The sequence below is a fragment of the Opisthocomus hoazin genome, chromosome 17 (genome assembly GCF_030867145.1).
Source record: "Opisthocomus hoazin isolate bOpiHoa1 chromosome 17, bOpiHoa1.hap1, whole genome shotgun sequence".
Lineage (NCBI taxonomy): Eukaryota > Metazoa > Chordata > Aves > Opisthocomiformes > Opisthocomidae > Opisthocomus > Opisthocomus hoazin.
The window spans coordinates 5,443,781-5,583,642 of NC_134430.1; the positions used below are offsets into that span (position 1 = coordinate 5,443,781).

Here is a 139,862-nt window from a genome sequence, read left to right on the forward strand (position 1 = left end):
ATTCCCCCCTCCCTTCCCACCGCGGGGGGCGGAGCCGGGGCTCGCTCTTGCTCGCGCGCGCGGCGGCCGGCAGGGGGCGCCCCCGGCCCGCCCGCGCGCGGCGGCGGGGCCCGCGCGGCGCTGACGTCAGGGCGGAGCGAGCCGCCGCCGCTATTTGAGGCGCGGGGCGGGCGCGCGTGCCCCGGTGCGCCGGAACCGCGGCGGCTCCGCGGGCGCGCAGGCGGCCCCGGCCCCCCCCCCCCTCCCCCACCCCCCCCTTCCCCCCCCCGCACCATGCGAAGCGCTCGGGCGCTGCTGCTCGCCCTCGCCCTGCGGGTCTGCGCGCTGGACACCGAGACCCCCGCCGGTAAGAACGGGGCGGGGGGGGGGGTGTCCGGGTTGCTCTGCGGGAGCGGGGCGCGCTGCCCAGCACCCACAGCGGAGGGGTGAGGAGGGGGCTCCGCCACCCCTGGTGCTTCCCCCCCCCGTCCCGTCCCGCCGCCGTCCAGTTCGGGACGAGGGAGGGGGGCTGGGCCGCACCCCCGCGGCTGCACAGCCGGAGCCGAGACCCCCCCCCCCCACCCCGGTACCGGGGCCGCCCCCATCTCACCGCACCCTCGGGAAGGAAAACTCCCCCCCGGGGGGTCGGTTTTTGGGGGGTGGGGGGGGAGCCCTGCCGGGGTTCGGACCCTCGGCGGGGGGGGGCCACCGGGGCATCGCCCGGCGGGGGAAGGCGAAGCCCCGGGCGAGGGGTCCCCGTTATGGGTTGATTTGCAAGCGCCGCTCGGCCGGGGGGAGGGGGCCGGGATGGGGGGTCCCGGCGGGGTTTGGGGATCTCTCGGGGGGAGCAGGTGGGGGCCGGGGCCGCGCTCCGTTCGCAACCCCCCCCCCCCCCCCCACCCCCGGCTCCCTCCGTGCCGCGGGGGGCAGGGGCAGAGTTTTACCAAAGCGCGATCGATTTTTTAAAATTTATTTTTTTCTCCTTTTCCCCCTTCCCTTGGGCGCTTTAGCGGGGACACGGTGCCTGCCTCCCCCCCCCCCCGCCCGGCCTTGCCCCTCAAGCAGGGGCTGCGGAGGGGGTGAAGGTTGAGATGGGGGTCGTTGGGGGGCACAGCCCGACCCCCTCGAGTGGCAGCAGCGGGGCTTGGGTGCTGCGGGGTGGGGGGATTGGGGGCTCCCGAGGTGCTGCGAGTGCTTTCTGCAGGGGAAACTGAGGCACGGAGGGGACGTGAGCCGGCGCCTCGCTCCCCGGGACCCTGCTGCTGCAGCCGCCGGCTCCTGGGCATCAAGATGTATTTTTTTGCCTGGTTCTTTAATTTTTTTTTTTTGCCTTTAAAAACGAAGCAACTCCCCTCCATGCAGCACAAATGTCGGTGCATTGATTTTTTTTTAGGGGGGGGGGGGGGAGGGTAGTGGCCTCTCTCCCAAAATTATCAATAGTGGCACCCATCAGTAAGCAAAATAAGGGTGACCCGTGTGGAGGGGGGGGACGGTGAGTGGGAGAAATACAAACCAGCTGAGGCTTGCTGCAACCTCCTGGCTTTCTACAGATGGGGGGGAGCGGGCTTATATTTTTCTGGGGCAGCTGCAGCGGGGGAGAGGGGTGTGCTGGGGTGGGGGGAGCTGCTGATCCACGGATGGAGCAGCCCCGCGCTTCGGGGCAGAGCAAGGAGGCAGTGGGGAAACTGAGGCACACAGCTGGCGAGGGGCTCCCAGCCCTCCCATGGAGGAAGGGGCTTCTGCACCCCCCCCCCCCCCCCCAGGGTGTCAGAGGGGGGTCTTGAGCTGTGCTGCTCCCCATTGTGGGGTGTGTGGCTTCTCTGATGGCTGTCAGGGCTGGAGGGACGGTAGCGGGGACCTGGTGCTGCTGATGGAGTGGCTCTGGGGGGGTTTTTTTGGGGGGGCTGCCCCTTCCAAGCAAACCCCTTCCCTTCCCTGCAAGACGGCATTTGCAAAGGGCAGGATCGAGCCCGCTCGGGTGTAAATCAGGAGCGCGTTTACCCCAGTGGTTCCCCTGTAGATGCAGAGCAGCCTTGGCTCTGCGGTGCAGCCGGGGGGGCTGGGTCCGGCCGGAGACGGGGGGTCTGCTGCCAGCCCCCCGGCTCTGTCCCAGCCGGATTCTTTCACGTGAATCCCGTGTATTATCCCATAATTCATTTTACATGAATTCCATGAATCCGATGCGGCTTGGCCGGCTGTGGGGACATCACCCAGCTCGTCCCTGCGGGGCTGGGGGCTGCACCGCGGGCAGGGCTGGTGTGTGGGGGGGGAATCTTGAAACCATCTGCGTGTGCTCTGGGGTCACCGGAGACCCCGGCCGGTCGCGGGGAGGACCAGCTGCGTGGCTCTGTGGGTGTTTGGGAGACGGGCGGCTTTTGTGCCCTCCTTTGCGAAGAAGGGTCCCTGGTGTGAGTGGGGAAACTGAGGCACGGCGTGCCGGTGACTGAGTGACCCCGGTGAGCGAGCGGCTGAGCTGGGAGAGGAGCTGGGTGCCGCGGGCACAGCTTCCCCGCCGGCTCGGGATGCTCTCTGCTCCTTCCCGGAGCGCGCAAACTTCTGCGATTCGTTAAGATTTCCGAGCGACGAAGCTGCTGGTGCCCACCCGCGCTGTGCGTATCGCGGGGGGGGCCGGGCTGGGGTTGGGAAGCGTTTGCTGACCCCCAAACGGGCGATCCCTGGGGCTCCCGCGGTGGCAGCTGGCTGTGTCGGGGACCTGCGGGTTGTCACCCGTCCGCAGCCCGCGGAGCCTTTCGCCTTGCTGGGAGCGGGCTGGCTCGCGGGGCTCCCGGCCGGACCACCGGGCAGTGGCTTTTGCAGGCTCAGCTCCTTCCTCCTCCTCCTCCTCCTCTCGCCTTCCCCTGCTGGGAGAGGGTGCAGCTCCCCTCCTCTGCATTGCACCCGAGCACCCTGAAACTTCTGCCATCGGTTGCTTTCCAGGGGTACCCCAGCCTGTTTCCCCCCCCCGGGCTGTTTGCTGGCAGCGGGGACGTGTTGGGGACATCTTGGGGACGTGCGGCTGCCGGTGCTGCATGGCACTCCCGCCGTAATCATGCGGAAGCTGTTTGTGCTTGGGTTTGACTGCGTTAGCAGCAATTAAACAAATAAAATAATTGGGCTCGCAGCTTCCCCTCGAGAGGTTGGTGCTGCCGGCGAGCACTGGACTGGGGTTGGTGGCAGCGCTGGTGACCCTGGGACTGGTTTGAGGGGGGGTGGCTGCTGGCTGTGTTGGATGAGCCCCTGGCTGGGGGCCAGGCGGGAGAGCTGGGGCCACCCGAGGGTCCCGTCCCCCCCCTCCCCGACAGCCCTCGCAGGAGGTGGCACGGGTGACCCCGACCCCGCGGTGTTGTCTCGGCCGAGTGGATGGGAACCGCCGAGCAGACGCTGTCCCCAGCGCTGGGATTGGGGTTGGGGAGCGGAACAAATCCGGCTGGCGTCCCCCAGCCCGGCTGTTACCCCGGCGTCTTCATCCGGGGGGACGCGGGGGGATGCTTGGAGGAGGGGGGCAGAGGGGGGCTGCATCCACAGGGCAATGGCTGGGTGGGGGGGGGCTGGGCGGGGGGGCTGTCCCTGGGTGCTGCGGGGTGCTGGGGTCAGTGGTTTGTGCTCTCCCGGTGCCTGATCCTGCTCTTCCCAGCGCTTCGCCCGGTGTTTTTCCCTCCCCCTGGGCTCTCCCATGCCAGGGCATTTTTATTTTCCGCACCTCGCCTTCGTCAAGCACATAAAACGTGCAGGGGCGTTACACCTTCCTTGTCAGCTTGTTTCAGGCTTGGATTTTTTTGATTTTCTCTGCCTGTTCTGCTGTGCTGGGGCAGAGTTTCTCCTGCTTTCTCCTGCGTGTGTGTTTCTGCCATCCGGGGAGCACCGTGGCCTTTCCCAGAGGCCCCAGACAGTGCCGACACCGCAGGCTCCTACACTGGGATGCTCCAGAAAACCCCGCTCCCGCCGATGTAGCCAAGGGCCCAGGGCAGAGGTTTCCTGCTCCCAAGCCCTTGGGTCTCCTCTGTCCCCTCTCCATGCACTGGAGCATGCTGGACCTTCGCCATCCGTGGGGTGAAGCAGGATTTAGGGATGCTCCGAGTGATGCTGGTGCTCCTGGATGGACCGGTCCCTCCGGCTCCGTATCCGCAGCTCCGCGGTGGCGGGGGGGGGGCAGTGCCGGTTTTGCCCCCCACCAAGACTCACAGCTTCGCTTGCTGCGTTTTTGCCCTCTTCTGCTTGCTCCGAAACTCCTGTTTTCATGTTTTTCCTCCGGATGCTTGGACCTGCCCTGGTCTTGGGACCGGGATCCTGGTGAGTCACCTCCTGGCCTGCGCTCCGCATTTTTCCCTTGGTTATCGAACCCCAGACAAACCAGCCCTGCTCCAGCTTCCCTGGGAGCTCTCCCGGGAGCAGAGCCCAGCAGGATCAGGGCCCCGTGGAGGTGCAGAGATGCCTCCTGGAAGGCAAGGGCTGATGCTTGCTGGTGGCTTTGACCCCTGCCCAGGCAGGGACCCCCTCCCTGCTGCCTGCTGGTGTTGGTTTTCCCCCTGAGCGCACCCGGGATGGAGGTTTTCCATCGCAACGTGGCCCCATACCCCATCCTTTCTCTCCAGAAGGGCTGAGAGCCCTGAGCACCCCAAAGCACCCCATAAAAATCCCCTCCTTGCTGCACACCCCCCCTCCAGGGATTTGCCGCTTTGCTTTCGGCCGTCGTGCGAGGGTTCAGCGCGAGGGGCTGGCGAGGCAGAGGCAGGTAAAGCCCTGCTGCTGCTCCGAGCTGGGAGGTAGCGCAGGCTCCGGAGAGCCTTATCGACACAGCCCTGCCATCTGCCTGCTTAAACCTCCCTAAATAAGCTTTTTAATAATCTATTATTAACATGCACTATAATTGTCTTATTAGGCATGTCTGGGAACCTTTAGTTACTGCGTGATTAAATGCCAAGATTCCCAAACCTCCTCTTTTCCCTGATGGTGGCTTGGGATTTGCTTTGTAGCTGTCCTTGGATCCCACTCCTGACCCAGGCTGGCAGTACTTGGGGAAACTGAGGCTCTCCCCTCTGGACAAGGAGGATTCCCAGCAATTAAGCCTCTGGAGCTAATTGCCTCCTCGTTGGCAGCCTTGAAGTCCTGAGATGGAGCTCTTTTTTTCCTGCTGCAGGTGGCCTGGCAGAAGCTGCTGCTGGTTGGGATGGATGCGGGTGGGCGATGGGGTGCATGATGAGGGTGCCAGCCTGCTGTGCCCTGACCTTCCCCGGCTGGAGAGGGTCCTGGGGACATGGGACCTGCTCTTCCTCGCTGGGCGAAGGGCAGCTCTGGGGGGGAGGAGGAGGAGGAGAGCTGTGGAGCTGGCAGGTGCTGGAGGGACTTCCCTGGCTGTTCCCTGAGCCTGTTCCTTTCCTGGTGCTGGGAGCGGCTTCTTCTGCACCCTCTGCCCAGATCGAAAGGCAAAGTCCAGCTCTGCTCCGGCTGCTGGAGGGCAAAGGCAGAGCCCCTGTCTGTGCAGGCAGCCATGCCCCCCCCCGCTGCTGCTGCGCTGGGGGCTCGCATCAGCTGCGCTTCTGAGCTGGTTTTTTTAAAATCAGGATTGTTGTTCCTGCCGACTGGGTGGTCGTTAGCTGCAGCTCGTTCCATGGCTGCTTTCGTGCTGCTCCGGGTCCTGCCCGGGGTGTCGCAGCCCCCGCCTGTGCCTGGGTGCTGGGGGGGGACAGATGTCCCTGGTAGCCCTTGGGTTTCCTGCAGGTTTAGGGGCTCAGGCTTTGCACCCTGGTTTCTCCCACCTGCAGAGCAAATCCAAGCGTGGAGCATGGCAGCCTCACGCCCTGTGAGCCAGGATTGGGGCTGTCCCTGTCTTCTGCGCCCACTGCCAGACCCCAAATCTGGGTGCTGGGGCTCTGCTTGCTGCAGGAGCAAAGCCGCCCCCCCCCCCTTCCCCCTGCTCCCCCGTTGCTGTGGGGCTGTTCCCGTGGGGTGCCTGGCCGTAGGGATGCTGGAGCAGCTCCGAAGTGGAGGCGGGGAGGGTGGGAGGGTGATGCTGCTGCAGTTTGGAGTTCACTGGGGGCTGGTGCATGACCCCCCCCACCCCCCGTGCCTGGCACACAGCTCGGAGGAGCCTCCTGACTGTTTTTAGCCATAAATTTATTGTTCCCTGACCTCCCTGCCCCCCAAGCGCAGAGCATTGCCCCCACACTGCAGCTGCAGGGTGTAAATGTTACAGCCAGAGCAACTCTCTCTGGATATTTGTCATACGCTATTTTTTGTGTGTTTTCTTGGTTTAGCTTGGAAAAATATTGCCACATCGCCCACCATGGGGTGGTTGTGCTGGTGCAGACCCCCCTGCTCCCTGCGGCTCCAGGCCTCCTTGGCTGCACGGGGCTGGTGGTGGGTCCATCCCTCCCTGCTCCGGGACTGGGTGCTGGGCTCTGCCCCAGTGTGGCACCCACCGGGTGTTGGGGACCCCCGTGGTTTGGGGAGCCTGGTGCAAGCCAGTGAACTGCTTTGACTCCTGGGACCCACTGTGTGGATCAGACCTTGCTCGACATTAAGTTAATCAGGGTTGTGGCTGTGATGCGGTGGCTGGCTGGCTTGTGATGCTGAGCTATCCCAGGATGGGACGTGGGGATGGGGACACTGATGACCTGATGCAGCTTAACGAGGCCACTGTCCCTGCGGCCGTGCTTGGTGCCTGCAGGTGAACGCGTGCGGAGAGGAGCTGCGGCAGCCCCTGGGCGCTGGAGCCTGGTGTGCTGCTTCCTGCTGGAGTCCTGCAGCCTAATTAGTCCAATTAGCCCAGCTGAGGAGCAAGGGCTGTGTTGGGCCAGTGTCCTTCACCCTGCCATTGGCCCATCAGCTGCTGGTCGGGGCAGCTGGATGTCACTGGGAGGAGGATGTCACTGGGAGGTGAGCGGTGGCTGGTCAGGGAGAGGAGCTGAGATGCTTGCTCCCCTGGTGCAGGGGTCTTGGCTTTGGGGTCCTGCCCAGGGGTGGTCTTGCTGTCTGACAGGAGATGGTGGAAATGGGTTTTTTCTCCAGAGGGGATGGAGCATCATGGCCCCTCGCTTGCTGAGGTGAGGGCAGGTGGAGGGATGGACTACGGACAGACCGCGGTTCCTTGCTTGGATGGATTGAGGAGGTATCTGTGGAGCTGCTCTGGTTTTGGGGGTGCTCTGCAGGGTGCCTTGGGGTGCAGCCCGGTCCCGCACTGGTGGCCCTGGTGCCTGGGTTACCCCCAGATCTTGAGCCGTGATGGTGGAGGGTTCAACAGCAGGGATATTAAAACCTGGGTGGCAAGTCCAGGTAGACCCACCTGAGGATGGTGTCTCCTCCGAAGCCCTCCCCTGCTGCTGGCAGCCCACCCGTGGGGACGAGGATCTGTCACGGGGCAGGGCAGCCCCACACACCCAGTGCCAGGTCCCAGGTCGTGCAAAGCTCCTCACCCCTGAACAGCACATCCCTGCCTGTCAGCAGAGCCACGTTAACACCCTGTGTAATTAGCAGAATTAATGCTCTTCATATAATCACTGGGTGCTGTAATTTGGGTAATTGGATTAGCAGAGGTGGGTGATCCCTGGTCACTCCCCCCAGCACCTCAAAGTCCACACCGGGACGTCTGGTTCTGTGGTTTTGGGGGCGATGGGCACCCGATGGAGGTGGGTGCTGGAGCTTTCCAGTTTGTGTTTTGGGCAAGGGGCAGCCTGGGGGTGACTTTTTAAGCCTCCGTGGTGCCAGGGCAGGGTCTGGTTTCTCCCCATGGGGATGTGGTGCAGGTTTGGCCATGGCCCAGCCAGGTCTTTTCCCAAGGACTCTCCTATTTCTGCTTATTTTTACTGTATTTTCAGCTGTCTGGGTGATAATGCCCCATTGATTTTTCTGCAGCCAGCAATCAGCCTGCTTTCCTTGGATTGTGACGATACCAAGCTGAAGCAGCGCGTCCCTGCATTGGGTTATTTCTCTATTTATTAACTGAGCTTTTTATTTAGTATCTCACCCGGGCTCGTGTTTGGGGACCTGCTGCTCCCCGTGCCTGGCTCTGGACAGCATCTCTCGGTGCGAGGGGCCACCCCCTGCCTTGCTTCCTGCTGGGCTGTCCTGCTTGGGCTGGGTCTGGTGGCTGCAGCCGGCTGGGGACGGGAGCTGGGACCTGGCTGGGGCAGAATGGGTGCTCGTGTGGGGTTGCGGGGTGCTGGTGTGGGGTTGTGGGGTGCTCCATGCACTTTCAGCACCGCTGCAAGGTCTTTTCTCTGACCACCCACGCGCTCCACAAAATTTTTCAGTTATTGCTGCAGAATTAGTGTAATCCCAGAGTTTTTAGTGCGTGGGCTGAGGATGCTGCAGGTCAGCCCCGCCGTGGGGATGGGGACAGCTCTGGGACCCGGCAGCGGGGCAGGGTGGGGGCACAGTGCCTTGGTCAGACAGCCTGCCTGGAGCCAGGGCTGCAAGCGGGGTCCCACCGGGGTGTGCCTGGGCTGGGGGGAGCAGTGGGACACCCCGTCATGGGTGGCTGTGGGGTGGGGGGAGGAAGTGATTGCATCCCAGTCCGCAAGAGCAAGGAGGACAAAAATAAGTTGGGGAAGGAATTACCAGGAATGAAGCTTTGGGTGTCTGAAATACTGGAGTGGTGGCATCGGGGTGGGGGATTGGAGTGGGGTCTTCTGTGATGGGAGCTGCTGGGGTGGGGGGGATTGAGGGGGGTGCTGCAGGTGAGACCCCTGCCTAGTGTGCTTGCTGCTTGGCAGCTGCTTTCCTTTCACTGGAGTTGGATGGAGGGTCCTGAGCCTTCCCGTGGGGATATGGGGTGGGTGGGTGCTGCAACCCAGGGGCTTGCTGAAAATCCAGCCTGGGGGGGGTGGGGTGGGGGTGTCTCTAGGCTCACAGGGAGGGTGATGCCTTCCCCTGCCTGGATGGGGGGGCAGAAGGAGGGCGGGGGGTTTGGGGTGCTGCTGTGGGGCTGGGGAGCGGGTCCCTGTGTGGGAGCAGCTGGGGAGGAGGGAAAGGAGGGGTTGAGTGGGTGCCCCACGGACCCTCCCAGCTGCTGATGCCATCCGTGGATCCATCCTGAGCCCCGGCCATCGGATCACCTTGTGCCACCAAACTTGGGGTTTTGCGTTCAGGGACGTGGATTCAAACCCATCCACGCACCGAGTGTGCCAGGTCTCAGCGATGCAGTGGCACCTCAGTGTCCCCGCTGGCGCGGTGCTCCTGCCTGCCCGTCCTCAGAGCTGGAGAGGGGCAGGCGGTGGGTGCCTACCTGCGTCCCAGCTGAGTTTTTATAGGGCCTATGAAAATAAAGGGGGCGGGGATGGACTTTGAGCAGCTTTCCAGAAAAAAGGGAAATTTGATTCTTTTTTTTTTTTTGACCATTTACGAAGCAAACCTGGCTTTGCAGCCGGTGCTGCCAGCGATGGGGGAGAGGTATTAAAAGCAATAAATAAGCTGTTAAGGAAAGGCGTCTGTGGGCTCCTGCGACTCTGGATTTACAACATGCCGTCCCTAAGCACCGGCTGCTTTTATGCCTAATGTCTGCATGAGTGCCTGCACCCGGGGGACCCGAGGAAATTATCTGCCTGGTTAAAAGAGATTTTAACCTCTGGGAGCACTGGGATGCTGGTGGAGACCCCCTGAAGAGTTTGCTGGAGCTGCTGGTATTTACCCCAGCTGTGGGAATGGATGGATGCTGGAGCCAGCACTGGCTGGGGATGGCTGAGCACAGCTTGGGCACTGGTAAAAACACGCCTGTGGGTGGGCTTTTGGGGGCTCGATGCACTGTATCCCCATCTGTGCCTGACTGAAGGGTGCCTGGCTTGGTCCAGCATGCTCCCCAGAGCTGTGATGCAGACGCTGGGGCCATCAAGCACCTTTTTATTCCCCCAACAGGGGCTTCTGCCAATGCTTTTAACCTCCCAGCCGATCCTGTTCCCCTCATTTAATAGCAAAGGGTTTAGCTGAGCTCGTGCCTCCCCAGCGCGGGCAGCCGGGCCTGTGGGTGATTGATTCACCCACGTCAGCCGCATCGCCACCTTTAAACCTTGCTGAGCTTCCCATGTTGCTTTTCCCAGCTCTCCCAGTGCAATTCAAGGAGGAGGAGGACCTCGACCTGGGTTTCACATTGCACTGAGATGTGTTCCTGCTCTGCCCTGACCTGCCTCCCTGCTCCTCTTCCTCCCACTCTTATTTTTCCCAAGGGCTGGGAAGCGGATGCTGGGTGTGCTGGGGACCATCCAGCCCCAATCACCGGCTGGTTTTGCCGCATGAGGGCTCTTCGGCAACGCAAGTGGCTCTGTGTTTCTGCCTTGAAAGGCCATAAATAACCCGGCGGAGCTGGCACGTGCTCCATCACAGGAGGATTAGCCCACCGGCGCGCTTCGTTCCCGCATCCATCACTGCAGAGAGGTGGTACCCAGAGGACAAGAGGCTGCTGAGGGGGGGACTGAGGGTTTCCCCCATCTTTATCCCTTGCAAAATGGGGTTGGCTTGGAAAACTTGGTCTTTTCTGTGATTTCTGCAGACAGGGCTGGTGTCTGAGCCCCCCAGGGCTGCGGTGATGCTGCTGCCGTGTCCTGGGGCGGCTGCTTTCCCTGCCTGACCTCGTGCCAAAGGAGCATCTCCGTGTCCTGGGGGGTTCCCCAAAAGCAGCGTTTCACTCTCGGGGCTCATGGTCCTGGTTTCTTTGGGTCTGTGGGCAGCCTTTATCAGGGCCATGGAGACCAGATGGTAATACAGCAGCTGGGGTGGGAAATGAGCTCTCCCCGCTTCTTTCCCCCTTTTTTTTTTGTTTTATTTCATTCTTTTTTCCCTTTTTTTTGCCTTTCCCCCCCTGCCACCCAAGATGCCCGGTGGCTCCGTGGCCTGGGAGCAGTAACTGCGCAGCAAGCAATCGATAACAGTGGGACAGGGGTTTCCGAAAGCCTGCCTTGCTTTTCTTATGGAGTCAGAGGCAGCCCTGACTATGTTAATTAAGTGATGGTTAATTATTAAAGCACTTGAGTTTCAGGCTAGCGGCCTCCTGGCCGGAGAGCTTTGAGGGCATTTCTGTGCTGCAGGACCTCTCCCGACCTGGGTATAAATAACGGAGAAAGGATGCTGGTCCTTCCCTTGGGAGCAGCGCCGGCCGGATCCGGAGCCGTGCAGGGACAGCACTTGGGTGGGGGGTTAAACACAGACGGCTGCTCCCGACCACCCAGCCTGCGCCCCCCAGCATCGCCGCAAAGCAGCCGGGGAGCTGCCAGACCTGATGGCACCCGCATCGGGTGATGCAGCACCCTGCTCCCAACGGTGCTGACCCCCGGGGAGCTGCTTTGGGGGGTGTCAGGGAAGGGGAGCTGCACTTTGCAGCTGGATGTGCCCCAGGCAAGGACTCCAAATGGCCAGATTAATTATCCTGACTTTGCTTTTAAAAGTGTCTTCATGGTAAGGACCACGTGTGCTGCGCATCACCTTGGATGAGCGTGGGCCGGCCCCGTGGCATTGCCAACCCTGCAGAATTGTGTTTTTCCCAGTTGTATTTGCTCCCCCCATGCCTGGGGATGTCTGTAATGAATCCCCATCTCCCAGTTCCCCCCTGTCCCGGTGCCCAGGGTCCCTCAGAGGCTCTTGGACCTGGAGCTGGGGCCGGGCACTCGCTGCGGGAGGTTGGACGCCTCCATGGGGACTTGCCAGGTAAAAACCGTAAAGAATTTTAACAAGCCAAAAAAGAAAAGGAGATTTATGTCTTCTGTCGTTGCTGGTAGACGGATATTGTTCTCCTCGTCCTGCGCTTTCCAAACACTGAGGTTATCAGGCATAAGTGACTTATTATGCAAATCCTCTGTCTTAATATCTGGCTGCTCTCTCCCTGGAATTGCATTGGCTAAACCCCATGCGTTATTGGAGCTGCTAATGTTTACACATTAGCTTCTTTGGCTAATATACAAGGCTTCAAGTTGCAAATTGATGTTTCTTACAGCTGAGCAAATTATTTTTCTATTAAATGCAATATTTAAAATGATTTGGAGAAGCAAAACAAACTACTGGTGAGAATTTTAATGGAACTGCTTTCCATATTCTTCTAATCAGCTTGTATCGGGGCCAGGGAATGGGTGATTTTTTTTTTAAACGTTTCTGTTTCACAGAAGTGGGGAACAGAGAGGAGCAGGGAGGATGTTTATTGTAGCCTGCGGTGTGTGCAATGCACAAAATCATTTGCAGGTGCCTGTTGTGCTTGTGCCCTGGGTGCTTTGAGTGTGCGAAGTGCAGCTAAGGGGGGGTTTAGCATCAACTCCCCTTTGCCAGGACCAGACGAGATGATCCCACGGCCGAGACCTGAGCCCTGGGGTGCGTGGGCTTGGCTCGGGGCTTCCAGGCTTCTCCGTCGGTCGGAGATGCTGCGGCACAGGACCTGCTTTGGGTCTTGGTTTGCTCGCTGAGCTTGATTCCTTGGTGCCGCAGACCCCTGTACAGCATCATCCCCCAGAGTGTGAGCCCCCCCAGATGGAAGCGGGGTTTCCCATCCTGTCTCCGTTAATAACCTCCACCGGGAGCCTGCGCTATGGTGCATGCAAGAACTTGCTGGATAAGAAGTGTATCTAATTTTAGATGGCTTGCAGCGAGTGTTCCCTATCCCCCGTGTCTGCTGGCGCCCGGAGGAGAGCAGCTCCCGGCGTTTCCCTGCCGGGGTCGTTCCCGTAGGAGCGTGCCGAGGAAATCGCCTTTAAATAGCAGCTGGGATCTGGGAGGTGGGAGGCTGGCGGGGGTGCCGCGGAAGGGGTGGCATCTTGCTGGCATCTGCTGGAGCGGGATTCTGCATCCCAGCAAACCCCGACTCCCCGGGCTTTCTGCCGTCCCTGGGGAATGATGCCGGGCTGCTGGTGTTCTGGGACTTTGCCACATTGCCTGCGTGCCTCAGTTTCCCTATTTGCAGCAGAGGTATTAACCATTTATCCCGTGTAAAGAACTTGATCCTTTGGTGCAGAATAAGAGCATCTTTCTCATATGTGTTTAAGAGCAGAGGTCTTGGGTGTGATGGTCCAGGGCTGTGTGGCTTTGCCTGGCCTCTGGCTCTGTCCCTGCTCCGGGGAAGCAGTGAAGACTCTGGATTTGGGAGACAGAGGAGCTCTGCTCACCCCCTGCCACATCTCGGTGTGTTGGGATGATGGTGATGATGGGTCGTGGCCCTGTTTCACTGTATGGGGTGTTTGCATACCTGCAGGTACCCAAATCCTTCTGATTTTCTGCTGGTAATCACCCGGGATGGGGGCAGGAGCTGCTGGAAAAGGCTGGGTGTGAAAAATTAATCCTGACTCCAGAAGGTCACCTGTGTCAGCTTTCCTGGCTGGTGCCTGCGCTGTGCGGTTTGGGGTGCTGGGGGGCTTGTGCCCTTGGGGTGCTGCATCCCAGAGATGACCGTGGGGTGGGAGCAAAATGGGCTTTTCCCCATCGATTGGCTTCGCCCTGTTCTGGACCGGGAGTCCTGGATGCCCACTCCAAGTTTCATAGCTCTGGGGAGCCCATGTTTGCTAAAGTTTGGGTATAGACCCCTTTTTTTCATAAAGCCTTTCCACTTTTAGGTGTTATTCGTGTAGCATCCCCATCAGATGATGTCCCGAAGGGTCTGGGCGCTGTCGTTAGCCCCTCGGAGCACGGGAGTGTGCGATCCCATCACGGACGGTGCCGGGCCACCCTTCAGCACGGGAGCCTTTGCGAGGCTGCTGGATAAAAGAAAAGAGAAGCCCGTGGAGCATGTCCCACGGTGCAGGAGGTTAAACAGAAAAGGTTTAAGTGTGTAATTAACTTTGAAGCGAGAGGAGCGTAGGCTCAGCGGATGAAAGAGCGCCGGGCGGGCTGGTGGGCAGGCGGCCATGTTCCTCAGTGGCCACAGAGATATAATGAGACACCGTCCGTTGTACTTGGTGGTTTGGTCTTTTCTTCTTTTCCTCCTGCTTCTTCGTGAATCCTTGGTTCCTCCTCTTCCCCCTCCCTGGCCTTTCTCCTCTCCATCCCCGGGTATCCGGGAGGGATGCGGGGTGGCACCAGTACCTGTCTCCCCGATGAATCTGTTAAGCTACCACTTTTTTCTTTCTTTTTTTTTTTTTTTTTTTTTAAATTTGGTCCATCGGGTGTTGAACCCCCACATTGGTGCTCACCCCTCTGCCCCGGTGCTGCAGTGGTAGCAGTGGTACCCAGGAGGGATGCTGGGTGACCCTGGTACCCGGGGGAGTGCTGAGCAGCACTGGTGACCATCTCCCTGGCAAACCCCTCAAATCACCTCTTTTTCCTTTCTTTTTACAAAATTCTTGTCCATCTGGTGTTGAAGCCTCATGTTAGCGCTTGTCCTGCTGCTCGGGCGTGCTGTGGTGATGTGGAGGTGGCAGTGGTCCCCGGGGCGGGGATGCTGGGTGACAGCAGTACCCGGGGAGGATTCTGAGCAGCGCTGGTACCTGTCTCCCTGGCAAATCCCTCAAACCACCTCTCTTTTTCTTAATTTTTAAAAAATATTGGTCCATCTGATATTTAACCCCGGCTCTTCTCCCCTCCTCCTGGTCATGCTGTGGTGCCACGGGGGTTTTGTATGGGGTGTTTGACGGGGTATGTCTCATCCTTGGCACGGGTGCCTGCCGTGCGTGGGGTCAGCTCTGGGTTTGGGGGGGTTGGGTGACTTTGGGGTGTGCAGGCAATGCCGTGGATGCGTCGTGCCCCCGGGGAGCGGTCGTTACGCCCTCAGCAGTATTTTTAGCCATTCACATCACACCTCCTGCGCTCGCTGCCTTCATCCCATCGCCTGGAGCTGCTGCTACCCTGGCCCTGAGCCAGCGCAGGGGCTGGGAACTGGGGTCTCCGAACTGGGGGCTCCGTGTTTCTGCCCGGTGGTTTTTAGGGAACATCCAGACCCGGAGTGGTCCCGTGCGGCTCCCTCAGACCCCGTCCCACTGCCGTTAGCCCTTAGGATGGGTGTAACCGTCCCCATTGCTGCAGACAGGTACTTTGGGTTGCAGTCTCCCTCCCCTCCTTGCAAACATGTTGTTGAAACCTTAATTTTTTGAAAGCCGCTCTGGGCTTTACCCCCTTTGACTTGCCACGGCTGCTGGGGGAACCCACAGCCACCCCTTCTGGAGCTGCCATGTTGGCATTTGGTTCCTCAGGTGTTAATTTTTATGCCCTTAGGAATCTTGTGGTGGGGGTGGAGAAGGGGCTGGAGGTGGAACTTCTCCCTAACCCTGCCCTTGGGTGGGGAGAGAAGGTGCCAAAAGCATCCCATACCTCATGGAAACCAAGGCTCCGCAAAACCTTTTGTGTTTTTTCCCTGTGTATACAAATCATAGATAAATTTGTCGGCGAGATGGAGCAGCCAGTCGAGCCGCCTTCATTTTGTGCCGTGGATGGGGGGAGCGGGTGGGAGGGAAGGCTCGCGCTGGGGAAAGCCATAACAATAAACCTGTCCGAGGAGCAAGATGGATGGGCTCGGCCAGCTTTGCCTCTGCCAGCAGAATATCTACTCCACGTAATTGCATTTTAAGCTTCTGGAGCCTGGGCATTGTCTCGCAGGTGGCTGAGCATCCAGCCTTGGGGTGACTCCTGCTTGACCAGCCTGATCTCCTTCTATGAGCAGGTGACCCGCTCAGTGGGTGAGGGAAAGGCTGTGGGTGTCATCTACGTGGACTTTAGTGAGGCCTTGGATGCTGTTTCCCACAGCGTCCTCCTGGAGAGGCTGGCTGCTCGTGGTTTGGATGGGTGTGCTCTGCGCTGGGTAAAGAACTGGCTGAATGGCCAGGCACAGAGAGTGGTGGTGAATGGAGTTAGGGCCAGTTGGTGGCCCGTCATCAGTGCTGTTCCTCAGGGCTCGGTTTGGGTCTGGTCTTGTTTACCATCTTTATCAATGATCTGGATGAGGGGATTGAGTGCTCCCTCAGTAAGTCTGCAGATGGCACCAGGCTGGGTGGGAGTGTCGATCTGCTTGAGGGTGGGAAGGCTCTGCAGAGGGGTCTGGACAGACTGGATCGATGGGCCGAGGCCAGCTGTACGAGGTTCAACAAGGCCAAGTGCCGGGTCCTGCCCTTGGGTCACATCAACCCCATGCAACGTTCCAGGCTTGGGGAGGAGTGGCTGGAGAGCCTGGGGCTGTTGGTCGAGAGCCGGCTGACCAGGAGCCAGCAGTGTGCCCAGGTGGCCAAGAAGGCCAACGGCATCCTGGCTTGGATCAGGAATGGTGTGGCCAGCAGGAGCAGGGAGGGGATCGTGTCCCTGTACTTGGCACTGGTGAGGCCGCACCTCGAGTGCTGTGCTCAGTTCTGGGCCCCTCACTCCAAGAAGGACATTGAGGGGCTGGAGCGTGTCCAGAGAAGGGCAGCGAGGCTGGGGAGGGGTCTGGAGAACAAGTCTGATGGGGAGCGGCTGAGGGAGCTGTGGGTGTTCAGCCTGGAGAAGAGGAGGCTGAGGGGGGACCTTCTCGCTCTCTACAACTGCCTGAAAGGAGGTTGGTGTGAGGGGGGTGTTGGTCTCTCGCAAGTAAGAAGTGATAGGGTGAGGGGAAACAGCCTCAAGTTGCATCAGGGGAGGTTTAGATTGGATATTGGGAAAAATTTATTTACTGAAAAAATGGTCAGGCACTGGACCAGGCTGCCCAGGGTGGTGGTGGAGTCCCCATCCCTGGAGGGGTTCAAAAAACGTGTAGACGTGGCACTTCAGGACATGGTTTTGCAGGCGTGGTGGGGTTGGGGTGACGGTTGGACGTGGTGATCTTAGAGGGCTTTTCCAACCTATGATTCTATGGTGGAGCAGTGGGGAAACAGAGGCACGGGCCCCACTGGTGCCAGTGGCTGTGCTGGGCATGGCGGTGGGATGTGGGTGGTGGAGATGGAGCTGGGGAGGAGGGGGTTACGTTTGCTCACCATTGTTGGCAGCTGGGAATAGTTTATTGGGGGTGAGGGAATCATTTTTCCCTGGGAAATGGGGCTCTGCCAGCCTGAAACGCTGTTTGTCTCCGCTCTGGTTTCTCAGACCCAAAAAAAATCCCCCAGCACTCAGAACAAATTTCTCCCTCCCAGAATATCCCATTGCAGCAGATCTTGGAAAGAAACACTTGGGTGCTTTTTTTTTTAATCGCTTGGCACTTAGTTTCTGACACTTTTATTTTGAAAAAAAAATTTTTTTTTTCTTTCCTTCCTGGAAAATTTTGACAGATTTGTGCTTTTTCTCCCATTAGAAAGCACAGCCAAGTTTCAGACTGTTTAAAATCCAGCACGTCTCGTGGCAAGGCGGAGGGAGCCGGTGACCGGGGTCTGCGCTGCGGGGGCACATCCGGGTGTGGGCTGGGCAGACGCTCCGTTTCGGGAAGGATTTGAAGAAAGCTGCGAGGTCTCGGTGCCTCCAGGCGCATAAATGGGAGAGGATTTGCTTCTAGTTTTTTTAAAAAGAAGTTTCTCGTGATTCTGGGAGGAAAAAAAACCCTTGGCCATGGAGCTGGAGTGCACCCTGGTGCTTTAAAAAATTAATGTAGAAGGGGGGAAAAAGCCCCAAATCTCTTCTCACGTGTGAAAGTGTTGGGAGCAGTAATTTTCTGTGCATTTTACGGGCTTTTTTCCAGTGTTTGGACATGGGTTTGCACAAGCGATGCGTCCGAGCATCCCCCGGCACGGAGAAGCACAACCCACGCCGGCAGCAGCGAGGCCGTTAGCTGGCAAATCCCTGCGTGGCCGGGGGGAATTACTGATGTAATTTGGGGATAAAATAGGAAAAAAACCCAGAAGAAATAATCCCCCAGCCCGGCTCTGCTTTCCTGCTGGCCCTTTAGGGGATATTTGCCTTTGTTCTTTCTGCTTGCTCAGGGATTTCTTAACGGGCCTGCCCTCGTCAGCCCAGGGGCTCGTATTAATTAGCGCTGGTGCCCTGGTCCGCCTGTAATCTGTGGGTTTAACAGAATAATAGGTCAGCGTTAACGAACCGGCCCGGAGCGGCTGCATGGGCAAAGCCAGCCCTGGAGCTCAGGGCTGGCCTGGATGCGGGATGGGATGGGATGAGGGGGGCTGGATGCGGGATGGGATGGGATGAGGGGGGCTGGATGTGGGATGGGATGAGGGGGGCTGGATGCGGGATGGGATGGGATGAGGGGGGCTGGATGGGGGTGCTGGCTGATGTCTCAGTTTATTCCGGTTCTCCGTGCTCAGCCGAGCGCCTCGCAGCCTGGGGAGGTGGTGTGGGGCTTGTTGGAGGTCCCGGCTGAGACCTGTCGTTGTCGTGTCAGGCAATGGACAGACACCCCAAGAGCTCAGGGTCAAAACATGCGTGGGGCTGAGGTCAGAGCAGGATTTTTGCAGGAGCCCCTGGGACCTTGTGAATCTGTGTGCGACCACTGCAGTCGAGTGCCTCTTCCTTGGAGAACCCCCCCTTCCCATGGCCGGCCCCCCGGGAAGCAAAGCTGGGAGCCACATCCTGCTCCCACAGCTGAGACCTCCCCGGGAGCTGAGACCTGCCAGCTCGTTTCACTGGTGGGGGAGCTGCACAGAGGAGATGAGGGCTTAGCAGCGGACAAGACCACGTCCTCGCTCACGGGTGCCTGTGGGGGGATGCCTGGGGTTCCCCTTGTGACTCGGGGGGCAGCACCCCCTCCTGGCAGGGTTCGTGGATGGGGGGACCACCGCTCTGCGGGGTCTCGGCGGGGACTGACGGGTCTCTCTCTCCGCAGCCGGCTGCACCTTCGAGGAGGACGGCGACCCGAACCAGTGCGAGTACAGCCAGGGCGAGGACGATGACTTCGGGTGGGAGCTGGTCCGCAGCTACATGCTGCCGCACCTGACGGCCGACCTGCCTCACGGTGAGTCCCTGTCCCCAGCCTGTCCCCTCCCTGCGTCCCCGGGGACCTCTGCCCCCGAGCCGCCCCGCGGTCCCGTACCCCGGAGCCAAACCACGCGGCTTCTGGTTGAATTCCCACGGCGTTTTAGGCCGTTGCTTGGGATGGGGAGCGATTCGGTCTTGGCTCGTCCTTGGCCGCGTGGGCAGGGTGCTGCTGTGCCCGCTGGCAAGGTGTGATGAGCTGTGTCAGTCCTCAGCGCGGTAGGGCAGGATGCTGCGTGGCCTGGGGAGGGCATTGCTTGGGGACAGGGGATGTGGGACCCACCCCGCTGCTACTGGAGGGGGGAGGGCTTTGAACAGCCCGGCAAGGACATCGTGAGCCCTGTGTCACTGCCTTGGCAGGGTGTAACCCCCTGCCACCCCAACCCACCCTGGGCCAGGGAGAGCCTGCAGACCACTCAGGCATTTATTTTTGGGGTGGAAAGCCAAGATTTCCAGCTTTGCTCCCTCTGCATGTGATCTCTGCCGTTGCTGCGTTTGCTGCCCGGGTCCCCGGGGCTGCGTGGGGGCCGTCCCCTCCGCCACGGCGTCTCCCCACCCGCGGCAGAGGGGTGCCAGCAGCCCAGGCTGCTTTCCGCGCTTCCCGCTTGTCTCGGCAGCATCTCTGGCGATGCCAAATTCCCCATCTGGCGTCGAGCACGGCGTCTGCGGCTGCCGCCAGCCGGGATGCACCCAGATCCCGTCGTGAAGGGGCACCTTCAGAGCCCCTCTCCCTGCCCGGGACCCGCGGCTGCCGCCAGCTCTTTCCTCGTTGGTGGGTTGGCGCATGCTGCTTTTGCAGGTCTGGGGGCTCGTGAGAAATTCCCATCTCTGGGAGATGTGGAAAATGGGGAGAAAATGCGTTTCTGGCTCTTATGAGTGTGGGGAAGGGCTCGTGGCTGGGGGTTGGAGGCATCCCTGAAGTCTCGGGAGCTGTAAGGAAGAAAATGCAAATAGACTTGCTGCTTTTTTTTGTTTTTAAATCTCATTGCTTTTAAACTGGTTTTCATTATTTTCTGGATCCAACTCTTTGCTCGGATGGCGAGGCTAGGGGAGCAGAGTCAGCCGGGCAGCCGGGGGGTCCCCCTGTCCCGCGGGGATGCCATGGGCACCGTGCCTGGGCGGCATTTGGGGGCTCTGCTCGCTCCCAGCTCCAGACCGTGTCCCAGTGTGACCCCCCCGGTTGTCCCGGTACCCCTTCGTCCCGCGAGATGCTCTGGGCTCGAGATGCTCCTCGTTTTCGGGACCGTTGGCTCCAGCCTGGTCCCGGCGCTCCGGCTCCTGCTGCCCAGCCTGGAGGTCAGCTCCCACGCTGAGGATGGGCAGAAAGAGAGGAGAGCTGGTTTAGAGCTTGATAGTAAAAATCACTTTTTTTTTATTAAAACATAAACTGCTTTATAGAAAACTCTTCACTGCTCCATCAATCTGCCTCCGGTTGTTTATCTCATGCCTGGTTGGTGCCAGGGCTTAATTGGACTTTACCCCTCCGCTACCCCTCCTTTTCCTTTACCTTCTCCTCTTCCCATCGCCTTTTCCTTCCTTTTGCTCCCTGCTGGCATGTCCTGGCACCAGGCAAGGGCAAAACAACGCCGACAGCCCCCTGCTCTCCCTGCATGATTTTCCAAATAATTGCTTTAAACTGAACTATCCTAATTTGTGTGTGTCAGGGGGGGTTTCCCGGGGCAGCAATGAGGGAAGCGGAGCTGGGGATGGAGATCACTCATGATGGAGGGTCTTAAAGCTGTAATTAGTTGGGTTTTCTGCTCGGTTTTCAGCTGCAATTTAAATTCTGCAGCAAACTGCTCGAGTTTAAAGCCGGGGGGCTTGCAGGGGGCTGAACGGGTCGGGTGGAAGGGGGCTGCTCTCTCTGCTCAAGGAAATAACCGTGACTTAGCAAGAGGGGGGGGCTGAAACGAATGTGGAGGTTGAAGAAATAAATTCTGGAGTTGGTGGGGGAGTGGATGCAGCCATCCCAGGTGGGATGCTCCCAGGCCGAGCTGGGAGCGTGGAGCATCCCGGTGGCCCCGGGAAGAGCACCCGTCCCTGATCCTGATCGATGCTGGTGCCCAAAGGGATGCTCGTCGCCGTAGCTGGGGGCTCGCCTAATAAACCCCCCCCCCCCAATCTCTTTACTGGCAGGCACTGGGGCTGCAAAGATGCAGGTGGGCACTGTTTGCTCATGCCCTTGGGGCACCCAGTGGGTGCAGGGACCCTGTTTTTGTGTAGCTTCCCCCTGGTACGCGTGCGGAGCTTTGCGTGAGGCTCCTGCAGCCTTGTCACCCCTCGCCGTCCCCCCCAGCAGCTGGGGGATGAGGAGGATTGCACAGCGCCGGGGCCTCTCCGGGGAGCCCTTTCCAAAGGAGTCTCGTGGTCTGAGATTAAAATGAGTTTTTATTGGAGATCAGCCAGTTTCGAGGAGCGGAGGATTTATTGGAGCGGATGCTGGCTGCCGGCCACCCGCCTCCACCTTCGCATCCCTTTTTCTTCTTGCTTGCTTGTTTGGTTTGGGGTTTTTTTCCCCTCTCTTCCCATCTCAGCTTGTCTCCCTCTTTCACCTAAAGGTGACGGGTGGGTCTCTCCCGTAGATGAGCGTCTCCCACGTTGCAATCGTGATTTTTTTTTTTTCCAGCTCTTTGTTGTGTTTGAAAGGAGCAGTTTCAGGGAGCTGGGTAAGGCAGGCGTGAGGCTGCACCATCGCCGTCTGCGCCAAAATAACTCTCCCTGGATGCTTTTGGGTGCGTTTTCCTGCCGCCCTCCCCCAAGCGTCGCTGCCTGCCGGGCTGGTCCACACCGTGCAATGTCCAACCTCCTGGAAGTCCCGCTGTCCCGCAGCTGGGGAGAGGAGGGACAGCGTCTGCCTTGCCCTGCAGTGCTGGGCACCCGGAGGGCTGGCAGGATCCGGCCAGATCCCAAAGCCCTTTGAGGAGCGAGGGACGGGGCGGTGGGGTGGGCCAGCAGGTGGGGATGGGATGGGGGTGTGAAATGGGGCTGAGCTCTCGAGCTCCTGGGGTGAAACACAAGTTGGGGTTACTTAATGAACATCAAAATAAAGCAGGGTGTTTAGGTTAAGCCCAGTAGGAATTTGGATGGGGCGAGCACGGGGCAGAGCCGGGTTGGGTCCCTGTCCTCACCCCACGGAGATGCAGGGTGCTCCTTAGAGGACCTTAGGGTGCTCCAGGACCTCCCTAGGAGAGGCGCAGGCACTGCTTTTGATCACTGGCTGAGTTCGTGTGTGGAAATCCAAAGGAAAAGAGTTGGGAGAAACCGTGGTGAAAGCTCCCGGGGGGGCTGCGTGCCCTCCTGCCCCTCCGCAGCGCTGTCCTGGGGCTGGGGCACCCGTGCTGCTCCGCTCTGCACCGCTGTACTCAAAAACATCAAACCAGCACATCTGTAGGTAACTTTTTTTTTTTCCCCAAATGGCTTTTTTTCTCTGGGTTTTCCTCCCAAAATCAGTGACATTAGAAAACTCTCTATGAATTGGAGCTTCTGTTCCTGGCTTGGGTCTTCCCTCGAGCACGGAGCCGCCGTCGTGCTCCCGGTGCGGCCGCACTGCAATGCCCTGGCACGGCCGTGCCGGCGGGTGACTGAGCTGTTGTCCCCACCCCAGTGAGCTCCAGTGTCCCTCCATCCCCTCCGAGGAGTTGCTCCTTCAGCTGATAGCTCTGGCACCGCTTCCCGACCAGCTCCTGCTGTGTGTCCGTAAAAACCTTGAATTAACGTGGATTTTTGGCTCCTGGGGGAATTTCTCCGATCCGTCCAAGGACCCCGTGGCAGGTCAGCCCTTGGTCCTGGGGCTCCTGGGGGAGATGCGGGTCCTGGGGCTCCTGGGGGAGATGCGGGTCCTGGGGCTCCTGGGGGAGATGCGGGTCCTGGGGCTCCTGGGAGAGATGCGGGTCCTGGGGCTCCTAGGGCAGATGTGGGTCCTGGGGCTCAGCACAGAAGCGGGGAGAGGGTACCCAGCTCCAACACGTTGAGGAGAAAAACCAGCGGAGGAGGAGGCACCGTCGGGCTTCGTCTTCCGCAGCAGGTTCCTGGAGGCAGAGGTTGCGTTGCTCAGACCTGGTCCCCTGGCACCTCTTGGCTGGCGGTTTCTCCCTCTGCCTCTCATCCTGCCTGCCTTTTGCTGCCTTCTGATAGCTCTTTGATTATTTCTTTTTTTTTTTTTTTTTTAATTTTATTTTTATCTCTCCGTGGTTTTGTGCGTGGTAAAACTCGGTGAGACAGGGAAGCGGCGGGTGGAGTGGGTTCTTCCCTCCTCTGCTCGCGGAGCTGTTTGGAGTTCTCCCCGAGAACCCTGGGGACGGGCGGTGCGATGGGCAGAGCTGTCCCTTCCCTGCGGGCGAGCGGGGCTGCGGCTCGACGCTGGGAGAAAATCCTGGTGAGCTCGTTGCTCTCCGATTCATGGCCAAAGCTACCAGAGGTGCTGAGTTTTCCTCGAAGACCTGGTTTGAACCCCAAGGCAGAGCTGATCATCATCAGCAGAAAAATTCTGCTGGAGACCCCGCAGGAGGACTCTGGTGGGATGGGTGCAAGGCTTGCTGTGCACAGCCCCTCCGGGCTGATTTCGCAGCTCAGCCCTCGCCGTCGCCTTTTGCGAAGCAAATTGATGGTTTTTCCTTAGGGAGAACATCGCTGGAAACTTGTTTCTCTTTTCATTTGTTTGATTGAAATATGATTTAGCGCTTTTTGAGTCTTTTCTCTTTCTCCACAGAGCACTTGGGGTGTTCTCTAAAAGTGCACCCAAAAACTAAATTCAGTTATATTGCTGCAGCCGAGCTGGGGGGGACGGACACACATAGAGGGGCTGGGTGGTTGTTTGCGGTGACAGAGGGGGGGTGACAGCTTGCGTGGATGGGCATCTTGATTCAAACCGACCCTAAACTGAAGATCAGAGGAAAGATTTAACGAGCGAAGCACGGTATTGATCTATGCCCGAATCCCGTCCTTTGGTTTGGAGTCTCAGCGGGGGGATGCCCCGGGGCTGTTTCTGCAGCTTCTGTTTTGTGGGAGGTTGGGAAATTATTTTCCCCATGGTGATTTTTGGAGCAGATTTTTGCTGTGTGCCAGCATATGGATAGGGCTCCAAAATAACCCCGGCTGTGCTGATGAGCTGCGATACTGCATCAACCCTCAGGCTGGTCCTGCCTGTTCCCCCCCACCCCCGGCTCTGGGACACCCCCTCCTCTCCATCTCCAGCTTTGGTGGCAGGAATTAAGCTAAGCTTTAAAAACTGGATTTTGACACTTTGTGTAGCTCTTGCTACATGCTCTGCTCATACCCGGGCTGGGAAAGCTGCTGGATCCCCGTGGCAGCCGAGCACCCAGTGGGGTGGGGGGACAGAGAGGACCCTGGCAGCGTTGGTGGATTAACAGGGAACAAGTGGAAGGGGTCTGGGGGACCCCTGAGTCCTTGCTGGGGGACATCCCGACTGGATGGAGAGACTGGGGAGGAGCGGGTTCGTGACCTGCGGTGAACTGTCTCCGGGGGCTGTCACCCCCCCCCTTGTCACCCCCCCGCTGTCCCGCTGCCTCCTTCAGCTCCCCGTGTGCCAGCGCTGCTGGTGGGAGCACCCAGGCAGGGCTGCGCTGCCATTTTATTGGGGTACATTTAAAAAAATAACCTAAAAAAAAATCACTGAAAATGAAAAACATCCCCTATAAAACAATCCCCAGGGGCAGCCGAGGGGGTTTGTCACCCGCAGCTGCCTCTCTGCGAGGAGCTGCCTGTCCCCGGACCTTGCCTGTGCCGGGGGATGCTCTGGTGCCGGATGCAGCACCCTGACACGGGGACAAGCACCTCTGCTTCTCCCACCTTAAAAACCCCATCACCCCATACCCTGGGCTTGAAGCTGGGACCGGTCGCTTGCGGGGGAGGAGGATATAATTAGCGCAAAAGCGAGCGGTGGGCGCCTGCTTTTTCCGTTGTAGCAACACCAGGAAGAAAATTAAGGGGAGGGAAATAGCGCAGGGGGGAAGCCCTGTCAGACGAGCGATGCGCGGGTGGGTTGTCACCCGTTCGTCTCCATGGCCCCAGCTGACCTTAATGGACATCCTCTGTCTGGAAATAACTTGTCAGTGGTTTAATTTGAGTCTTGGTCTCTTTGTTTTGGTCCTCTGGCTTTTTGTTTTCGAAGGGAGGGGAGGAAGCAGGGTCTGCGTTCGTTGCTGGGAGCCTGGCAGATGGAGCGGGCAGAGGTGGCTTTGGGGAGATGTCCTCTGGCGCGGGGCGGGTCGGTGTTCGCTCTCCGCGCTGCTGTCGCCTGGGCCAAATGGAGCCATTCTCGTTAATGCAGAAATAATTTTGCTGCAGGAAATGAGAGGGAAAAAAACCCAACAAAACAGAAGGAAGATGGACATAGTGCTTTTCCCTCCGCCGGTGAAATGCGGCTGTGCTTGACTCTGAGCAAAATAAATTGTTAGAGTTTTATTTCACCCTGAATATCTGCCTGGAGGGGCTGGGCAGCCGCGTGGATCGGAGACACGGTGAAAATTTTGCTTTTCGGCGATCTCTTTCCCCTGCCCCAGCTCCCGTCCCTGAAGGATGCGCTGGAGGACGCGTGGCGGTGTGGTACCCAGCACCGCATCTCCCCAGCTGATGCTGTGACCCCCCGGGTGTTTCGGGGTCCCCCCTGGCTGCACACCCAAAGGCTGGGGGAGGCGGATGGGTGCTGCCCACGGTCCCCTGCTGCCGTCATTAGGCTTTTCTTGGTGCTGCTCACTGGCAGCTGATGGGAGGAGAGCATCCGAATTCATTTAAATTAACTGGTGGTGAAAGCTATTAATAATTAAGCGCCTACTGTCAGGCAAACAATGGTAGACTTGAATAAATGGCCCAGCTTTGTTACTTACAGCTTCTGCTGTTATTAAAATGGAAGGGATATTAATAATCCCCTCACCTTTGGCAGCGGGGAGGGATTGGCAGGGCAGCTTCCCATCTGTCCCATGTCCCGGCCCCACGGCCGTGCCGGATGGCTCCGGGAGCTGCTGCCAAGAGCCGGGGCTCCTGCGTCCCCCTCCGGACCGCCGGGGATGGAGCATGTGGGGTGGGGGAGGATGTTGCCTTGGGGATCTCCTTTGGGATTTTCATCCTGCCTGCCCTGTAAGTACGGCTTCGGGGTTGTGCTGGGACAAGCGTCGGGACTCCTGGTTTTGTTGCTGGCGATTTTGGGTGATGGGAGGTGGGGTACCAGCGTCTGCCCGTGGTGGGGCAGGTCCTGGGTCTGGGCTGGGCATCCCGGAAAGCCGTGGTGCCAGCATCCCAGAGAGCCGCTGTGCCGGCATTCCGGTGAGCCGCGGTGCTGCCGCTCCTTAAGCTGACGAGTGCTTTTTTTTACCCCCTGCGAGCGCCTGCTGAGCACAGTTTAAACTCGGCGACAACTGCGTGGTAAATGATACGCGGCAGTGGGAAGGGAAATGAAACGGCTGGGGCCCGGCTGGGGAGGGCAGCGGTGACGCAGCCGAAGCTGTGAGCATTAAAGGAAAGCAGGCGGAGGGTCTCCGGTGGCATCGGAGCCGCTGCCAACCCCGGCGTCCTGGGGGGACCAGCTTATCCTGGAGGCAGTGGGTCCAATCCTTCCCTCCTCGTCCATCAGCCAGGTCCCATTTCAGTGTCCTGCTGCTGCCCAGATAGGCATCCGGCAGCGACTCCGTGCCGCGTCCCTTGATCCCGTCCTGCGCGTCCCCACGGGCCGGCATGGATCGGTACCCGGCGGGACCCGAGCGTCGCTGCCGGCTCGCGTGCATCTTTGCAGTCCTGCATCCTCCACCTGCTCCATCCCTGCCGGCAAAGCTCAGGAGATGCGGAACAGGGGGGATTATTCCACGCTCTTCCCCCTTCTCCCTCCCACCGCAGGCTCCTACTTGATGGTGAACTCCTCGCAGCACGCCCCGGGCCAGAAAGCTCACCTGCTTTTCCAGCCGCTGAGCGAGAATGACACCCACTGCCTCCAGTTCAGCTACTTCATGTACAGCCGGGACGGCCACAGCCCCGGCACCCTCAACGCCTACGTCCGGGTGACGGGGGGCCCGGTGGGCAGCGCCGTCTGGAACACCTCCGGCTCCCACGGCCGCCAGTGGCACCAGGCAGAGCTGGCCGTCAGCTTGTTCTGGCCCAGCGAGTACCAGGTGAGCCGCAGCAGACCCCCCCCTTGCATGACCCAGACCCCCCTCCTTGTGTGACCCGGACCACCCGGCAATGGGTGACCCTTCTGCTTGGTGCTGCAGGTCCTCTTCGAGGCGGTGGTCTCCAGCGAGCGCAGGGGTTATCTTGGCTTGGATGACATTTTGCTCTTGAATTACCCGTGCTGTGAGTGTTGTTGGGTGGGACCTGAGGGTGGGGGACCCTGACGGGCGGCGGGGTGTGGGTGAGGGGGTGGGTGCTGTAGGGCTGGGCTGGGCAGCGGAGTTTGGAGCTGGTGTCCGTTGGGGTGGTCGTGGGGGGAGCTGATGGACCAGCACTGAGGTGCAGCCTGGTGGCACCTGGGTGTCCTGTTGTCCCCTGGGCTGGTGGAGCTCCATCTTCTGGGAACATCTGGGGCTTCTTTTTCCATCTCTGTCCCCATCCCCAAGTTTTCATAAAGCCTTGGAGAAGTGCAGACTGAATGTCTGACCTGAGCATCCCCATCGAGAGGGGCCACCTGGGCTGGGGGGGACCTGAAATCCCAGGCTGTCCCAGCGCATTGGCTGTTGGGGTTCATCCCCTATTTCTTCCAGGCTTTGGGGGGGGTTAAGAGATCTGCCCCCCTCTGTCAACCCCATAGCCTGCATCTGGCAGCAGTGCTGTGGGATGCTGGAGGGGATGGCTGCGTCCCTCCCCGGGACGATGACTGGTTGAACGGGGACAGGTCCCTGACTCTGGGCTTGGGATCCTGCTCAGGATCTTCTCTGTGGGCTTACTGGGCAGGGGGGATGGGACCGAGCCCATCCGGAGCTCAGCCCCAGCATCCCAGGTGGGTTTTTGGGCTGTGGTGGGATTTTTACAGCGATGCTAAATCTTGTGACCCTCGGCAGCAAAAGCGCCTCATTTCTCCCGCTTGGGCGACGTGGAGGTCAACGCGGGGCAGAATGCCACCTTCCAGTGCGTGGCCGCCGGCAAGGCTGCCGAGGCCGAGCGGTTCCTCATGCAGGTGAGCAATGGCGGTGGTGAAACCAGCATCTCCACTGCCAACCCCACGCATTGCTTCTGCTATGCCTCCATCCCTGCCCTTTGGGAGAAGACACTTCTGGGCAGGGGGAAGAAGGGCAAAACCCCCCAGCTTTCAAGCAGATGTCATTTGGGGACATGTTTGGTGGCTCTGGATGTCACACCATGCCTCCTGGTGACGTCTTGTCTCTCCCCGCGGGGCAGAGGCAGAGCGGCGAGGTGGTCCCCGCCACCTCCGTGAAGCACATCAGCCACCGGCGCTTCCTGGCCACCTTCCAGCTGGACGAGGTGTCCAAGGGGGAGCAGGACCTCTACCGCTGCGTCACCCAGTCCAGCCGCGGCTCGGGCGTCTCCAACTTCGCTGAGCTCATTGTGAAAGGTGGGTGACTTGCTGTTTGTTGCCCGCTGGGTTTCTGGGTCACGCGTGGGCTGTTTCTGCTCCGCGGTTTGCAGAGGAGGAGGAAGGTGGGATGCTCGGGGTGGTGGCATCACAGTTTCTTGCTGGGAATGAGTCGCTACACACAGGTGGTTCGACATAAAACCAGGAAACTGCCTTTCCCGGTGGCCTTAGATCATTTGTTTTTGATTGCAGTAGGTGGGAATTAATTAATTATGGTGAAACTGTGCAGCACCACGCTGGGCAGTGTATCTTATAAAGATAATTAAGGTTTGATCGGATGAAACCCTACTGCAGTTGCTAAAGCCTCGCTAAAAGTGATGGAGGGCGTATGCATGGGCTGAAGACTGGATGGTGCCCTCCCGTGCTTTGGTGTTGATCCCCAGTCCTCTGGGTGGGGGATCCGACTTTGTCCCGTGCCCCGCAGTCTGAAGGTGATGGGTTTGTCTGGGAAGAGACAGCGTGGATGTCTTAACCGTAGCTAGTGAAAAATAAAATGAAATTGTGGTCCCTGTGGTAGTGCGGGTGTTGACCTGGCTCCAGGGCTGGGGATGCTGTGGAGCTGCCTCCGGAGGGGGATGCTCCACCTGCCCCTTCTCTGCTCTTTTCCAGAACCCCCCACACCCATTGCCCCCCCCCAGCTGCTCCGGGCTGGCTCCACCTACCTTATCATCCAGCTCAACACCAACTCCATCATCGGGGACGGCCCCATCGTGCGCAAGGAGATCGAGTACCGCATGACCTCGGGGCCCTGGTCGGAGGTCCACGCCGTCAACATGCAGACCTACAAGCTCTGGCACTTGGATCCGGACACGGAGTACGAGATCAGCGTCCTGCTCACCCGGCCCGGCGAGGGGGGCACCGGCAAACCGGGGCCACCCCTCATCAGCCGCACCAAGTGTGCAGGTGGGTCCCATGCAGCATCCCGGGTGGCCTTCGGCATGGTCCCCAGCTGCCCTGGGTGGGCTTCAGCATGGTCCTCGGGTGGCCCTGGGCATGGTCCCCGGCTGCCCCGAGTGGCCTTGGGCGTGGTCCCCGGCTGCCTTTGATGGCCTTGGGCATGGTCCTCAGGTAGCCTTGGGCATGGTCTCCAGCTGCCCCGAGTGGCCTTGGGCATGGTCCTTGAGTGGCCTTGGGCATGGTCCCCAGCTGCCCTGGGTGGCCTTGGGCATGGTCCTCGGACGGCCTTGGGCATGGTCCCCAACTGCCGGGGTGGCCTTGGGCATGGTCCTTGGGTGGCCTTGGCCATGGTCCCCAGCTGCCCTGGGTGGCCTTGGGCATGGTCCTTGGGCATGGTGGCCTTGGGCATGGTCTTCGGGTGGCCTTGGGCATGGTCCTCGGGTGGCCTTGGGTATGATGGCCTTGGGTATGGTGGCCTTGGACATGGTCCCCGGGTGGCCTTGGGTATGGTGGCCTTGGGCATGGTCCCCAGGTGGCCTTGGGCATGGTCCTTGGGTGGCCTTGGCCATGGTCCCCAGCTGCCCTGGGTGGCCTTGGGCATGGTCCTTGGGTATGGTGGCCTTGGGCATGGTCTTCGGGTGGCCTTGGGCATGGTCCTCGGGTGGCCTTGGGTATGGTGGCCTTGGGCATGGTCCTCGGGTGGCCTTGGGTATGGTGGCCTTGGGCATGGTCCCCAGGTGGCCTTGGGCATGGTCCTTGGGTGGCCTTGGCCATGGTCCCCAGCTGCCCTGGGTGGCCTTGGGCATGGTCCTCGGACAGCCTTGGGCATGGTCCCCAACTGCCGGGGTGGCCTTGGGCATGGTCCTTGGGTGGCCTTGGCCATGGTCCCCAGCTGCCCTGGGTAACCTTGGGCATGGTCCTTGGGTATGGTGGCCTTGGGCATGGTCTTCGAGTGGCCTTGGGCATGGTCCTCGGGTGGCCTTGGGTATGGTGGCCTTGGGTATGGTGGCCTTGGGCATGGTCCTCGGGTGGCCTTGGGTATGGTGGCCTTGGGCATGGTCCCCAGGTGGCCTTGGGCATGGTCCTTGGGTGGCCTTGGCCATGGTCCCCAGCTGCCCTGGGTGGCCTTGGGCATGGTCCTCGGACAGCCTTGGGCATGGTCCCCAACTGCCGGGGTGGCCTTGGGCATGGTCCTTGGGTATGGTGGCCTTGGGCATGGTCTTCGGGTGGCCTTGGGCATGGTCCTCGGGTGGCCTTGGGTATGGTGGCCTCGGGTATGGTGGCCTTGGGCATGGTCCTCGGGTATGGTGGTCTTGAGCATGGTCCTCGGGTGGCCTTGGGTATGGTGGACTTGGCCATGGTCCCCGGGTGGCCTTGGGCATGGTCTCCTGCCACCCCAAGCCCCGGGCAGGGAGCACGGCTGGGGCTGGCTGGGTGCTGAGGGCATTTGGTGCTGCGGCCCAGGAGCTGGGAGCACCGCTCCTCCGACAGATCTGCCTTTAACTGACCTCGTAGCGGCTGCGCGCAGCATCTCGGGAGGGACTGCGAATTAAACCCACGCTGCCGGCGGGTAGCGGGGTGCTGGGGTGAGGATCAGGCTGTGCAGGGGGGCTGAACCCCCACCCACCCACCCTGAAAATGCCCTGATGGGCAGCGGGTTGTTGCTGAGCAGAGTCAACAGCAGCCGGGCGCGAGCTCGGTGCGGGAAAGCCCGGCGATGGGATGCGTGGAGTCAGCAGCTGCCGCGGGGCTGGATTCCATCCCTGGAGCCGGGGGAGCGCTGGCGGGGGGCAGCTGCTCCCCCTTCGCCGGGGCTGCGGGCTCGGGACCCCAGCTCGCGGCGTCTCAGGACCGCTGTCCCCGAGGATGAACCCCTTGTCTGTCCCTCGCGAGCTTCCCGTCTCGTTCCCTCCTCCGAGGGAGCTGTAGATGATTCTCCGCTGCCTGGTTTTGAGCGGTCAGTGCCTCTAAAAGTATTTTTTCTAAAACTATGTTAATCCTCTGCCGCACCAGAGCGGTGGTGGCTTTGGCTGGGGGGGTCGGCTGCCTTCCCACACACGGCAATGACCTGGGGGTAATTCTGGGTACCCCCATCCCTGCCGAAGCCCCCTTGGGGTGTCCCCAGGGAAGGGGGGAGCTGAGGTTTCTCTGTCCCAAAAAGCCCCACCAGAGCCCACGGTGCAACCACGCTGCCGGTCTGGTGTCCCCATTGCTGGGGGGTGGGGAGGGGAAGGCTTCTCCAGCGCCGTGGGGCTGCAGGGGGGTCTGAGCCCGCATCCGTATGGGGGGTGACCCGGGTTGGGGAGCGTCCCCGTCCCCAGCGGGGCTGGCGGCAGCGTTTCAGATGCTCCGTGGCAACCGCCCTCCTGATGCCAGGGTTTAACTGCTGGTAACTGAGCAAAGTCGAAGGGGACCTTATAAATGCCTACAAATATCTGAAGGGTGGGGGTCAGGAGGATGGGGCCAAGCTCTTTTCAGTGGTGCCCAGTGACAGGACAAGGGGCAACGGGCACAAACTGAGGCACAGGAAGTTCCGTCTGAACGTGAGGAAGAACTTCCCTCTGAGGGTGACGGAGCCCTGGAACAGGCTGCCCAGGGAGGTTGTGGAGTCTCCTTCTCTGGAGATATTCAAGACCCGCCTGGACAAGATCCTGTGCAGCCTGCTGTAGGTGACCCTGCTTTGGCAGGGGGGTTGGACTAGATGACCCACAGAGGTCCCTTCCAACCCCTACTATTCTGTGATTCTGTGATTCTGTGATTCTGTGAAGGCAAGGAGGCGGCGCGCTGGAGGCGCAGGATTGTCATGTGGCGTTCACCCAGAGAGCTGTCACCGCCGTGATGCCGGGCTGGGAGCCTGCACAAACCCCCACCCCCACCCCAACAGCAGTGGAGGTCGGTGCTGCGGAGCCGGGAGCATCGCCCCGCGGATGGGGACCGGTGGGCGCACCCTCCTCGCACGCAGCAGGAGCGGAGCAGGACGTGGCCGTGTCCCCGGGGGCTTTGGGCGTGGGGAGCCCACGCGTGGAGTTGGCTTTGGAGTTCGGCGCACTCAGACGTGCGAGGAGAGTGGCTGGTACCGGTGCAGGGGGGAAAGGGGAGATGCAAACCCTGACCCAGGCACCGTGGCGAGGGGCTGCTGGCAGCTTTTCATCCCAGGTTCATTTTCAGAGGTGCTGCGAGAAAGCCCAGGTTTCCTTATTACCTTGAAGCCGATGACGGGCACTGTTTGACGCTCTCGACACCCCGTGTTTAATATCCTATGGTTACCACGTTCAGGCCCCCCGAAACCAACTGGGGTTTTGCACAGTCCTGTGAGGGCATCGAGACCTGCAGGAACATCTGCTGAGGTTGCAGAAGCCTCTTGCAGCCCTGAGCCGCCCAAATCCCTCCGCAGTGCAGATCCCAGGGGAATTGCCTGGGGGCTCAGCTCTGGGATGGGGTGGGCAGAGACCCTCCTTCCCTCTCAGGGTCCTTCCCACCGCCCTTGGGTGTGGAGAGGAGGTTACTGCCACTAAACCGAACGGCCTGGGTGCGTGTGCTGTTGGCAAAGGAACTCGGCTCCTTGTTAAATCTGACTTCTGTTTATGCTGATTAGGGCTAATTAAACTCCTTCCTGGCGATGGCACTTGGTCTCTGTCCTTTCAGAGCTGGGCTTGATGAAAACACGAGGGCTGCCATCGTGGAGGCTCATTTATCCCGGTTATTTGGGGCTGCTGATGGTGTGGATGCTCCTGGTGCCGGCCGGGGGCTGGTGCCCCAGTCACCTCCATAGCAGGGACTGCTGTCCCTGCCATGTTGGTGGCTGAGAGACACGGCGATGTCCCCAGCCCTGTCTGCAGGGCAGCAGCCTCCTGTGCTGGGGCTGGTCCCAGGACTGGGGTCAGGGTTGCTCTCTGCGCCAGCCAGTCTTGTTCCTACGCTGTAAAAGGGCTTTCCCTGGTAGCACACATAAACCCACGAGATGTTTTGCTTCATCGCTCATCTCTCCCTCTCTCTGTTCCCCCCACAGAGCCCATGCGGGCCCCCAAAGGCCTGGCTTTCTCCGAAATCCAGTCCAGGCAGCTGACGTTGCAGTGGGAGCCGCTGGGCTACAACCTGACCCGCTGCCACACCTACACCGTCTCGCTCTGCTACCGCTATTCCGTGGGCACCGGCCACAACCAGACCTTCCGGGAATGCGTGAAGATGGAGCGCAACGCCAACCGCTACACCATCAAAAACCTGCTGCCCTACAAGAACATCCACGTCAAGCTCATCCTCTCCAACCCCGAGGGTCGCAAGGAGGGCAAGGAGGTGGTGTTCCAGACGGACGAGGACGGTGAGTCCGCTCAGGGACGTGCCTTGTCCCCAGAAATGGGGTGGTGAGCTGCTGGGGTGTTTCCCGTGGCTCTCGGCCAGGGGCGTGATGGGAATATCTCCTGCGGCCATCGCGCCAACAGGGAGGCGAAAGGGGCAGTGGTGGTGGCTGGGGAAGGGAGATGCTGGGAGCCGCTTGCGGGGACGAGGGGACCGGATTGGGACAGGGAAGCATGGGTTGCTGCGGCGGAGGAGCATCCTCCGTTGCTGCAGAAATGCTGCCCTCATCCTTGGAGCGGGGCGTTTTAGCCGTGCCGGGTCCGATGCAGGGTACGACAGTTGGCCGATGCGCGGCTTCTCCCAGCACGAGTCATCCTCGCTCGTCCCTTAGTGTGGAACCGAAGCCTAGCAGCGATGATAACAATTAAAACAATCAATGCTGTGCGCTTAGGTAACATCCTTCATCTGCTTGGTCGCTGATTAATTTGGCACTGTAATGTTCCTGGGAGATGGCTGTTAACCAGAGCCCAGCGCAGCTTCGCTCGGCTTCCCCAGTGCTCTCCGCTGATGGAGTTTGCTCTTGGACGGGTTCAGGCTGTGCAAACAAGCTCTGCGGGTGAGCGCCTGTCGGTAAGGGGTGCCTGGCCCCGGTTATTTGCCAGCAGCATCGCTCCTGAACGGCCGAGCTGTTTCTCTTCTCCCTGGATTTGCCATGCCCCAGGGTTGGGTCCGTGCTGCCGGCACCGGAGCGGGGCTGGCGTCCTCGCTGGAGGCTCCAGCGTTGCTGCAGGACTCCTGGGTTTGGCATCGCTTGCTCCTGCCCAGCCCTTCCCCGAGGAGGTCCTGGAGCTGGGGCTGCCGGAGAGGTCTCCTGGGTCTGACCTCACCCTGCACTGTGTTGCCAGGCTCTCCATCAGCGGAGTGCTCGGGTCGTTCTGGCCTCTGGAGATCCGGCGAACGTGGCAGGAGGCCCAGGGCAGAGCCAGCTCCGTGTCTCCGGTGATGCCCATCAGCGACGAGCCCCATCCAGGGCTGGCATCGCCTGCTAATGGCTCCTGCTCGTCGCGTCCTCTTCGCTGTCCCATCAGCATCACCTCCATGGGCCGTGACAGCTCGGCCACCTTCAAGGACAGCTGGGCAGCCCCCGAAAGCGGCTGCTCTGACCCCTGGGCCTGCAGCCGGTGGGGCGAGGGGTCTCATCCTGGTCCGCAGAGGCAGCAGCGTTTGGGGCTTGCGTGGGGTGCAAGGACCCGCTGTGGGTGCTGGGTGCTGAGTGTGACCAGAGCATCCCTGGCTCTCACAGGGTCACTGGCGCTTACCGTTAAGCAAGAACATAATCTCCAAAGTGCTTTTTAGCATCAAGAATCAGCAATAAAAGTGGAAGAATTGATAATTGCAAAGGATTCGGCTGGTCCTGGACCCCCTGGCCGCCCTCTGAGGAGAAGCCCGCTGTGAAATCCCCCCGCGTGGGACTCGCCTTGAGCTGGGACCCACCGACACGTGCAGCTTCTGTCCGTGTGCTGCTCATCGCTCCCGTTTCCCAGGCCGGAAAGCAAAACCCGCAGAGCTGGAGTGGAGCCGGGAGGGTCTCCGGGTCCCGTTTTCATCTCCAAAGCCTGAATCTGGCACCCTGCTCTGCGCACTGGCACTTTCTGGATCCCCAGCGCTGAGCCTGCCCGACTGGGGGCACCCGGCTTCACGCTCCTGACGGTTTATTTTCCGGCTCTAATTGTTTCAGCTGTTCTCACTGTGCTGTGACTGCTCCAGCTGTTTTCTTATTGAATATTAATACAGGAGCTCCAGATGTTTTTTTGCTATCCTGTAATCACTCCAGCTGCTTTCTCCTACGCCGTGATTAACCGGGGCTTGCGGCTTCCCCCTTGGGTTGGGCTGGGGGCCGTGCACGTGCTGGGTCTCGGGTGGGATCGATTGATGGATATCTGCCTATGGATATATCGCAAATATTACACGTGGGCTTGGCCCAGCGTCTCCCTGCCTAGGAGGGCGATGAGGATTCGAGCTCGTGCAACTGGGTGATGAGCAGCTGCCCGTGCAATTAAGTGAGGGCTCGTTAATAATAGGACCCTTGATTGTGGTTGATTTTGGCAGGAGGCCAGCTTCGGGTGCAGCATCCGCTGGTGCAGCGCTGGGGGTTGTCTTGGGCGGGGGGGGGAGGGTTCCCAGAGTGGGCTGCAAAGATGCACATCCCCATCCTAAGTGGTAAACCCTGGTTTTGGGCTGGAAAACCCATTTCTGGGGCATTAATAACTGGGCTGAGCCAATGGTGTTGTACACAGCATCCCTCTTGGATCCAGGACAAAGTCCTGCTGGATCCAGGGTGCGCGGGCAGGGCACCTGGAGAAGAGAGTGACCCATCCATGGGTTGCCCAGTGGGTGTTTGGGTGCCCTGTGTAGATCCAGGGGAGCTCGGGGACCCCGGGGTGGACATTTCAGACCATGTCTGCACAAAGCAACGCGACTCAGTCGCTGGTATCCGTGGAAATATCGCTGCAGCGTGCTGGTGCTGCGGGGAGGTGTGTGCAGGGAGCTGGTTCTCTCCCTTGCAGGCAGGGTGCGAGCGAGAATAAATATATATACATGCATAAATAAATACAGACACGTGTATATGGATGGCAGAGGGGTATATGCACACCCAGGAGCCGTTGTGTACCTCTCCCGGTCTCGTGCTGGTGCATGCACAAGCTTGTAGTGCCTGTAGCTATATATATAAGTGTATAGGCTATATATTTAAAGTATTTATATAGGTACACACAGTCCTGCCCTAAAGGTTTCCGTAATTCTCCACAAATTTAATAAGCGCCTTGTGTACACGTGTAGGACACAGTGCCTCTGATTAAATTAACTTGTAAATCAAGTGGAAATTGTGTATTTGCACGGTGGGAAGCGCGCGGGAGGCGATCGCTCTCTCTTGGCCCCGTAATTAGATCCGAACAAAACCTGCAAAAAAAGGAAAACGGAGGGGGAGAGCTGCCGTCTCTCTGCAGCGAGAGGGTCTGTGTTCTGGGGGGATGCTGCTGGGGAATCGTGGTCTTTGCCGAGCTGTCGCCTCTCCTGTCCTCCTCGCTGGCCCCCTCGGGTCGAGAAATCCGTGGTAAAGAAGCAAATATTGATCCCGGTGCTCTCGAATGCCGTTATTGTTTGCGGTTATTATTGCTTGTGGTGTTAATTAGAGGGGAAGGCTGGGGCATGTCGAGCCCGTCTGCGATGAGGATGATGATGCTCGCGGAGGGAAGTGCTGGCGATGTCTCCCGAGGAGGCAGGTGGCTCCAGGGGGGGATTTGGGTTTGGGTTATATCAAAAAAGGGAATTTTTTTTTAATTTCCTTACACTGGTGAGCTCAGGCGAGTTCTGGCGGTGCTGGCGCGCGGGGGCTCGCTGCTGTGCTGTCGGAAACGGGGTGCGATGCCAGGAACGGCACCTGCGGGGTTTGTGCCGTGGCGTGGGGATCTCCTCGCCCCGTGGTGAAGTGTCACCGGTGGGCCCAGGAGCACCGTCACCCCGGGGAGCATCGCCGGCCCCGTCTGGTGACACGTGCCGGAGCTGAGTGACGTAGCAGAGGGGACGCGGTGGCGTGGTCACAGGAGAGAGCGGCTGCAGCTGCCCGGAGGGGTTTCCCAGAGGATTTCTCCTTCCAGCCTGGTTTCTTGCTGCATCCAAGCCTGTCCCCTTTCCTTCCCCAGTGCCCGGCGGCATCGCCTCGGAGTCCCTCACCTTCACCCCGCTGGAGGACATGATCTTTCTGAAGTGGGAGGAACCGGTGGAGCCCAACGGCCTCATCACGCAGTACGAGGTACGTCCCGGGCGGCTGCGGCACGCGTCGGGGGGGGTCAGGGGGATCTGGGGCAACCACCGCTTTCAGTCATGGGAGTTAAGGGTGGTCCTGGTGTTACTGCTGCCCCCGAGCCCTTCGTTTGGAGCGTGGATCCAGCCTGTGTTCACAGAATCACAGAATAGCAGGGGTTGGAAGGGACCTCTGTGGGTCATCTAGTCCAACCCTCCTGCCGAAGCAGGGTCACCCAGAGCAGGCTGCACAGGATCTTGTCCAGGTGGGTCTTGAATATCTCCAGAGAAGGAGACTCCACAACCTCCCTGGGCAGCCTGGGCCAGGGCTCCGTCACCCTCAGAGGGAAGAAGTTCTTCCTCGGGTTCAGATGGAACTTCCTGTGCCTCAGTTTGTGCCCATTGCCCCTTGTCCTGTCACTGGGCACCACTGAAAAGAGCTTGGCCCCATCCTCCTGACACCCACCCTGCAGATATTTGTAAGCATCCTCCTGCTTGCAGGCTCTGTCCCTGCCTTGGAGTCCTGCTTTTGGGGTCACCGCTATTATCCAGCAACGGCTTTTCCGACGGACCTCTGCTTTTGATTTACCCCAAAAAGCATCTGCCTTCCAGGCTGCCCCCGTGACCATCCCTTCCTCAGAATCCATCCCTTTAACCCCTTTTCCACCCGGATCCGGGGGTCTCTGCCCTCTCCTGCGGCTGCTGGTGATGCTCTGCCCCGTCCCTGCAGATCAGCTACCAGAGCATCGAGTCCTCCGACCCGGCTGTCAACGTGCCCGGCCCGCGGCGCACCGTCTCCAAACTCCGCAACGAGACCTACCACGTCTTCTCCAACCTCCACCCCGGCACCACCTACCTCTTCTCAGTCCGGGCCCGCACCGGCAAGGGCTTTGGCCAGACGGCGCTCACCGAGATCACCACCAACATCTCCGGTAGGTTCCCCTGGGCTCCACGCCTGCTGCTGGGGCTTCTCCTCCACACAGGTCCATGATGGCAGCGCTGGAGGTTCCGATGCGCTCCCGTGGATTTCGGTGACTGGCTGCTGCTGTTGAATGGTGCTCTTGGTGGTGGCAGCCGTGCCGTGAGCCCCCCAAGCAGCCCCCCAGACCCATCAGCTGGGCTGATGTGGGTCTCTGGCTGGGGAGCCCGGCCAGCCCGGCGCACTGGTGCTGTCTGAGCTATTAGCATACAATCGAGGCATTAATTTGGCTTTGTTAATTAGCCTCACGGTACTTAGGGCTGTTTGCTCGTGTCCGTGGCGTCACTGTTAACTGCAGCAAATGGGCTGAGATGAGCCCTAACGGGGGCACCGAAATGGCAGGTCCCAGCGGCTGCCGGTGGTGGCTGGGGGACCATGCTGGGCATGAGGGGGTCCCCACCTTGGTCTGGGGCTGCTGGTGGGCTGGCTTGGGTGTGCTTCTGCCTGGGGTGGGATGCTCGTGCTGTGCGGGCGGTTTGAGCCGTGCCGTCCCCAGGCACGTGGGGAGCATCTGAAGGCCGGGTGCTGCTTCTGTGTCCTCCCCTCTGCCAGACCGGCAGCGATAACCCCCCCTCAGCGCACACCCGTGGGTCCTCTCCTGTCTGCGACGTTTACTCAAGACCTGGAAGGGTTTTCTTTACTTGTAATAATCCTCATTACACCATCTAGTGACGTCTTGCCGTGGGCAAGGCTGCTCGTGCCTCAGTTTCCCCCCCGAGCGGGAGGGCAGCCCCAAGCGCATCCCTGGGGACCAGGGCTTGCCCCTGCCCACTCTCCCCCGCTCCCTTTGCAGCTCCCACCTTTGACTACGGGGACATGCCGTCGCCGCTGAGCGAGTCGGAGAGCACCATCACGGTGCTGCTGCGGCCGGCGCAGGGCAGAGGGGCTCCCATCAGGTAGGTTGGGGCTGTGTGGGGACGAGACCCCCACAGACGGGGTGGCACGGCGTGGCTGAGCACCGAGGGGAGGGCTGGGCCATCCGTTTGCCGAAGCTAACCTATGTTTGGTCCTCGCCAGCACCTACCAGGTCATCGTAGAAGAAGACCGGCCCAAGAAGCTCAAGCGGGAGCTGGGTGGGCAGGAGTGCTTCCCGGTGCCGCTCACCTTCGACGACGCCGTGACCCGTGGCTCCGTCCACTACTTCGGGGCCGAGCTGCCGGCCAGCAGCCTCACCGAAGCCAAACCCTTCACCGTGGGGGACAACCAGACCTACAGCGGCTACTGGAACCCGCCGCTGGAGCCCAAGAAGGCGTATCTCATCTACTTCCAAGCCATGAGCAATCTCAAAGGGGTGAGTAGCCGTGGGACCCCACTCCAGCTGGTGGGGTGTCGGGGCTCCTAGTTGGACCGGGCAGGAGCCCACCTGGGGTCCTGGGAGGGCTCAGAAATAAATGGGACTTGTTTTAGATCCCCCTCCCTTGGGCCCCCTGTCTGGGCTGACCCCCAATCCCTGCCCGGGGGGGAGCTGGTGCTGGGGGCTGCTCTTACGACACGTTGGGGTCACGGATGGGTGTCCCCCTTCCTCCCGGCACCCTGGGCTGTGCCTGTCCCTGTCGCGGTGCCAATGCCGGGGGTGGAGGAGCCCAGCCTCGGCCACGCACTGCGGTACCGGCCGGGACCCCGACCAGCGCCGGTGTGGGGGGGGCCGCCTTCTCGGGGCTAATCCTGGGGTGGAAAAGGACCATTTGGGCAGCAGGAGCTGTGTGCCTGTTGCTGGGACCCAAAGCTGACAGAGCGGCCACTGCAGAGAGCTCCTGGGAAGCTGCTGAGTTCCCGGGCTGCCTTCTCCCTGCCTGCTGCTGCCTGTTCTCAGTGAAGCTGTAACAGCCCTGCTCCGGCAGCAGCCCCTGCGTTCGCCCGGGCTGATTTCCTCCGAGGCACCGGCGGGACCACCGGGACCCCCTGGGAACCCTTCTCGGCTTCACCTGCTCCGGCAGCTCCCGTCCCACCCTGGGGAGGACGAGCTGGGAAAGTGAAGAGCAGGACCGCGGCAGCATCCTCATCCTGCACAGCTCTGTCTTGCCGGAAAGGTGCCGGTTTTTGAATCCTTTCCTCCGTTCCGGGATGGTTCACACCTCGCTGGGTTGTAATCAGAGCCGAGACTGACGGGGAGGATCTCTGCTGTGGCTCGCTCGGGCACTGCTGGATAATAACTGGTGGCTGACGCTGTTTTATAGCCTTCCTGCTGGGAGGCAATGGATTTGTCCCGGCTGCCGTCAGACGTTGCGAAAAAGGTGGATCCCAGCTTGGTTTTTTTGTGGTTTTCGTGCCAGATTGGAGCAAGAAGCAGGAGAAGCAAGAGCTGGAGACCTCGGGGAGAGCGGTGCCGGAGCCGGCCCTGCGCTGGGCACGCTGTGCGGGCAGGTCTCGGAGTCTGGTCCAAGGGCAGATGGAGCAGCGTTGCCAGCACCGGTGTCCCAAGGGGCTGGAGGATGCTTGGGGAATTGTGCCAGAATAGTGTTTTTAATTTTGCAATAGAAGTTGGATACATGGAAAGATGGAATATTTTAGCTGAACCCATCCGTAAAAATGCAAATGCAAAAAACTGTTGGAGACCTGAGCTGGAAGCACTCAACGGCAACCTTGGCAGCAAGCACAGAGCACCGGGGCTGGGGCCTGAAATCTTTGATTGATGAAAAAAAACCCCCCACAAAGCTCTGAAGGATGACCTGGGAGTGACCTGAGTGTCCCTGCTCAGCGAGGTGCTGGTGACCTGCGGCTCGACTGGGTCTTGCTTTCCATGCTCCTGGGCTTTGCCGTCCCCTCTGTGCCAGGAGCGGTGGCCTCAGCTAAACCGGGGGCCGCTGGGGACAGATCGTGCGGCAGCATCTCTTAGTGTGTGAGTCCCCAGGAGCTGCGTTGGCTCAGCAGCGGGTGCTGCAGCACAAATCCCCCGCGAACTCCCTGGATTTGGGGGTGAAAGCACCAACGGACCAGCTTTGCATCTGCCCAGCCTCGCGCGGAGCGAGAGCGGAGCCGCCAGGATGCTCGTCTGACCCTGACCCCCCCTTTTTTTCCTCCGTAGGAAACGCGGCTGAACTGCGTCCGGATCGCCCGCAAAGGTGAGCGTTCCCTTTTCCAGCCGGCGCGATCCCGCCGAGGCTGCGGACCCAAACCTGCGGCTGCTCCGGCGCCCGGGGCCGCGCCGGCGGTGTCGGTGCCGGCACTGCGGCAGTTGGGGTGCACGCGGTGGTTTCTTACGGTCCCGTCCCATGCTCTTGTTTCCCAATTTCTTTGGCGTCTGGGTTTTTCCCTTGGTGGAGTTTTTTTCTCCTAATGCCGTTATGGCGGGGAGAGGCCGGAGTCGGTGGTGCTGGGTGCTGAATCCGGGGATGGATCAGTTTGCGTTGGGTGATGAAAGGTGGCACAAAGGGACCGTCTCACCCCGCGGGGACCGAGAGAGGGTCTTACCCACGGTCACGGTGTGGCACTGCAGAGCTCCGTATCGTCTCGGTGGAATAAAACGTGTTCAAGGAGCGATGTGCCCCAGCGTTTTCCCAGCTGATGTTGCCAAGAGCCCTGCAGCTGAGCGCTGACCCCTCCTGCCTGTCCTTGTCCCCTGGCAGCTGCCTGCAAGGAGAGCAAGCGTCCCCTGGAAGTGTCGCAGCACTCAGAGGAGATGGGCCTGATCCTGGGGATCTGTGCCGGAGGGCTCATTGTCCTGATTATCCTCCTGGGAGCCATCATCGTCGTCATTCGGAAAGGGTAAGGAGACCTGGTGTCACTCCTGATGCCTCCGTCTGTCCCCTCCTCCCAGCTCAGCCCTTCCCTACCACCCTAGCACCAACTGGGAGTTACTGGTGGCGATACTGCTGCGCTGGGCAGACTCCGAACCCTCCCTTGAGCTGCAGCTCCATGCGCTTGTGCATCCCACCGGGCACGGTGCCCTCCTCGCTCTGTGACACTGGGCATGGCAGGAGGCACTGGGGACACTGGGGACCAAGGAGTGAAGTTCCCAGGGGTGTCCCTTTGCCTTCCGCAGCTCTGTTCACTGTCCCTCTCCCCTGTATTTTTCAGTCTTTTGTCTCTTTTTCTGCTTCTTGGCTTCGTGCTGCTCTGTCGATTCTGCATTGATGGAAGTGTTTCTGGGCAGGATTGGGCTTGGAGGGGTCCTGGCCGGCGCTGAGCCTGGCTGTCACCATCCCACCAGCTCTCCCCTTGGTAACAGCAGCCAGGGTTCCCCAGGGTGTGCAGCCCTGCACCGCTTTCAGCCCAAAATTACAAAAATCAGCTTAATCTGCACTGCGAATACTGTCTCTGGGCTTGCCGGCTGCCTTGGCCAGCCCAGCGCAGGATCGGTCCCTGTGAGTGTTGCTGTCTGGGCTCTGGCCGTGCTGGTACCCTGCCAGCGGGCTGGGTTAGGGATGGGGCCGTGCATTGTGCCGCTGTTCCCGGAGGTGGTGAGGAGGGGAAGGCATTTTCGCCATCGCTCCTCCCCGAGACGGCAGGCGAGCGCCCAGCACCGGCGGGAGCAGAGCCCTGGGGGTGCTCGGTTCTGGGGTGGTGGCCAGAAAAAACCTCCTTCTGCAGCTTGTGCCTGGGAAGTGGTGCGGTGTGTCCTGCTGAAATGCCTGGACAGACTCCGGCTCTTGTCCTGGGCTCCAGTTCCATCAGCGCGGGGAATGGGGAGAACGGGGAGCAGCATCCCTGTTCCTCTGGGGCCAGGCAGCTTCTGTGGGTGCTCAGATGGTCCCAGCTCCTCCTGGCCTGGTTTTAATGGGGAATCGCTGAGCTTGCAGTGAAACATGAGCAATCCCTTGCTGAGAGCCTCCAGCTAGTTCTGAATGAGATGTTAAAATTGGGGTGTACGCCACAGGGGAGGTTTTTCCAGGGCTGATGGTCCCTGGGGACCCCCATACTGCTCTGCCACCCCTGTGGGGGTCCGTGCTTTCTGGGGAGCCGAGCGTGGCCGGCGTGGATGCGGCCGTGGCCATCACGGCGGGGTGGGAGGGAGGAGGGCGAGGGCTTTTCGGGACACTCATCCCCGGGAGCGTCGGGGATGCGGCCGCTGCTTTTCGCTCGGGTGCAGCGCCCTGAAAAGCGGCTTCTTACCGTGCGGGGCTGGAGGCTGCGCGGAGCCGGGGGGATCTCAAAGCGGGGGAGAAAGGGCAGCAATTAAACGCCTTCCCCGTGCAGGGCCCGGGATGGTGGGAGGAAAGTACAGTACCAGCCAGGGGGGAGAGAAAAATAGCAGGGCACAAGCTCAGCCCGTGTAAATCTGCAGATCTTTGTATGGCTTCGTCCGCCCTGAAAGCATTCTTGCTGATTTACGCCGGCTGGAGAAGCGAGGCTGGAGCATCCCTGTGCGGCGTGAGGGGCGCGGGGCTGGCTGGTGGCTCCCTGCCTGCCATTGCCCTGGGATGATGCTCGTGCATACGGCATCGGATCTGCTCCCGATGGAGCCGATGCCGGCGTGTTTTTGGGAGCGATGCTGTCACGCCGGCGGGTAGGAAGCCACGAGTGCGGCGGCTGCGTTCCCATCGCCCGTGCTGTGCAGCGGGAGGAGGAGGAGGAGCAGCTTTGCTTTAGGTGAACCTGTCGAAGGACAAACCAGAACCACAAATCAGGCCTGGTGCTGAGGGCCCTGAATTCGGGACTAATGGGAAGCTGGGACAAGCTCAGGAACCTCCTGTGGAGTGTTTTGCTGTTGGAATAACACTGATGTGGTGGAAGTGCACCCCCAGAATATGTTCACGTCTAACAAATGGGGCGGTGTAAACACAGTGTCCTGACCACGTTTTCCCCACTGGGGTTGCCTGGTCCCTAACCGGCTCCCCGGGGGATGCCCTACATTTTGGACATGTTTGCTGTTCAGTCTTAAAAATTGTGGAATAACCTCTGGGACAAGGGTGCTGCAGACACCCCACTGCTGACCAGGGGACCGGGGTCACCCGGAGAGCCGGCGCTTGGGCTCTGCCGCCGGGACGGCAGCTCCTGCCCGGAGTCAGTAACCCGTGGAGCAAAAGGGGAGCCACGTTTCTTCATGGTGCATTGAATTTTCCGGCAGCTGAGTTGCCCCATAACCCCCCTTCCCTATGCCAGAGAAAAGCTGCTTATGCAATTTCTGCTGTTCTCTTTGTTTGCACGCTTGCCAGGAGGAACTACTATTCTTATTCCTATTACCCGTAAGTAATTGTCATTCTCGCTCTCCTTCGCCCTTCCTCCCAGCCACCCCCCTTGCCCTGCTGCTCCGACAAGTCCTTTTCTCTGCTGGGTGCATTTTAAGGGCATCTTCAGCTGGGGGAAAATAATGCCACCGAGCTCACTAGAGACCGAAGGCAGCGTAAAGGGGAGGGGTTGGTGATTCTGGGTTGAATTCTGGATTTTGGCAGCATCTTGCAGTGTCCCGGCCGTGCCAAGGTGCCGATGTGGGCTTGGATCTCCTGTTCATCCTTCCCCTGGTTTAATCCCCGCTTTGGCTTCTTGGGAGCTTGATGTTGCCTCTCAAACACACTCAATAAGTTTTTTTTTTTTCCTAAATGTCTCCAATTTGGGGTGTGAGGTTCTGTCGCAGCAAGAGTTCCTGGGCTTTTCCAGCATTTTCTTTAGGTGCCTAATGGGGACCTTGCACAGAGGGAAGAAGCCTTGCTGGTGGGTGCTGAGCCCGTGTGCAGTCTGGGGGTCCAGTCTGTCGCTTGCGAGCTGGTTTTGGCCCCCGGGTATGGTTTTAGAATCATAGACTGGTTTGGGTTGGAAGGGACCTTTACAGGCCATCCAGTCCAACCCCCCTGCAGGGAGCAGGGACATCTTCAGCTGGGTCAGGCTGCTCAGAGCCCCGTCCGACCTGACCCTGAATGTTTCCAGGGATGGGGCATCTCCCATCTCTCTGGGCAACCTGTGCCAGGGTTTCACCACCCTCATCGTAAAGAATTTCTTCCTTCTGTCTAGGCTGAATCTCTCCTCTTTTTGTTTAAAACCATCACCCCTTGTCCTATTGCTACAGGCCCTGCTAAGAAGCCTGTCCCCAGCTTTCTTGTAAGACCCTTGAAGTACTGAAAGCCCGCAGTAAGGTCTTCCTGGAGCCTTCTGCTCCCCAGGCCGAGCAGCCCCAGCTCTCCCAGCCTTTCCTCCCAGCAGAGGGGTTCCAGCCCTCGGATCGTTGCTGGGGCCTCCTCTGGCCCCGCTCCAGCAGCTCCATGTGTGTCTTCTGCTGCTTGCACGTGTTCTGTGCAGCACAGTGATGCGCGTGGCGTGTTGGATGGTCCGTGTCGCAGCGAGGTGGTGTGGGGCGATGGGTGGGCTGTGCCTGGAGAAACGGGGCTGGGGGAGAGCTGGGGCTGCCCTGTGCCATACTGGCTGGCCAGGGAGACCCTTTGCTTGCCTGGGGAGCGCTCCCGGCTGTTCCAGACGTAGGGCGTTTTGGGGAGGGAACAGGAGGGGACGCTGAGGACGAGCCACTGGAGTTGTTTCAGCCAGCGAGGGATGGTGCACGTGGGGCTGCAGCTGGCTTGGGGCACCAGAACACCAGAGCGTGGTGACCGCTGGTGGAAATAATCCATCCTGCTCCCCAAAATAATCCGAGCCTGGTAGCTTTGAGGGGATCTTACAGCACCGTCGGGTCAGCCCTGCTTACGTGTGCTTCTTTCCCCTCCTCCCCTGTGCATCCCTCTGCAGAAAACCCGTCAACATGACCAAAACGACCATCAACTACCGCCACGAGAAGACGCACATGATGAGCGCCATCGACAGGAGCTTCACCGACCAGAGCACGCTGCAGGAGGACGAGCGCCTGGGGCTCTCCTTCATGGACACCCACAACTACGGCAACCGGGGTAAGGACAGGGAACTGCAGCAGCCCCCCGGCTCCTGTCCAGCTGCAGCAAGGGTCCCTGGTTATACCTAAATATCCCCGAAACAGCTGGAGTCCTGTCCAAGGCTCGGTAGTGGGTATTGCATCTATTTCAGCCTGAAGCGCGTGGCATATTTCAGGCTTTTCCGTGCCCTGTGTAAACCTCCAAGGGCATCAATCTCATCTGTGTCTGTAGTAACTTTTATTATCATCCAGGATTTGCTGAAGGAAAAATGGTTGTGGGCAGCTCAGGCTGGGTCTCTGCATCGCGACCTCTGGAAGCGGAGATCTGAGCTGGTGGCTGGGAGGGTTGAGGCTATTTGTGGGCTCAAACGCTGGCTGCAGCCCCCTGAAGCTGGGTGAACCCCAACGCTATGGCTTTACACTGAGGTTGAAAGCTTTATGCTAGCCTTCACCCAACAAACCCAGTGTGGCTTCGCTCCACAGTGTTCTGCACACAGATTCACAGAATGTTAGGGCTTGGAAAGGGACCTCTGGGTCACCCAGCCCAACCCCCTGCCCAAGCAGGGTCACCCAGAGCAGGCTGCACAGCACCGTGTCCAGGCGGGGCTGGAATATCTCCAGAGAAGGAGACTCCACAGCCCCTCTGGGCAGCCTGGGCCAGGGCTCCGTCACCCTCAGAGGGAAGAAGTTCTTCCTCGGGTTCAGCTGGAGCTTCCTCTGCTTCAGTTTGTGCCCATTGCCCCTTGTCCTGTCGCTGGGCGCCGCTGGAAAGAGTCTGGCCCCATCCTCCTGACCCTCACCCTGCAGATATTTAGAGGCATTTCTAAGGTCCCCTCTCAGCCTTCTCTTCTCCAGGCTGAACAAGCCCAGCTCCCTCAGCCTTTCCTTGTAGGAGAGATGCTCCAGTCCCCTCATCATCCTCGTAGCCCTCCGCTGGGCTCTCTCCAGTAGCTCCTCATCTTTCTTGAACTGGGGAGCCCAGCACTGGACACAGGACTCCAGATGGGGCCTCACCAGGGCAGAGCAGAGGGGGAGGAGAACCTCCCTCACCCTGCTGGCCACACTCCTCTTGATGCACCCCAGGATCCCCTTGGCCTTCTTGGCACCCAGGGCACACTGCTGGCTCATGGTCACCCTGTCATCCCCCAGCACTCCCAGTCCCTCTCCGCAGAGCTGCTCTCCAGCAGCTCAGCCCCAGCCTGTGCTGGTGCCTGGGGTTGTTCCTCCCCAGGGGCAGGACCCTGCCCTTGCCCTTGTTGAACTTCATCAGGTTCCTCTCTGCCCAACTCTCCAGCCTGTCCAGGTCTCACTGCTCCTCCCAGTTGTGTGTCACCAGCAAACCTGCTGCCGGTACGCTCCGGCCCTTCATCCAGGTCATTGACAAGTCAGTTGAAGAAGACTGGGCTGAGTGCACAGCCCTGGGCTTTGAAGGGTTAAAGAGCCACCACCTTCACGTCAGGAGCAGACTGATAATTTAACACCCACTGGAGTATGCATCTCAGTGCTGATTTAGTTGTAAAATAACTCGTTGGATGCCCCAGTTTCCACCATATGCTAATAACATCTGTTACCGTAACTTCAAGATGCTGCTTACCCACAGCTCCTCGCCACTGGCGGCGGCATTAATACGCTTCCCGGCATCGTCTTGCGGATAATAGAAGCCCAGAGGGCAAACTTCTCTTAACACATCTGGCTAGGTGTATTATTTTTCGGTTACTGTCCTCGAAATGCTCAGAGGCTGGTGGGTCGCTGGGCTGGGCTGGGGCTGCTGGTCCTCGGTTTCTTTAGGGACAGGGCTGCGGGGCCGGATCCTGCTCTCACCCGCTTGCGTGCTCTGCTGCTGGCTGCTCCTCACCCCTCTGCTTGGTGGAGGCCGAGATATGGGGAGCTCAGGCTCTCTGCCACAGCTGGGGACAGCGTCTGCTGCAGCCTCCCCTGCCTATAAACATCGTTAATTAATGAAGGTAAATGAATGGGCTTCTCTGTGACTGGCTGGGGGCTGTTCCCCACCATGCCTCGGTTTCCCTGTAGGGGATGAGAGGCTGCTCCTTGCGTTCGAGCAGACCCCCCAAAAAAAACCCTGGGAGCTTTGAGAACGAGATGACAAGGGCAGGTTTGTGGAAGTGTTGTTAGGGGAAACCGCATCCAGGATGCAGTGTCTCGCGGAGCCGCTCTCCAGCGGCGTGTGGACGGCGTTCCGGGCTGGGCGCTGCGGGATCCGTGCCTGCCGCGTCTCTCGGCGGCAGCGGAGAGCAGCGGGTTTTGTGCAAATCCAGGTTTCAGGATCTGGTGTGGGACCTTGCCCTGATAAATGCAGGCGAGATCTTAGTCTGGCTCTGCTGGTAATTACACGGCAAAGGCATAAAGCAAGTAAATACTGCGTAAACTCCCCCATTAAACAGCAGCGAGCTCCATTTGTGTCAGCGCTAGGAGTAAGGCGTCGATATCTAGCAGCGAGGAAAATTAACTGTTAAGCTGGGCTGGAGACTTTGGCAACGCAATTTTTAAAATTGGGACTTTGTGTGAACATTTGGGCACGTAGCTCTTGCTTGTCTGCATGGGAGTTAATTGCTCCAGTCGATGGGAAATAAGCTTATTAACCCCCTTGAGGTCTTGCCCACTGACTTCTGAGAGATCTGCTGTGGTCTTAAAAGGCTGTAATGGGCGTTTTTGACTTTGTGGTGCAGGAAGAGCTGCAGGGAGCACAGGGAGGGGCTGGACCGCTTGTGGCCCCCGGAGAGAGACCGGCTGCAGCACCAGCATCTCCCGGGGACGTTCCCTCCTCCCGTCCCTCCTCTACGGGTGGAAGGAGGTGGTGGGGACACGGTCCAAGGCTTTGCTTCCCTGACGGTCCCCGGTTCTCCCTCCCCTTCCGCAGGCGACCAGCGCAGCAGTGTGGTCAACGAGTCCAGCAGCCTTCTGGGGGGTTCCCCCCGCCGCCAGTGCGGCCGCAAAGGGTCCCCGTATCACACCGGGCAGCTCCATCCTGCCGTCCGGGTGGCAGATCTTCTCCAGCACATCAACCAGATGAAGACAGCAGAAGGCTACGGCTTCAAGCAGGAGTATGAGGTGAGAGCGTCATGTTGGGGAGAGCATCTTGTCCTGGTGTCTTGGGGAGGGTGGGAGGTGGGATGGACGAGGTGGCATGGGTTGGACGTGTGTGCAAGGAGAAGATGCTGCAGACCCGGAGCTGCAGTGCTGTGGACAGCAGGAGCCGGAGCTCACAGCTCTCTGGGCAGGCGTTGTCAGCACATGGGGTGTCCCTGGGTCAGCATCAAATCTCTGGTCTTTCCAGCTCAGGATTTAATTGTCAGCTCGAACAGGTCCCTGAGATGATCCACAGCAGCTCTGCCAACCCGCACCTCTCCTGCCTGCAGTGTGTCATCCCGCCTCTCCTGCAAGAGCCGGGGATGCTTCTCCCTTGCTCAGGTCCTCCTGGGCACCACAATGTCATGTTCTGCTCTCCAGCATACTTGTCCTGTGATAAGCACGGCCATAGCCTAAGGTCAAGCAAATCCCCCACAGACCGTGACGACCCCAGGGAGAGGGCGATCCCCAGGGCAGGGAAGTCCCTCCCAAGGGTCGTTGGCCGCATCGTGCCCATCCCACCTCGCCGGGCCGTAGCGCTTGTAATGGAGCGCGTTATTCCACACGCCTCTGCCACAGAGCACCCAGCGGGGTTGATTTCCCGACTCCTCGGTGTCCCACAGGTCTGGCGATTGAAATTTCCCAGTGAAATTACTGTTTAATGCTTAGTTGTTTCGAGTGCAAGGAGCTTTTTTTCCCCCCCCTTTCATGTATTGGACAAACCAGGGCTTGCTATAATCATTAGTGCTCCTTGAAAAGCTGCTGTATGTTCTTGGAACTAGTCATTTGAAAGCACTCAGATATTATGGGAGGGGAGAAAACATGTAATTTCCTTCCACTTTCCTCCTCTTACGCCAATCTATGAATGTTACTGTTATTACACACAAACCTATTCTGTGCTGGGGAGAGAAAGGGACTGGGGACATTTAGAGAGAAGAAAGAAAAAAAGACACCCTGGAAAAAAACCAGGCAGTGTATAATTTGCTGGAAAATGGGGCATTTTGTGGATGCAACAGAAGCTTGTAGCTGGCAGAGCGTGCTATGGAGCTGGGGCTGCAGGACACGGCTGCTGGGGTGGAGGGAACCGCTGGGGTGACTGCCCCGCACCCCGGGGTGCCCCACGGTCCTGCCCTCGGGTCGTGACAGCCATCCCTTCCTTACAGAGTTTCTTTGAAGGCTGGGATGCTTCGAAGAAGAAAGACAAGACCAAAGGGAGACAGGATCATGTCTCAACATGTGAGTGCCTGTAGCAAAGGCTCTGACACCCTGAACAGCTTGAAAAACCTTCTAAAGGGCTCTTGGGGGCTTTTTTTGGTAGGTGTGTGGTCCATGGCAAGGAAAAAACTGGTGGGGTTTGGGTTGGTCAAGGGCAGCGGAAAGGTCCTCGTTCAGTGCAGGTTTCCCAGCCTGAGAGCTGCTGTTGGGCATCAGATGCCAGAGCTGGGTAACTCTTGATGATGGACATCTTGGGGTGGTGATAACATCACCGTGGTTTTCTGGGTGGTGCTGGAAGGCCCCAGATAGCCTGGAGTGCGTTTTCTTGTATGGACTTAGGAGAAACTGCAGCCCAGCCCTAAGGAGCTTCTGGCGTGGACGTGCAGGATGAGACAAAGGGGTTCAAGGATGAGTTTTTAGCACAGAAGATTGGGGAAGGGCTTCAGCCCATTGGAGAGAGGAGGCTCCTCAGCTGTCAGCGTGGCATGGCCACCTCGCTCCATGCTGCATCTCCGGTGACGTTCCTGCAGGGCTGGAGACACCAATCCTGGTCCTCCAGGAGCTCTGGTGCTCTCCACCTCCCTCATGCTTTGCTCTGCAGTGTCATCCCTTCCACCCCAGGATTGTCTGGGGTCCCAGGTGGACACTGAAGGTTGGGCAGAACTCTCCGCTCTCCTCTCCGGGCTCTGCCCATCCTGGTGCCCTGTCGGGGCAGATGACAGGGTGCTGGAGGGTGGGCGGAGCTCAGGGAGATACCGTGCTGAAAGCTGGTCCCCCATGTCCCTGCTGGTGTAAACCACCTTCTTTGGAAAGTCACCTCCACCACCTTGTGTGGATTGTTAATGGCTCCTGAATACGTCCCACCCGCCTGCGTTTGGCAGATTCCTGGTACAAAACGATCGCAAAGGGTGGGACCTGGCGGGGTGATGCGCCGTCCTCGTGCTCGTCCCTCCGGGTGCTGATGGTCCCTTCTTCCCTTGCTTTCCAGACGACCGCCACCGGGTGAAGCTGCACCCGCTGCTGGGCGATCCCAACTCGGACTACATCAACGCCAACTACATCGATGTAAGTGAGGACGGTGCCTCTCGCCGTGGGGGGGTCTGGGCTGGAACAGGAGCTTCCCGTGGACTGGCAGGGTCTGCCCAGCAGCGTATGGAGGAGCTTAGGTGGCCCAAGATGGGCTGATCTGTGCATTTCTGAGACATGCCATGAAGAGCCTGCCTGATTTATTTATGTTCATCAGCAATTCCTGCTTGCTGCGTCTCTCCCTTCTCTCCTCTGTCCCTCCTTTCTCATTGCTTCTCTACTCCACTTTTCCATCCTTTTTTCTCCTGTTGCCTGCTCCTGTGGATCTCCCTCATCCCTGGGTGGAGGATGCAAAGGTTGGGGGGCCACAGGGACCAGCTGCGGGCTTGCACTGGGATACCCCCAGTCCTGTCAGTGCATGCAAGTCTGGGCTGATCTCGGCCCTGGTGTCCCCAAGGAGTGATGTCCCCCATTGCATCCAGTGATGCTGAGACCAAGGGAGATGCAGGAATGGTCCATTGAGCACAGGACCTGAGAATCTCTGGGAAGCAGCAGCGAATCCCACTCTTCCCTCCTTTCCAGAGGCTGTCATCTGGCAATGGTGGCCTGATGCCACCGTGATGGGTTCCCTGTACCTGAGCAGTATCCTCCATGCCTGTCCCCCCATGTCCTTCCTCCTCTGCTCTCCGTGACCCACTCCGGGGCTCTAAGCTGTCTCTTGAGCTGTGCCTCACTAATGTCTCTGTCTCTGATCTTTTTCTCTCAAACCTGTGTCCCAACGGGATCGTTAAGATTCGGATTAACCGAGAAGTAAGTAGATGGTTCCCCTCTGCTCCCGTCTCCTCCCAGGCATCATACCGGGCAGCGTGGCGTTAAATAGCATCTGGGAGAGGCAGGCTGGGAAAATGTTTGGATGAACTTGGATATGGTCAAGGGAAGGGGAAAGCGAGGTCTCCATGGCATGTCCTCCCTGGGGTGGTGCGGAGCGGGGCCCGTGTGTTCAGGGAAGGGGTTGAATTTAGCCCATGAAAATCCCCCATGAAAGGACCTACGGTGGATGGAGAAGCTGCCATCACCTCCACATGTGTGATGTGGTTGAACTCTGCTGGACCCACGGCCAAGGCATGGGACAACAGGTCGCCGGTCCCATTGGCAATGGCCTCGCTGGGGTGTGCTCTTTGGGCTGGCACGTCCCTGTTCAGAGTTGGGAATGGTCCCAGTAAGTGGCTGGGATGAAGGAGGGGAGCGGGGCCGTTGCTCAGTGCCATGTGGCTGCTGTGGGATGGGACATTAACAGGGCTCTCATGACGGCGTTGCCGTGCTCGGCAGGAATGCCAGCGGCACAGGAGCTGGCGTCGAGCGGGCAGACCCTGGGATGCCTGTGGGGTGGTGCTGGGGATTTTGGTGCGGAGCAGGGGTGAGGAATGGGCATTACCTGAGCCTTTGGTGGGATGTGGGACATGCAGTCTCCCGGGTGCAGGGTGGCTGCTGAGCCTCCTCCTCCTCCTCCAGAGGTGGCCAGGACTTGGGCTGGTGGACCTGGGGAGTTGCCACCACTTGGGTGACTGGGAAACATTTTACAGGGCTGTGCCCCAGCTCTGGAGTGTCCCGGTGTCCCCCCAGCTTGGCACTAACATCTCTGCCTCCCTTGCAGGGTTACCACAGGTCCAACCACTTCATCGCCACGCAGGGTGAGTTGCCCCCGCCGGCAGCCAGCGGTTCAGCTCCTGATTTATCTGGGTTTGTCCCTGGTGGGATTTAACCTTGCGTGGGCAAGAAAGGGAGGGAGGGGGCCAATTCGGGGCCAGACGGGGTGGTAGTAATGTGGAGCAGCTCCCACCCCTCCTGCTGCCCCACGGCACCGCAGGTCCCGGGGGGAACGGGGTGCTTGAAGTGCTGCGGGGCTGTGAATGCCGCGGAGGAGGGGAGACGTGGCGGCATCGGGGCGCTGCCCGTCCGTCCCCGGCAGCCTTTCCTCCGTCTCGCAGGGCCCAAGCAGGAGATGGTGTACGACTTCTGGCGCATGGTGTGGCAGGAGCACTGTTCCAGCATCGTGATGATAACCAAGCTGGTGGAGGTGGGCCGGGTAAGGACCCCATCCTCTTCCTCTCCCTCTGGGCTCTGGCTCTGCCAGGAGCCTCCTCTGCAGAGCTGAAACCCCATCCCGTCCTCTCCTCACAGGTGAAATGCTCCAAATACTGGCCGGATGACTCCGAGATGTACGGGGACATCAAGATCACCCTGGTGAAGTCGGAGACGTTGGCCGAGTACGCCGTCCGCACCTTTGCTCTCGAGAGGGTACGGTCCCGCTGCGCCGGCCGCGACCGCCCGACCCTGCCCTCGCAGGCAGAGAACCGACCGCCTCGGGCATCTCTAACCATCACCAGATTGGCTTTCACGAATACCCTGCTGAGTTACTCCACCACGGGGCTTTCAGCCCTGGTTGAGGTGCAGCCCCTGAGCCCTGGGGATGCTGGCAGCTTCTTGCTTTGCCCTTTCCCTGCCTCTGTGCCTTCCGCCGGGGCGAGCGGCTCAGCCCCGCTTTGGTTTCGGCAGCGAGTGAGTATTTCACTTCTGTGTGAGCACCGTGTAGTTGCAGCAGGGTGAAGGATGCTTCTTCTCCTCCGGGCTGGAGCGTAGGTTACGTGACCATTACTCTCCAGCATGGTACCTGGGGATGGAGCTGGTGCGATTTACCCCTTAATCTGCAGGAATGGGAAGTTACTGTCTACATAAAGGGCAGGTAGCAAAGGTGCTCGTGGACTGAGGCACGTGGCTGCTGATACCACCTCCTCTTCCTCCTTGGCTGGCTTTTAACCCTCTTGCAGCCGAGGAGGAGGGAGCTGTGGGGCTGCCGAAGCGGCTGACCGCTGTGTGGTCCGTCTGGCTGGATGCTGAGCTGGCAAAATCATGGATTCCCAAGAAAATCAGGTGTTTGGGTGGCTTGGGCCCTCCCTGTGTGCCCTCACTCCATCTCACCCTTCCCTTGCAGCGGGGCTACTCGGCCCGGCACGAGGTGAAGCAGTTCCACTTCACGTCGTGGCCCGAGCACGGCGTCCCCTACCATGCCACGGGGCTGCTGGCCTTCATCCGCCGGGTGAAGGCGTCCACGCCGCCCGACGCCGGCCCCATCGTCATCCACTGCAGGTACGTGCGTGGCCGTGGGGCAGAGCCAGCTGCGGGGGGAGCATCCCCCTCCGGGACGAGGTCTGGGGCTATGGGTGGCCCTGGGAGGGGGCAACATGCTGTGTGTTAGGTGGGTACTCAGCCTCTGGCTCTGAATGATGTTAAAAGCCCCGAATGATGCTGAAATATTCAGCGGAGAGATATAAAATGTATGAATTGGGTTCATAGCAAGGGAAGGCGCTGGGGCTGACGGCGTGGGGCTGGATGTCCCTCTGCCATGGCATCCAGCCGTGTAACATCACCACCGGGCTGGTGGCAGCAGGGACGGGGGGGCTGCGGCGGGTCCAGGGGGGCAAGCAGGGAGCAGCACTTTTCTGGGGGCTGCCCCAGCACCCGTTACTGATGACACAGCTCTGTCCCCGTGGGCGAGGGTGGCACTGGGGGACGGATGGCCTGACTGCTGTTGATGGCCAGGGTCTGGCGGGAGGGACAGCAGGACAGCCCCGTTCCCAGGGTTACCCACAGGGCTGTCCCCGCAGGGCTCAGCCACCGGGACACCGGGGCTGGGAGGACATGGGTGGCACGTCTGAGCGGCAGCGGTGGCACTCTGTCCCCTGAGCAGGCGTCCCCACGGGATGGGTTAATGGTTCTTCCTCCGCTGGGCAAACAAGGAGGAGCTGATGAACGGGAGGGATTTTTTTTTTATTCTTTGATTTCTCCCTGTCAATTGCCTCATCAGTATTCATTCACTGGCAACAGCGAGTGTGATTAGTGCCCCTAGCCTGTAATCACTGATAATCACGACGAGTGATTCATCAGCCCCAGAAATTAGTATTTCACTGGAAAAGACTTTGTAAGAAAGGAGCCGGGGGGAGCGGTTCTGTTCCCGATGCGTGGCGGGGGGGTCGCAGCACCGAGAGGTCTTTGGCTGCGAGTCCAACCACGCCGGGATCTGGGATGTCTCTGCTGCCGGGTCATCTGGCTGCGGGCATCCTGCCGGGCTCAGCCTTCACCCAAGGGTCTCCCCTGGGGAGTTCAGACCCGCTCTGTGCCGGGGACACCTCCCTGCGCTCTCAGGACTCGGTGCTGAGCTTCCTCCTCGGCCCTTGTGGGATGGGATCCCCGAGGACTGTTGGCACCCAGATGGTTTAGCTGCTGGTTTTGTTTGCAAAAAGCACGTGTTTTGCTTTTTTTAAAGCAAAAATGAACCTTGGACTTGGGTGCCCACCCTCCCACGTGCAGGCTGACCATCACACAGCCCCTGGGGTGCTGCAGCAGGGTGGTGAGGAGGGTGGTTGATAAGGGGACTGGAGCATCTCTCCTACGAGGAGAGGCTGAGGGAGCTGGGCTTGTTCAGCCTGGAGGAGAGAAGGCTGAGAGGGGACCTTAGAAATGCCTCTAAATATCTGCAGGGTGGGTGTCAGGAGGAAGGGGCCAGACTCTTTCCAGGGGTGCCCAGCGATAGGACAAGGGGCAATGGGCACAAACTGAAGCAGAGGAAGCTCCAGCTGAACCCGAGGAAGAACTTCTTCCCTCTGAGGGTGACGGAGCCCTGGCCCAGGCTGCCCAGGGAGGCTGTGGAGTCTCCTTCTCTGGAGATATTCCAGCCCCGCCTGGACGCGGTGCTGTGCAGCCTGCTCTGGGTGACCCTGCTTGGGCAGGGGGTTGGGCTGGGGGATCTCCAGAGGTCCCTTCCAGCCCCTGCCAGGCTGGGATTCTGTGAAAACCGGGCTGTGGTTACAGAGGCGTGCGAGGTCCCAGCAGCCCTGCCTGGACCCCAGCTCCCCCCCGTTCACGGACAGGGACCACATGTTGAGCCCTCACCCCCACAGACCTTGCTCCATGCCTGCTGGCGTATTGGGCTGCATGCGGATGCCATGTGGACTGGGAATGTGTTTGCTGTATTTTCCTCCTCTGTCTCCAGTGCTGGGACGGGGAGAACTGGCTGCTACATTGTCCTGGACGTTATGTTGGACATGGCTGAGTGCGAGGGCGTTGTGGACATCTACAACTGCGTGAAGACCCTCTGCTCACGGAGGATCAACATGATACAGACGGAGGTAAGCGGGCATCAGGGACAGCCAGGGACGCATGGGGCTGCTGTCACCAGCAGGTTGGGGGGCTCAGCCCTCTCCCCTTTCCTCCCCCCCCAAAAGGAGCAGTACGTCTTCATTCACGACGCCATCCTGGAAGCCTGCCTGTGTGGGGAGACCAGCATCCCCGCCAGCGAGTTCAAGCCCACCTACAAGGAGATGGTGAGGATAGAGCCGCAGAGCAACTCCTCGCAGCTGCGGGAGGAGTTTCAGGTGAGCGGCCCCAAAACCTCTGCATCACCCACCCCGCAACACCCCCTTGCTCCTCCTGCTGCCCACCGCTGCGGGGTCCGGCGGGCTCTGGCAGGAGGGGAGCTAAGGGGAGCACGTGTGCCCGCAGACCCTGAACTCGGTGACTCCTCACCTGGACGTGGAGGAGTGCAGCATCGCTCTCCTGCCCCGCAACCGGGAGAGGAACCGCAGCATGGACGTCCTGCCGCCCGACCGATGCCTTCCCTTCCTCATCTCCATGGATGGAGACAGCAACAACTACATCAACGCGGCCTTAACCGACGTGAGCGTGCTGCGGGGAGGGAAGGGGCCGCGGTGGGTTGTCTCGGGCAGCTTTTCACAGCGAAGCCTCATTAGGTTTGAATTTATGGCCGTGTTTTATACAAGGGCATGAAGGCACGTGGCAGCCGTGTGCAGGGGGAGAAAGGGCTGGGACAGGCGTAGCGGGGTCCTTCAACTCTTCTTTTGTGTAGCTGCATCTTGCTTGTCTTGAAAGAGCGATTTTGGCTGCTCTCACAAGCTGCACACAAAGGATCTTCATTTATTCCGTAGCGACGTGGAGCGCAGGAGGGAGAGGAGGCTCTGGGAGGGGTTGGTAGCACTGAGGCTTCCTGCTGTACATCATCCTGCCCATCCTCCTGGTGCGGTTCAGGGGGCTCCAAGCTGCTCCCCAAGCCGCCGTGCGTCCCCCCGGTGCGGGCTGAAAGGACACCCGCGACGGCAAAGCTATTTCCTACCTGCTGACGACCTTAAAGCACCACAGAGAGGGTGCTGCAGGCTCTGAGCCCGCACCAAGCGATGGGTCATTTATCACCGAAACCACTTTGATCACCTTGAAACAAGCCGGGGTGCTTTGCACAGGCAGCGCTGAGCCCCTCCGCACCCCACGCACCTTCCCCAACCCTCCTGGGCGCAGCTGAGCACCGGCACCCGGCTGAGCCCTGTGTTTTCACCCCATGGGTGATTTATCTTTGTGCAGGTCTTGTCTCCCTGTTACCTGCTTTCGCAGCAAAAAGCAGCTTGGAAAGCGGAGGTGGCTGCTGGTGGCCGGGGAGCAGCACCCCTTGGGCTGCGGGCTTTGGCTGCCGTGGGGTGGGAGCTTTGTTTTCAGCTTGCTTGGTATTTGCATATCCATTTTATTTTTATACATCGCTGAGCCTCCTTTAATCTCTGCTGCAGGGTCAGGGAATAGAAATTTCTTTACAGGCAGCAAAAGCCCTTTGGATGAAATTCTGCTGAAGGGATAAAACCCATTTCCCTCTTCGGGGGGGAAAAAAAGACCTCATTTTCTTTAAGTGCCAAAGCGGTTCGCTCAGTCCGTCCGTCTGCCAGATGAGGTGGGTCTGTGCTGCCCATCACCAGTGCGGTGCCGGTGCTGGCGGCAGAGCCGTGCTCTGCTCCACGCCGGCTGCCGTCATTTACGTCAGTGGCAAAGGACTGCGGGCGCCAGGGCCAGCCTGGTCAGCACCTGGTGAAACCCCCCTCACCCCGCTGCTCTCGTCGCCCTCCTCGAGGGCAGAAAGCTCTCGCCGAGAGCCGGCTGCGGTGAGCCAGGGCTCTTGATGCCGCTGCATGTGTGGAGCAGGGGAAAGGTTTGATGAGGGCATTGCCATGAGCTAAGCGAGGAGGTTTGGCAGCAGCCGGAGGACTCCCCGTTAGTGGAGAGCTGTGCTAATTCGTGGGTACAGAGCGTTTTCTGCTCTGTTCCTGTATGTGAGGAGGCTTTGAGCTATAGTGTGTGAATTTAAAAGTCTGATTGGTGCAGCACTGAGCCTGGCCATGGGCTCCCCATCCCTCGGCAATCTGGTGGTGGGGTGACCAAAGGGACAAATCTCATTCAAAGCAGGAATGAGAAGTAAAGTAATTTTCCCCCGCCACCTTCCTTCTTGCAGTCTCTAGTGGTCTTTCATTCGGGTTCCCTTTGCTCCCTGAAAAGACCATTGACCCTGTTGCCTCTTTGCTGCTCGGGGATGTTGGGGCACTGTGGGGGTGATGCTGGGGGTGACGCTTTCGCTCAGGACCAGGCTGCAGAGCTGGGCGCTGGGGCTATCTGGCAGCCACAGCTCCTGCTGCTTCTCGGCTCAAAGGTGACATCTTTTCCCCAGTTATTTGTGTGAAACACCCTTCGGTGCGAGAGCCGAGAGCAGAAAGCGGGTGCTTTCATCCCCATCAAGGGCAGGGATCACCTAGACCTGGTTTTATAGCATCTCCCCAGCACCAGGGCATGGAGGGACTGAGACCGTGCCAGGGGTGCCAGCTCTGCTCAAGCATGGAGAAGATGGCTTTGGTGGCACTCAGGAGAAGATGGCTTTGGTGGCACTTATCTTCTGGTTGCACTGGTTTTCTGGGGTGTGACAGCAGTGGCTTCAGCGCCACCGCCATGTCCTTAATGGTGCTTGTCTTCCCTCTCCGCAGAGCTACACCAAGAGCGCTGCCTTCATCGTCACCCTGCACCCGCTGCAGAACACCACCACCGACTTCTGGCGGTTGGTGTACGACTACGGCTGCACCTCCATCGTCATGCTCAACCAGCTCAACCAGTCCAACTCCGCCTGGGTGAGTGTTGCTGCCTGGGTGACTGCGCCGGCCACCGCGGGTGGCCTTGTCCTGCTCTGTCCCCACTGCCTTGGAAATGCTGCAGCCCCTACCTTGCTCGCTCAGCTGCTTCTCCTCTGCAAAGGGAGGTGGGACTGGCTTTATCCCATGGGATGGGATTTATCCCGTATAAGCACAGGGCTGGCCAGCTGGAGCTAAAGATACATGGCAGCGGCAAACCAGCCCAGCTTTGTTGGGTTGGCCTTGGGTTGGCCTTGGGTAGGCCTTGGGTTGGCCTTGGGTAGGCCTTGGGTAGGCCTTGGGTAGGCCTTGGGTAGGCCTTGGGTAGGCCTTGGGTTGGCCTTGGGTAGGCCTTGGGTTGGCCTTGGGTAGGCCTTGGGTTGGCCTTGGGTTGGAGTGATGCCCCAGGAAGATACAAGGTTAACAACAAGTATAACCTTGTTATAAAAACCTGATTTTTATCCTCCTTTTACAAAGCGGAAACTGAGGCATGGGGGATTTCCCTCGTTCATCTTCTGAGGGCACTGGTACCTGGTGAACGCCACATTACAAATCAGCCTGTTGCAAAGCGGCTGTCCCGTGGGTTCTGTGGTGTGATGGGGTGTGCAGATCTGCTGATCTGGAGGGGACATGTCCCCCGTCACCCGGGGGAGAGGGGACAGAAGCCAAGGAGCTGGGGGCCATGCTCAGCCTTGCCTCGCTTTGCTCTCCTGGTGCACCGCTCGTAGGGGAATGCCTGGAGTGCTCCTGCCGCTGCTGGAGCGGATGTAAAAGTCTGCTACAGGTCTGTAATGTTAATTCAATGAGGAAACTTACTGGATTTTTACATAAAATTAGCATTATAGACTCTTAATGGATGTCTGGAGAAGACTTCATTAGCTGGCTTGTTTTACGAGTTGAGATCAGATACTCGATGTAAATGACCCAAAACGGCAGTTGTACCATTTGTCGTAAGGATGCAGGCGGATGCGGCACCGGAACCGAGCGGTGTGTAAATACGCTGGTATTTATTTATGTATATCAACATGCTGGACACGTGCAGAGCTGTGGAGCGCACCCACGCGCCCCTCCGTGCTGTGCTAATGCCTCGTGCTCCAGAGGACCTCTGTGTGGGGTGACATTAAGCTGACCCTGAGCATCGAGGGATGTCCTGGGGGGGTCTCTTGCCCTGCGGAGGTTTGCCAGGAGGGGAGGCAGAGCTAGCCCCGGAGAGCTTCCCAGCTCCTGTGCTCACTCAGGGTCCCTCTTAGATCAGGCTCATGTTTAACGAAGCGATCTGCCCGTGGACGGGCTGAAATGAGCAGGTTTGTGTGACCAGGGGTTATTGGAGAAGCCCCTTCCAGCACCAGCAGCTGGGACTGCTTTGACTGTGTAGAGCTTGATGATGGTGATGAAAAGGTGGAGTGGTTATGGGTAAGAATCAGGAAAAGCCGAAAAGGTAGATAGCATGGTGGGAGTCAGTTGTGGACCACCCAACCAGGGTGAAGAGGCAGGTGAAATATTCTGTAAGCAGCTGGGGGAACTCTCACAATTGCTAGCCCTTGTTCTCACAGAGGACTTCAACTTGTCAGATGTCTTCTGGAAATACAATACAGCGGTGAGGGAACAGAGCAGTCTAGGAGGTTCCTGGAGTGTGTGGAAGATAATAAATTCCTGACGGTGATGGAGCCAAGTAGGGAAGGTGCCCCACTGGACCTGTTGTCTGCGAACAGAGAAAGCCTTGTGGGTGATGTGGTGGTTGGAGACCGTCTTGGGCATAGTGAGCATGAAATGATAGCGTTTTCGGTTCTCAGAGAGGTAAGGAGAGTGGTTAGCAGGACCGGAACAGGTTGCCTAGGGAGACTGTGGAGTCTCCTTCTCTGGAGATATTCCAGACCCACCTGGACGCGGTGCTGTGCAGCCTGCTCTGGGTGACCCTGCTTGGGCAGGGGGTTGGGCTGGGTGACCCACAGAGGGCCCTGCCAGCCCCGAACATTCTGTGATTCTGTGACTGCTACCTTGGGCTTCTGGAGGACAGACTGTGCCCTGTTGAGGAGCCTGACTGAGAGTGTCCCTGTGGAGGCAAAGGGAAAGGAGTCCAGGAAAGCTGGACATTCTCCAAGAAGGAAATGTTTGAGGCACGGGAGTAGGGTGTCCCTATGTGCCGAAAGATGAGCTGGTGGGGAAGACCACCTGCCTGGCTGAACAGAGAGCTTTGGCTGGAACTCAGGAGAAAAAAGAGAGTTTGTGACCTTTGGAAGAAGGTGCAGGCAACTCAGAAGTGCTACAAGGCTGTCATGAGGTTATGCAGGGAGAAAATTAGAAGGGCCAAAGCCCGACTAGAACTTTTTTTGTCTGCTGCTGTAAAAGACAATTAAAAGTGTTTCGATAAATACATTAACAACAAAAGGAGGGCTAAGGAGAATTTCCACGTTTGTTGGGTGTGGGGGTGAAACATAGTGACCAAGGACGAAGAAAAGGCTGGGGTACTTTATGCTGCCTTTGCCTCAGTCTTTAATAGTAAGACCAGTTGTTCTCAGGGTACCCAGCCTGCTGAGCTGGAAGACAGGGACAGGGAGCAGAATGAAGCCCCCATAATCCAAGGGGAAATGGTCAGTGACCTGCTACACCACTTAGACACACACAAGCCGGAGCGGCTGGAAGTGCTCACCAAGCCACTTTCCATCATCTGTCAGCAGTCCTGACTAACCAGGGAGGTCCCTGTTGACTGAAAGCTGGCAAATGTGACACCCATCTCCAAGACGGGCTGGAAGGAGGATCCTGGGAACTACGGGCCTGTCAGCCTGACCTTGGAGCTGGGGATGGTTATGGAGCAGATCATCTTGAGTGCCATCACACAGCACGTATGGGAAACAAGGCCCAGTCAGCATGGGTTTATGAAAGGTCCTGCTTGACTAACCTGATCTTCTGTGACAAGGTGACAGGCTTAGTGGACAAGGGAAAGGTTGTGGATGTTGTTTACTTGAGCTTTAGTAAAGCCTTTGCATCATTTTCCGCAGCATTCTCCTGCAGAAACTTGCTGCTCGTGGCTTGGACGGGCGTACCCTTCGCTGGGTAAAAAATTGGCTGGCCGGCTGGGCTCAAAGAGTGGCGATGAATGGAGCTCAGTCCAGCCAGCAGCCGGTCACCACTGGTGTTCCCCAGGGCTGAAGACTGGGGCCAGGACAAGAGGGCACGGCCCCAAGTTGCGCCAGGGAAGGTTTAGATTGGATATTGGGAAAAATGTCTTCACCGAGAGGGTTGTGAAGCCCTGGGCCAGGCTGCCCAGGGAAGCGGTGGGGTCACCATCCCTGGGGGTGTCTGAGAGACGTGTGCCCCACTGCCCCTGTGCCCTGGTCTGAGCTGGGGGAGGAAGGGGCATGGACTGCGCAAGAGCTGGGAGGGGTTGGTTGGGGTGGTGTGGCCCTGGGTGCTGGTGCAGCTCCTGGATCAGCCCCAGGTTGGCCTTTGGCTGGGTCTTGCTGAGAGCAGCGCTGCTGCTGGGGGCCTTTGTCTTTCACGGTCTGGAGCCGAACCCTTCCAGTCCCTGCAGGCAACCCCCTGCCGTGGGTGTGGAGACCGTGGCTGTGAGACTGGAGAGACAGGACAAGGCATCTTGGAAAGGTTTATTCTTGAGAACAAGGAAGAAAGTGTTATTACTTCTAACTGTACTACTGTATTTCTAGCTCTCAGAAGCTTGCTTGCTACCTAAAGCGCTGCTGTTTGTAGCGGAGCCCCTGTCGGGGTCCAGCCCCGTTGCCGGTGTCTGCGGTGTTGGGTCTGCAGGTGCAGGCTGGGCAGTGGTGGTGGGCTGGAGCTTGGCCGTACGGTGGCCCTGGCAGGAGAGCGGCAGAAGCTGTTGGCAGCACGGCCATGGCAAAGCGTGGAGGTCAGAGCGGAGGCAGGCCAGCCCCGGGGCCCTGGCCGGCAGCAGGATTTGTCTGCGGCGATGGAAGCGTGGGGCGTGCCATGGCTGGTGCTCAGGGGCTGTTTGGGGCAGGAGGGGTGGCACGGTGCGGGGAAGCAGTGGCTGGAACCGGAGCTGGCGGCGGGATGCCCGCGGGGCTGTGGCTGCGGTGCCGTTTTGGTGGGGGTGGCCCGGCACGGCCCCGCCGGGCGGTTGTGCCAGCCCGGGGTTGGGTGGGTGAGGGTCTGGGGGCTGCAGAGGGCTGGGTGTCGTTCTCGTCCTCTGCAGCTCCCACCGCCGGCTGAGCATCAGGCTCTTGTTCCTCTTGGGGCCCGCGGGGGATGCAGCTGGGGCTCTGTCGCTTCCACAAGCGCTTTGCCTGCACGCCTCGAGGAGGTTGGGGTGATCTCTCTTAAAAAGGGGGTTGTGGTAGGAGAGCAGCTACAAAATGCAAAGGAGAGGAGTTAGCTGCCGTCATGGCAAGAGGGAGAAAGACAGAGATCCGATAAGAGAGCGCCTACACCAGCAAGGACAGACATAGGCGTGCAAAAGGGCTGTCAGGGGCGTTCTAAAGATCAAGTTTCGGCTGAATAAAATGTTCAGGTAGGGTTTTGTGAAGCAATCACCAGCCTTGTGTTTTGGGCAATTGGGAGCAGACAAGTGTAGGATTTTGAACAGCCCCAGAAGTGGTGGAGAGACCCAAATCCCACTGGTTTCCAGGCACCTGAGCGTGTAGTGGACATGTTGGGAGGAATGCTGATGCTGATGTGTATCTTGTCAGCACTCAGCAGATGCCAGGAGACGATTTAAACTTTTGGTGCAGCCAGATGTGGAGGAAGCCCAAAGAAAGCACACCAAGATGGGCCTATCTTTTTGCTTTGCAAATTCAGAGTAAGCAGAAACAACCAACATCTCTTTTGTCGGCATTTCTGCTCCTCCACAATCCTGCCTGGAGAATTCCTGATGATGACCTGTGAGACACCATCACGCCGTTTGCTCCTGTCCCCACCCTTGCTGCCTACCTTGTAAAGGCTGATTTTATCTGAAGGTGAACCTCTCCACCCCAAATCTCCCGAGTGTTCTTTGGTGTGCGGAGGAGCCAACGTACCTTGCCCAGAGCAGAGCCTGCTGCTGGTAGTGCTTGCGTCTCCTGGCTGGAGGCAGATGTGGAAGAATCCCCTTCCATTTTGTGGAAGCCATGGGCCTTGAGCTGGAGAGTGAAGCCTCGCATGGACTTGGTTGGAAAGATCTTGAGGGGTCCCCTCCTCCCCAGCACTTCCTTCCGGAAGAGTTTTTCTGCGATGATGATGCAGTTTCCATCGTCACCCCACCAGATTGAGTGGAAGTGATGGCTGCTCACAATCTCCCAGAGCTTCTTGAGGAAGGAGCAGACTGAAGCCTAGTGGGTGCTGACAGAGATCCCTCAGAAAGAAAATTGCGTGACGGGCACCCAGGCGTCATCAGGCAAGTCTTGCAGGGCGATTTTGTCGAGTAGAAATCCAGTGGCAGCATGCCAAGGTGCTCCCACATCCGCTCCTGGATGGCCGAGAGAAGATGAAGCCACCCACCAGCCTGTCTCCTCTGAGCGGAATCGCAGGATGTCTCTGGTGAAGGTGACTCCATTGTAATTTGTTTTTCCGTAGCTTGGCTGCGACTTCCAGGCGTGGCTCTTTCCCTGAGCAGCCAGGCTTGCTCCTGCCGGTCAGCAGGATGAAGGTGTGTGGCAGTGGCATCTGGGAAGTTCTCCAGCATCACCATGGTGCCTGTGTTGCATCACGGGGACATCAGAGCGTGGCGCCCGTCTGCTGGCAACAGGAAGTGGAAGGCAGAAGAAATGGATAAAAATCCCAGTTTTCTTTTTGTGGAGAGAGCTGTTTTGAGGCAAGAAGTGAGCCCAGCTGGGTCTGCATTTGGCCTGTCCTGCTCGGGCAGTGCTGCGTCCCGTTGCCCCTGGGAGCTGGTGCCCAGGGAGGGATGGGGAAGGCTGCGGCGTTGGGCATCAAAGTGCCCCAGACCTGAAGTTTTTCCCCTGGGCGCCTTCCCCCTGTGCAGAACTGCCCGTAGCCGCTGTGATGGAAGAACGCGGGCTCGGTGATTTCGGTAGCGCTGCTGCTGTCGTGGCTGCCCATGGAGCTGGGGGATGCTCTCAGCTTTCCGCAGGCTGTCCGTGCTGCTGCGTAGGGCGAACTGGAAGTGCAACCTTACCTAAATGCATCTTGTAAATGAAGTAAATGTGTGCTCTGCACCCCACTTCTTTCTTGGGTTGGGTTCCTCTGCTTTTCTTTGCTAGGGAACCTTTAGAACCCAAAGGAGGCAACTCAGTGATGTTCTCTCACCCTTTTGTCAAGCTATCAACCCGGTGGTCTGAGTATGAGGAGCAGGACTGTGGGAAAAGTGACTTTCCATTTGTGGGCAGTGAAATTGTACGGGACCAGCTGCATCAGCTGAATGTTCCTAAGTGCGTGGGGCGTGGGGTGTCGGTGGTGGAGGGTGTGGGTGCAGAGCCAGCACCCGCGGGTGGCTCTGGCATGGCGGGCAGGCTCTGTGGTCCCGGCGCGAGGACGGGGCTGGGCACGTTGCCGCATCGAGCCCTGGCTGGCAGCAGCGGCTGCCCCGAGCGGTGCGGGCTTTGCTCCGGATGGGACAGACCTGCCTGGCTTCCCTCTGCGTGCAGAGCGGTGGAAGCTGGAAGGGCTGTGCCCGCACACCTGGCTGCGGAGGGGAGCAGCTCGGCTGCCCGAGCAGTGGGCACGTCCAGCTAGGGCAGGGCAACTGGTGCTCCCACGTGCATTTTTCACCTTGATTCACATTTACCCTCACGTGTGCTGAGATACCTGTGTGGACCAAGCCCTGCAGCACTGCCAGCATCTCACTGTCCCTCCGACGTGACCGTCCAGCACCTCCTGTCTGCAGCACAGACATCAGCTCTCGGCTGAACCCAGCCTCAGCCCACCACGGCAGCAAACCCCATTTTATTTCTCTCTTTCAACGTGTTTTTTCATTCCTTGGTCCAGAAATACCCTTCAGCCTCGCAGGAGCTGCCCGCTCCTCTGCCATCCTCTCCCAGGTCCCCATCCCCTGGCACTGTCCGATGGGGACTCTGCCATTTTTCTTCATTATTCCGCCCTGCCTCTCTCTCTGGATGTCTATTCTTCTGAGATCTCTGTGTTACAGTATTTAGCCAGATCTGAAATGTTTACCAGTTTAGGCCCAACAGGTAATAAATCAACCTTTTTCAGCCGGCAGCTCTGAAAGGTGACTTAGAGGGTATATCCCTCACTTGAACTACGTCTCGCCAAAGGAAGTTTTAATATCCAAATTATAGCTCTGAGTCTAGATGGCTTAGAGATCTTGGAGATTTATAGCTCCTATTAATAACCAATTATTTCTCAAACACATTTGCCATGCAGTTAGGCCCAAGCCGTTAGATGGCCTGAAATGCTAAATGCCCTGTTAAAGTGCGGTGACAAACATCATATATTTTGTGTCGATGCCGGTTTCCCAGCTGTCACGGTGTGAAAACAATGGCATCCACGACCCTTGGACCGAGCCATCCGTCAGAGCCGCGCTGGGCACGGCCGAGGGGAGCAGGAGTCGCTCCCCGGCCCTTCGCTGGGCTGCGGGCTGGGATCAGTTTGACTTGGTGGGGTGTCCTGGTCACAGGGCAGGGGGGCTGTCATCCCACGTTGCTGCTGCTGCTGGTGGCAGAGCAGCTTCTAAAGCCAGTGGGGTTTGAGAGCAGACTTGAAGCAGCCCTGCTGCTCCATCATTGTGCAGGATCTGTGCTTGCCGGGGCTGAGGCAGGACCCATCCTGCATCCTCCTGGACCAGCAAAGCCCATCTCCAGGAGCATCAGCTGTTGCGTTCATGCACTGGATATAGGGCTGTGTGAATACTGGGGGTGGACCTGACCTTTCAGCTTTGATCCCTCAACAAACTGAGGGATCCTCCATCCAGCATTGTGCCATGGGTCCTGCCTGAATAACAGCATTGTGGGTCCAGCATCCCATCTTGGGGCCACCCTTTGGGCCAGCAGCCCATCTCGGTGTCCAGTGCCAACCACTCCGTTCCACTCGGCCTTGCCTGTGGTGCATGATGCCCTTTCTCCGTGTCCCAGTGCACGTCGCTGGTCATGGTGAGCTGTACTTCTTCTCTCCGCAGCCCTGTTTGCAGTACTGGCCTGAGCCGGGGCTCCAGCATTACGGCCCGATGGAGGTGGAGTACATTTCCGGAGCGGCAGATGAGGACATCGTGTCCCGTCTCTTCCGAGTGCAGAACATCACACGGGTGAGGTTCTCTCCTCTGGCTCCATGCCAGCACAGGGTGGTTGGGGGGGCTTCATGCGTGTCTATGACACCAAATCCAGGACGACACCTTTCTAACAACTCCCTCTCCAGCTTTTGCATCTCCCAGTGCAGAGGTCTGGGTTGGGTGAGCTCATCTGCAGGGGGTGGATCGCTTTTGTTAGCCTGTGCACTGGGGAAGGGCTGGGATATCACCAAGAGCTTCTTTATATGAGTGAAGACGTTCTTTGGAGAGCAGAAGGATGATGGATCTAGTGAGGTCACAGAGTCCTAGAGCTTGTCATTGCCCAGCCAGATAATTCTTCATAAAAACTAACTGAATGGTGCTAGCATCTTCTTCAGCCTAACCCAGCTCCTCCAGAGGATGCAGCCGCAGCTCTCCTCCTGGCAGACGGGAGCCTGTAAAATTGTCGTTGGCTCCATCCTTCCTTTCTGGAGTTCACAACTGCTTGCAAGATCTTAGAGAACTCTGTAAGAAGACCTTTCTCATCCTGCTTGGAGGTCTATCTCTGCCCTGCCACACATGTATCACAGGATGGAGGCTCCCCACGTGGGCATGGCAGCTCCCTTGGGACTAGCAGTGCCTTTTTCCTTCAGGGTGAGAAGATCCACATGGGTTTTTACCTGTTGTCCTTGTTGTGTTGATGCTTGGCTGGTTCAGCTTGCCTTTAAATGAAGAGCAACGGGGAAGGGACAAGGACTGTGTCCTTGAACAGCCCGCGTGGGTGCGGAACTATATGTGGAAGAAAAAGTCGATTTAACTACAAAAGCTGGTTGTGAAGAGGCGGCATCCCTGAGGTCTTGAAATCTGAAGGTTGCCAAGAGGCTGAGGCCAGTGCCCCACTGGAGGTCATTGGGCAGATGGGAATTAGGGAGCTTGGAAAGGAGCGTGCGGCTTGGCTGACAGCCCGGCTGGGAGGGGTGCTTCGGCGTGGGAGCTGGGTCGGAGGAGATAAATCCTGATTATCTGGACTCTTAACACAAGGAGGGTTTTGGTTCGCGCGGCCCGTGGGAGCATCTGGCATTTCGTGGGTGTCAGCACAAAATCCTTCACAAATGTGCTTTGCTCTCAGGTGGTGCAGCATACCCCACGCTAAATTAAAATGCAGCGTGATTGAAATCTTTGGATCTGAGAAGAGACTTCCCCAGGGAGCAGGGCGCTGGAGGACCGCTGGTAAATGCAAGGAGCTGCTTCTTGCCAAGCCTTGCTGGATGGAGGGGAGTCGCAGGTCCTCCAGAGCCAGAGCTTTCACCTGGGCTTCAAAACAGATCCCAAAGCTTTCCTTCCCGGGATGTCAGAGGAGTTTTCTCCTGGTTTAACTCCACTTAGTTGTTTCATCTTCCTCCTCTGCCTTCCTGGCTTCCAGCTGGAAGCAAAATCTTCAGCCCATCCCAGCCACGTCGCTGACCCACATGGGAGGTCCCAAAAAGGAGGAGGAAAGCCCCCGTGTGTTTGGGCTGTGCTGGTTGGAGTGGGCATGAATGTCCCCAGCACCCACCCCCCAGGCTGGGGCTCCCCGCGGAGCCGCAGGAATGCCCGGTGCTGCTGGCTGGGGATGTCTGGGCGCTTACCCCGCTCGTCAGGCCTCTGAAATCGGGTGGATGGAGCTCTCCGGAGCTGGGGATCCCCCATCTGCACCTGAGCCCCACTTTCTCCTTTGATGTGTGCTCCTCTCAGGTGTGCCGCCGAGCCCCGCGATGCGGCTGGGGTGGGTGACCCGTGGCTTCATCCCATCAGGTGCTCCCGATGACCCAAGTGCTGCCGAGCAAGAGCCCCACATCTGCCTGGCGAAAGCCTGGCCTGGTTTAGCTTTGTGGATGTAATCTTCCTCCTGGAGCCTGCTAACCAGATTAGCTTTCAAAACTAACCAGATTACCAGGGTATTAAGGCACAATGCCACCGCTCCCCGCCTCCGTGGGTGGCAGCTTCTCGTCAGCCTCCTGGTTTACAGCAAGCACAACACAACACATCGCCTGGGATCTTCTGTGTGCGAGGCAAGGACGGGATGGAGAAGCCTTAGGGAGGCTCAGGGGTCTGCTACCAGGTTCTGGGAGATACAGAGACAGCCTGAGACACTGTGAGTTAGGATAAACCATGTCAGCCGAGCTTCCCCCGGGTGGGATGGGATGGTGGAACCAGTGCGAGCTGTGGAGGAAGGGGCTGAACCATCCATCTTAAAGCACCAGGAAAGGGTTTTCCTCTTTTCCTCCACTATTAAAGCGTGACAAACCCCTCTTGCCCTCCATCAAACCACCAGTGGAGGAAGTGAGGGCAGCCCATGGGTTCCAGCTGATGAGGTTTGCTTTTCTAGTTGCAGGAGGGGCACCTGATGGTCCGGCATTTCCAGTACCTGCGGTGGTCAGCATATCGAGATACCCCAGACTCCAAGAAATCCTTCCTGCACCTCCTGGCCCAAGTGGAGAGGTGGCAGAAGGAGAGCGGCGATGGCCGGACCGTGGTGCACTGCCTGTGAGTGTCAGCTGGAGACGAACGGTCTCTGGTGTGGGGGGAGATGCCACCAGCTCATGTGTCCACAGTTCTGCCTGGAAATCCTCTAAAAAGCTCTCAGTGGGGGTCACTTCATGCCCAGATGGTTCTGTCTCTCCCAAAACACACACTTTGGGTGAGGGACCTTGTGGGCACCATGTCAAACCTCCTCCATGAGATGGATGCTCAGCGTGAGTGACAGCCGCTAGCTGTGTGTGGGATGTGTGGGGCTCTGTGTGTAAGAGGCTCCAAAGGGGTGCAACAGGAGCATCTCCCACTGCCTGCTTCTCATCGAGGTGGACGTGCTCTCCATCCCTCTCCTCCCAGCTGGGTTGGGCTCACACAAGCACCCGTGCGTGCTCTCCTCGGATGGGACCTCGCACGTCTGCAGATTGGTAGAGACAGCAGGCGAGCCTTTAATCAAAAATTAATTACAGCCTCGTCTGTCTTCATTAGCCGAAGGATAATTTGAGAACATGCTTTATAAAACACGGCGTCATGTTCTCTCTTCCTCTCCCCGGTCCCCTTTGCTGCCAGGGATCAGGTGTGGTGGCGTGGGATGGTTTCCCCCGGGATGGGCGGAGGTACCCAGTGAGCTCTGCGCCGGGTGAAACGTGGGACAGTTCCTCCAGCCAGCACGACCCAAGAGGTCACCAGTCCAGGGTCACCCTGCGGATGGGAAGAGAGTGGTAGAGGGACACAGTGGCTTCCCCAAGGTCACATGAGGAATTTGTCCACGGCAGGGCTGGAAACTGAGCCCAGATGTCCCAAGATCCAGCCCTGAGTCCAAAAAGGTGTTTTCATGCTCTGTTGTGGCTCTTGTGAGGACCAGAGGGCAGGATCACAGCTCATGCCACCATCTGGGTCTGTTCACGTCCGCCAGTTTGGGAGGACTCTGGAGTATGAGCCCCTGCTCTGGGACATCTCCTGGCTTGCAGGGATGGGTAGAGAAAGGGGGAATTAAAGGATGCAGGGAGATGCTCTAACGCCGTCTGCTCACCACCGACACGTGTGTTTCTCCCACCAGGAACGGAGGTGGCCGGAGCGGCACCTTCTGTGCCTCCACCATGATCCTGGAGATGCTCAAGTGTCACAACATGGCAGATGTTTTCTATGCTGCAAAGACCCTCCGCAACTACAAGCCAAATATGGTAGAGACCTTGGTAAGCACCAGACACTGCCGGTGCTCGGCCCGGCCGCTGGTCCCAGCGCATCCCTCTGCAGGGAGGAGAGGTGCTGGGGGATGCTCACCTCCCCCAAAACCTCCTTTTCCATCCCAAATCCTGATGAGCATTATGGGCATCCTCATGCAGAGCGTGTCTCGGTGAGTGTGCCGGCACCGTGCCGCGGGCTGGGCGGGCAGGAGGACGAGGCAGCGCTTGAAAGCAGCCTCGGGCTTGCCTTCATCTCGCCGTGCCGACATGCCCGTGGCATCAGCACTGGGCTTGTTGGAAATCCTTCCCAGGAGTAGTAAGGCAGGTTCACATTAATTCACGGGATGTAATTGCAGTTCTTCGGAGGGTTTGCGGTGCCGGGAGCAGCTCTGAGGTGGAGTTGGACGAATTCTTGTTGGAAACATAGAAAGGAACAGCGTTTTGAGTGAAATTAATTGGTGGACGAGCTGCTGGGGGCAGCGACGGAGCCACGTTTCGTGACGGGGAGGCTGGAGGTGGCAGCGGGTCAGGGCGAAAAGCCCATGCCCTATTTCAGGCCCTCGCTAATGGGACAGGGGATGGAGCAGGCGCGTGTCCGTCCCCGTGATGGAGGAAGCCAGGTGCCTTGTAATGTTTTAAAAGCAAGTCAACCGGAAACGTTTACCCTGTTAGGATTATAAAATCCCTAAGTTGCAAAATGAAATGGTTTCGAGGAGGGGATGTGATTTGCATTAGGAATTAAAGTGGAGGAGAAGGTGAGGGAGGGGAGGGGGAGCAGAGGGAGGGATGCGGATAATGGAAAGATGATGTGACAAGCATGAAGCCACCAGGCCCATTGGGCTAGATTGCAAAGGTATTAAAAAAAGGCAACATTTCACATCAGGACACAAGCATCCTCCAGCCTCAAATGAACCTGAACCGTCTATTCTGGGAATCCCAATCTACCGGAGTCACTGGGAGGCCGGATCCTTGCCCAGCAGAAAGCAGCCGGCGCGTCGTAGCTTCCCGCTGCCCGTGCATCTTCCCCCTCTGTTTGCCCATGGGGTTTATTTTTATATGATGATAAATGGAAACAATCCCTGTTCTTAATCCAAAAAGCATTATGTGCTTTTAATCCGAGCTGTTGCATCCTCCTGGCTTTGAAGCCCTTCTCCCCCGCTGCCCGCTCCCACCTGGGGTCCGCGAGCAGCCGCCCGCCCGCGGGGGATAACAGGATTTTCCTGCTGGTGCTCAAGCTGCTGCTGAGGGTTTCAGGAGATGAGCTCTTCCCCTGCTGTCACACCTGGAATGCTCCTACGATGTCCTACAGCACCATTAGAAACTTTATTGATTTGGGGTTTTTTCCCCCGCGCTGCTGGTTTTGCTTGGTGGATGCTCGAAGGAGCCACATCTCGTGGGGATGGGTGCTTCTGCGGTCCGAGCTCGCCTCTAGTTTTCTGTGCTGTGAGTTGGAGGAGGACGGGAGAGCACCAGAATGGGTCCCGTAAAGGAGAACTAGGATGGACAAGACTGCCTTTGCAAGCTGAATGTCAGTGATTTTTGGTGTAAAACCAGGAGCCTGCCATGCTGGGCTTTCCCTCCGTCGGCTGGAGGAGAGCAAAGGGTGGGACGATGCTGACGCCGTCCGTAGCTGTCTCGGGAAAGGGAAAGGGTGAGGAGTGAGCCCGGACCTGCCGCGGGCGCAGAGAGGAGCTTTCCCACCCGCACCCCTTGGCTCCGGTCTGGCTGTTGCAGGCGGGTCAAACTTTGACCTGAGCACCAAAATGCTCATTTTTTTGGCATTTCCCTTGGAAAATTTAGATATTTTGGAAGTGAAAGCTCCTGAGACTTCCCTTCATGCCTTTTCCCCTATGCAAAGCAAACGCCCAGACCTAATCCCTGCCAGGGATGGAAAATGACGTTTTTTTTATCTGCAACAGGAGAATTTGTGAGGAGAAATGTCCTGGCAGTCAGGGCAGGGCGTCTCCGGACAACGGATGCAGCGAGGCCACGGAACTTGCCTGAGCACGCTCCCCATGAGCTCAAAAATAGAAACACTCCTCGATTTCATGCCCATGGTTTTATTTTGGATACCTCTGACCCCATCGCTCCCACGTCTCTGCCACCATCTGATTGACAGGTGTCAATCACCGCGGTGGTGATGGGGGGTCAGAGATGGGTGAAGCTGGTCGGTGGAGCCCCGCACTGCTGCTGCCTTGTTTGTACCCTGGTGTAGCGAATAAACCATATTTCCTTGGTAAGGCGACGTTGCAGCCCCTGTCTGTCCTTCAGGGGAGGCGAAGGTGCCGCACACCTCTGAGCTGCGGGGAATTGGGTGCCCGTGGATCCGAGGGATGGCTCATCCCCTGCTCTGCCGAAAGCGGAGTTTCTCCCGGCTCTTGCCTCAGCAGGGCTGTCATGGGGGACCAGCAAGGGACACAGCCCCCAGCGAGGGGTGACACGGGTGTTTGTGCCATAGAGCCTCTCCCAGGCTTTTCCTGAGGGCTAACAGAACTCCTTTTGCTTTGAGAAGGGATAGCTTTGGGGAATAGTTTACTCGGGATCATAACCTTCTCTCTTCTCTCTCTGAACAGGAGCAGTATCATTTCTGCTACGACATAGCACTGGAATATCTGGAGTCCCTGGAGACCAGATAGCACCTGGCCAGGAGAGCAGGGGCAAGGGCTCGTGCCAACCGTGCGTTTCGCGCTCGGACGTTGCGGTAGTGCTGAAGGTGAGGAGGGGAAAGAGCGAAGGACCCAACGAGAAAACCCGTCGGATGAAGAAAAACAAAAGGATGTGGGAACGTGTCGGCCGCTCCCCATCTTCATCCTCTGCTCTCCATTTTTTCTTCCCGCCCTGAGCATGTCCGAGCGGCCGCGGGTCGGATGCCACGGCTCGTCCCGTCCCTCCATCGCTTTGGGTCGCGGTCGTGGGGTCGGAGTGCACAGGAATCAGCCCCGCGACGCTGCCTGGGCATCTCTACAGCAGCTGGAGTGGAGGCCAGGGAGGGGAGGTGGAGGAGAGAAGGAGCCGAGGCCGTTTCCCAGCAGGGAAGGATGGATATTTGGAGAAGTTGCTTTTTCGATTGTGCGTGGCGTTGAAGCTGCACTTCCGAGGAGCCCAGCTGGCTGCTGGCAGGTTTTGCCCTTGGTGGGAACATGCTGGAGCAAAGACCCTGAGAGGAGCTCTTGAGTTTCTGCCTGTCGCACCATGAGTTTGATTTTCGCTTTTTTTAGTTCTGTGAGTTGCGACCCTTCGTGTATCCAGCCCTGGACAGAGCGGGGACGTGGGATGGTGGCGGGAGATGGAGGGCACTGGGCACGTGATGTCCCTCTGCAGGGACCAACCCAGACCCCTCCTGGCACCTTTGCAAAGCTTCTCAAGCGATGGTTCCCCTGCGTCTCCGCACCGTCTTCTCCATCTGTAGCAATGAATTCCTCCTGGGCTGACCCAACGGTACCAGCCCATGGGTGTGTTTTTAACCCTTCCCGTGTGAATCGCTGCACACGAGACACCTTTGGTGCCCAGAAACAAAATCCTCAAAAGTTGGGTCCATCCCACATGCCTCCTGGATGCCACCCCCGGGCAGCTGCCCATCGATGCTGCTTGGCTTCTGCTGGGGTTGGCGAAGCGGAACGGTTGGTTTTGGTAATGGGGTTGGCGTGAGGTGAGCTGTGCTTTGGGGCTGGGCACGGGGAGGTCACCACGTCCCCGGTGCCACCCAGGGACGAGTGTATGGGAACAGTGATTGAAGGTACCGGATACTTTTTTGGCTTCATCCTGCTGCAGGTGGGTGTGAGGTGTCACTTTTCTGTCCGATATTGAGATAATTACAGGGGTTTCTGCTTACGGGGCAGAGCCTGGTTGTCATCAAGCTGTGGTCAGGGTTTTCTCTCCCTGCAAATGGCCTCGAGAAGGTGCAGCCAGGGGGATGCAGGTCTGGGGTCTGCCTTGGAGACTCGAGGAACCGAGGGGAGGTTGCTTCTCTGTTGAGGGCCAGGTAGAACCCTTCATGGTCATTTTTGGGTGGGATGAAGTAGAACAGATGAGAAACTCCTCTAGATGCTGGAGCTTGTATGTGGGAAACCCCATCCTTCATCCTTCCCCCATCCTTCAGCCCCATCTCCCCAGCACAGGGGAAGGTTCCTGGCCCTGCCTGCCCGGAGCCTGGGGATCCCTCTTGCTGGGGAGCTGCATTCAGATCCATACCACGACTCAAAGCTTTGGAAGACGCAGGAAAAAAAAAGCTGCAGAGCTGAAACGGCTGCGTCCTGGATGAGCAAACCCAGGAGCTATTTCCATCCACCTTCCCAGGGTGGGGGACAGCAACAAGATCGATCTCTGTCCTCGGTCCCCCTCGCAGGGTGTCCCACCCGCTGCCTCGCAGGCGCTGGGGGGTGGTGATGGGGATGCTGGCAGCATCGAGGGGGTTTTGCCCAGATGCTTGGCTTTCCCGTGTGCTTGCCGAATAATTCACACAGCCTGACAATAACTTACTCCAAGGTCTAGACCACATTATTCCCCTTTGTTTCCATCCCTGCTGTCTAACCCTGCCATGTTGCCCACGCTGTCTTGTGACCAATAGTCTTTTTACCACACCAGAGCCTGCAAAACTGTCCAGTTACACCAGTACCTGGTAACACCAGTACCTGGTAATACCAGTACCTGGTAATACCTTGGCATTGCAAGCCTGGGCTTGGAATAAATTAGTGTCCTTTTCCCAATCCCCATCTCTCTGTAGACGTGTCTGTGCTGTCCTGGGGCGCTGCAGGGAAGGTGCTGCATAGCGGGTGCAGAGAGCTCACAGGGTGCAGAAATTGTTTGGTTTTGTATGAAAATGGCTGAGCCGAACCACTGAAATTCCTGGGAGCGGGATGGTGTTGGCATGGTTCAGCCCCGGAGCCTGAGAGCTGGGGGGCTGCTGCTGCTTCATCCCGGACCGGGAGCCTGGACCACCTGCATCCTCCCTCTGGTCCAGAGGGAGGGAGCATCCCGCAGTGCTTCACAGGGAAGGTGTTGCCAGAAAGGGGAAAAAAAAAAAGGAAAACTGAAACCCCATTTAGTGCTAATGAGACTGGAGGAGATGTATATATGTTTTAAAAGCGAGATTTTTTGTTGGGTTTTTTTTTTTTACATCGCCTTGCTGGATGTCTCTGGGTTTTTAGGGCATCTCTTGTGAAGGGCAGACTTTGAAATCAAAGTGCTATAAAAACCAACTGATCTCCAACTCCTACTGAGATGCTCACATGACATGAGGCAAGGACATCCTGTACATAGAAATATATATATAGAAATATATATATAAAAATATAAATACAGTTCTTAAGATGAATAATGTTTATTGGTATTACAGATTGGAGTGGTGCTTTTTTGTTCTTTTTAATAAAACAACAAAAAAAAAGAAAAAAATTTAAAACCTGGAAGAACACCGAATTGCAACGATTTTTGTCTATACGCAGCAAAAGTGACCCCAAAAGCTGGCAGCATCCAAGAGCTGCTGCCAAAGGGACTGGTACCACGAGGCGGCTCGACCGCAGAGGGGGACGGTGCGGTGGGACCGAGGGAGGGCTGGCGCAGGAGGGACACATCCGATGGGTACCACACACATCCAGCTGTTGTTAACTGTTTTTTTTATTATTCTTCTTTTTGGCTTTCTTTCCTTTGAAGAAAATCAGTTGCATAAATAAATGTTCCAAATTTGTGATGGCCTCTGGATTTCTTTCGCTGGCTCTGGGCCAGGAGCTGAGGTGTAGGGAGCTTGTCGAAAAGACCTCCATCTCAGCCGTGTCTTGCTTTTCAGGGGTATTTTGGGGGAACACATTTGCAGGGTTGAATCCCAGGACTACAAAACCTTCCTGGCACAGAGGAGAGCCGTGTTTGCCCGTCACCACACAGAGAAGACTGGGTTGTCTTGGGCTCACAGAGCTTTGCTGTGGGCTTCCTCCTCGTAACGGCGCGGTGAGATCATGGACCAGGCAGGACCTGCCAGGCGGCCGACGGAGGTTGGATGCCCACAGCTTCACGCGACGCTTCTGATGAAAGTTTTCCATTGCTGGAAAAAGTGTTAACGGAGGAAGAAGAAACTCACTCGGTGCATTTCCCAGCTGGAAAATGAAACCCTATTGTGAGAGAAGCCTTCAGGAGAAGAAAGCTCCTGCATTGTCTTCAGTGATTTATTTATTTATTACAAAGCAGCCTTCAGTTTAATCTGTTGTGATATTAAACACTTCCAGTAACACTTGAGTCTTAATTTAATGGAGGCCAAGGAAAAAAAAAAATCTAATTGACTTGTCAGGACTGTTTTTCATCTTTAATTAAGGTTTGTGAAGGATGCGGTAATTACATTTTATCAATAAATAATAAAAAGGGGGATAATGCAAATGAAAATCAAGGACTGCACTTGGGAAGGGCTCGGGGTGTGCAGTCGCCTCTGGGCTGCGGGGTCAGCCCTTGGCAGGGGTGTCCCTGGGGATGAGCTCGTTGTCCCCGAGCCCCGCGGTGCTGTCCTGGAGGGCAGGGTGGCCTGGAGCCATGGCAGTGCCCCGGGTGACGGGGGGCAGGAGCTGGGCTGGCCCCTGCAGCCCTGCAACGTCCACTGCCCCGGGGCCCAAGATGTGGGGTTTTGGGACAGTTTGGGGACATTGGCCTCTGCTTGGGGAGGGGACCCATGCGGGAACAGCTTTGCAGCAAAGCTGTAGCCCGCAAGCCATCAGCAATGTCCTGCTGCTGCTTGTTCCTTCCCCCTTGCTCTCCAGGTTGGTGACTGCGTGCAAAAATCCAGCCCTGAAACCAAACAAAACTGGAAAGCATCTGATAAATTTGCATCTCTAAAAAAAATGAGGAAAAGATAGCCTTCTGCAAGGCCACTGCTGTGCGGATCTGAGCGTCCAGAGCTCCGCTGCAGCCAACAGCAGAGCCCCAGGGCACACAGCCGGGCTGGCCACCGGCTTGGTGGCTTGTCCATGCAGAGCCACTTTTGATTTCTTCGGTGAGTGGTCACCTTCCTCCCTGTGGTCCCCTCCCTGCTGAAGCCAGGGCCTGGCTCTTCCCAAGCTGTATTTCATCAACAGCTCGTTGGGCACTCGCTGTCACTGGCCGCTAATGGTGAAAAAACCTTTCCCCCTGGTTTTATGAAAGCCATCATTCCATCAGCCGGTCCGTAATGAAGAGAGAAACAGCAGCTGCTCCCTGGGGCCCTGCTCTCACCAGGGGTGATGAATTGCCCCTTCTCCGCTGTGCCCCATTAAGGTAAAAAAAGGATCTGTTTCTGCAGGGACCAGGGTGATGGCGGTTGGGTTTGGTGGTTCTCTCAGGCCCCAGGAGCTCCGGGAGGTGGGTGGCATCACTTTCCTTCCTTGCTTCATCCGTGCAACATCTCAAAGAGGCACAGCAGGAGAGCCAACAGGTAACTGGCACCATCCTGCGGAGCCGGGACAAGACCAGGAGTCCGGGAGCCCATCGCATGGAGATGTCCCGTGGAGATGTCCCTCCTGTCCCAGCTCTGGTTCATCAGCCTGTCCTGGTGAGTGGTGCGTTGGGAGGGGCAGCCCGGGAACAGGACGAGATGGAGCAAAACACCTCTTTCCCCAGTCTGCAGAGCCAAGAGTGCCTTGGCAGAGCCACAGGCGCCCAGGTCTTGCTGCTGCTCTCTGCCAGGCATGGATGGATTAGAGACGCATTAGAAACGCTTTAAAGGAGCACTTTGCATTTCAATAACTAATCCAAATGTGCCCTCCAATGCCCAACTTTTGGCCCTTGGAAATCATTCACCAACTCAACGCCTCCTTTGTGCTGTTATCTGCAGTGCACATGCCCTGGTAGAGCTGCTAATAAGTTCCCAAAGCCAATGTCCTGGTATTGTTGGAGGTGACCTGGATTTTCTTGTTCAGTTCACGGGCTTCTTCCCTACTCCAGGCTGATAGACAGCTCTGGACATGCTGGGGAAGCACGGCTCCAGCCCCTGGCTGGTGTCCAGCAGGAGCTGCAGAGGTGGCAGGTGGGACCTCTGTCCCCATTGACCCCTGTCCTCTTCCCTGGAGGGGCTGGTGTTCCCACTGGATGCTCTGCTCTGTCCTTGCCAACCCCACCCTGACCATTCTGCCCAGTATAAATGCCTGTTGGTATTCCCGATGCTGTGTTCCCGGATATGGCCTCCTCCCAGCTGGAGCACATGATGTCCAACGAAGTCGTGGGATGGAGAAAGATGCCATTCTTCCTTGGGCAGGAGCAATCCACGTTCCCCTCCTTCCTCATCTCCAGGGCAGCAAGTAACAGAGCGTGCAGAGAGGTTGTTCCTTGCACCAGCGCTCCTGTCCTTGGGGCTGCTCAAGGTGATGGTGGCACCATTGATGGTGACTATAGGAAAAATGAATTGAAGATACCACCCAGGAGTCTTTGGCTCAGCAGGGTCTGCAGGCAGAGTCCCCGAGAGCCTGAAACCCGAGCATGTTTTCAGGACCTGGGGAGGGTTGTCAAGATGGTGCCCAAATCTCATCCACCCATCTCAGCCACCCAGCCCAGTTATCAAGGGGCATGACCAAAGCAGTCAAAGGAATTGTGGGCAGAGCAAGGGCTTCCTTTTCCCCTGCCTCCTCCAGTGCTTCAGGTGAAGTGGAACCCTTCCTGGCGTGGGGGTCCTACCTGGGCTCCCCACCCCTGTCCCTCTGAGTAGCTCATGGCAGTTCACCCTCTCACGTTTTGGCTTGTTCCTCTTTATGTGGCATTTTAAAGTTGTCTTGACTCAACGGTGAGGGCAAAAGAAGGGCTGGGAGAAGGGTGTGTTAAAACCCTCCAGATTAACCTTGGCACATTAATTCATTAAAGCGAAACCCAAATTCAGTTAGTTACAGTGGCCCATTTATCGCCTGTGATGTATCTGTGAGGCCAAGTGCTGTCCGTGGCTCAGATTTGGCTGATCATCTCCATCTGATCCCCAGCCCCTGGAGATCCTGCTGAGCATCAACACTTCCCAAGCTCATCCAATGGGACCGGAATGGGGACAGGCGTCTCATGCTCCCGTCCCCAGGACGGCTGCCGTCCTTGCTTTGCAAATGAGCCCCACAGCCTGGATTGGTTACAAGTGGTTGGTCATGCTGGCACCAAAATGTGGCCCTGGGATGAGGGGGCGGATGGAAGATGCCCTCTGCATGCTGGGCTCTGGGGTGCTCCTCAGGCTACACGCTGGCTTGTGCTGACACAGGGCCCACGTGTAAAAGGTTTTCACCCCAGTTTATTTCTGAGTGCTGTGCCCCTCAAGCGGCCAGAGCTTGGAACACAAGCGGAAAACAGGACCAATTTGTGGTCACGATTGGCTTTATAGCATGAACTGCTGAGCAGGATCCTGCAAATTCTCCTCCTGCTGAAATTTCCCTAAATTTTTGACTTGCAGGAGAAAAAAAAAGAAAATGAGCTCTAAAACTGAGCCATTTCCATACCAATGAAATCCCTTGGGGAGAAAATATGAGTTAGTACCAACGCTGCTTGGTTCATTTTTTGAAAAGAGGTTGTGGGGGGGTCCCTGGGTGGGTTTGTTTTGTGGGATGACCTTGTTCCCACGGACAGCCCGGCTCTGCGGGGATGCCCACGGCCCTTCTTCCACCATGGGCACAGGCAGCAGGGGCTGAAGAGCCCCGTCCAGGGCTGTGCCGCTCTCCCCATGCCCACCCAGCAGACCGGCAGCACAGACACCACACTTCGCTGGAGACTTCCCATCTCTCCAGCGCTGCAAATGCAGCAGGGTAATTTATTTAAGTAGCCTTAATGGTACTGTAATCTATATGCTGATAGTGTCACCTCTAAATGTTCCATCAAAAGGCTCAATAGGAAGAATTTGTATTTCGAAATAAATATTTCCTCACGGTGTGCAAAATATCTAATCATGTATTTATCCTTAAGTACTTCCAAAAGTCAACATAATTATTCCAGTCCCATTAAGTTTAATTTGCAGTAAATTATGCATTTAGCTTTAAGTTGAGGTTGCTGGTTAGAGTCAAGATAAAGCTCTTGCTATTTATGAAGCAGTATTTCTGCGAGGGTACAAGATACAAATGGTTGGGCAAGAAAATCCCGCTCGGGAAGTTTGGGGAGAATTTCAATAGGGAGGCTAACAAAAAAAATCTGTAAAGTATCTAATCACAGACGTGTAAGCACAATCAGTCAACTAAAATGAGCTCCCAAACAGCTTACAGGTGCTTGGGCTGCCAAAAGAATTTTCCTCTGGCTAGAAAATTTGGTATTTTTCTCAGGACCCACTTTTGAAAAACAAATTAATCATTTAACTTCCCTCTTCATGTCGTGTCTTTGAGGTTTACAGGACAGGGAAGGTGTTCCTGCTGGAAGAGGTAGAACAGCTTTTATCTGTGATTTATCAGTGGTCTCGGATGTCCCTGCAGATTAACAGCAGCGGACAATTGATCCTTCCCTCCCTGAGGAGCCTGAAGCCCTTTGAGTCAATAGGAAATCTCCGATGGCCAGCGATGGGTGCTCGCTCTGCCCTTCCACGTTCATGGCTGCTGGAGTCACATCTCCATGTGCTGGATCCAGGTCTCCATGTGCTGGATCTGTGCCTCCACGTGCCAGACCCTCTGCACTTCGGGTTGATGGCCAAGTGACATTTTTCTGTCCAGTCCCAGGAGCTGAAGAGGATCGCGGGAGGACTTTCAATCCCAAAGACACTGTTGGTGGTGCCAATGGATTGAAAAATCGCCCGTTTGCTGGTGGGCTGGAGGGTGGTCCCTCGGGTAAGGCCAGACGGAGGTGATCCAGGTCGGCTGCTTGGTTTTGTCGGTGGTTCATTGACTTTCAGGTTGGTTCATTGATTTTCAGTACAAGATCTCTCAGAGTTTCACCCCTCCCTTCCTAAAACTGGGATGAACTTGTCTGAGCTGGAGCCAGTGGGCTGCTCCCCTGTGCGTGGCATCGCTGGGGAAGGGCTCAGGGAAGTCCCCCGTACCAGGCAGAGCATCTCCCACCGCTCACCGTCACCCTGGGGACAACGATCCTGCCGTCCTCCTGCCCTCCCCTGCTCCGTCAGTGCTCTTGGCCAAGGACAGTACGGTGCTTAGCAAAGCAGGAGGTGCTCAGGGCGCCTGGGAGGCTGTTGCTGCCCATTAAAAAGGGCTCAGCTGGTTGCTAAAGCTGCCAGATTTCTAAAGAGGAGGCATTCAGCCGTGTCTGAACTTCGGGCTTCTCTTGGAGGCAGTCAGAGATGAATGCACCCAAAATTACCAAGGACTTTGGAAAATGAGGGCCTGAAGCATCCCCGCAGGGCTACATGGGGGCCGCAGCCAGGTCAGCAGCCGGGTGAGACCGTCCCTGGGCCGCAGGAAGGTGCTCTGCTGGGAGCCTGCAGGTTGGTGCTGAAGAAATCAATGCAGCCCGAAGGAGGGATGCCCGTGGCAATTTTTTAGGTGACTTTGGGGAAGTTTTGCCTGCAGCGGTGGGATTTCAGCTCAGTGCTGGGGTGGGAGGTGCAGAAAAACACCCCGTCCGTCAGCCAGTCGAGCCCAATCCCCACCTCCGCGCTGTCCCCCTGCCGCTCAGCTGCCGTTCGCGCTGATTTTTCTCTTCCTCGCATCGAGCCTTGAAACTTTTTCACTGCCGTTCGAGTGGAAGCTTCCCGACGCTCCCCCAGGGTGCCAGCGCTATTTTGTTTTCTAATTTGGGAGATGAAAAGAAGCCCCGTCTCCCCGGCACCCGGTGGGCCGTGTACGTTGCTCCGCAGACCTTGAACCCCTCCCCGGTTCGAGCCCCGCCGCGGCGCAGCGGCGGGTGGGCTCCAAGGGCTGGCTTTGAACTTGGCTGCTCGTCCCCCGCCGCTCGCAGCGTGGGCTCGTGGCGGCAGAGCAATCATCCTCTAACGAAACAGCACGCGAGCACCTCGGGCAGCCCACGCCGGCGCTGCCTATTGATCAAGGTTTCACCATCCTTAAATGGATGGAGCTGGTTTTTTTTTTGAAAAAAAAAAGGGACTATGGAGCAGCTTGTCTCTCCCTGCTCTGCGGGACACTTAATGTGGTTTGAAGAAGGATCAGCTGACTCGGCGTCTCTGGGATTTTTGTTTTTTTGTAAAATCAAAATTCATTACAAATGTCTGGCTGGGAACTAGTTCTCATAGCCGTTTTTTTTTTATTTTTTTCGTTTTGTTTTGTTTTGTTTTTTTCCCCCAGGACTAGCTTTACAGTGAGAAGTGTCTAAATGGCGGCAGGGAGGCTGGCCTGGCCGCGGGAAGGGCTGGGAAGGAGGTGGGAAGGGGAAAGCTGACCCCAAGCTCATCCCTGAGGACTTGCTGGTGGCTCTGCTGGTCCCTGGGAATTCTCTGAGGTCCTGGAAAGAGGGTGGATGGGGAGCTGCTGGGGTGGGATTCACAGAATCACAAAATGGTTGGGGTTGGAAGGGACCTCTGTGGGTCACCCAGCCCAACCCCCTGCCCAAGCAGGGTCACCCAGAGCAGGCTGCACAGCACCGCGTCCAGGCGGGGCTGGAATATCTCCAGAGAAGGAGACTCCACAGCCTCCCTGGGCAGAACTTGTCTGAGTCCGTCACCCTCCAAGGGAAGAAGTTCTTCCTCATGATTCAGAAAGCTGTTGCTTCGAGGGAGGGTGAGAAAGTCACAGGAGATTTTTGTCCACGTAAACCTGTACCGCCATCCACCCGCGCGTCAGCCCCTGCCTCCCTCGGTCCCCTCTCTGCCGCGTTTCCGTGCGGTCGCGCCTGGCTGTGAGCGCGTCTGGCGCGGGGAGAAAGGAGATCTGGCCCCCAACGTCGCCAGCCGGTGCAAATAGGATTGGAGGCGACTCAAGAAACGCCACTTCGTATGCAAACAAAGCTTCCTTGGGTGAAAATTGCGAAGGGGAAGGAGAGGAGAGCTGGCGTGGCAGGAGCAGGCAGCACGGTGCAACGAGCTCCTCTCCCTTCTGATTGCTTTCCCCCAGCCTAGAGGAAAGGTGTTTTCAAGCTAATGTGCCACATTTGGACTCGATACCAGTCTGCCGATCTCCACACTGACACACCAGCCGCCAGACTTAATTTAATTTGGCCTGCGGAGCCCGGTTCTGGTGTCCGTCCCCCCGCCGCGGTGGCACGGCGCGGCGGTGTGAAGCCTGTCCAACGCCACCTCCGATGAGATTTTTATCCTTGTAGGACGTGCACTACTGCGAATCTTTTTGCACCTGAACAGCACCAGCTATCGAACTCATTTTGTCGGATTTGTGGTGTCTGGTGTGACTCACACAGGGCTCCCGGGGCCCCGGCTCCCGGCCCCATCCTCTGGGCAGGGCTGGCTGCCTGCGGCGGGGTGGGCACTGCCGGGAGCTGGAGCGGGACGGAGAGGCCAGATCCTGCTGGAGGAAGAGCAGGGTCTTGCAACCATACTTCCCACCTTGATGCATCCCTGGATGCTGTCTTCTGCAGCATCCAGACACACCACGCTGGAGGCAGCTGCTTTGCTACTTCACCCCGGGGAGGTGGAGGAACATCAGGGGGTCGGGCAGGAGCCCCCTCTGAAACTGGGACTGAAGACTGGAATGGAAAAACTTTTCCAGGGAAGAAATCTTTTCACAGCAAATTTCACACTTACGTGGTTTCGGTTAGGTTTTTTTTTTCCTTTTCTTGTTTCTTTTATTTTATTTTGGAAGGAGAACATGTTTCACCACAGCAAAAATCGCTGCTGACTAGACACTAGAGACCGAACCCCCTCTGGGTGTCTGTCCATCCGCTCTTCGGAGCTCACCCCGCAGCCCTGTGCTCTGTAGCTGTCCGGGTGATCCACCCACGTCCCAGAGATGCTGCCCGACGCCCAGATATCCCGGTGCAGCCCCTGCCCAAGCCAAAGGGGAAACGCTCCATTGCGTACGAGAGCCGTGCCCTCAGCTCCCTGCAGCCCCATTTGTGGGGTGCAGACCATCCTCAGCCCCAAGAGGCTGCGGAGAACGGAGACAGAGGAAAGGTTGGGTGACGTAGAGATGAAATGCTGCATCCAAGGTCACGAAGCCGGTCGACGAAACAGCCAAGAGCTACACACCGAGCCCGTGTGTCTCAGGTGATCTTCAGACGGGGTCAGGTTGTTGTGCAATGCCAAGGTATGTGCTTACTATCAGATGATATTCCTCTTTTTGCTTTCTCTTTCCCGAGAGCTTTTGGAGACCATTAAGAGAAACAAGAGGTGTTTGCAAGGTTAAGAGACTCAGTGTCTAAACTTACCATAAAGGTTTGCAGTAATTTACAGCTGTAGGCAGCAAGCGCTCTTCTTGGGGGGAAGGGAAATGCAATTTAAGAGAACAGAAATAAATAAGAAGCCGCAGCAGCTAACACTCTCTGATTTAATCCCCAGCCCACGAGAAAGATTTATTCCGTTATCTGACAGTTTGATCACTCCAGGAATCCCATAGGTCAACGCATATCTGCTGTTATTATCTCTGGGCTGTTTGCACCGAGATGCACAGGGAAGATTTGTTAAAGAAATGAACCGAAGAGGGGTGCTGATAGGAGCGTGATAGATGTGATCCCCCGAGATCCTTGTCACGGAGACAACCCAAACGATGCTTCTGCACAGGGGCCTGCGTGGGTTGCTCTGTGCTGCGGATGGGAGGGAAACCTCGGAAAGCTTGAACCTAAATGTCTACTTGGAAATAGAGAGGATGAAGAGCTGGGGTCTGTGGAGATGGAGCAGCCCCTGCCCAGCACCCTCACAGTGCCACGGACTGGTCTCCATGCAAATGGAGCACATCGATGGGGCAGAGCTGGGGTGGCCCACCGTGGGGCTGACAGTGTGGGTCTGGCTGGGGGAAGACACTGGGACCCAGCATCGCCCAGTGCCTGCAGACTGCTCTGGGGGCCTACTTCCACCTGCAGCCCATGGTCCTCCACGGGCAGTTTCCTCACGTGCTGTTCTCTGCTACCCCATCGGCATTAGAAGGAATTTGGAAGGTAAATGTCTGGCCACTGAGCACCTTCTGGGATCAGAAGGGACAAATCCCGTTTTGAAAGGGAAAGGCACACTTCACACATTCATGTGCAAAGAGACACCCAGAAAAGGGAAATTTGTTCAACAGTGGTGGACAAGCCCATAATGCAGCATGGAGGGACTGTATGAGACTGGTGTTAGGGGCCCAAAGCAACCAGAAATCCTCTTGCAAGTCCATTAGAGCAGAGAAGATCTACCCAGCCTGTCAGTACAGGGAGAGAGAAGCTCATCAGGAGGCTGAAGGATGGGTGAATCATTAAGTCATTAACCTTCATTAGCGAGGGCAGGTGTTTCACAGGTGATAGCAATGAAGGAGGGCAGGACCTCAGGGCTGGGGAATGTTCATATTCAGACCCCTGGAAAACAAGAAGCTTTTGGGTTGGTAGAGCTTGGTGGCTGTCATTCCAAAGTACCTGAGCAAGTGTCCGGTGAGATGGTGTGAGATGTCTGCAGGATGGTGGTGCTGGGTCTGTTGTTAGACTGGGAGAAAGCGGCTCCTGAAGTGCAGAGGCACCAAGGACTTGCCTCCTGGGACCATCACAGCTCAGGGTATGCTGTGTCCTTGTCTTTTTTCAGTGTCTGAAGTGCAGAGCTGGCTATTCAAGTGGGTTATCTTGGAGGCTGTTGTGTTTGGAGTCACTGTGGGAAGAGCTGGAGGACCTTTCCCTCGGGAAGAGCCCTGTGCCATGGTGTGGAACGCCAGAGTCATGGACATGGTGCTGCTGTGAGCCACGCAGGTGCTGGCAGACAGGTTTGCTGCTCCAGATGCTGCTTGGTTTAGAAGCTGGAAAAGGGTGAGTGGGCAACATCCCTTTAAAACCCTGAAGGAATGAGCTGCAGGTTGAAAGCCATCCAGTGGGGCACCTGCAACGTGTTTCCCTCCCCATGGTTGTCCCTTTCACCCTGCTTGGCCACGGGTGCCTCTGGTGCAATGCCAGCATCCCCTCCCAAACACCCTGTCTCCTTCCAGACACCCTCTCTGCTCCCTTCCACGTGTCTGGGAGGAGCCATCGAAGAGACCCTCTGGGATACTCATTTTCCCAGTTGGTTTTCTCTGCAAATTGACCATTTCTCAGCGTTTCCCCTTTTCTTCCCTTGCTGTCAAATAATTTCCCACTGCCGAGTGTGCCTTTTGCTGTCGGAGCTGCCTGGGAATGGCACCAAAAAGCCACGGGAACCTCTCCTACGCAGTCAGGCATGTAGCCACAGAGACATATGCGGAGGGAAACGCAGCCCATACCACCACACAGCCAGAACGCGGATACATAAACAGACACAAATAAACAGGCTCACCCCCCCGGTAAGCCTGAGACACGTCCACGCAGGCAGGTGCTTTAGCAAGCCTATATGGAGACACTCAGGTGCACGAAAATGCACGTGCACATCTAGGTTTTCCCCTTCCACGCTGCTATAGCAAGAGCAAATGCAAAGATTGGGCGTGAATGCCTTAAACACCCGTGCACGTGCTGCTCTACAGACAGGGCATTTGGCAAAGGCCTCTCTCGGTTCGAGTTTCGCTGGCTGAAGTGAAGCGTGTTGCTGAGATCCAGGAGCTGAAGCTGTTTGCAAGCCTGTCCTTGCCCAATTTCATGGCTTCCACGGGCTTTTGCATTTAGGGAAAGGCTGGCTAATGACTGCATAAGGGTGGGCAGAAAACTGTGGGCTGAGGAAAGGATGTGGGATGGGTAGATGGGAGCCTAATTAGCAGTGTTGCCTTAATTGACCAGAGGAAGGGGTTAGCGGCTGCATTTTTCTGTGGGCAAATGTTGTTTTTTCTCCTGATCCAAGGTTTTTCCAGTATTAACTAAATAACTGTCGGTAGCCTGGCTGGCCTCTGCGTGCCGTGCCAAGAGGGGAAGGTGTTTGGCTTGGCTCCAGGAGAAGCCATGTTTTGCATGGAAAAGCCTGCCAGGGTCTTCTCCCTGGGATGATCTCCGGGAGTGGGAGCAGAGTGGGCTTGGGCACTGCCCGGCCACTTGGGAGTTGGGCTCTGTGTAAGCCGAGTGGTGTGGGAGAAAACCTGAGCCCCCAAAATGTGACTTTGTGTCACGGGGAAAAGAGAGCAAAAAAAATGCTGAAAGGCCTTGGGAAGGAAGAAGCAAAACTAGGAAAATGCTTCTGCTTTTTTTTTTCCTTCTGTAATTTTAAGTGTTTCCCTTTGAGGAGGTCACAGAACTTCATGTTGACGTTGGCTCTTCAGGCAAGAGTGAGGTTTATGTCAGACCACAAAATATTTTTCAATCAAAATAAAAAGTAACATCAAAAGGGGAATAACACAACACCGTGTGACTGGTGAAACCTGGTATTTTCCAGTGCTTTTGTCCTGGCGTTCCCCCAAAAGCCCAAAGAGCTTTGCAGAGCTTGGAGTGCGTTTCCGAGGGCGTTGCAAAGACGGATCTCTGTGGGGCTGGTTTCTGTGTTGTCCCGTACCCAAGCCCACTGTGTACCCACCTCTCCGTGAAGTCCCTTCTCGCGCTGGCAGGGCTGAGCTGAGCACAAGCCCCATCCCGGCTGCGCGACGCTGTTGTGCTGCAAGGGGGATTGCAGGTGGCTGTGGTGGCCCAGCGCGGGCTGTGGCACTGCAAGGAAGGGAGCAGCGACGGGGGAAGGAACGCTTTACCCCGCAGCACCGAGAGCCTGCCATCCCCACCATGTTCTTGGTTGGTGTTCATGCTGATCTGGAGCCAGCACTGCCAGCTACAGGGGTTCAGCGGTGCTTGTTGTTCAGGGGCTGTTTTCTCAGCGTGCGTCTCTGCAGATGCTGCCTGACATGGTGCACAGCCGGGCTGCCTGCTCATCAACCTCCCGGACTGACCAAGGCTCTGCCTCCCCTCGAGCTGCATCCCCTGCTCCACAACTTGCGAACAGCCGCGGTGACCAGTGCTTTCCAGCAGTGTGGCAGGGCTGGCCGAACCTCTTGGCTTGGGATGGAGCTGAGCAAACCTCAGCACAAACCTGATGGAGCTGAAGATGTCCCTGCTCGCTGCAGGGGGGTTGGACTAGATGACATTTAAAGGTGCCTTCCAACCCAAACCATTCTATGAATCTATGAAATGTCTCGGGGATTTGCTAGGAGGTTTTGCAAGCTGTGCTGATCACATGTGGCTCTGCTTCATCACTGACTTGTCCTCCAGCTTTTCACCCTGTCTCAATGTCTGTTCTATAGCAGAATTCCTTGCAGGAGTTGCTCTGCAGAAGGCGAGTATGGGTATGCTGCACAGAGGCCCTGACCATTTATGAGTAATGAGCAGTAGTGGGAGGCCAGGAATAGGCCAGAACTGAATTACAGCTTTTTCTCTGCTAGTTTTATCGCCTGCTAATTGCAAGTGATGGAGGTGGCCAGCGACGGAGCCTCTACAAAGTCCAGGCGCTGGGCGATACTTGCAGGGGTGTCCCACTGGGCAGGAAAGTGCTTGTGTGATCCTGCCAACGAAGCGAAAATCAGGCAGTGCTCCAAGAGGAGGAGGACTCGAGTGCTTGCGCGCAGGGCAGCAGGACGGCTGCTTTTCTTCGTGGTTGGGGCCTTGGGGTGAGTTACTCCATCTCATTTCCTCTCTTGATGTTTGCCTCCACCTCTCGGACTCCCTGTGGGGCATGTTGCTGCCTATAAACTACACGCATCCATGAGCACGGCAAAAGGAGAAGAAAAGGACTGATTGTTAGAAATGTTGAATAAATATTGACACAGAGTGCTCCCACTTCCCGGTGCGGTGCTGGCTGGGCTCCTCCGTGTTCCCTCTGCACAGCAGGAGCTGCGTGGCAGGACCTGGCTCGCTGCTCTCAGGTTGGACGTGCCAAGGGGATGCTGTCCCCCAGGCACAAAGTCTGAGGTCCCCTACCCCTGTTCAGGTGCACCCAGGCCCCCATGCCAAAGGGTGGGTGTGCAGCGCGGGAGGGAGAGCTGTCTGCAGAGCGTGGGGCTTTGCAGTCTGGCAGTTTCCTCGGCTCTGTGTCCCAGCACCTGAGGCAGCTCTTGGTGAACAGGCTGGGCTGTGCAATTAGCAGCGAAGCTGTTGCAACGCCAGAAGGTGCCTGGGCACTCACCCAGAGCTGGGACTCGCTGCCGAACATTTAACTGGAGTCCAAGGAAATTATTTTTAAAAATTGTGTTCAAGGCATGGGCCGTTCCCATTTGAGAGCCCTCTGCCCATGCCAAGGAACAGCTTGGTAGGGATGTATTTGCCTGCCCTGCCTGCACCCCTGCCTGCTTTGCCTGGGGATGTGCGCGGGGGCAGCTCGGCTCCGGTTCAGATGCTGTCCTGCTGTGCTCACCAGGAAATGCCCGCGGCATGTAGGAGCTGTGAGTCCCACCAGCCCAGGTCTCCAACAACGGCTGAAGAGCAAGTCAAGAGGAGAGAATAAAGGCAAGGTAAGCACGAAGCGTCCTCCATGGGGAGGGACTTGCTGAGTTAGCTGTCCACCCATCCCATCCCCGTGGACCCACCTGCATCCATCCTCGTGGACTGGCCTCCTCCCTGTGGAGACCCTTCCTATCACCTGTCCTTGGTGCATCTTGGTGAGATGTCTAACGTGTCCATCGAGTGTCTTAATTTCTCTTCCTTTTGCTCTCCCTGCCAGAGCCTATTTAGGGTCAAGGAGTTTCCCAGCCTTTTGCTGCAAGCTGGGTGGTTCATCAGGCTCTCTCACAGTCATGCCTCCTGCTGTACCTGTCCCCGTCTGCGATGCATTCCACCTTGGAGATACCTGTTTCTCTGCATGTATTTTGGAGTCTTGGATGGCCAGCTTGGGTTTAAACATGGCTTCACACATCTACAGCGTCAGGGGGAGCCACCCTGCTGCCTGAGACTCCCAAAGCACTTTGGAAATGCTACCCTGTGTCCTTTTACAGAGGCGGCTGAGTCTGGAGGATGGCCCAGAAAGAGGAAAAGTCCAATCCCTCAGGTTCCTGTGCCCTCCCATGCCACCTGTGCCAAATATGCCGACATTCGCATCCCCACCAGCGGCAGGAGCAGAGCTGGAATGGGGCTGGAGTGGCAGCCGCACGCGACGGCATCTCGGCCTCGGTGCAGGGGGGACGACAGAAGGGCTTAATGAGGGTTTGAAAGAAACATCTTGTAAACTTTGGAGCAAAGAAGCTGCAGTTTGATTTGAACATGTTTGCTTGGCAGGGGCTGCCTGGGCCCCTGCTGCTGCTGCTGCTGCTGCTTTTACTGGTGCTAATTAGGCAGATTTCCATCCTGCCAGTCGCAGGCGCTTCTCCTGGAGGTGGTTCCACCGTGAGCCCCGGCCGGGCTGGCATCCCACTGCGGGTGGTAGAAGGGGTTGGGGTGGCCCCCCTGCCAGCCCTGCCCGGAGAAGGCTCACGTGCTGGGGACAGCCCAGGTGTCAGCCGAGCTGCTGGGATGGTGACATGGCCCAAGGCTGGCACGGGGAGCGCGTGTCCTGGCTGGATGCTGCTCATCTTAGAGCAAAGCACTGACGATGCTGATGGGGGGCACTCCCAAAGCCCCGGGACCCCTCGCTGGCCCTGATGACTGGGCAGACACCAGCACCCAGCTTTGCACCGAGCACCCATATTGGTACGGAGCACCCTGGGGTTTCAGCAGTGAAGTGGTGCAGGGAGCACTTCAAAAACCTTTACAAGCTCTGGACTAATCCTGCTCCCGCTGGAGGTGTCCTGTGTGCACTTTCCCTTCCATTGCAACCATCTGCTTCTTTTGAAGCTTGATAAATATTTCCTTTTCCCTGCTGTCTCTCCCCTTGGCTCCTCCTCCCAGGCAATATCTTGCAATAACCAAAACATTTGCAGTAACACCTCCTCCCACCCCAAAAGCACTTTTCTGCTTTCTTGTTTCCGGCACCGCTTCACCTCCACCGTGGCTGTTTGGAGATGAGCTGGGGCAGCGCAGGGGACGCGTCCTGACCTGCCTGTGCCACATCTGTGCCGCAGCTGTTTTCCCGGGGTCTCCGCGCACAAGCTGTGCACCGGGGATCAGCTCGCTCCGGTCGCCAGGGTAATCCATCTCCTTTCTTTAATGTTTGCTGGGAGACAGGTCCCTCTTAATCTATTACGGTGTCATTAAAAGGGAAAATGTTTGCTCCGTAGGGCCTCAAATGGCCTTTTTAAACTACAGTAAAAATGTAATTACTGGCTGACTTAGGAATTTAACCCTTTCTTGATGCTAGCATGAACAGCTCTGTTTCCGCAGAAGTGGCAGTAGAACTATAGAGATGGGACCGATTCAGAAGCTGGGGAGGAATAGCCCAAATATTGGCTGCTGGGTAGGTTCTCTGATGTCTCTGTGACTGTTAGGGATGGGCTGCTGCTGTGATGGAGCAGGTGAGTGTTCTACAAGATGCTTTGGGATCTGCAGGTGAAAATGTCGGTATTTAAAGCAACAATAATCTTGTCCAAAGCTTAGAAATTTCATGGGTTCCTGAATTTGGATCCCACCCCCTTTGAGATGCTCAGGCTTTCCAGGTTTTACCTGGAATGGAAATAGCCCCTCCTTGTGCCAGTCCTAGGTGGAGGGGCACAGCCCACATTGGCACATGGGGTTTGGAGACTGCCTCCATCCAAGCAGCCCTTATACCTCACGGGTGCCAGCAGCCCCTGCCATATGGGGCCCTCCCAGCGCTGTGTGGATGCATGGAGAGAGGCCTGAGGATGCATCAGTCCTGCCCAGCCCGGGGATCCCTGGGGCACTGTCGTCACTGCTGTCGTGCCTTCATTTGTCACCACGGTACGGTGTGGGCAACAGCCGGGCCAGCTCACGGGGGTGTTTATTCCCATGGGTACGTCAAACACGCTCCAGAAACAGCGGCAGCAGAAGGATGTTGTCCTAGTAATTCTCTGTTTCCCCATCAACTAATGCTCCTAAAGGCAGATTTGGTTGTTTTCTCGTCTGTTTTAGACGACGAGCGCTCGCAGAACTGCTCTGTGTGTGTCCAGCTGGCACTGCGCAGGGTGCGCCACGTCCCCGGGGTGCTGTCGAAGAAAGGGTGGCCCTGGCTTCAGCGCTGAGCGGGCTCAGCTCGCCACGGCACTGCTGCTCTGAAAAGGGGAGAAGGAACACCCTCAGCTGGTAAAAACCAATTATTTCTACTAGGGTGGAAAGAACCCCCTCAACCCTTTATTCATTCCACACGTGTGCTTTAAATCGTAGCAGTCGCACTGTTGAGTGGAGCTTAATTATTTTACCGGCAAGCCCGGATTACTTAGTTCGTCTCACAAAGAGAGGCACTTCACACCAGGCGCTGAATACGGCCGGGGTGAATGGGTTTCCATTAAAACCAGCACGACCCCAGCTGCCTGCTGCTGCCCAGAGCTGTCTGCGGGAGCAGCCCGGCCAACCGGGGCAGTTGGCCCCCGGATTCAATAGCGGCTCTGCAGCCTGGAGAAAGGCGTCTGCCTCCCCTGCTTTAAAAGGAGTTTTCATGTTCCTTGTCAATGAGGTTTTTTTTTGCCCTTTGTTAAGGTAGCAGGGAAGAGGGTCTCGTTTAAAGTGCTGCCTTAAAAGACCTTGAATGAGAGGAGATGCTTGAAGGTCCTGGTGGCGCAGCCCTGTGGGGGACCGGAGAGGTCGCCTTGCTTGCTTATGGATAAAGCGTCTTGCTGATACCACAGCCCTGGTAAGGAGCCTAAACCTCTGTGTAACTTTAAATTTAATTAATTTCCTTGAAGAATCTTCTCATAGGAGAATTTACCCAGACAAAAAATTTGGCCCCTGGACCCAAATCCTCAATAGTGGGTGCAGGTGCCTCCATCCTGCTTGTGACTTTGGGCTTGCTGGGCACCTCGGAGGAGCCTGCTGTGAGCAGAGAAAACCCTAATTCTTGGTGCCAGCTGGGACCTTGGCAAATGTCCCCAGCCCAAGACAGGGGGACCTGGGATGGAGGGCTTCAGGCACGCTTGTTCTGGCTGAAGGGAGCTCTTGTCCCTCTCAAGTTTATCACCCTGCTGCTCTGCTTTCAGAGCAGATGAGAAACCAATTTTACAACCACCAGCTCCTGCAAAGAGCCCTTGCCACCAAGCGGGTAGCTTTGTGTCTTAACAGAACAGCTCCAATATCAGTCATTTTAATCAAAGCAATTGGCTTGCAACTGATTTTTTTTTTCCCACGTGGCCCAGTGCAATTAAGAACCATCTTCATGGCAATGACTCAGGCCTGTCTGAGCACAAGCTGGGATGTTTGAGACCCTGCCCTATGTCCAATCAACAAGCTGCGGGATCCAGTTCGAGCTGTAATTTTGACCACTTTATAATGAAGTGTTGAGGAGAGACTAATTCTGTAGCATGACCCAAAGGGGAAAGCCTCAGCGGACCAGCATGTGTGCAGAAGCCAGAGGCAATCTCAGCTGCAGCGCTCACCAAGCAAGGGCAGGGGCTTGTGGGTCCCAAGGACGATGCTCTCCTGCACCTTGCTCCGAGCCACCTCTCCTTAGGATGCCTTTAGGTTTCCAGGTTAAATGTGTGGGATGATCCACAGCTCTTACGCTGTCTCAGGCTTCGTCCAAGGATTTCTAGCTTGCATTTGCATCCCCAAAGCAGAAAGATATAATTTAATGACAGGTTAGTTTTTGCTCCTGCATTTCCTGCAGGAGAGCGGGAGGCTCAGGCTCAGTTTGGCTGTGCCTTTTGGTGCTGCTGCTTTGCAGCTAAACCGATGGCAATCACCCGGGGAAAGCAAACCCCTCTCTGCTTTTCCCCCAGCCCCATGAGATGGTGATGGTTGAGGTTCTGCGATACCAGGACAGCAGCCTGTCCTCCTGGCCCCCCACAGAGGAGCAGCAGCAAGGAGGGGAGAAAGGTATGCTACTGCCCTGCCATTTCTTGGGCTGCTTCATCCTGTTTCATTATTTCTTCAGGGTTTGTTTCCTTCTCTGTATTTCTGGCTCTTTGTCCAGTAGAGTTGAGACGTCCTCTTTAACCTGTGCTAAACGTTTCCGCTGCTGTTGCTGTGAGTCAGCCCAGAGGTGGTTGCATTTCGTGGCTGGGAGAAGTGCTTTGTGCGCTGACAGCGTTTTGCAGATGACTTTGTCCACCCTTCTCTCTTTTTGGCTTGAAGGTGGAGGGGAAGGGCTGTCTGGGCAGTCTGGGAAGCCCAGTGGCAGAGACCAACTGCCCTCCTGAGCATGGTCAGGTAGTTAGAAGATGTGCTGTAGGAGCAACCAGGAGGTGCAAGAAGTAGAGAGATGCTTCCCCCCCGACCTTGGCTTGTCCCAGCTTGGCAAATGTTGGTACAGAAATGGTGAGAGGGTCTGGGGGGGGCAGGGGAATGAAGGTCCATGCCCAGCTGATAACTGATGCCTGCAAGCAGGTAGGACTGCTGCTGTGCGCCTTGGAGAGTGGGGCTGAGTGTCCTCCTCCTCCCACCGCTCCAGGAGCTGCAGGGTTTGTGCTAGTTCCTTATAGCGAAAGGTGTCCCAGGGAAACCGGTCAGCTCCGTCTGCTCCTGGAGTTTGCTCTGACCTGGGGCTGAAGCAGGGGAGAGCATCCTGAACAACCCCTCACCCTGAGGCTGCCACGAGCCTACACCATCCCCCTCGCTTCCCCTTCCACTACAAGACTGTTTAGCTTCAGCGACGAAAAAACCTTCTCTCTCCATCCCAAGGGAAGGCAGGGAGAGACAGTTTGGATTTATGCTAAACAGCCAATTAGCTGTCAACCGGTTTTGAGCAAAGATAGAGCAGCAGCTCTGTCTGGGTGAGGCTCCAAAGACAAATTGAGTGGGTGAGGAGTGATACCAACGTGCCTTGGAAAGTCTAGCCTGGCTCCCATCGCGGTCCGAAGCGGCTTGGCCAGCACCTTCCTGCTGCATGAACACTGCAATGTTTTATTGCACGTGCTCAGCATCCCTTCAGCCAGCTCTCGCTCGATAGGAGAGGGGGAAAACATGCTGGGGCAGGGAATATATTAGGCATGGCAGGTCTCTTCCATCCCGCCTTGCCAAAGCTGTAGGGATTTTTGTGCTGCTGGAAATATTGTTCTTCTCAGCAGTCCCTCCTGAGCACCCTCCAGGGTTGTTTTCACTCCTTGGCAATTCACTTGACCTAGTTCTGACAGTGTGTGTGAGGGTCTGGCTGAACCAAGCAGCCCCTGGTAACGTCTCTGCAGGCACTGTAACCCACCCCAAAATGCCTTCGTGCAGGTTGTGCACCTCTCGTTTGATCCTCTGGAATTACAGAGCTGGAGGTCTAGGCTTCCTGGAGCAACTGGCCAGCATCCGAGTCTGGAGTCCTGGCTCGGCAGTGCCTGCTGTGTGGACACAACCAGGCACCAAACCTGCAGCAAGAACCATGACTTCGTCACGCCGCGTTAATGTAAAAGTCTTTCCCAAAGCAAAAGTCATCCCCATCCAAAGTATTTCAGGAGTCGTGCGGACTGGCTCTGTCCACCACGAGCTGTGGAGGACGGCAGTGCTCAGGCTCGTCTTGAAGACTGCCAGCACGGAGCATGTCCCACGCAGGTGTAGCTCTGGCTAGGGATGGATCTAGCTTTAGCACTGGTGAGCTGACAGTAGTTCTAGCTCCACCTATTGTTACAGAGTCGGATGTGGTTGAAATTCATATAAAACTTTAAATGGATATTTATGAAACTTCTCGCATGTCTAAGTAGGAACACGGCATAAACCCATAGTTATTAGCCTTTCCTGATAACCCAGGGAAGATGAACACTGCTGGAGATTGGCTGCTGACTTTCTGGGAAAGCTTTTGCTCTTCAGGCTGAAGTCTCGTCTTTGCAGCCAGTTGTTTTCCAGTCCCACCAGTCTCTTTATTCTTCTCCTGGATCCTGTTTGTGTCTGCTCTGCTATCGTAGGTGGGGGGGGGTCTCACTGGGGACAGTGCTCTTGGTCAGGCTACAAGCTGCTCCCCTGCCCCAGCCCAGTTCTTGCTAAGCTCTTTCAGAAACCTTTCCCTGCCTTTTACACCAGGAAGATGTCCCACGTGGGAAGAACCAAAAGCCTGAGCCTGCCGGGCCTCGAGGGCTGGCTCCTGCGCAGTTTGTGGGAGCCCCGATCCCCGGCGCAGAGCTGGGGGTCCATTTCCCGCACCCCGTCCCGCTCTCACAACCTTCCCGGAGGGCAGACGTGCTACGTGGGCAGGCAGCTCTGCCTGTCAGCTATGCAGCATCCCACAAGCATCTCACTCCCCACTGAGAGCATTTAATTACCTTTAATTACCCCTGACTTGTTTTTAATTGTTCCCCAATAACACATCCTGATTAGGGAAGGAGGAGCATATTCTATTACAGCTGCAACATCCTGAACTTTTCTCCCCCGAGTTCAGAAGAGATTAATTTTTCATGCAAAATTATGTGGGTTTCGGTCTATCCTCCCCAGCCAGCGGTCTCTGGGAGCATCTCTTCAGTGCAGTCACAGCCTCAGCAGGTTGATGGCTGTTATTCCAGCTTGTGGGCAAAACGGAGGCTGGGGGGACATGCTGACGTGCCATACCAGGCTGGGGACAGTACTGGGACTCTAACAGGATCTGTCACTCCTTAGCCCCATCCTGCCCAGACTCTTCTGGGTCCTCACTCCACGTCATTCTGCCCTCTCAGACACTCTTCTCTACAGTTGTGGTTTTTCTCATTTCTTTCCATACCTTGACATAGCGGAATGAAATTAAACTGCATCAAATTTCAGCTGTCAGGAAGGAAAAAAAAAAAAAATAAAAAGGCAAAGTCTCTTAGACCATGGAATAATCTTCCAGGGGAAATGGTGGGAGCTTTATTACTTCAGTCATTTACATCTGGGCTGGACAGAAATACTACGAAAAACAAATACTGGGAGAAATGCTGCAAATACAAGAGCACCTGGGGGATAAGGTTCCATCTTGTGCTGAAAGATGTCTGACCTTGACTTGCTGCTTCTCTATCCTGGGATGTAAGGGCATGCTTACAAGTGGGAAATCCACTTCTAATGAGGGTCTGTTCTGTAATGAGGAGGTAAGAGTTCTTACATGCTCACGTACCAGAGTGCTTAAAGAAAACCAAGCTGATTGGATCTGTCAGCTTGCTTACAAGTTAACAAGGCTTGGTAGGACCCAGCTTTTATTTTTATTGAAAATAAACAGTTAGAAATTGAAGCCTGTTTTTACTTGCTGACATTTATTGCAGATATAATGTATAGTCGCTCCCAGCCTCTCTTCTCTTCGAGCCATGCAAACATGGCTTTTGCGTTACTCCCTGCGGAGCCTGTCCTTTGGATGGCAGAGGTGGATTTACCAGAGGCTGGAGGAGCGTTAGCCTGATACGGGGTGCACCCCACCCTCTCCTGCATTTTCCCTGATGTGCTTTTTCCTGGGTGTCCCTGCCCATGATGTGACCAGTGAGATCAATCCAAGGACACAGCTCCTGTGTAGGGGGAAGGCTGAGTGTTGTGTCAGCCTGAGGTCCACGGCCTGAGCCCTGGAAACCGAGTTGGAGCCACTCCAGCAAGCTGAACATTGCTGCCTTTGCTCTAATTTCTCAACAGGTTTTCTTCTCTTTCAAGGTGTATGTGGATGAATGCCTCTTCCCCAGCTCACTCTGCCGGTTTTTGGCATCTCCTGGGAAGGAAAATCTTGGGGTGTCCCTCTGCAGCGGGCTGGCATGCTTCCATCTCCTGGTACTTCATGGCAGGAGCTGGGCCCACAGAAGGTGTCAGAAGCAGTGCAACAAGGTTAGTGAGATCATCTGCAGAGTCTAGGCAGCTAAGTCTCCTTAGGACATGGCTCTCCACAGTGTAGGTATGTTCAGAAAGACCTAGACTCGTATCTGTGTGTGTGTGTGGACACCATGTGCTGCTCTTACACCAGGTATTACTCTTCTGCTAAGTTCATTTTCTCTTATTCATGAAAGTTTGGTGGCTCTGAGTCCATTGCTTGCAAGAGAGAAACGACTTCCAAAGCTGTGGGCTAGCGGGTCCTAGCCGTGCTGGAGTCATTTCTGACCTGGGTGCTCGTGCCTGTGGGTTATGCCTGTGAGCTGAAGGTGGGGACCACATCTGGTGCAGCACCTTGTAGTTAAGGATTTTCATGTGAAAAGGGTCAGAAGAAGGCCACTTGTGGGCTCACATATTTTCTTGGAGGTACATTTGGTATGTCAAGGAGTGTCTTGTTGGTCTCCGAGACATGCACCAGCAAGAAAGTGGGTGTTGTGCAGGGAGAAGATCACCTCCTCACTGGGACTAGGAATACAGTTCAAGTAGGCAGAAGGGATCCTCCAAGGGACGGAGTAGTTTGTGGTTTTTTCAGAAAGGTAAAGTCCACTTCTCTGGGCTACAGATGCACAGTAAGGAGCGAGAAGAGGATGCTCATGTGCACAGGACAGAAAAGGGCTTGTGGCACAGGCAAGCTCCCTGGTCGCAGCTCTTCTTCCTATCCAGGCTCGGCATGATTCAGACCCAACCAAACACAGCTACAGAACAGGACGATAGATTTCGCTGCAGTTACTGCATCCAAGTATTTTCCCAGATTTAGTGTTTTGTACCTGGGTGTTTATCAGGATTTAATGGCTATTTGCTCGTTAATATTTAAACATCAGCACATGTTGCTAGTTCAGCAGTTTGCTCTCCAGAGTGGAGGTGCCCTGGGACTTGCTGTTGTTTTGACACCAGGACCTTAAATTACCAGGGTGGTTCCCAAGACATCCAAGCAGCCAGGCACAGGGATCTGTGCATAGCTGCTGGGTTGAATCCTGGCTCTGATCCCTGGACTAGGGGTGGATGTGGGGGTCTCTAGGCTCATAGGGCCCCTTGGTGCACCTCCACAGCTGTCCTCGGACTGCCCTCAGCCCAGGCCATGGCATTGGGAAGAAGCTCCCCTTTGATCTCCAGGTCGCCTATTGCTCTCCCTCTCCTCCAGACACATCTCCTTGGTGCTGCGGTTGCTGTAGCAGGGCTACGGAGCAAAGGATTTCAGGCTTCATTGCCTTTCGAGCTGGGATGCTTCGGGGATGATAAAGCAGGAAGAAATCCCTCCTTGCAAGATTGCGCTGTTTCCTGACCAAGGAAGTTCAGAGCGAATCAATGGCTGGGTGTTTATCAGAGGTGCTGGTCTCACTCTCCTCTCCTGTACCTCCAGCTCCTGCGCGGTGTTACTCCCAGTTTACACCACTGCTCAGCCTGTGCTCAGACCTACCGCACCTCCAGCATCGATCCTCAACACAAAGCTGCTTAAACTTACAGGCACGCTCATGCCAAGGGGAGAGACCCCCTGCCAGCCCTCACCAGGCTGGCGTGGAGGGAGGGGAACAGGTATTCAGCAAAAGCGGTGTGAAATCCACTTACAGGAAGGGCGATTAGTGTTAATAGCACCTGAAATCGATAGAAGCACCAACAGATCCATTTTTAACAAGCTGCCCGGAGAAGGTGAGTGCAACATCCAGAGATTAATAAAGCAGGTAAGTGTGCTCTTCAAAGAGGTGGGAGTGGAAGTTGCATTAACAAAAGAGCCGGTACAAGGCCAATTTGGGCAGGGGAGAGAGCTTCCCAACTGAAAAAAGGTGGTGAAGCAGAGGTCAGAAAACTTTCCAGAGATACCAAGGCTTAGGATTGGAAAAACCTCATCAATATTCTTCGCCAAAAGCTTGTGAGCACTTGAGAGCTGTGAGAAATGGCTCAAACTTTTAGCAACATAAAGGTGATGGGAATTATGAGAGTACATCTCACACCAGGGGTGAGTCATGTGGCTTCATCCAGCCTGAGGAAGGCATGAGGTGGGTGAATGCTGGGGCATCTGCTGATGCCTGTCCAGCAAGGACATCTGCTGATATGCCTTGGTGTCCCCAAGGCAGACAGCCTCCTCCCTAGATTTCAGAGTCTTCTGGAGCCACAGCGTTGCAAACAGACTCCGCCTCAGGCCACCGCGACAGTGAAGGACCTCAGTGCGTAGAAGACAATGTAGATGAGAGCAGAACATGGAGACCAAAGCCAGGAGGCATAAACCTCTCTGATAAAAATGGTTGTTGATCGGTGCGGTTTCAAGACAGCAAGGAAATTCTGCTGTCAGCTCCATGCCCTTAGGAACCCTCTGTTATCTCCATGGTTTTCATGTGTTGGTGTCATCAGGCTTGTAGGAGAGACAGAACTGATTTGATTAAGAGGCAGCTCATCTCTCAGCCTGCTCTTGGCAGGCTTTGTACAAATCAGGATCTCAAATCAGGTTTATCTGGCAGTACGGGCACAGAAAATGTTGTCCATCATAGGAGACTTCATTTGGTCTTTTTGTCTTTCATCCTCTTTTTCCAATTTCTGTTCCTTAATACTGAGTATATAACTTTTCTTGGGACCGATAGTTAACATGTCACTTACCCCCACCAATGGAGAGTCAATTTTCCTTCCAACTCCATTAAAAAGCTTGTAATAAAACCTGAATAGGATGGATGATAGGGCTAGTTAGTAGCATTAAATTAATTAGATATGGGAAGATGAGTCTAGGGGGTTTCTTAATGCAGTTTAGTTTTATGGACTGTTATTGCTGGGCTCTTCGCATTGATCAGAAGAGATGCCCTTCAGCGTGTGCTCCAGAGGGACTGACACACCGGGCCCTGCGTTGCACTGAAGCTGAGATGCTCACGATGGGCGGCGTTTTCTGGCACTGCCTAATAAATACACAAAGGAGTAGAGCTAGTGGATCTATGAATGCTAAACAAATGCATTACTCCTTCTGTTGTGTCTGCAGATGGTGAGTGATTAAAATGAAATTCCTGGTGCTAGAAACCAAAATAGAGATATTTGTGGGTGTGACAGAACCAGGCTTGGGAGAAATCAAGACAGCAGAAGAGGGGAGGCAGCATCCTAGTGTATCAGATGAACCCTAAACCCACGAGTAAGATGATAATATGTCCTGGAAAGCTACCAGAGATGAGTTAATCAAAAGAACAGCACAAAAGATACGGCTTCAAGAGAGCTTTGCCAGATCTTTCCTCAGCTGCGAGTGGGATCCAGCAGAGCCGCCGGCACTACAGGCATTTACACGGGGCGTGGGTGGATCTGGCCGGCCGACATCCGCTGCGCAGGCTGGTGGCTGCTCGAGCAACAGTCGGTCTTACTGGGGAAGAGCCAAGCTGCTGCGTCGCACATAATCAGAAATCTGTGAATGTGGATAATAAGGGCAAAATGGCTTCTGGGCAGGTTCCGCTGCTCTGACATCGAGCAGCGCCTGACTCCTCCAGCAGCTCCACAGGCTGCTTCTGATTCACGCACCGAGGGGATCTCATCTCCCTGCCCGGGACCTTCCCGGTACCTTCCCTCAGGCTGATCCACTTGTGCTGCCAGAGACACCTTGCAGGCAACGGTGATCGACAGAGACGAGGTAGAGCGGCCGTGTCCCACCGCTGCAGCTGCCAAGGCAGGTATGCAGGAACTAGGACACCCCTCCCCTGCTCGCACTGAGAGAAAACCTTTTGTTCTCCACTGTTGTTACGGGAGATCAGAGAAGCTGGGAGACAAGCTCTTGTGCTGATTCCTGCTCTCAGAATAACTCCAGTGCTGGCCGCTTTCATCCTGCAGAAACACATCCAGCTCAGGTCTCTTTGCATCCTCCTGTGCAAGCACACAGGTTGCCAAAGGGGCTCCTCCTACTCACAAATGTTTTCTCATTATTCAAGATGTATATGCACAGTCTCCAGCATACAAAACCTTTAGCAGCCCGTATGCAAAACCTTTCCCTCTGTTTTGTTGACTCTAGGTAGTCAAAGGATGGATTCAGAGCACTTGAAGGGTCTTGTGCCAGGCCCCAGCGGGGTTAGAACTATTTTGTAAAAAACTGTTTGCTGGGCAGCCTTTCTCGGCAGCCCTTGATGTAATGGCCAAGGGAGGACAAACATCATCTTCAGCCTTTCAAATGGTCCCTCTAGGTCAGGGCAGAACCATATTTGAGTTCAGAGCACTTGTCATTCCTCTCCATGTCTGGTTGCTCTATTATCGAGGTTTCAGGCTTTCTTGTTCAGCAGCTTTAACCAAATTTGCTCAGAAAATTAGAAAATTGCTATGTATATATCCAGCCCACTTCTCATGTCAATTCTGATTTAGTGCCAGAGATCAGAGGGGTACTCAGGTAAGAGCATCGGGTAATTATCCTCCAAGACATCTGGGTCCCAGAGGCAACCTGTAAAGGAACTGTTTTGTGCTGTGGGGAAGGGGGCTCAGCAGTGAATGCTCTTGCATGGGGGTCGGAGCAGACACTTGGGAGAGGACCCAGTGTCACTTTGGTGCAAGCTGCCCTGGCCAGAGGAGATGCTGCACGTTGCAAACTGCCTGTCCGTTTTCTCCAGGCAGGTTGTAAGGCTGATGGATGTGTGGTTTAAGAGTGTGTGAGTGTCAAGGTACCGTGTAGTTCTGAGGAAACTACTTCTGATAGTTAACAGCTCTGCGGCACAATGTTTAGGTGTTGTCTGATGCCTTTTTGGGGTCTGCCAGAGACCTGGACCCCAAAACCGGGGACTGAAGTCTCCCAGTCGCACCCCCTTCATGCACATGCCATGGGAGCCCCACCTGCTCCTGCCCAAACCTCTTCTGGCAGAGAACAGGTTGGTATGGAGAATTCTCAGCAGCTTTATTATTTTATATTCAGAGCACCTGAGGATTACAAATGTCTGAAGCCAGCAGGGCTCCTGAGCTTGCCCAGCCTCTGATGTCTGCGGTTTCCTGGCAGCCTGGCAGATGGAGGAGGTCAGTGTGTTAGGACAGAGCTGTCCCTGAAACTGTGACTGCCCGCATCTGCATACGGGACCGCTGGAGGAGTTTTGTCTGGATTAAACTTCAGGGACATATGGCTTCTGCTCAGAGGAATAAATGCAGCCACAGGTGTGGCTTTTTTTTGGGGGGGGAGGGGATGATCATGTATAGGGCAGCCCCAAGAAGTCCCATGTCTTCACTACGCCCTTGCTGGCCATATGCACTGTGCAGTGTGCAGGGACTGGGAACGACTCCTCTCCGCTGCTCCTAGGAGTGGCTGGAAAGGCAATTGTTGCTCTTGAGTGGAGGAAACTGGAGAAAATAATTTGAAATATCCTTGTGCCACATATGCTTTATTTTGAGGAGCAGGCAATAACCCTGCATTCCCAAATGAAATATTGAATTTTAAGGGAGATGCAAACAAGTACAAATGAAAAATGTCTCTGATCATAAAGAAAGCATTTGCTAAAATTAAAATGGAATGCATTACTGTCCAGACTGGAGACAGAAATGTCAGCAGAGCTATGAAAGGGGAGGCTGACTACTTAGGTGACCAGATACATTTATTGTTTCCTTTCCATTAATGCCAGTGGCAGTATTAGAGAAAAAAATCAAATTGCCTGACAACACTTTAGAAGGGAATTAAGTCCAGTCCTTGCAGAGTTCTCCTTAGCTTCTGTCTCAGCAGGAACAGAGACTTGAACAGACTCACATCTAGAGGGACAGGGGTGGGGAAAGAGGAATTAATTTTGCTGAGCAGAAATAATATAGATAATGTCATAATAATCATTAAAAGGACAAGTGAAATTGGTCTGGCCCTTGAAGCAATCAATATGGCCCATTATCCAGTTGAATTGGCATTTGATGGGAATGGCTCATTATTGTATTGGATGTGTCTGTGTTTCACATCATCAACTAATTCAGAGACAGAGGTGTATTAATATCAGGCCACGTGCATTTGCAGTGAGTTTATGGCAGGTTTGTGTTTAGGAAAGTGTTTATGTGGCTAATCTGAACGCACGTGCACTTGAGCATCCCGTACGACGCGTTCGAATGCCTTGGCACTGGTGGAGACTCTGACCAAACCGACCTCGTCCAGAGGCTGTTAAAGGTAAATGAAAAGCATCCAATGGCTCTAGTGGGCTTTGGGCCAGGGCTGATGTGTAGACAAACATATTGCTCAGTGATAGAAGCACCATCTGCAGGTCTGTAAATGCTCCATGCGCTGTCGTTGGCTGGGGCAGATGCTCTTGTGAAAGTTCAGGCCTGGCCAGATTGCAGGAGACTTGTCCTGGGGGAATTGCCAGCCTTGTTTTACACTGCCGTGGGGCTCAGCCAGTGGGGCAGAGTGTGGAGAAGGCTCTTAAAATGTGGTATCTCCTGCATGGATCATTAAGACAACAGGCCCTGTTGCACTCCGTCATACCACTTCTGTGAGGCTGGAAACGTGACACCAACGAACATTCGTTTTTGTAAAAGCTCTAGGACAGATTTCTAGATTGCAGCATCTGAGGCTGGGGCTGTAAGCCCTGAAACGCCCATCTCCCATGTGGTTTACACAAATAAGGACTTGCATCCTTGTGCAGAATCGTGTCCTTTCTCTTCCAGTGGGATACACCAGCCAGAGCAACAGTGCTCGAGGATGACAAAATAGATGCTGAAACATCTGGCCTTGCTGGTAAATGCTGCTCCCTGGTGAAAGCAGCTCCCTGGTGAAAGCAGCCCATGTCCTGGTGCATGTCACCCATCTGTGGGATGCAGTAGCTCTGCTCTCCTGCCTCACCGCAGTGGAGGGCTGTAATTTGCTAAGCACTGAAGGAGCTCAGCCCCAGCAGCGATGGCAGTTGAGATTGCCGCCTTGTTTGGAGGCACCAAACTTCCCCTAAATTGCAGATCTGGATTTCAGGTGCCATCTAGTTTGGAGATAGGCTGCGGGTTGCACTTTGCCATGATCAGACGTGCTGTTGTGATATGTGGTTGCAGGACACTATCACCTTCCGCTGCCCTTTCTGCTGCTTGGGTGGAGTGTCCTGCCCTGGCATGGCTGAGGCTTGGCGGGTTTGTGGTGCAGTGCTGGAGGGCTTCGTCCTGGTGCCGATCGAGGAGTCCTTGTGAAATTGGTTGCAGCAGCAAAGTTTACAGCATAGCCTGGGTCAGAAAGGCAGGAATGAACAGCTTGGACAGGACTTTCAGCCTCTCGAGGAGCTGCATTTGCAGTCGAGCCCTGACCATTGCCACAGCATGGCACTCCTCTGTCGGTCACGAGACAGTTAATTTCCATTTTTCTCCAAGCAGGAGAAAGCACAGAGGTAAAAAAATCTCAGTGATTTCAGTCAATTAAACTAAAGCCTACTGGGTCTGTTGCTTTTGGATTTTTTTTATATATTTTATTTTATATTTTTGTAAATGAGTCTTCCAGGGTCTTCGAGCACTTACCATGGGGAGTGACAATCACAATCCGCTGCCTCGCCTCTCCCCATGCTGCCTCTCCACAGGAGCTCAAGAAATCTTAACATCCCATCAAAAGCTAATTACATTCTGACACACCAATTGGAGACATCGAGAGATGGGGGGAGAGAGCAGCTTACATAATGGTTTTAAAATTACATGGAGCATGCTGAATATCTGGTGCTATGAAGCGCCAAGAGTTCAGAGCAGCAGAGGGAGAAGGGTAATGGGAAAGAGTTATAATGGGATTTGTACTTGAAACCCACTCCAGGTTGTAGGTGCAAGACCTGGTCCTGAGCCTTGTCTTTGCTTTCAAGAACTGCAGCTTTTTTGGCAGGGAAAGATGCCCCCAGCCTTCCCCTTCCTGGATCTCTTTGTAGCCGTGGGATCCAGGCATCACTAGAGCAAAGGTGACAGTGGTTGTCTCTTCATCCTTTGGGAACCCCCTCCAGCTCCCAGTAAGCAGAGACAACCCCTGTCCTGTCTGCAGCCCCAGAAGGAGAGAGGGGAGAGCTTGGGCAAGGTGAGATGAGGAGTCTGAGAGTAACTGGGCAGAAGGATCCGTCTAGGACTGTTCACTGCAAAGCTGCAAAGGGGTAAGGGCTGGAAGAGACTTTCTGGGAAGTGCTCCTATGTAGTCATCCCTTTCTTGTGTCCTTCCCAAGGCATTTGCTGTTGGCCACTCCTGAGGGCAGGACACTGGTTGAGATGAAATGGGTGCGCTTGAGCCTGGGGCTGGAGGTTATGGTAGTGAGATGAAGGAAGACTGAATTGCCTTGGATTTTTGTGGCCTCCTTCTGGTCTGCAGAGCTATGGCCCCAGCCTGTTTCAGCCCTGAAACCTACTGAGAGGTGACACTCCCACCAGCTGGAGACTGCACATCAGCAGCTCTCCAGAGCCCCTTGGAAAGTGAGACTTACCAAGCAAGCCTCTGAAAAAAATATTTGTCTCTTTTTCCTGAAACTAGTGGAGACTCTTCACTTTTGGCTCCCGAGGACATGCGTCGCAGCCACAGACACCCATTGTGCTGTGGGAGAGCAGTGGTACATGACCCAGCAGAGAGGGCCGTGGGGCCACAGCGTTCACCCCACCTCATCCTGGAGAAGGTCCTGTTTGCTGAATCAGGTCCACCAGCTGCCCCAGTACCAGTGTAATTCTTTCTTAATGTTATTGGCTGGGCTCAGGAGCATGGCAGGAGGGCTGTGGCTGGCCAGGCAGCAAATTAACTGGAATTTCATTGTCTAATAATTTATATGATGCATATGTATTTTGGCAAGACACCTTCATTAATAGAAGCTGTCCTCTGTCCTCTGACTATTTACATTACTGGTTTCCCAGGGACCCCACGTCACGCTTCCCTTTTTAGTGACTTTCGTAAAACAGAGAAAAATGCTTCTCATTTCCCTTGATTTTTATAATGGATTTTGTTCCCTTCTGCTTTGCAAGGATTTGTTCCTCTGGATTTAGAACACCGCAGGCTTAAATTTCCCTCTATACTGGTGTAAATCAGGATTCATTCCCTGGGTGTGACTTGTGTTACAAGAGCTGCTGGGAAGCCCAAGGAAGATGCTGGCGTGGCCCTGTCTCTTGGGTTTGGCAGCCCCAGACCGCAGGACAAGAGCATGGTGACAGTGGGTAAGTGCCCTCACGCGTGTATGAATTCCAACCAGGAGCAATGGTCAAGGTCTCAGCTTCTTGTGTGGAAGCCCTCAGAGATGCTGCTGGGTTCCCTGACTGCGGGCATGGTGCTGCCACCGCTTTGCTGCTTCTCCCTCGTTCCAGCCCGTGGCTTCACTCAGGGCAGTGCGAGGCACAGTGGGATGTCACCCACTGTGTCCCGTGAGGAGTGTGGCAGGGAGCAGGCTTGAGGGAGGACAGAGGCATTCTTGTGCAACTTTGGCATGTCGTCCCCCGGTCGCTGATGCTCTGCGTTGGCTGTGAGCCAGCCTGCTGGACCCTCTTGCAGTTGTATCTGTCCTCCGGCGGGGACAGTGGCAGGAGCAGAGAGACCTGCTGTCTCCTCAGGATGCTCAAGACTAAGCTTCTTTGAGGTTTTTCTTAGCTGAAGAAAACAAAGGCTCATTAAATCCATCTCTGAATTCCGGTGACACGGAGAGGTGACATCAGGGATGTGACTCACAAACCTCCAGCAGAAAAGCAGCATCCAGGAGGGCAGGTTGGTGGTTTGCGCTGCTGGAAGGGAGGGGGAGGAGGAGGAGGAGGGAGGGGGCACCCTGCAGCGCTGCGTGGGTGTCTGGAGGTGGGGGATGTGCCAGGCGTGAAGATGCCTATCCCTATCTGTTTCTCCTTGGTGTCCTGCTCGCACCTGACCAGCCTGGGAAAAAGCTCTGCTGCAGGTGCAGGAGCTGGTGGGGTCCCACCTGGAGCCTCTCGCTGTGGGGCTGGCAGCCCATCTTGCCGCTGTGTTTTCATTGCACTGTGACCCCAGCAAGCTTGGGTCCATCTCCAGGTGCCAAAACCTCCCAGACCTGCTGCCATGCCTCCTCCTGCATGCAGCAAGGATGGTACTGATGGCTCTGGATGTTAGCAACAGCCCCTTCTCTTACCCAAGGGAAATGGCCAGCCCAGCCATTCCTGGCAAAGAAAGGTTGCAGAATTACAACACTTATGGCATGGATCGTACCTCAGGCACCCACGGACAGTAGGATCCAAGCCCTCTGTGGCCCGAGGTCCCTCATGCTGCCCAGTGGTTGCTGCCTCCATGGTGGGTCAGTTGTAGGCAGGGGCTAAACTTCTTGGTGGTTTCCCTGTTGTGCGTCAGACAGGGGCACCGGTTTTGCCGAAGCTCGGTTGGGACTTAATCAACTGTCACTAGTGAAGGACAAAGCCTCCATGGAGTGACAGGTGGGGACAAGCTGTTCCCCTTCCCATCCTCCCCCTCTGATTGTTTTGCAGAGCAGTATCAGTGATTTGAGTATCTCCATTTCCTAGTGCTCGAGGGCTGCGATGAAAGCCTCTCCTGGAGAGATAAGGGTGCTCCAGAGCACCACAGCATCAGCGGTGCCAACTGGCGCAGGACCTGGTGGTGAGGGCTGGAGAGCCAGCCGAGCTGCTGCAGCCGGAGCACGCCATGGCTTCGCCTGCTGCCAAGGCTCTTCTCGCCCTGCCGGAAGGACCCTCCAGGTCCCACGAGGACCATGCCCTCCAGGGATGAGGCTTCTCGGTCCCGTTACACCACAGGATGCATCTCCGTTTCGAGCATGTACTTTCCTTCCTTTTAATTACATCTGAGAGGAGCAAGGGTGTAAGGTGGAGGGGAGGAAGTGGCAAAGTTTGGCTCATGGTCTCCTTTTCAGAAGACAGTGGAGGGAAGTTGGGGCTGGGAATGTTATAGTCCGGCTCCTGCCTGATCTCCCTTGCTGTTCTGGTCTCTTTGAAGGACACAATATCCTGCAGAGCTTCAATCAAAAGATGCTGTGATGACTGATGGTGTTAGCTGGGCACTGCCTGCACCAGCATCGCTCCGTCAGCCCGGAGCCTGGGGAAATGCTCAGACTGAGCTATTCCACCCTGTGTCCCCACAGTGTCTAGCACTGGTGCCTGGCTGCTATTTGCTGGATAAATAAAATGTAAATTATGGCTCAGCCTCGCCTTTTGGAGGAGTGTGAACTGCACCCAGTGAAAGGAGGATGGGGACTTTTTCTTGGGTCAGTAATAATTAGGGTCTGTATTCATTAACTTCACGTGCTTGGTGGGTCACTTACTCCATTCCGGTGCACTCTTTGCTCCTCTGCAGCACCATTTGCTTTTAATTCTGTAGCACCAACAAAAGGAGATGATTAAACTAAAGCTGAAATCCAGCAATGCATAAACCTACAGTTTTCTCAAGCAGCAGGAGAACCTGGTATGGACCTAATCAAGGGCCCTTTGATGTCTCTTAAGGGCTCTTATGGGCATCTGGCTGCCCTGGGTACCCCCTAACAAAGCCATTTCTGCTCCCATCATTCTCTGCCACGCAGTGGATCCAGTGGGTGCTTTCCACGCACAGGGCAAGTGAGTTTGTTTGGTCCTGCTCTCGCAGGATGCTTCTCTCCATCTTCCTGTATCCTCTTGTGGATAGAGAGACTCCTGCAGAGTGGATGAGGTGAGACAAATGCTGACTTTCTAATTTTAAAAGTGTGGAAAGGGGCTAAAGACATGGATAGAAGAGCATGTAGGAGGAAGGATGGATGGGTGGTTGGGGTTGCATGGTGGGAGGAATGGCCAGTGATGCATGGGCATGGATGAATGGGCAGGAGATGACAGTGGTTCCAGGACACTGGTCTTGGTCCTGGGAAATGATTTCTCCATGGTCCCTGATCAGGGTGCATATAGGGCCAGGGGATTTAATGCCAGGGAGCTGATGTGGGAGCTGGCTGGTCTCGCTTGCTGGTGGGTGCCTGCTGCTCATGCTGCCCCACGCAGCCTGCCTACGAGCCCGCAGCCGGGGTGACAAACGGCTTTTTCATCTACTGACAGTGATCCCAGAAGTGTGCGACACTTTCCCCTGGGCACACGCTGTGCTCATTTACATTCTCCGGCTAATTAATGAAGCGGGGACTTCTTTGTAGTGTGCAAAGCCCTGGAATGGCTCCAGGGTCCCCGGTCACAAGCCATGGGCCTGTGCTGGGACACAATGCTGGCGCAGGGTGGTCGTGGACAGGGATGAAAGGACTCTCTAAGAGCAGAGGCTGGTTGGTTCCTGCGGCAGAACACAGACCCTGCAACCACCCAGCCTCCTGCTCTGCCTCGAGCGAGATTCATTCATCTGGCTGTGGCAGAGAGGCTCTCCCCTACCTGCCTCCTCCTCTCTCCCTGTGTCTGGAATATTGATGGAGTCCATCTCTCCCTGCTGCAGGATGCTTAGAGCCAGCTGACACCAGGAGGCTTTGCAAACGCATTAAGTGAGGCACAGGAGTATCTCCTGCCCTGAGCTGGGAAGATTTGTCTTCTGGGGCCCGGCGGAGTGGGTGAGAAATGTATTTTTTCCTGCTTCCCCATAGCTGCCGGGCTGTATCGCAGTACACAGACCTGCGGCTCTGGTGGGGATGTTGCCTGCAGACGGTGCCGGTGCTGGATGTGCCGAGGTCAGGGAACGGGTGGGGAGCTGCCTGACTGGGGGCTGCTCCGGGTTTGGCTCCTGGTGTCACCGTGAGCTTCAATTTAGGGTCTGGCTGCACTGTGCGCTGCACCCTTGTGCTGAGATACTGGCTCACGGCAGCAGCGTGACCATGTTGGCCTGGTGCTGTGGCTGGGTGAGGGAGCCCTGTGTCTCTAACAAGTCCACAGCACCCTGCCAGCGATGGTGGTGGCTTCTCTTTCCGGCTCTAGCCCTGGTGTTGGCAAAAAGCAGCACAATATGGGTGCTACTGGTTTGAAAGGGCTTTGCCCATCCTCAGTGTCAACAGGGGTTAGATGTCAGAAAATCCAGGCTTTATCTCTTTGTCCCTAAGCTTTCCTGTTGATCCCTAAGCTTGTCACCCTCACCTCAGCCATCAGGTCACCTGCCCCAAATGAGAAAACTGAGGCACCAAGTCCTATTTGTTTGTTTTACTGGAAAAAAAAACCCAAAACCCCACAGAGACAAAAAAACAAACAAGCAAATAAACCAAGGGATAATGACCTTTGCATCAGCCAACTGCATTTTTCCAGGCAGCAGTTTGATCCCAGATGATGCACCAACTCTGCTGCACTTCTGGCATATGGGGGTAGCCTGTGCTAATGGAAGAAGAGCATGGTTATGCTTTCTGGGGCTAAGAATGGTAGCTCAGGTTTAATGTCTTTTTCTGTCTTAGAGGTTTGTATTTGGTTTAAACATAAAGGAGTAGATAGTGTTTGATGGTTAATGACATGACTGGGGACTTCAACTTGAGTTAGGATTTTTCCAAGGCACCAAAATGGGAAGATGATGGGCAAGGAAAGCTGCTCCGTACCAGAAATACGTAATTCTGATGCACAGGGATTCATCTCTTAGAGTGAGATTGAAACTATAAACCCATGGATGCGTCCTGATCCTTTGCTAGAACCGGGAATGATCAGATTTATGTCGGCTGCAGGGTCTGCCTGCCTTCCCAGGACCAGTGCTGCAGCTGGAGCTGAAGGCACAGCATCTCTGGTGGGACGTTTGCTCCTGGTACTGCAGCATACGAGGAACTCTTGCATGTAAAGGGAACAGGTTACAAATTGCTAGCAATGTTCATGCAACCCTGCTGCAAGGCAGTGGAGTGGGTGGAAGCGATGCACCAAAGGAAGGATTCAAAGTGGAAAGCATCTGAAGATTTCAGCTGTACAGGAAGCTCTTTCCAGTTCACTCGGGCAATTATCTGAGGCACTGCAGAAGGAAAGCTTGTTGGTCTGCAATTGTGTTTCCTCGGTGTGAAATTTTTCTCTGTGTGGTGGGAGAACTTTTAACTAGAAGGTTTTAGCAGCAAGGAAAGATCCCAATTTTTGCAGAAATCAGGCTTGGGTTTATGAACCATTGTCACTTGTGGGAAATGCTGTCAACTGTGTAAACATGTAGGTCTAGGATGGTGACAGGAATTAACCTAAATACAAATGCAGGGACATGAGGTGGGAACAGAAGATGCTGAATCAGAGAAATGATCAAAGAAGTTAATATCTTCACCAGGGCAGAACTGGAAATATGGCTATGACATTTACATTTTGCCACCGACCTAAACTATTTCAAAGAACAGGGTCAGATCCCCAGATTTGTAGGGGTATTTTATGGTCACGACAGTCTGGTCGGCCTGCCCAACACGGGCTGATTTTTCACAAGAAGATGAGATGAAGGGGAGAACTGCAAGCAATTCTCTCCCTCCAACTTCTGTGTTGCAAATTACTGACAATCAGCGCAGAAAGTTTTGCAGCAGAATTGATGATGTTGTGAGGCTCAGAACTGGAACCCTACCGGTGATTTGGAGAGAGCTGGAAATTGCTTATGATCTCATGGTGTCAGGTGTCTCATTTACAATAAATAAATACAGAAAGTACACCCCAGACAATTGCTGTCAGATACCGGGAGTCATCAGCCAGAGAGCTCCCTCGGAATTTGGTATTTTAGGTCAACGGGGTTTAACTTATTGGAAACTGCAGGCAGATAAATATCAAGGACTTTCTGAGTCAGAGCTGCAGTACGCTGAAGACATTCAGTTGGCCATGTGGGGTTTGGGTCAGTCTGTAAATGAATAAATGAAGTGCAGAACCGAGCAAAAGCCACTTTCAAAATTTCCCATGAAATTAAAAAGCAAACCTTCAGGTTTCCTTCTTTCATTTCCCGTGAATATCAAAGGCAGTGAGCTGTACTGGCGCGCCTGGCACTGTGCAGAGTGTTCCTGGGAAGGGCAGGGCTCATTTGCAGCAGTTGAAATGGAAATGTCGAAATCCCACTTTGTTCCCGTTTGTCCTGCGGGGCTGGAGATGAAACGTGCTGGCAGAAGTGCTGCTGGAAGCACCAACGCGATGTATCATCGCATCTCAGCAATTTCAGTCCCTGTTCCTTTGTAAACATAAGTATTCATGGTGGAAAACCTGATTTGCAGAACTCTGCTCGTCTTATGGAAGAGAGAACGGGACCGTCCAGCCTCTCTGCTCTGCCACAGCTAATCAGCACGGCTCAAAATCGAGAGACCAAATCCTCGTGATGAAAGGCTTGCGGACGGCCCGTTGCCTCTGAACCAAAGCTCCCGCTGGCACTAATTCCACTGACGTCAGCGCCGATGTCCCCAGCAGAGAATCTGCTCCCCAGAATTATTCCAAGCAATTGTTTAGTGAATAATTCTGGATAATGAAAATGCAGAAGGGAGGAATTGGAAAGTTGTTCACTGTCAATTCACAAAAGAGGAGAAACGGAGGAATTTATCATGTCAATGGCTCGCCTATGAATTATTCACTCACTTGACAAAAAACAAAAAAATCCCTTTCCCCCCCCAAGCTCCCACCCCACCCAAGATGAGGTTTGCTGGCTTTGTTGTAATGGGTTTTTGATGTGCTGGTTGCTGGTAATGCCCCCCACCAGCTCCCGCGTGTTGAATTAGACATCGCACACAACGCATCAGTCCCTCTGCTTGAGGGGAGGTCGTCCCCGAAGCAGTGAGAGGAAGTAAAACAGCAGTGCTAAATCCAGGAATGATGCCAGAGAAGCTATAAACAAGTGGAAAGGCTATTAACAGCGTATAACCTGATGCTGCTATACCAATAATGGGAGGAGACTGCGCATCCGCAAGGGACATTAGAGCAATGCTTTACTGTCTCCATGCTCCTAAGCATCCATTTGGCAGCAGGAAGGGAAATGCCATTGAAAAAGGGTTGACGGAGGGAGGTAGAAAAAAATATGACATCACAGAAGATGGAAGGTGAAGGAGAGTGGGATGGGAAGGGGTGAAGGGTTGCTTTTGGCTGTTGTCTTTGTGGTGTGCGTGCTCAGAGAGAAAACCTTAACCAGAGACTGGGCAGAGAGGAGTTGAGGCTATGGTCCAGTCTCTCTGAGAGGGGGAAGGGCCAGCACCAACCCTGGTACACACCAGCGTTGGACTTGCAGGTAGCTCCATGCATCTGACCTTGCTTGGGGATGGGTGAGCCTAGAGCCTGGAGCATTTTGGTCCCAGACTGGGGCTGGGAAAGTAACCTGGGGTGTGGATAAATGGCCAGGAGGAGTGGGTGTTTTTTTTTCCTGTGCTGCTATTTAACCCTGCATAGATTTATCTAAAGCTGCTATTTAATACCCCATTTAAGTTACAATAGTAAGAAATGTCCACAGAAGGGCTTTCAGGGTGTTCGCTGAATTTGTCTGAAACCTCAACTAGAAAGTAGTATAATTTACTGGAAGAGGCAAGATCTTACTCTCATTTTCGTGAAATAATGGTGCTAAAATTGAGCCAATTTCTTAAGAAGCTAAGCTTATAATGCTGAGCTGAGTTTTCACTAAAGAAAGAGGCACATTTCAGACTAAGAAATGAGACTTGAAAAAAACCCCACCAACAGAAGCAGATTGTCATCCATCACCTGCATTACGTTTGTACTTTCATGCCTTTCTTTAGATCTTCTCAGAGCTGGTCTCTATACAAGCATGGAGTGAGATGTTGCTCCTGCCTCACAGCCCATATAGAGGAAAATTGAATGAATGCAAAGGGACAGGACCAAGAAATGGCTCTGACAATGTTTTTACAGTGCTTTGCATTTTTTCTTATGCCCAGGTTGTGGAGGAGATGCTTCCCTGCATGAAGAGTAAGAGCAGAGGTGGCTCCGGCACTGGGATTCCTCCTGCTGAGTAAGTAAAGAGAAATACAATCGCACCCATCATTAATTCAGAGAGCAGGGGAGTGCCTCATGTTGTTTTTGTAAATACAGTAGCCTCTCCTACCTGGTAACAAATTGTGGGAGAGGTGTTGTATTGCTCCTCAGTGACTCTGGCTGTTATTGGATGGAGAATTTGGTTCATGATGGGGGAAAATGTTCCCAGGGAAGCCTTGCTTCTAAGTGGCTATTGATCTTATAAGATGCTGCAGAAAACGTGTGCCTGAGGTTCATGTTCATTTCTGATGTCTCTTTTGATGTTGCCCTGCATGCCTGTGGTTCAACAGAAGGATCCTGTGTGTGTCTGAAATAAATATTGGGAAATATGGTTTCATTAGGGTTCTCATCCTTGGGAAGGCAATTGAGGAGGCTCAGGTGGTCCCTGGGCTGGCAAAGTTTATTCTTTCTAGTTTAGACCAAAGGTGAAAGGATTCATTCCAAATGAGCATGTGTGAGCAGGGCCAGCATGGGAGGATGCTGACAGGCAGGTCTGTGGATCAGTTTTACAGTCACAGCCTGGGGTTAAATGGGCTGAAATCAGCTTTGCAGGCTTTGCTCAAGGCAAGAAGAACCGCTGTTTGTTGATGCTCCCATTGGCTCTATCCTATTTAGCAGCACCTAGGTGTGAACATCTAGAATTACCAATCTGGAAAGAAAAACACATGGTGCCTGATTTCCAAGAACCTTTTTCTGTGTTCCTTTAGTCAAGGGGTTGGCCTCAGGGTTGGGTAGGAGCTGCTGGGGTCAAGCCTGGGAGGTCTGTCCTGTTACGTGGGGCTGCAGCTTGGGACAGGAATGGCGGAAACGTGTGTTCTCATCTGCAAGGCAAGCAGCTGGACCCTCACAGTGAAGGCTGCCCTTGATGCGGGCTGAGTGAGAACAAAGCGCAGCAACTGAGCCAACGCTGCCTTGTGCTACACTTTCATGGTATGTCTTTTCTCTCCACGGGTGAGAATAGGTCATGGTTCTTCAATTATATCTGGCATCTGAAGACAGTACACCCTCCTCCCATTCCTCTTGATTCAGCCTTGATAACACAGCAGAAAATGAGAAATAACAACAGGTTCATCTCAGTCTGCTTGACACAGTTTTGGTGCACTGCTCTTCATGGAAACTTTGACCTGGCCAAGAGCAGCGGGTGCCGAACTGGTTCTCTTCTGGGTGCTACCCCACTCCGTCTTCACAGCAGAGGGTCACCTTCTGCTCCCAGGATCAACAGGGAGTATGTCCTTTTGCAGGGGAATGTTTCTGGGTTTGCTCTAGACACAACTAGGAGATGAACAACAAGGGTCCCTGCTGCGCATTAAAATTTCCCTTTTCCCTGGGACAGGATTTCAGGGCGTATCTTCATACAAGGCTTGCCCATCTTTCATGAAGATGCTGTAGGACAGCCACAGAAACCTTTCTTTCCCCGATAGAGTAAGAATGGTGTTGTAGAAGGCAAACAACTTTATTCTTTCTTTTTTCCCCAAATTTAGTTTTCCATTTTGAAGGATGGGGCAAGAGGAGAATGGATGAGACGTCACAGTGTGCAAGCAGCAGCAGAAATCTGTGGATGGGGCTGAATGCAGACCTCCATACATAAGGAAGATCTTTGAGGGGTGTCACTGCTGTGTATCGTAGACCTGCATCTCCACACAGCTGTGTACGATCGAGCATTTGGGTTTCGTGTATGAGGAAAGCGAAAGGTGCATAGAGATGTGTGCTTTTGTTTCCCTGTGCTGGGAGGAGCTGAGCAGGGGAGGCTGGGTTTTGTGCGGGCAGAGGTGTTAAAAGGAAAGTGAATTCTGAGGTGTAAAGATAAAAATAAGAAAATTTATGGGGTGCCTGCATGTATGCATGCATGTGCATGCCTGGAGAGACCTCACAAGGTGAGAAATAACTCCACGTGTCATTAATTCGGGAATACGCTGGGCATTTGGTGTGAATGTCTATCCGGGATTCGTGTCTTTGGATCATGCAGGGGAGGGATGTTGTGCCCCAGTGCTGTACACAGGGTTAAATGGTGAGAAGCGCACGATCAGAGATAAAAGTCTGAAGGATGAGCTGGTTTCCCTGGGAGTCCCCATTCTTTCCCGCTGTTTCGCCATGGCAGGCTGCGCAGTCTTTTATTGGTCCCATTAAAGCCAGTTGTCTGTGCAGGGATTGATTTCAGAGGAGCGCAAAGCTAATTCATTTCCAAAACGAAAGACTCCGTATACATAAACCAATCTCTGTCTCTTACCCCTCCACACCTCTGGATAGGTGAGCCTGAGTATTTAATGCCTTTTCCTTAGAGCTCTGGAAGCCTTTACTGAGATTACAGTGAGGATAGAGACAATACTTTGCCTGCATGTAGATTCAAGGATAAAACGACAGATGTCTTTCATTAAACATCTCCGGAACGAGCTGTTCAGGAGGCAATATGTATTCAGACGCTATCAATATTTCATAAAGCCGTAATAGATGTTATCATAGATCCTCCATCCAATATTTATTGCACCGTAATCACTGATACATTGCACCAAGGCTCTCCATCCACCCTCCCCTGCCTGTCCCCCCCATAAGCCATGCACCCAGGTACGCAGGATTGAAATGAAGTGCAAACCTAGTGCCACAATAAATTTGAAGGAGTTTGAAGTTGTTTGTTACTTCAGGCACTTTCAGGCCGAACGATAATGAAACAAATCTGTTTGCAGAAGGCGTTTTTATGGAAGGGTTTCAAAGTGAGTTGGCTCAGTGTAAATCTCTGGGTTGAGGCCATTAGAAAGCATTTAAGCTGTAGCGAGGCAGCGAGCTGTGTCTCTGAGTCTGTGGGTGTTGAAAAGCAAAGGCCTAAAATTAGAAACGTGGAAAATATGAATCCTTTCGGGAGTCTGCTGCTGGGTCAACACAGGTAGAAGAGACCTGAGTACGGCTGGAGCTGGACCCTTCCCCTCCCTGACCCCACCAGCATCCCATCTGAGCTTTCTGAGCAGCTGTGGTGCTTCCAGGGGAGCTGTGTAGGGAAAGGATTGGACCTGAAAGATTTATAGTTGGGATTTTCAAAGGAGCCTAATGGATGAAATATTATAGCCAGCATTGCTCAGAAGGTCAGACCCCTGGTTGTGATAATCCTTTTTGCCCTCAAAGCCCATCAGTCTAAGGGAGGCCAGCAGTCACCCTCTACACTTATTCTGAAGTCGGTCAAACTTCTCAAAAACATTTGGCTTTGTATCACAGGACATCCTAATGGATAAAGTGGGCCCATCAACATGGTGCACATTAAATAAATTAAATAAATAGGGTTTTTAATTGGTTTCCAAATGGAGTCCTAAAAGGAGGTTCCACATCAAACAGCTTTGTTTCTTGTGGAGACCCTAAATGGCTGCTCTTGACCCCTTCCCATTTAATGTCCCCAGCAATGAACGAGGGAAAAAAAGAGAAGAATCTGTTAAATCCTCATTGATAAATGTTGAAAGTGACACAAAGACTGGGGAAGAAAAGCGGCCCTTGCAGACCCCCAGTTAATGATATGGAGCCTTGTGTTTGCTTGGCAGCCCTGGGTCAAGTAAACATGGTATTTTGTTATGGTCAAATGTCAGACCATTCATCTCACTTAACGGAGGCCATCTAAATGTTAGGTATGTGGGGTCCACTTCTAGTCATAGGCAGGGTGGAGGCACCTCCAGAGCATGAGTTATTCATTGTACCTGAAATGTCCCTTAGAGTGGGATGAATTGCCTCTGGACAACGCCTATTTCTCTCTACTGACAGTGGAGACAACTGAGATGAGTAGTTTACTTAAAACATGTAACTCTTAGGTGGCTAAAGCTGGGGCAGGAAGCCCAGCTGTGGAGCCAGGGAATGCACAGACTAATTGCAGGATGGGGTAGATGATGAGGCAGGAAAACCCTGGAGAGACAGCAGGTCACTGATGAGCAACTTGTGATCCTCCGGCCAGTTTTGCCTAGGAAAGTTATGTTAATCCTCTACTTGGCACAGTATACATAGTTCAAAAAGGGTGTGGAAATATTGGAGTAGATTCAAAGAAGATCCAGAAAAAGACTAATGAATAGGAAATCACACCTTTCGGAGCGCAGATCAAGGAGCGTAGTCTGCTCAATTTAGCAAAGAGGGGGTAATAGCTGGCTGACCATTACACCTGCAGGGAAGAGAAGTGGTTGTACTGGGGAGCTTCACAACATGGCAGGGAAAAGCTGCACGAGTGGCTGCACAGCTTTGCCAGGACAATCCAGCCCAGGAGCAGGGTGGTGTTTTTTAACAGCGAAGGAAATGATTTGGTCATATTGCTGGATTTCTCATCAATGGCTGTTTTCGAAGCAGTTAACTGAAAAACATTCTTTTTCAGGGTTATGCGTTGCATTCTACTGTGTTTCTCACAAGGGTTTAAACAGGGTCATGAACTGTAGAAAATGCCTAAGAAACACCTACTTTATTGAAATTTCATCGTCTCTTCAGGCTCGTGGGGCCCTGAGGGGAAGCAGAACATAAGGCATGTGCACACGTGTGTGCAGAGGGAGGGATGATTTTTTAGGATGTGTGAAAATATTAGCCTAAAGGCTCACAGCAGTCTTGAAATTTGGAACAGAAGGGAGATAAAAGTCTTCCCTTCAAAATAAGTTGCCCATGAAGACACTGGGTGCTGAATGGATTAGGGGGTCTGGGAGAGGCTGGAGGTGCTGGAGAAGAGGAGGTTTGGGTGGGACAGGCATCCCAGGCAAGATAGGACTGAGGAGCACTCGTCTCCACGTCTTACTCCATTGCATCCCTGTAAAACACCACCTAAAGCCAAACATCACGTCTGTAAACAAATGGGATTTTAGCTTTGATTCTCCATAGATCACAGGAGCCCTTTTCACTTTGGAGAGCCGTGTGAGGGCTGGAGTGTAATGAGCTGGTTCATGGGGCAGGCAGGGAACGTTTTTATTTGACTTTTGGGCCCTGGGAGCCCCCAGGTTTGACTTTGAGTTTCTGTGGAACAGAACACATTTGCTGATGTAAGGGAGCCTGAAATAACTAGGAAAGCTTCGGGGCTGCTGACACTTGAATAAATCCAAATGTCCTAGTATTTGGTTAAACTTGAATCTGAATATTTGTGTATGTTTTTTACAACATTTACTTGCCTCAGGGAGCAATTTGTGGAGCTGAAGTAATCCAAGAGCTTTTTTCTTTTTTTTGTTTACCCCGCCCCACCTCCCGCCTGGTATTTCCACCCTCCAGGAAGTGAAAAGCCTTGAGAAGATTGGATCATGCATTATTTTTACCCTTGCAAATAGTTCCCAGATGCACGGAGCTCAAGCTGTGAAAAATGCACAATGCAAGCCCTCAGCGTGTGCCGGTTCTTGCAATGCCAACCGCGGAGCTGAGGCTGGACCGTTCATCTCACGGATGGTCACAGTGGGCACCCAGCTGGGGCCCCATCACCTCGAGGTATCTTGGCAGACACACAACCCCATTTTTCCCGAACCTCACCCTCTCTGCGTTGCTCGAGTGGGAAGATGCGCACACCTTGGTTCCTTTGCATTGAATTTCAGATTTCTGAGGCAACCTGGCTTCCTGACAACTTGGCTTCATCTGCCTACTATATGTAACACATAACCTCCTTAATATTACACATGGCATGTTTAACTGCTTAATTTACTTCAGGAAGTATTGCCAAGTACAGCTATTCTGTTGACATATAATTTGCATGATAAACTAGTATATTTTAAGCCACAAATAGGATGCTTCTGTGAGCTATCTGTGTACACTTCTACAAGCTACCAGTGGTATAGTACCTTCACTCCATGAGTCAGAGAATGTAGCCCCACATCATGCCCGGGGAGGGAATGAATGATCCTTCCTTCCAGGAGGAGAGTGGAGACTCACGGATGGTCTGCATCAGGGAGTCAGATGGTGTATCTCTTCCGAGATAAATTCTTGGGCAGACATTCTCTTTGGACTAAAAATGGCTTTTCCCCCCTCAGAACAACTATTCTTGTTTGGGTGAGACTGGAAGTGATGCTGTTTCCCCAGACAAAGCTGTGTGACCAGGGCCCCACAGAGGAGCCTGCAGCCACTGGCTCTGTCTTGGGCAAACCTTTGCACATGCGAGCGTGTTGCTGCACGGGAGCAGACCCACGCTGCCTCTCCTGGATCCCAACCCCACCCCCTGACCTCCCCAAACTCCTTTTTCTGGCATCATGCATCTGTGTGTCTGTCTGCACCCTCTCCTATCTGTTGGCGGTGGCAGACACTGCTCCGGTGTTTGGCAGCCGCTAACGAGCGCGAACCGCTCCCTCTGTGCCCTGCTCGATGGGGCAGCGTCACCTTCCAGCTCTTCGTCATATTAGGCTCGCAGTCACACAGCACCCCGTAAAGCTTCGAGGCCTTTGAAAACTGAAGGCTGACGTCTTGGAGTCTAATTTGACACATTTCCAACAGGGGAAGCATTTATTACATTAGACAAGTTGATGCAGCTCTCAGGTTGGGAATTGCACTTATTTGCCATAATAATGGTGTAAAGTCCTCTTCCTTTTATTGTGTTATCTCTCTTTAATCATGCAGAGACGCTCCCCAGTAATTTTAATCAAAGGCTCAAGCATCACTTATCTGAAGACTAATGACTCAACTCAACGAGAGGAGAAACTTTGAAGAGCTTGCAGTTGAGCTGGGAGGAGCAAAAAAAGGAGAGTTTATTTGAAACTTTTTTTCTCTCTTTACATGTGTCATTATTTCACCTGATTTTAGCCGGAGAACCTTTGTGTGTCTGGTGAGCGGGGATGAGCTGCGTCTTGCTGCTTTTGCTGAACGTGCTGTGTTGAGGAACATGGCTGAGAGAACGAGGCATACTTTCACAAGAAAGATATTCCCACCGAAAAACGGTGGTGTGGTCAAACCTGTTCTTTTCCATAGAGAAAAATGCCATATTGCCTGATTCTCTTTCCTTGTTTGATGAGAATATTTGAAAGGTATTTGTCTTGGAAAGAACCCTTTTACCTTCAAATGCCATTTCTAACAAGAAAAGAAAGGGTCTTTTTTTGGCTTAAACCAGAAATTCTTGTGGAAGCCTCAAAAACTTGTAAAAAAAAAAACCTGAAAGAGAGGGTATAAAAGGAATTCATGTAAAGTTTGTAAAGAATAAGCTTTCTGGTGCTCATTTCTGCTGTTTTCACTGAAGTAGCTCATTGGCTATGTTGGAATTGAACTGTTCTGCTTTAGATTTCTCCGTGGGCAAATGCCATGGAGCTCGACACAGAGACCGTCTCTTTCTACTTGGCACAAAGGCTCTGCTTGGGATTTGCTGTGGTATAGCCCTCTAGGTCAAGGTTATCCAAAGTGGGCGCCCAGCTTGCCATGAAGTGTGTCTCCAACTGCCAGGGGCTGTCAGTTTTCCAGCAATCCGGCCTTTTTAGGTTGTCTTGGCTACAGCAAGTAAAAGTGAATCTTCCAATATTGCAAGTGCCTTTTGAGTGACTTGCCTGGGTAGAGTAGAGGGCTTCCTAATGGCAGGTAAACAGCATCGTCCCTTCTTTCTAGCAATGGAAATAAGTGCATGGAGTCAGTGTATTGTTTGAGGATCTCAGTGTTGGAAGGAAATTGGAGATTTCCAAGGCTCTGTACAAGCCAATATGCAGATCCTGAGCCTTCTCAGGGGCTGGTTTTGCTGCCACATTGTCTGTCCCTGCAGGACCTCCTGCCTGAGGAGCCCAAATCTGCCCGTGCATTTTTTTTCTACAAGCCATTTTCACGCAGCTCTGCACAGCCATGGCAGGAGCAGAAGTCCTAAATTCTTCCCTGGAGGTGTTCAGGGGTTGATGAGAAGCAGGAGTGAACATTAATCTTTTGACTTACTCTTCCCAAGAGCCATGTTGCTCTGTTGGGAGACCTCCCAAGAAAGTCCTGGATTGAAATCCTGCTCATGAGACAGTGGTCAACACCAAAACTCCCCATCCAGGACGCTACTGCTGCAGCTTCAGTGGCTTCTTCCAACAGTTTCTTCCTGTGGGTTTCGTTTGATGTGAGAACATGGACTAACTATTCTTCCTTTCAACTTCAAGCTCTTGCTTTGGTCACGGGGGTGAAATAAAAAGGGAGACACTGAACAAGCTCCAGTTTTTGAGTGGTTTTAGCCATTTTCACCATGTACTTTGCATGCTCATGTGTCTGCATCCATAGAGAGCCAATTTGTGGCCAATTCAGCACACATGTGTTTTGTGCATGTGGATTCCTTGCAGGGACCCAGGATTTTTGTCAAACCTGCACCCCCTGCCCCTTCCGTCAGTCTGATACAGTGATGGGGGGAACTGCACAGAGGTAGATGAGGATGTTTTCCAGGCAGTAAATACAGCCTTGATAGCAGCATCCAGTGGGGTGCTGGGTTTGCTGTGCAAGGGCCTCGTTGGCACAGTACCCACCGGCCCGGAAAAAGAGGGATTCCTTTCAAAGCCAAAACCACGCGAGGGCTACTTTTAAAAGCAGTTGAAACTGAACCGATAACTCTCTGAAAGCGGCTATGCTTTTGCAACGACGCATCTCTCCTTATCTCACTGTGGGTTTGCAGATTCCAGGCCTCTCTGCACGCTGCAGTAAGAAACTCTCTCGCTTTACGTCTTGGTGCTCCCAACTTTAGCCTGTGGGTTCCCGTCTTCCTCTCCAGGGAGCGGCTGCAGTTGAGGGTGATTTACAGCTGCTGGCGAGTCAGAACCAGTGGGAGCTGCTGGGATGGAGACGGCTGCCTGATTTACCACACTGATGAGTACGAGCCAAACGCACCCAGCGATGCCAGATGGTTGTAGCGTTATCTGTCACAATGGATCTCTGAGCAGATGGATGCTATACAAACATTTCACAACTGCGGTAGTATTATTGATGCAATTACTATTAATACTATTTATAAGTATTATATTAACACAAACATAGCACTATAATAATGAACACAAAGCACGCTTAGCGTGATTGCCGGTCTAATAATTAATGACGTCTTTCAGTAATGCTATCTGCTATTACAACTAATGATGCAATGGCTGCAAATCTTGATTTCCAAAGGAAGGAAGGTTTGGGAAAAGGTTAATGATGCATCAGAGCCCAGGGAAAGCTGTGGGAGCTGGAGAGGGCACCCAGATTCAGAGAAAATTGTCATGGGAGTTGGAAAAATGGGGATGTTAATGAATTGTGGGTCTTGGGAGAGGCAGTTTGGGGCTGTAATTGTTTTCAGGCATTATGGCTCTGTACTGGCTGTCTCTGAAACAGGCTTTGCAGCTTTCTGGGCTCTGAATTCAAGGTGGCCAGAGCATCTGGGCTAGAGCAATTTGAATTGTATTGTTTGTGCCTTAGTGCCAAAGAAAAAGCATTAATTGAGGGGTCTTCGACCTGTTACTTGCCTGTGCTCTCATTTCAACTCTGATTCTGACCTGCTGTATGACTTTCCGTAAATCTGTGCCTCCGTCTGTCTTGTCTATTTTTATTGCAGTCTTTTTCGGGCCAGGACTTGGCTATGTGTCTGTGTGCAGCTCCTAGCACAACAAGGTGCAGAGGCTAATCAGGACCTCTAGATCCCGTAACAACATTGATAATGAGCTGACTGGAGATCCTGGGTGGAGCTCAGGGCTTGAGGGTGGTCCAGGGATAAGATTTGTCTGGCCCAACCTGAAACACTGATATGTGTTCGAGTCTGAGCTAGTTTCCAAGCCCAGTGTTTACCTTTAAGCTGACTGCAGTATGAGGTAATTCGCTGTTTTATGATTTTTTTTTCTCCACAAGGGTTATGGAGAGAGCTGAAGGTGTAGAACTTTAAGTGCTTAATTTTGCTATGCTCACATTAGGGTGAATGAAACTCAGCCAAAGTCTGGGTTTGAGACATGAGCCCATTTTCCCCTGAAGGTGTAAAACTAATACAAAGAGTTTAGAAGTGAATAATTTTGCTGACATACAGAGGTAAAAAATCAGGCAGGTCTTTTAAGTACTTTCTTGCCCGGCATGTCCTCTGGTGTGTTGAGCCCTAGGAGATGGAAAGGACTCAGCGCAAGCTCTCCGTGGTGGAATGGGCATCCTTTGAATGCCATTGCATGTCATCAAGCCCCTAAAGCTACCTAGTTCCAAGGCCTTCTTCCTGCAGGGTTGTGCAGCCCTGGGACAGAGTCCTGAGAGAAGTGGCGAGCTGCCATGCCTGGAGATATTCAGAAGCTGACTGGACACGGTCCTGAGCTAACAAGGAGGCTAGCTGAAGTCCTCTGAGAAGGAGGTCAGACTAGAGACTTCCAGAGGTCCATTCAACCCAAAACTATTCTGTGATTCTCTGACATATGTAAAAAAATCCCTTTTTGTATGCACCTGAATGTTCAGGCATTTATATACCTTAGCAAAATCAGGCCTAGACATTTCTGCTCCAGTAGACCTCTTTGAGAAACCCAGGCTAGTCTATGAATGGCTTTAGAAAATATTTCCCATGCATGTATGTCAAACCCAGTAAGGGAGTTGGAGGTTCCTGCCTGATAAAACAACATGGGAAAGATTCATGGTATGTGCTTTGCCCCCCTGTGAATGTCTTGGCTTCTCAGAGCTTTGTTAATGTGCATTGATTATATTCTGAGGAGTTTACTGCACCGTTAGAAAGTCATTTAGGGATTTATTGGGCTGACTTTAAATACTGAAATTGAGTCATTACCCTGACCCACATGTGATGTGCCTGAGCCTAATGCCTAAGTTCAGGAGGGGGAGACCACAGTCCAGTGGTGAAAATCCTCCCAGGAAACTTTATTTTGAAGGTAACAAATGGGTTAAACAGAGCTTGTTAAGGCACATGACTGCAAGCCTAGGAGTGCACAGGAATCTCCTAATTTCCTCTTCCACCCTGCTTAATCAGAGATAATAATAGGATAGTAATAGGAATTCAGACCTGATGATGATGAGTACTGTAGAACAAAATAGGCTGTGCAGGCAAAGCCCAGCTCTTCACACTGGTGACAGGGGATGAGGGATTTTTCACTGAAGGATTTTCATTGAAGATCAATGGGACTTGGCTGTCTGCCTCCCATCATAAATCTGAATGCCTTTCCTTAGATTCAGACGATTATTGGTGAGACATGTTGGCAGTTTCCCTTCAAACAGAAGGGAGATGCTGGAGATTTTCTTAACATTTAGGATTTGGCTCAACCTGAATCATGGGATGGGCCATTAGCCAAGAAAAATGTACACCCTTTCTGGAAGGACCATTCATATTTTTGTGTGCATTTTTTCTTTTTTTTTTTCCACAGTGCATTGCTGCAGGGGCGTGCTTGGGGTTTCTAGCTGATATAGTCAGAGTAATAATAATAACAAGGGTAAGACACCGAGATGCGCACTGGCAGTTTGCTTCCGCCCAGCACACAGGCCAAGCTGTGAAGCTTGACTCCCCGTGGTCCAGGGAGCCAAGATCTGTGGTTGTGCTCACAGCACAAACCAACCTTAGCATTTCCATTTGCTTTTGCGTTCGGACTTTTGCTGTGTTTGGAGCATGTCGAGTCCCCATTTCCTGCCGGTGGGTCTCTCCACCAAGATGTGCAATGAAATAATTCAAACCTGGGAAGACTGAGGTGGGCTCAGGTGAGTCCAATGCTGTTGGAGATCATTTGGATGGCTTCGCATTCCCGTGCCAGCACTGTTTTGGTGGCAAGTCCACTGTAATCAGGCCAACTTAGGGTCTGCTCTAATTTACATCACTTGGCTACGGCTCCCTTTATCCACACAGTGAGCTTGGAAGCGCTCCTGCTTTGCCAGTCCAAAACGTACATCTATGCCAAGTAAAAACATCTCCACAAAGGACTCAATAATGTTCTGCAAGCACCATCGCTCTCTAGGGTAGGGATTTCCTTTAATGCAGATACCCCAGCTGTGAGTCCACAGCTGGGGAGTTGAGTGCCCCTTCCCTCCACCCCACAGAGACCTGGGCTGCAGCCAGTAACAAGATAAGCCAAAACAGACTTGCAGAGAAAGGACAAGGCAAGCATAATTTAACTTCGCTAACGTAAAGGAGAAAATTTTTAGCAGCAGAAAGAGATTAAAAAAAAAATCTCAATCTCAACAAGGAGTTAAAATAAGCCAAGCAAAGCCAGCAGTGTGAGTGAAAGCTCTAAGACCTCTGGGTCCCTCAGGTCTCATCCCCTTGAGGTCCTGCAGGAGAGGAGCACATCTTGCCGCAGCGCAGGATGGTTTTTGGATGTTGTTGGAGCAGGTCTGACCCGCTGAGGTTGGAGGGCAACAGCTGGCCTTGACATCTCAGAAGACTTCAAAGATAAAAAAGGGTTTTATTGCTCTGGAGGGGTAAGCTCAGGATGGCTCTCCTGGAAAGCGGGGTTGGTGGCAATAAATCAGCTCTCAGCTGTTTTGTAGCGGGGATGTGCTGCAGTGCTGCTGCGTAGCTGGGAGGTGGTCCTCCCTGCTGCAAAAGCTGCGGCTGGCACAGATGCTTACATCTCTCCTTTCATCCCATCTGAGCAAATAACCCCTCTTGGAGACAGAGAGGGACATACGGAGGGGACAGCACAGGATTTACCCAGGGCCAGTGCTCAGCGCAGTGCGGAGCACAAGGAAGGGCTGCTGGCCAGGCTCTCAGCTGCTATAAATTAACGTCACTCCATCAATGTCAGGAAACACATGCTGGATTATACCAGCCCTTTGGTTCCAGCTCCTGAGGCCCCGCTCGGGTACTGGCAGCTGAATGCAGCCTCCAGATTTCTGGAGCTGGGGAGTCTGCAAATGGTTTTGCGCATTCACCTCGGTGCCTGCGTTTGGAAATGCTGGCCCAACACTTTAAAACAGATGCTTTCGTCTGGGGAGGGAAACCTGGAGATGAGATCATGGAATACATTGAATTTGACTGAGATTTTTCCATGAAAACATCCTTGTTCTACCGGGTTTCTGTAAAAACTGAGATTTCTGCAAAATATCTCCCCTGGTAAGTGTCAGTTTTGTTGGAAGTGTTCATTTCTTTTCTTCAGGAAAGTAAGAATGAAATACTTCCCTCTAGGTTGATGTTAAACTGTTTTGTCTGAGTTGCCGCAAGTGGAGCTTTCTGGGTAAAAATTGTCACCTGGAATGTTTCTGACAGAAAAATCAGAACGGATTTAGTCAAAGTATTTTGCAAATTCACACTGAATTGTGACAATGAACAAAGAAACCTCTGCACAACACCTGGCGTTCTGCCTTTTAACATTTTTAAAATGAAATGAGCCTTAATTCAGAAGGGCTTTTTTTTTTTGACACTTTCACTGAAAGCACACACACACTTATATAAAAAAAATCAGATCATTTCAGTCTAAAGAACAGATTTTATTCCTATCAAAATGGTTTTCTCCTCGTTATTTGTATTATAGCCAAATGAGAACTCAGGTATCTACGCACCCCAAGAGAGGTGCTCAAGACCATGACCTCCTGTTTGGCTCCAGGACCACGATGGTCTGTTTTTCCTCTACGGCTCAGGCTCCCGGGGTGCCAGCCCAGCCTTGGTGCCTGTCCCACAGCTTTCCCGGGCTGAATGGCAGCGTGGGCAGAGGCAGGTTGATGTCTTGCTGTGCCAAAATGAGCTGTTTTGACATATCTGAACGGAGATCGCATGGGATTCCAGTGCTGCCATTTTGTTTTTATTCTGCATGTTTCAAATTTTCTGTCCTCATTTGGGACAAGCAAATGTCAAAACATCGGTTTTGGATTTCTATTGCCTCTTGTCTCTGAGTTGCTCTGACGATGCTCTGATTTGCTCCCTTGTATCATCCAGGCTCGACAGATCGGGTGCGCTTTGTGCTGCAGCGAGACAGACAGCATCTCTCGTGGTTCCCGACTGCTCCCGGGAGAGCTTTTGCCACACCAGCTGGGAAATTGCCTGCTTTTTACTCATTTATTGAAGGCAAGTGCTCTGCAGACTTCCTCCCTGCTGGGGTCTGGCAGCACACACCTACCTAGAGCTGCCCACCGCTGCCTGGTCTAACTTCTGCCTGCACCTGGAAATGGTGGGGGAAAAAACACTGCCTGAAGAAGCCCCAGTGAAAACCCATCAGGGAGATGGGATGAGGAGCTGGGCAGGTCTTCCTCAGGTGGCTCTGGCTTGAATCGGTCCATCCCCATGGCACGGTGAGCATGGGATTCCCAGCTTGCTTCCACTGGCAGCCAACCTATTTCTTCCAGAAAAACTTTCTGCACAGTTTTCCTCTGTCCCCCAGTAAAACGTGGGGACTTGAAATGTCCACACCACGGCACCCAGTTCCCCAGATTCATCTGTTTTCAAGCTGGGTGGAGGCAGCTGTGGGTAGAGAACTGCCTGACCTGGATTTTCACTCTCTCTTGGCTGGGGAGTTTTGCTCTGCTGATGCCTAATTACATCCAGGCAAATGTTATTCATGGAACTGGGCTCCAATCTCAGCTTCTAAATAAAGCCGTTTGCGTGGTGTGGAGGAAGAGGAATGAACGGCCACAGGACCATTAACGCTGGCATGGGAGTTAATGAGTCCTAAAGAAATCCTGCATTTCACTGGCTGCTTGGCAGAGTGGACCTGCTTGTAACAGTGGTCTATCGAACTGCGTCCTTTTCCTCCTCTTTTTAAAGTTACTTAATATTTTATGAACATCTATAGGGCAAAGCATTAGCTTCCTTCTCCACGCCAGCCCTTGATAACTTACTTGCCGTTTTTACTGCGCATTAAATGCTTTATGGGAGTGACTGTGAAACCTTTAGAGGTGCTTCCAGCGCTATCTTTGTTGATGTCCCCTCTGTATGGTCACAGCCAGCAGTGGGATGTGTAGCTCAGTGGTGTACTCTCCCTTTATGTTGCAGGTGGCATCTAAAAGTCTCCGGCGGGGACACCCCGTTCAGCTGCCCCCGCGCAAATGCAGCGACGTCCCTGCTCTGGGTGATTGCCTGGGTTGGGTCTCTGTGGGCAGGCAGTGGTAGGCAGAGGAAGATGTGGTGTTTGCTTGATGCCAGCTTGTGTTTTCTCAGGAAAGGCTTGCTGTCGGAGGGGCGGCGTTAACAGGGATGACGGATGGGCGTAGTGGCGTGTCCTGACACACCCGAAACTGCGACAGCCAGGGGAGGGCTATGCTGGGGTGCCCGTGGTGTCTCGGCTTCCTCCTAAACGAATCCTAAATTGGCAGTGATGTAAAAGGGAGGGAGACAGGGATTTCTGGTTTGACCCCTGTGTCTGCGAGGTTATTCTGGCACTCTGCAGGGAGCCCCGGTTTTGTTACTGCTTCAGCTTTGAGGTGGTTATGATCCACTGGGCTCTGCTCTGAAATTACGGGTGGGGGAACAGGGCTGTGATGGAGGAAAGGACCAGAACAAATGCAAATGCCAACATCTGCCTTGAATTCTAGAAGATGGCTTGTTTGATTGTTTGAGTCTCTCCGACTTCACTTTCCAGCTTCAGGGATGCATGGCAGGCAGGAGCAGCCAGGAAAAGAGAAGCTCCAGGAGAATACTAAGAGAACATGGGAGAGTGGAGAATGGCTTTTCAATATATAAACACAGGTATTCACACTGGAAATGTCATCCTAAGTGTTACTGCATTTCTGTTTAATACTGAGTGTGATGTGTGCCCAAATTCATGTCCCACTGCTTCCATGTATTGCCTGCAAGACCTTGCTGAGAAAGGGGAGTCACAAAGGGACCCGAGCCTGCAAGGACGGGTCCCAGGGCCCAAGTTAGGGGCTTTATCTTGTTGTGGATGCTGTACCCCAAATCTGGCATTCCGAATTTGCCCCTAAAGGGTATGTGAGCAGAGCCAGGATCCAATGAAAAGCCAATTTGCTGAGAAGGACCCCGGCTTCTTATTGTATCTGGCAAAACCTTCCACAGCACCTCAGGGGAGACACAAGCTTGAAATCTTAATTAAAAAGCAGAAACCAGGGTTTCATGCTAGGCTGATATTGTGACTCTCTTCCCTTTATGGACAATTCTTATGCAAGCTCCTACTGTGTCTGTGGAATTGCTAATTTAAAGGAAGCTACAGATTTGTGCAGTGCAGGGCCTGTGTCAGCAGTGTTTAACATCAGGAGAACGAGGTGTGTGCTGATCCCTTTCATCGTTAGGAACTTTCTTTTTATTTCTCCCAATCCTTCGTTTCTTGTCATCTACTTCAGAAAGCACCCAAAGGAACATTGTCACCATCTGGGGTGTGTGGAGAAAGCACAGATAAAAGAAAGCCTCACCATTCAGCACTAAAACTATGGCCAAATAGTGGTAAGGTCTGTATCAGCAAAAGATATCAAACATAGGCTTCCCAGTGCGGCAGTCTCCTTTGGAAATTTGCAGGGGGAAGGGGACAGAGTGGTTTGGACAAATGCACAAGCATCCCTGAGAAGGCTGAGAAGAGCACTTGAGAGACCTTGACTTATTTTTTCCTTTGATACAAGCCGGGTGGAGCCCTTGGAAAGCAAGGGTGACATTGTCAAATCTGGCCCTGTCCATAACCAGCCTGATGTGACAGAGCTGACCCATCGCCAGCTGAAAATGGGCTGAGGATACCAGCCTCTAGAAAGGGTTGGCTTTCCTTTCATGTCTCATAAGGGAAGTAAAAACTCTTCTTTTGATGCATAACTTTGAAAAACGTAACTTCATTGCTTTAGTCTCTCCATCTCTTGGAAGAAAATAAAATCTTCTGTCCCATTAGATCAGTGGATGAAAGAGATTTAGAAGGAACCCGGTAGTGATGGGAAAGCTGAACAGGGCTGAAAGTGCAGTTCTTTGGGATGGTCATAATAGGCACATATTTACCCAGAATTCAGGAGATTTTAAGGACAGGCTGTGCCTTATGAAGATGGATGGACCTGGGGAAACCAATAGGTCCTTTGTGGGTCCCTTAGGCAGCCGGACCCTGCCACACACCAGCCTTTGGCCAGGCACGACTTGCACTTCCTCACAGAGATTCAAGAAAGATTGGAGTTCAGATTGATGCCAGCGACAGATGAAATTCAAGATAACTTTATCTCTCCCCTTATGGAGCCAGGACTTTTTCAGGCAGTGCCTAATTCAATTGTGAAACTCACTGCCAGGGCCAGTGGAGACCAACAGCAGAAATGGGTTTGAAAATTCATTAGACAAATACATACAGAAAAGGGCCATCAAGGGCTTTTAAATACAGGTTACTTACAGATATGTCTTCTGGCTCAGGAAGGCCCCGAGCCCCAGATTGTCAGAATCGGGAAGGGTTTATGGCTGCACGCCTGTCCTGTTCCTGTGCTGGCCATAAGGAGACTGGCCTAGATGGACTTTTGATCTGATCCAGGAAGCTTTTCTTCTACCCTTATCACAAATGGCCTCTACTAAACGATTAGAGATCGATCAAAATGGGAGCTGGAAGGAAATTCAGATTGGATCTGACTTTGTTGCTAGATCCTTGCTGGAAGGCAAGCCACCGCCCCAGGTTTGGACACAATTCAGGTTTTTCATCTTGTCCCAGAGATGCTCAAACTTCATCCCTGTGAGGATACAGCCCACACGTTTGCAAAAGCTGCAGATCAGCGCATGGAAGGGAAACCCTCTCCCTTTAGCACAGCGGTGGGGCTTGTGGGCACGGTACTGCGTGGGTTTTCTCTGGGAACTGTCAGTCACAGGGGTCCCGGAGTACTTGAGCATCTCCAGGCTGCAAAGAGAGTGAGAAGACAGGCGCAGGCTGGTGTTAGGTACTTGTACTCAGCGATGCCGTTTCCAGACAGAACAGGCCAGCGGTGAAGTAGGTTGATGGATTAGTCTATCATCTCGGTGAAGCGAGGTTTGCGTCTGCCTAAGGGCATGGCTGTAAATGAGCCCCTAATGGATTCTGCTCCTAAAACTTCCCTGTAATACAGAAATAGCTGCATCCTTTAGATGTGGGAAAGGGGGGCAGAGATAAGCTTTGAGTTACACCGGAGGGAAGGGATGATGGAGCCCCGAAGTGGTTAGGATGCAAGGAAATCTCTGCTGAAGCAGCCTGGGTCAGCCTGGGTGATGTGGAGACTCGTTAGAGACTGTGAAATGGGAGAATTGGGCATCTCCCCTCCCTCGCTCCCAAACGCTGCTTGCTAGTATTGCTGCTGCTATAATAACCCCCCTAAGTTATCGGTCCTGCTCTTGTCTCACCCCAAAGGAACACCACACTTGGGTTGAGGGGAATGTGCCTTCCCCTGCCCTGACCACCCGACCCCGCTCCCCTCCCCTCCTTCCCACATCCCTGCACCTCAGCACCCCCAGTTTGGCTCAGATACGGGACAGGAACAGGCGGTGGCCATGGCATGTGGGGGACCACATCCTTCGCCAGCCAGGACGCCGCTCTCCCTGCGCTCCCTCCTGCGCAGCCACCTCCTCATCGCCTCCCTGTTAAAGCAGCCCTTGCTCTCCTGCTGGGTTAAACAGAGGGAGACGCGGCGCTGCTATTTCCCTGCGCGCTCGGCATGGCTGAGGACCTGAAATGCTAATAGTATTGCATCGTTTCTCGGTGTCTGCAAACAAGCAAATAAACAAATAAATGGCGTCTGCTCCATAATGAGTTCAGCCTCTTAAAGTTTTCGTTGGCTATATAGCTCCTGGATGGACAAAGATGATCCCGATCATGCAAAGGAGCCAGCCTTGGAAACACCACCACCAGACACAGTGGAGGCTGCCGGGTCCGAAACTGCAGGAACAGGTACGGGGGTGCTGGGGGGCAAGTTGCTGTGCTGGGGAAAGGTGTGTGCCTTATGTTAGCCCTTCAGAATGGATTTGGTACAGCTGGGTCTTTATTGCTACCTGTTTTTCTGAAAATCTCAAAATGTGTCACAGAATCACAGAATCACAGAATGGTAGGGGTTGCAAGGGACCTCTGTGGGTCATCTAGTCCAACCCTCCTGCCGAAGCAGGGTCACCTACAGTAGGCTGTAGAGGACCTTGTCCAGGTGGGTCTTGAATATCTCCAGAGAAGGAGACTCCACAACCTCCCTGGGCAGCCTGGGCCAGGGCTCCGTCACCCTCAGAGGGAAGAAGTTCTTCCTCGTGTTCAGCTGGAGCTTCCTCTGCTTCAGTTTGTGCCCATTGCCCCTTGTCCTGTCACTGGGCACCACTGCAAAGAGTCTGGCCCCATCTTCCTGACCCCCACCCTGCAGATATTTAGAGGCATTTCTAAGGTCCCCTCTCAGCCTTCTCGTCTCCAGGCTGAACAAGCCCAGCTCCCTCAGCCTCTCCTCGTAGGAGAGATGTTCCAGTCCCCTCACCATCCTTGTAGTCCTCCGCTGGACTCTCTCCAGTAGCTCTTCATCTTTCTTGAACTGGGGAGCCCAGAACTGGTCACAGTACTCCAGTTGAGGCCTCACTAGGGCAGAGTAGAGGGGAAGGAGAACCTCCCTCGTCCTGCTGGCCACACTCCTCCTAATGCACCCCAGAATGCCATTGGCTTTCTTGGCAGCCAGGGCATGCTGCTGGCTCATGGTTAACCTGTCATCCACCAGGACACCCAGGTCCCTCTCCGCAGAGCTGCTCTCCAGCCTTAGGCAAGTGCAAAAGCCTCCATTGTGCGGGCAGAGAGAGGTTCAAACCCACCCTGGGTAGAGCAGGGTCCCAAACCACTGGGTCTTGCCCATCTCTCTGGTGAAGCTCAGAGCTTCTTGCCTGTCCGTATGCAGCAGCCTACTGCCCATCCCCAGCAGAGCCCAAACCTGCTGAACAGACCCTGGGGCTGACCTCTGAGCAATTCCGACCACCTCGGGCTGAGGGCTGGCGTGGGTGCCCCAGAGCATCGCGGAAGCGGCATAGCCCCCTACGCAACGTCTCAAGTTGTCTCAGCTCACGGCCTCGGTCCATCAAGCCCTAACAGCTATGTAAAAGGGAAGCGTAAGCCCTGGCGAGGTGCTGGCTGGGATTCAGAGTAGAGGCACATTAATTATGGGAATTCCAATAAAAGCCTGCCTGGGTGACACTTCCCACAATAACCGGTGTGTGCGGTGACTGCCCCGGTACCACGTTGCACACCCAATGCGCCCGTTACCGCAGGGCACTTTGCAGCAATGCCACCAGAGTCTCTGCCAGGAGCTGGGAGCTGCCAGGAGGTGTCGGGCCCCCACCTGTGGTGTTGCTCCCACTGCTGAGAAACCTGAGAGCATGGAGAGGAAAGCCAGTGAACCCTCACGGAGCCGGGAAACACCCCCTCGCCGCAATGCATGTGTGATCTGCGTTGTCACTGAGACGCTGTTTGCTCCCACTCCTACTCGCCCTGTCCTGCCTGAAACGAAAGCAGAGCAGCATGAAAATTTGGGCTCTACCCCAGCAGCTCCAGGTTAAGGTGAGCACGTGTTAACCTCAGAGCTGGGGAGAGGTGGCAGGGGTCCATGCCAAACCGATGGAGGCCGATTCAGCCTGTGACCCTGAAAAGCCCCAAAATACACGCAATGTGGGGAGAAAGACTTTGCAACTGCCATCTCTGGAGCATCTCTCCTATGAGGAAAGGCTGAGGGAGCTGGGCTTGTTCAGCCTGGAGAAGAGAAGGCTGAGAGGGACCTTCGAAATGCCTCTAAATATCTGCAGGGTGGGTGTCAGGTTGATGGGGCCAGACTCTTTCCAGTGGTGCCCAGCGACAGGACAAGGGGCAACGGGCACAAACTGAAGCCGAGGAAGCTCCAGCTGAACCCGAGGAAGAACTTCTTCCCTCTGAGGGTGACGGAGCCCTGGCCCAGGCTGCCCAGAGGGGCTGTGGAGTCTCCTTCTCTGGAGATATTCCAGCCCCACCTGGACGCGGTGCTGTGCAGCCTGCTCTGGGTGACCCTGCTTGGGCAGGGGGTTGGGCTGGGGGACCCACAGAGGTCCCTTCCAGCCCCTGCCGTCCTGTGATTCTGTGATCTCCATATTGCAGCGGGGTGAACAGCAGCAGGGAGATGCGGGGCCTTGCACAGAGCCACTGCAGCAATGCCCTCTCGTGGGGACTGCTTCGGCTGGTGAGCTCAGTCCCCTCCTTCAGCAAGCTGGAGCTTTAGGATGCTCCAACTAGGGTGAACTTCTTTTGTGCAGGGCTGGCTTCTTTATATTTTTTTCCCACTTTTGCCAACATGCCTGTTAGTCAGGGTTGTGATTTTTTTTCTCCCCACAGTCCTTTTAGACTTGCCAATGCCAGCAATCTTTTTCCAGGCCAGGATAAAATCCCCCAAACACGTGGGATTCTCCAGCCCTGGTAGGACTTGAATATAGATCACCCGAGTCCCCTATCACCTGCCCTAAATGCAGCTCTGTGCTTTTCCTCGCGTAGCTGAGCAGCGATGCCAGAACCCCCCTGCGCAGTGACGCGGTGCAGAGATGCAGAGATGAGCGGAGCTGGTTCTCGTCTCTTTGCTTTTCAGGTGAGGTCCCACTGGCCTGACAAACACAAGAAAAATCAGGCTGTAACTTGGGGCAAGGGGTAGTTCATTTGATATCTTCCTGGAGCTTATTAGTGGAGAAAACAGGGGTAGCTTCAGAGTGTGAGTGATGCCTCCCTTATCCCAGTAACGCTGTGGGAAAAACAACCAACCTGGCTCAAGTCAAGCTGCAGAGAAGTCACGGGGCTGACTGCAAACGTGGTGCGGGCAAAGGGACGGGACCTGAGAGCCCCTCAGCAGCCCTGGAGCTGCTTTCCAGACCTGCTTCCATTTTTGCAGCCTCGCACGTTTCCTGCTACTGAAATTTGCCTTTCAAATGGGCAGCCTCCCGCAGCTGCAGCAACTGCCCTTTGGTGGCTCAGCCAGTGCCAGGCTCGGTCCTGGCGCTCGCTACGGCCACGCCAGCCTCTCCTGAGCCAAAAAACGTAGTTCGGCAGGGAAAAAATACTTCTGCCTCTGTGTAGGTCACAGGGATGATCTTGGGTCTTGTACAAAGTCTGGCAGACGTTACCGTGTAAGGAATCTTTTTAATCTGCCAGATGATTTCCTTCCATCATTTTTATGGCCTTGCAACCGTGTGCAGGTCTCTGCGTCTCCACGGGAGGTGGGAAATCCAGCTCGCACTTCGCAGTGAGCGCCTGATTCATTACTGTTAATTCCTTTTACTATTTGCCATAATAACAATAATCAAAATGAATTAATTTGGTGTTAGTGGAGAAAGAACATTGCAACTGCATGGGAACGGTGCTGCAATCCAATAAGATACGTGTCAATTTAAAGAAAGATCTCTTTATCTCTTTAATAGCTATCTGTCTACCTAGGACTACGTTTTACTCTCAAGGACGGACTATCATATTAATACAACTTACAGTTATTCTAAAATGTTTTCCATCTTTCACATCTTGTTCTAAATATTTTAGTAAACATAAAGTGGATTTCTTCCTTTCATCCTCCCTTAAAATGAGGCAGAAGATGATAAAAACTCTAGTTTTCCCCACAACGAACATACCTTTTTATAGCTTATTGGGAATCAAGCAGAATACATCAATTAGATGATCGTGTGGAGCAGCTTCTTGTTTATGGGGTGATAACTCTAGGCAGATAGAAACAAACTCTCTGGGTATATGGCCACCGAGTTTTTATTAGCTAAAGATGTATTTATACGAGGCTAATAGGAAACACCATCAATTTATTATTAACACTAGATGAAGGTCAGAGCCAGTAAAGAACTCACACATTTAAAATGGGACTTGGGTGCCAGATTTAGTATCTTGTCTGAAATAGATGCCCAAAGCCCCCTGCCCTGAGGCTTCCCTGGCTGCACGGTGCCTTGCTGAGGTTCAGCACCCCTGGCATGCCTGGGCTGGGGGAAGGAGGGAGGACTGTGACCGCGGGGTGCAGTGGCTGTCACCTCAGCTGAGCTGGGACTCGGACCCTGAGGGATAGTGGGGGGACAGGAGTGAGGATGCTGCATCTGCCCTGGGCACGCTGCTGCTTTGGGCCTTTCAAGCTCTGGTGGCTTTTTCAGGGCACTCCAGGGATTTTTTGACTTAGTCAGGTGCTGGCACATCTTCTCCCTGCTCTGCGGGACACCTTTTGTCCTGTCTCAGGAGCATGGTGACCTCCTGGTGATGCCGACCACCCAGCAGAGATTTCTCATTACACAGAGGAGGCGTGAAGCTGTCCCTTGAGCGAGGGGCTTTATTTTCATCCTTGTGTTTTACAGGGAGGAGACACTGGATGGGAAGAAGTTCTCTCACTATGGGCAGCTCTCAGAGAAAAGCAAGACACCCAAGGACCAGCTGAGCCATCAGCCCTCCTTTGGGGGTGAGAAATCTCCTCCATGGTAGGTGGTAGACTCATCTGCACTTCTGATTTGCATGCTGTGCAGAAGCTGCTATGAGGTTTGCATTAGGTCCCCATGAGCTGGCCTGGAGTGCCTCCCCTTTTATGCAGGCTCCCCAGCCCCAGAGAGTGAAGCATTCGGCAGAAAATTGTCCCACGGCGCGACGTTTAGCCCTAAGCCATTCGAGGCTCTTGTCTCTATTTTCTCCCCGTCATTCAGAGGCGAACTTCATGGGGGAAATATGAAAGAAACAAATTAGAATTGCCTCACTGGTGTGACAGCGAGGAGAGCTCCGAGTTGGAGGAGCTGAATGGAATGATAAATCCCATCACTTAAACCGCGTAATGAATTTTCCTGGAGATTTGTCTCAGTGTAAAGAGAGAGAGAGGGGGGAAAAAAGTATGAAATTCTCCTCCGATTTTGCAGAAGAGTTGCAGGCAGCTCTGACTGAAAAGTGTAAATCTGAAGAGTTTGTGCCTGCAGCGCATCCAAATAAGTTCCTCTTCCTTAATAGTCTTGGGTGCAATTTTCAATGAAATGTCAAATCATCTTTGCCTCCGCTGGCATTCAGTCTAATAACATTATTTTGTCCAAGGAGCCTGGAGAACTAACGTGTTCCAGGAGTAATTCGGCAGCTAAATATAGAAAAGAGGATTTTTTTGCATTACAAGAAAACATTTTTGTGCTGTGAGGGACTTCTGTGGGGGTTGGTAAATCCTTTGCCATTGGTTTGTTGGGTGACCTTGGATAAACCACTGTCCCTCTTGGTGCTTATTTCTCCTTCTCTTGTCCCTCTCAGTGCTTATTTCTCTTTCTCTCTCTGAACTTCTCATGTATTTAGGTTTCAAGGTCTTTTGGGCAGGGACCAGTTTTTGCTGTGTCCTTCACTGAGCACACCATCAGGCTCATCCAGGAAAATTATAGACCAAGGTGATTTGGAAATACATTTTTTTTTTTAATTTTTATTGCAGGTAACACAGCTACGTATGGCCAGTTACATCGCAGGGGCCATGAATTTGGTCACAGCTGCTACTACAGTGTTAGGATTTCCAAGAGAGCCTGTAGGAGTGAGATGGATGTGTTAGCACAGCTCCTCAGCCTGGGAAGGAAGGACACGACGACACAGAGCTTTTCTTTGGAGGTGTCTGCAGGGAAACAGGTAAGAAACATGAAAGAGTTAGCCTTTCCCTCAAAAGCAGACCTCAGGGGCCCACAGACCAAGCCTACTGCAGCCTCCA

General features: G+C 55.0%; 1 protein-coding gene across 2 annotated transcripts; it reads left to right on the top strand.

Annotated features, from left to right (window-relative positions):
* The first annotated feature begins 270 nt into the window (after window positions 1-270).
* PTPRU (protein tyrosine phosphatase receptor type U) lies at window positions 271-77,149 on the top strand. Of its 2 annotated transcripts, XM_075437877.1 has the most exons (32): window positions 271-346; window positions 18,608-18,736; window positions 26,605-26,876; window positions 26,976-27,057; window positions 27,762-27,877; window positions 28,099-28,273; window positions 28,904-29,197; window positions 33,201-33,509; window positions 37,189-37,298; window positions 38,019-38,220; window positions 39,061-39,163; window positions 39,285-39,558; window positions 41,293-41,329; window positions 41,834-41,972; window positions 44,363-44,392; window positions 45,882-46,039; window positions 48,899-49,089; window positions 50,271-50,343; window positions 51,311-51,387; window positions 52,141-52,158; window positions 53,003-53,039; window positions 53,337-53,434; window positions 53,530-53,646; window positions 54,341-54,495; window positions 56,399-56,534; window positions 56,631-56,780; window positions 56,908-57,081; window positions 59,214-59,354; window positions 67,402-67,527; window positions 69,857-70,014; window positions 71,060-71,195; window positions 73,760-77,149. In XM_075437877.1, exons 1-32 carry the CDS (start codon window positions 274-276, stop codon window positions 73,820-73,822), a joined length of 4,353 nt encoding a protein of 1,450 aa, XP_075293992.1. In that variant the 5' UTR covers window positions 271-273; the 3' UTR covers window positions 73,823-77,149. The 2 variants fall into 2 exon arrangements, with proteins under 2 accessions (XP_075293992.1, XP_075293993.1); XM_075437878.1 differs by lacking the exon at window positions 44,363-44,392.
* Window positions 77,150-139,862: the final 62,713 nt, after the last annotated feature.

Coding starts and splice junctions, on each gene's coding strand:
- PTPRU (XM_075437877.1), top strand. CDS start 274: ATGCGAAGCGCTCGGGCGCTGCTGCTCGCCCTCGCCCTGCGGGTCTGC. Junction 29,198..33,200: donor CAGCCGCACCAAGTGTGCAG/GTGGGTCCCATG, acceptor TTCCCCCCACAG/AGCCCATGCGGGCCCCCAAA. Junction 41,973..44,362: donor ATCGTCGTCATTCGGAAAGG/GTAAGGAGACCT, acceptor CACGCTTGCCAG/GAGGAACTACTATTCTTATT.